Source organism: Sus scrofa, chromosome Y (assembly GCF_054392235.1).
Source record: "Sus scrofa isolate SSC_HxYL_T2T_F1_AM1 chromosome Y, Sscrofa_HxYL_maternal_Yorkshire_Landrace_v2.0, whole genome shotgun sequence".
Lineage (NCBI taxonomy): Eukaryota > Metazoa > Chordata > Mammalia > Artiodactyla > Suidae > Sus > Sus scrofa.
This window is the reverse complement of record NC_139402.1, coordinates 13,897,630-14,041,808: the sequence shown is the minus strand read 5'-3', so window position 1 is coordinate 14,041,808 and position 144,179 is coordinate 13,897,630. Positions and strand designations below refer to the sequence as shown.

At 41.0% G+C, this 144,179-nt stretch overlaps 2 protein-coding genes and 1 pseudogene across 2 annotated transcripts; 1 reads left to right on the top strand and 2 right to left on the bottom strand.

The window, feature by feature from the left end:
• The window catches only part of LOC110257967 (small ribosomal subunit protein uS5 pseudogene), a 51,026-nt pseudogene extending 6,069 nt beyond the window's left edge, over window positions 1–44,957 (bottom strand).
• A 5,704-nt stretch (window positions 44,958–50,661) lies between these two features.
• Window positions 50,662–114,470, bottom strand: LOC110257960 (heat shock transcription factor, Y-linked-like). The gene is made up of 4 exons (XM_021080974.2): window positions 114,412–114,470; window positions 52,922–53,189; window positions 52,038–52,498; window positions 50,662–50,716 (listed from the first exon to the last, which is right to left on the bottom strand). The coding sequence occupies exons 1-4, from the start codon at window positions 114,468–114,470 to the stop codon at window positions 50,662–50,664; spliced, it is 843 nt and encodes a 280-aa protein (XP_020936633.2).
• Window positions 114,471–120,219: 5,749 nt separating this feature from the next.
• Window positions 120,220–121,946, top strand: LOC110257890 (heat shock transcription factor, Y-linked-like). Its single transcript, XM_085009137.1, has 2 exons — window positions 120,220–120,732; window positions 121,155–121,946. Exons 1-2 carry the CDS (start codon window positions 120,220–120,222, stop codon window positions 121,944–121,946), a joined length of 1,305 nt encoding a protein of 434 aa, XP_084865263.1.
• The last annotated feature ends 22,233 nt before the right edge of the window (window positions 121,947–144,179 follow it).

Genomic DNA, 144,179 nt, shown 5'->3' with positions numbered 1-144,179 from the left:
CCTGAATGTAATTGTCTACTCTCTCTGCATACATTTAGCCTATTTGGTATGACATACTTTCTTTGTCTTTTCGTGGGGGGCACACACATGGCAAATGGAAAATCTAGAAGTAGGGGTCAGATGGAATCCATAGCCACAGGCCTATGCCACAGCAATGCCAGATCCTTAACCCACTGAATGAGGACAGGGATGGAACCCACATCCTCATGGACACTAGCAGGGTTCTAAAGTCACTGAAGCACAGGGAAACTCCATGTAGCATGTATTTTTAATTGTGTTACATTTAGTTCCATATTTACCTTTGATTCTTGCATATGGAGTTTTGATGATATTAAGGAAACATATGCTTCATAAGTTTCTCTTGAGCATCAAACCTGTTCATGATTGCTTATTTTAAGCACTTTTATGGTAATATTGGCATTTGTCCATCATCTTTTTTCTTTCACATTGAGGGCTTCATTATTGTGTCCTGAACTGCAGGTCAAAAACTGATCCTAAAAGAGAGACTGTATGGCATAAAAAACACACAAGGTAAGTTTATCTTTTAAAAGGGGGGGGGGGGACAAGGAGGCACTCTGTTCTGCTAACAAAGGTCCCTAGGCTTTATCCCACAAGACTTTTATTAGGGAAGGTGACTTGTTGAGGTAAGTGAGCAAAAGCAGGCATTGGGAGTATCAAAGCTATCACTTAGTGAGATTTAGGGAGACTAATAGCAATGAAAATCACAGGTGTATGCATCTAGGATATAGCATAGCTGCTTAAAGAACAATGTAGTTAACATATAAGCCCCTTATCTTATTTTGACAGGAGACCCTGCACTTTGGAACTCTGTGTTGGCAGACAGGCTTATCTGGCCTTTGCCATCACCAGCATTCTGTGCCTTCCTGTGCTTTTGCACATACCAATAAGTTTGCTTTCTTCAGAGGTCATCAGTACAGTGGTATCCAACATCTTCCTCTTTATTATTTACATGTTGCCTAAGAACCACCATAGTAAATTTTGGTTGCAGAGTGTTCATTTGGCTTCTAAGGATCAATCTGATTCTGCAGACTGCACAACAAAGGAAAAAATGTAAATACAGTGACAGAACAGCAATAAAGGAAATCTTTGGATTTTCAAGCCAGGTGTGAGGATCAAAATCCTGGAATTATGATAAAATACTTTGAATAACCTGACCCTTAGAAGTGTCCAATCACATGGAGCTAAATTCTTGAATGTCTTTGTGTAAGGTAAAACTATCTAGCATAGTATAATATTATGTTGGTAGCATTCAGACACCCAAAACTTAAGCCTTAATTTTTCCAAATTGCAGATGCTGTTAATAGAGTGATCTCAAGTAGTTATATTACAATGACAAGGAAGTTCCATTTGTGTGTGCATATACTCCCCAGTTCTGAACCCATTCAAAAATTACATCTTTTAAACTATCCAATTCATCTCAGAAGGCCAGGTCTAAGGATTGTTGCCCACAACACAATTGTGACAAGATTAGAACAAGATCATTTAAAAATGCATGGGTTTGAACTGTCTGAGACAGGGCTGTAGCAGCCATAGCTACTGAAGTTATGATTCTAATAATAGTAAATACAGCTCCAAGAATCAAACCAATCATTTTTTTCCTCTATAGAGGACCATTTGAAATATATTATGTAAATTATGTAAAATAGGGTTTTGTTCCCAAGGTTCCACAAGATTTACAGATATCCAGAGAGCAGTAGGTTGAGAAGTAATCATAATAGATGGATGCCTGTTGTATTTGTTAATGCATGATGGAAATAACAATTCCTGCATTGACTATGCTATATCTGATGACATGAATTCAAAGAGAGCTGTATCTCCTGTCCTACCATAAGCACATAAGGAGCAAAGACACAAGTCTGAACACAGCTAGAATGAAGTAGGGAGATGTCCAAAGGCATCTAGATGATTACATTTGGTTACCATAAGTATAATTTGCATCTCATAAGGAAACTCTTTGTAAGGCTTCACCTAATTTCCATTGAGTATTCTGCAGTGGCCTTTCCAAATTTTAGCTATGGGCCAGCCAATCCCAAAGCATGCTAATGTATTTGAAAGCTAGAATTTCTCTGAAGGTCCCTCTCCATTTTCTCAGCCTACGAAAATTATAATTAGCAGATCCAAATTCCCCATTAGGTCCCCAAATTATTGCCCTATTGTTTTGAATAGAAAAAACACAGGGTATATTGGTCATGCAATCATGCCATTCTGTATCTCCCTGTAACCAGGAAAGGGCTGGTCTACAAACCTTTTTGGGGGATTTAGTATATTCATTGTCAGGACACATCATTCTACAGTCTTTTCTTAGCCTCTTTGCTTGCATTGTCTATGCTGAAATATTTCAAAATATGACAAGACACCATCGAAATCCAGGAGGAGAACATAGGCAAAATATTCTCTGACCTTAACCATAACAAATATTTACACAGGTCTGTCTCCCAAAGCAACAGATAAAAAAGCAAAAATAAACCAATGGGACCTAATCAAACTGACAAGATTTGGCACAGCAAAGGAAATCAAAACAAAACCTAAAAGACAACTTACAGAATAGGAGAAAATAGATTCAGGTGATGCAACTGACAAGGGCTTAATCACTAATATATACAAACATCTTTTACAATTCAACTGCAAAAAACGAACCACCCAATGAAAAAAATGGGCAAAAGACCTGAACAGACATTTCTCCAAGGCAGATATACAGATGGCAACAAGCACTTGAAACTATGATAAACATCCCTGAATACTAGAGAAATGCAAATCCAAACTGCCATGAGATACCACCTCACACCAGTCAGAATGGCCATCATTTATAAAGTCCACAAGTAACCAGTGCTGGAGGGGTGTGGAGAAAGTGTACTCTCCTGCACTCTTGGTGGGAATGTACGCTGATACCACCATTATGGAGGGACCTTAGAAAACTATACACAGAACTACCATATGACACAGCAATCCCACTACCACATGACAAAGCAATCCCACTACCATATGACACAGCAATCTCACTACTACACGACACAACAATCCCACTCTTGGGCATATATGTGGACAAAACTTTCTGTAAAAAAAACACATGCACTGACATGTTCATTGCGGCACTATTCACATTAGCCGAGGCATGGAAACAACCCAAATATCCATGACAGATGATTGGATGAGGAAGAGGTGGTATAAAAGTGCAATGGAATACTATGCAGCCACAAAAAAGTACAAAATAATGCTATTTGCTGCACCATGGATGGAACTAGGGACTCTCATCCTGAGTGAAGTAGGTCAGAAAGAGAAAGACAAATACCACATTATGTCACATATATGGAACCTAAAGTAGAGCACAAAGGAACATTTCCACAGAAATGAAACTCACATTTTGGAGGACAGACTCATGGTGGCCAAGGAAGAGGGGGAGGGAGGGAAGAATGGGAGCTTGGGTTTAGTAGATGTGGTCTCTTGCCCTTGGAATGGACAGGCAATGAGCTCCTGTGTGTAGCACTGGGAACTATGTGTAGGGACTTATGATGGGGCATGATAATAGGAGAAAGTAGAGCATATACATGTATGAGTAACAGGGTCACCATGCTGTCCAGTAAAAAAAGAAAATGTATTTGGGGGAAAAAACACTCTCCATGAAATAACCTCAACTTAATAAATGTCATATATGGTATACCCTCAGCTATCAAAATGCCCAATGTTGAAAAACTGATAGCTACTCTTTTAAGAGAAAACAGTGTCCATTCTCACCATTTTAATTCAGCTTGGCACTGGAAGTTATAGCCAGATCACTAAGACAAGAAAATAAAAATTAAAGAAATCCAGGCATCCCCACTGTGGCACAGTGGAAACCAATCCAACTAGTATCCATGTGGATCCAGGTTCCATCCCAGGCCTCACTCAGTGGGTCTGGGATCTGGGGTTGTGTTGAGCTCTGATGTAGTTTTCAGACGTGGCTCAGATCTGGTGTTGCTGTGGCCGTGGTGAATGCTGGCAGCTGTAGCTGGGATTTGACCCCCAGCCTGGGCTCTTTCACATGCCACAGGTGAAGCCATAAAAAGCAAGACAAAGGGAAGAAAGAAAAAATCAAGAAAGAAATCCAAACAAAACTTGTCAGGTTTGCGGATGACATAATGCTGAACATACACTATCCTAATGATGTCTCCCAAACCTATGAATAAATCAGTGAATTCACTCAAGTTTTGCAACATCGATAGTAATCAAGAGAAATCAGTTGAACCACCATAAATTCATTGAAAATACGTGCTCATAAAGAGAAATAAGAAAATATTCCTTAAAAGGATGGGAATGCTACAAAATTGTATTGTGATGATTGCTGAAAAAATATAAATGGAAAAAAATTCATTGCCTAAATAAAAAATGAAGGCTTTGGACATTTGAGGTCTTTCCGTGTTTCCATACCATAACATTATTTTAATTATTTTTCTTTGATGGTGCTTTTGTTAGGAATTACATTGAATCCATACATGGATTTGGGAAGTATGGCCTTTATAACATTCATTCTTGTAAGCTGTGAGCATGGTGTCACTTTTCATTTATTTATGTCTTCAGTTGCTTTGACAGTACCTTATATTTTGTAAGGCATGTATCTTCATTTCCTTGGTTAAATTTATTGTTAAGTGATTGTGAGGAATGCTATTGCAAATAGGATTGAAAAAACTTTTTCAGGTATTTATTTTTTGGGTATACGACACAACAGATTTTTCTGTGTCTGTTTTGTATCCTGCCATGTTTGCCAAAATCATTTATTTATTGTTTGTTGCTGTATTGGTGCTGTTGTTGTGGTGGTATTATTTTCCACACATAAATTATAATGTCTACATACAGAGACAGGTCACTTCTTTTTTCCTGACTAGGATGGCTTTATTTCTCTTTCTTGCCTAATCATTCTGGAAGGACTTTTCAAACTGTGGTGGTGAGAGGAGACACTCTTATTCCTTGTCTTAGAGGAAAAGCTTTCACTTTTCATCACTAGGTATGTTCGGGGTCATGTTATGACTAAGGCCTTGGTCTTAACCCAGTTTATCCACAATTTTGGGGACCCTCCTCACACCTAGATCATATTTTTTTTTATCATAAAAGAATAGTAGAATTTTTAAATACTTTCCTGCAGATTGTGATCTTTATCCATTGTCTCTTTAATGCGTGCTCATTGATTTTTTTTTTTTGCATCATGTGTACGTTACTTACCATGCTATGTAGGCATCACATGAACATTTATATGTAATAATTTTTCATATATTACACTCCATTTAAAGCTATTATAAAATTTTGGCTCTATCTCTGTGCTATACAATATACCCTTGTAGCTCATACATGTCATATGTCATAGGCTCTGCAACTTAATCTACCATATCTGCTTTGCCCCTCCTCACTTTCCTCTCCCTATTGGTTTGTAACTTCTAATTGTGCCTTTGTATCAGTGTGCCTGTTTCTATCTGGTTATATTGTCCTCTTGTTCTGTTTTTGATTTCACCTGTAAATGGTAACATGCAGCCTCTGTCTTCCTCTGTGATGTATTTCCCTGAGCATAATAGCCTTCATATGGATCCTCTTGTTGCAAATGACAGAATTTCATTCCTTTTCATGACTAATATTCCTTTGTGTGTCTATATACATATATATATATACCAGATCTTCTTTATCCATCCATTTGCAGATGGACACTGAGGATAGGCCATATCTTGGTGATGGTAAAAAATGCTGCTGTGAACATTGGGTTACATATATTTATTCTTATAAGCTGGTTTGGGGGGAGGTGTGGTATATACCCAGAGTGATAGATGCCCAGGAGAGGGATTGCTGGATCAAAGGGTAATTCTACTTTCAGTTTGCTGAGGAATCTCCATATGGTTTTCCACAGAGATTGAACCAATTTACATTCCCACCAACCACCATTCCCTTTCATCCACACCTTCTCCAGAATTTATGGTTTGTAGACTTCATTCTGGCTGGTGTCAGGTGGTGCCTCCTAGTGGTTTTGATTTGCATTTCTCTACTAATGAGTGATGCTGAACATCGTTGCATGTGTTTTTGGACCTTCTGTATGTCTTGTTTTGGAGAAATGTTTGTTTAGATCACCTGCCCAATTTTTGCTGGGGTTGTTTCTCCTTTTTTTCTTTTTTCTATTGCGCTGTAGAAGTTGTTTATAAATTTTGGAGATTAATGCCTTTTCAGTCGCTTCACTGGCAGATAGTATCTGATATTCTGTGGGTTGCCTTTTCATATTCCTTAGGGCTTCCTTTGCCATGCAGAAACTTTTAAGCTTAATTAAGTCTCATTTTTTTTAATTTTTGGTTTTATTGTCATTACTCTAGGAGGTGGATCTGAGAAGATATTACTGTGGTTTATAACAAAGCATGTTAGGTTTATAGTTTCCTCTAAGTGTTCTATAGTGGATCTGGTCTTATAGTTAGTTCCTTAATCCATTTTGAGGGTTTTCATTTGTTTGTTTGTTTACAGTGTTAGGAAGTGTTCTAAATTCATGCCTTTATATGTGACTGTGCTGTTTCTTCAGCACCACTTAGTGAACGGTCTGTCTTTCCTCCACTGTATATTCTTGCCTCCTTTGTCATGGATTAGCTGATTGTAGGTGTGTGGGTTTAATTCTGGGTTTTATATGCTGTTTCACTGATCTAAATTTCTGTATTTGTGCCAGCCCCATAAGGCTTTGATGACCATAGCTGCATGGTATACTCTGAAGTCAGGGAGCCTCATTCCTCAAGCTCTATTTTTCTTTCTCAGGATGGCTTTGTCTACTCAGCGTCTTTTGAACTTCCAAACAAACGTTCAGATATTGTGTTCCATCTCTGTGAAAGTGCCCTTGGTACTTTGATGGGGATTGCATTGAATCTGTAGATTTCCTTGGGTAGTATAGCCATTTTGATAGTATTTATTCTTCCAATCCAAGAGCATGGTATATCTTTCCATCTGGTTTTGTCATTGTTGATTTCTTTTATCACTGCCTTAAGTCTTCATAGTTCAGGATTTTTGTCTCTTTAGGTATGATTCTTCCTAAGTACTGTTTGTTTGTTTGTTGTTTTTGCTTTGTGCCTTTCCTAGGGCCTCTCCAGTGGCATGTGGAGGTTCCCAGTCTGGGGGCTCTAATTGGAGCTGTAGCCACCACCTACACCAGAGCCACAGTAATGCCTGATCCAAGATGTGTCTGTGAACTATGCCAAGGCTCAAAGTAACAACAAAATCCCTAGGCCACTGAGCAAAGCCAGTGATCAAACTTACACCTCATGGTTCCTAGTCAGATTCATTAACCACTGAGCCACAACCGGAACTCCTCTTCCAAAGTATTTTATTCTTTTTGATGCAATGGTAAATGGGAATGTTTCCCTCATTTCTTTTTCTGATTTTTCATTGTTAGCATACAGAAATGCAGTTGATTTCTGTGTATTAACTTTGTATCCTGCAACTGTGCCAAAGTCCTTGATGAGCTTGAACCATTTTCTGATAGCATCTTTAGGATGGTCTAGGTATAGCATCATGTCATCTGCATACCGGGATAGTTTTACTTCTTCCTTTCCAGTTTGGATTCCCTTTGTTTCTTTTTTTCTCTGATTGCCCATGCCTTGGACTTCCAAGAGTGTTGAATCATAGTGGTGAGAGTGGACATCCTCATCTTATTCATGATCTCTGTTGAAATTCATTTGGCTTTTCACCATTAAGAATGGAGTTAGGGGAGTTCCCGTCGTGGCACAGTGTTTAACGAATCCGACTAGGAACCATAGGGTTTGGGTTTGATCCCTGCCCTTGCTAAGTGGGTTAATGATCCGGTGTTGCCGTGAGCTGTGGTGTAGGTTGCAGATGCGGCTCGGAACCCACGTTGCTGTGGCTCTGGCATAGGCCAGCGGCTACAGATCCGATTCAACCCCTAGCCTGGGAACCTCCATATGCCTCGGGAGCGGCCCAAAGAAATAGCAAAAGGACAAAAAAAAAAAAAGAAAAAAGAAAAAAGAATGGTGTTAGATCTGGGTTTGCCATCTATGGCCTTATAATGTTGAGGCAGGTTCCCTTTAAGTCCACTCTGTGAAGTGTTCCTCTCAGTAATAGGTGTTGGATTTTATCAAAGGCTTTTTCTGCTTCTATTGAGAGGATTGCATGGTTTTTCTTTTTCAGTTTGCTAATGCGGTGTATCACACTGCTTGTTTGGTTTGTATGGAAGACTCCTTGCATTCTTGGAATAAGACCCTCTTGGTCATGATGTACAATCCTTGTAATGTATTGTTGGACGCAGTTTGCTAGTATTTTGTGAGGATTTTTTCTTTGACGTTCGTCAGTGAAATTAGCCAGTGATGTTCTTATTTTTACGATATCTTCATCTGGTTTTGGTATCAGGGTGATGGTGGCCACATAGAATGACTTTGGGCATATCCCCTCCTCTGCAATTTTTTAGGAAGAATTTCAGAACATGGGTGTTAGCTCTTGTCTCACTGTTTGATAGAATTTGCCCGTGAAGCCATGTGTTCCTGGACTTTTGTTTGTTGGAAGTTTTTAAGTCATGGTTTGGAATTCAGTACTTGTGACCAGTCTGTTCATCTTCTCTCTTTTGTCTTCATTTAGTCTTGGAAGGTTGTACTTTTCTAAGAAATTGTCCACTTCTTCTAGGTTTTCCATTTTATTGGCACATATTACAGGTAGTAATCTCCTCTGATCCTTTGTACTTCTGTGAGGTCCATTTTATCTTCTCCTTTTTCATTTCTAATATTACTGATTTGAGTCCTTTCTCTCTTTTTTTTCATGATAAGTCTGGCTAAGGGATTTTCAAGTTTGTGGAATGTTTCAAAGAACCAGTTCTTAGTTTCATTGATCTTTTCTATGGTTTCCTTCGTTTCTATTGCCTCAATTTCTCTTCTGCTCTTTATGCTTTCTTTCCTTCTCCTACCTTTAGGTCTTCTCTGTTCTTCTTGCTCTAGTTGCTTCAGATGTAAAGTTAGCTGCTTTATTTGAGATTTTCCCTGTTTCCTGAGGTAGGCTTGTATTGTTATACACTTTCCCCTTAGCACGGCTTTTGCTGCATCTCATAGGTTTGGAGTGTCATATCTTTGTTGTCATTTGCTTCTGGGTACTATGCAATTTCCTCTTTGATGTCTTAAGTGACCCATTAGTTGTTTAGTAGCATGCTGTGTTGTCTCCACATGTTTGAGTTTTTGCATGCTTGTCTTGTTGATTTCCAGTGGTATCACACTGTGGTCAGAAAAGGTGCTCGTTGTGCTTTCAATTTCCTTAAAATTACCAGGCTTGAATTGTGGCACAGAGTGTGCCAATCCTGGAAAATGTTCCCTATGTGAACTTGAGAAGAATGTGTATTCTGTTGCTTTTGGATGGAATGTCCTATCACTATCTATTACGTCCTGGTGGTCTAAAGCTTCATTTAGGGCCTGTGTTTCCTTGTGGGTTTCTTACCTGGGTGACCTGTCCATTGCTGTAAGTGGAGTGTTGAAGTCCCCTGCTATTATTGGGTCCTTTTCAATTTCTCCTGTAGAGGTTGTTAGCAGCTGCCTTCTATATTGAGGTGATCCTATATTGGCTGCATATGTATTTACAATGGTTATATTTTCTTCTTGGCTTGATCTGTGATAATTACCCTTCTTTGTCTTTTACAATATATTTTATTTTAAGGTCTACTTCATCTGATATGGGTATTGCTACTCCAGCTTTTTTTTTTTTTCTGATTCCTGTTTGCATAGGATACTTCCTTCCAGCCTCTCACTTTCAATTTGTATGTGTTCCCAGATGTGAAGTGGGTCTCCTGCAGAGAGCATGTGTATGGATCTTGCTTTTGTATCCATTCAGCCAGGCTATGTCTTTTGGTTGGGACATTCATTCCACTTACATTTAAGGAGGTCATGGATATGTGTGGTCTCACTGCCATTTTATTAACTCTTTTGGATTTGGTTTTGTCACTCTTTTTCTCTTCCCTGTTTCTTTGGTTCTCTCCTCTTGTGCCCGGATGACTGTCTTTAGTGTTGTATCTGAGTTGTGCTTTTATTTGTGAGTGTATCAATGGTAGGTTTTTGGTTTCCCATTGCTCTGAAGCTTTGATATAGGTTTCCATATACTTTCATGATTGTTTAAGGTGTTGGTCTCTTAACTGCAAGTGCATCTTCATTGTACTGCATTTGTGCCCTCCTCTTCTCCTGATTTCTGCTTTTGGCAGCAAATTTGTGTGTGAATGATTTCCCACCTCTACTGAGTATATGCCTTTACTGGTGAGCCTTGCCATTTTTGGTATTTTGTTTCTAGATGTGACCTTTTCTTTTCTGCCTAGAGAAGTTCCTTTAGGATTTGTCATAAAGCTGTCTCAGTGTTGTTGAAGCCTCTTAGATTTGCTTGTCTAAACCGTTTTACTTCTGCTTCAAATCTGAATGAGAATATTGCTGGGCAAAATAATCAGTGTTGACGGTTTTCCTCCTTTCATCACTTTGAGTGTATCATGCCACTCCCTTCTGGCCTGCAGGGTTTTATGCTGCAAATTCTCCTGATTACCATATTGGGGTTCCTTTGTGTGATTATTTGTTTCTTTTCCCTCTGCTTTCAATACTACCTCTGTCTTCAATTTGGGTCAGTTTGCCTAATGGGTGTCTTGGGGTATTCCCCCTTGGGTTTAGTTTATATGGTACTCATGGTGCTTCCAGGATTTGAGTGAGTGGTGCAATTCCCATGTTAGGGAAGTTATGGGCTATTATCTCTTCAAACACATTTCCTGTCCCTTTCTCTCTCTCATCTCCTTCAGGCACCCATATACTATGGGTGTTGGTGTGTTTAATGATGTCCCTGAGACCATTCTTTATTTATTTCCGCTGGTCTGAACCATTCTTCATCATTCTTCTGTCGTGATGGTGCTGTTGGTTGCTGCTAATGAATTTAATCTTTCAGTTATTGCATTTTGCCTCTGTGCTTGCTTAAGTGTCAAGTGGTGTATTGCTTTGCTCCAAGTGTGCTGTAAATGACCAGTTTTTGCCTCCAGTTTATTTCCAATGTCTCCCATCATCTTCAGCATCACCAGTCTAAAGGCCTTTTTCCTGGAGGCTGAGAATCTCCAGATCAATTTGCTTTTTCTTCTGGGAGGGATTTCTTGCTCCCGTATCAGATTTCTAGTTCACTGCAATTTTATAGGTTTTTGGTGTGATGTCCTATTTGCTGGCAATAGAGTTGTAGCCTCTCTTGTTTCTGATGTCTTCTCCCCTTGTGGTTGAAGTTGGCATTGGGGCTTGATCTAGGCTTCCTGATGGAAGGCACAGGTGTCTGCCGACTGGTAGATGGGGCTGATTGCTATCCCTCAGGAGGGTGGGGGTGTGTCTCTGCATGAGATTGGAGGTGGCTGTTTGCTGGGGGGGGGCTTTTAAGGCAGCCTGTTTACTGATGGGTGGGGCTGCAATCCAAGCTGGATTTTCTTTCACCTGGGGCCAGATTTTTCTTTCACCTGGGGCCATCTCAGTGATGATGGGTGGGGCCAGATTTTCCCAAACCTGTCACCTCTAGAGGAACACATACTGAGGATGAATATTCCTGAGATATTTGCCTCCAATGTCATTCCCCACAATGAGCCACAACCACTTCTAGTTTTCCCAGAAGGTCCTCCAGGAACTGCTGTCAGGTCCAACTCACATTCCTATGGAGCAACTGCTTTGCCCTGGGACACAGTGTGCCCATGAGAGACTGTGTGGGCCACTCAAGAATGTGGTCTATATTTCCCCTAGACTTATAGAGGTCCAGTGCACTTGCCCCACTTATCTTCAATGTCAGATGCTCCAGGGGCTCTTTCTCCCATTGTCACATGCCTAGGCATGGGTACCTGATGCTGTACTCACATCTCTAACACTTGTGGGTGAGTCTCTATAATATAGTTACTTTCCAGTCTGTGGGTTAACCTCCAGTGTGTGTGGGGTGGTTTATATCATGTACTTGCTCCCCCTACCATCTTGATGCGGCCTCTTATATGTCATCAGGAGTAGGACATATTTTTGAATGTTTCCAGTCCATGGGTTTGAAGGTTGTACAGCATTTGTTTATCATGTTTTTCTTTTTTTTTTTTTGCACCCAAATCATTCTCTATGCCAAAGCTAGAACATGACACTTAAGGCTTTTAAACTATAATTCAAAGCTAATCAAAATGATATGGATCATGTAGAGAGGATTACTCATATACCAATCAAATAGAAAAAGCCATAAACATGGCTTAGAAATAAACATATGCTTACATGGTTAGAAAAATTTTTTATAAGGGAGCCAAAAATACTCTTGAGGAAATGGCTACTTCAAATGTTTTTGAACATATGAATGTTTCAAAGAATGAAAAACCTAGCAATTGTAGCAGATTATGTATGCTTATGAATATGAATTTTGTATAAGCTTTGTATGTTCCAACATAAGGGGAATCAATATCCAGAATGGTAGCTGAAATAACCTCAATGTTTTTGGACGTATAATCACAAGTTGTACATGTAACACCTGCCAGAGAAGTAATCTTAAAAAAGAGTAATGCATTTAAATGAATGAAAGTGAAAACAAGGACCTTTATTTTAAAAAATAAAAGGTCATAAGCAATGATGAGGAAGGATTTATTTCAAGGATACAACAATTCTTCCATATCCACAAATCATTGGTATGGTAATCCACAGCAACAAACAAAAAATAAAAATGATGTGACCACCTCCATAGGTGCAGTAAAATCTTTTGACAAAATTCAACATCAATTCCTGACCTAAAAAAATCAACTCTCCAGAGAGTGTGTATAGAGCAGAACTACCTCAATATAATAAATCTTGTTTTGGGAACCCCACAGCTAACATGATTCTCAATGGGGGAAAAGTAAAAGCACTTCCACTAAGGTCAAGAACAAGACAATGATGTCCATTTTCACCAACTCTATGCAACATAGCTCTGGGAGTCGTAGCTGTGGCATTCAGAGAGGAAAAGCAATAAAAGAAATCCCAGTTGGAAAATAAGTACAGTTATTGCTGTTTGCAGATGCCATGATTCTACACATGAAAAACCCTAAAGACATTACCAGGGAACAGTTAGAACTCAACAATGAACTTGGTACAGTTGCAGGATAGAAAATCAATACAGAGAAATCTACCACATGTCTATCTAAGGACAATGAAAGATTAGAAAGGGAAATCAGGGAAACCATAGCATTTACTATCACATCAAAAGATCAACCACCTGGGAATTAAGCTACCTAAAGACACAAAGACCTGTACTCTGAAAACTCTAACATAACGTTGAAGGAAACCAAAGATGACACCAATATATGGGAAGATATACTTATACCATGGTCTTAGATTGGAAGCATGGAAAAGGTCAAAATGAGAACACTACCTAAGGCAAGCTTCAATGCAATCACTAGCAAATTGCACATGACATTCTCTACAGAACTAGAATAAAATATCACAAAAGTTGCCTGGAAACACACAAGATCCTAACTAGCCAGAGCAGTATGGAAAAACAAACAAACAAACAAACAAACAAACAAAAACCCACCAGAACTGGCTGAATCAGGCTCCCTCACTTCAGAGTATACTGCAAAGCTACAGTAATCACAACAGTGTGGTACCAGCACACAAACAGAAACATAGATCAATGAGCTAGCCTAGAAAACCCAGAAAGAAACCCAAGCAGCTGTGGTCCACTAATCTATCCCAAAGGAGGCAAGAACACACAGTGGAGGGAGGACAGTCTCTTCAATAAATGGTGCAGGGAAGACTGGACAACCACATTTCAGAGAATGAAATTAGAACGTCTTCTAACACCACACACAAAACTAACCTCAGGATTGACTGAAGACCTACTTGTAAGGCCAGAGACTTTAAAACTCCTAGAGGACAGCATAGGCACAATGCCCTTTGACATCAATCACGGCAAGATCTTGTTCCATCCCCCACATCGGATCATTACAACAAAGACCAAAACAAACCAATGGGACTGAATTAAGCTCAAAAGCTTTTGGACTGCAAGGGAAATCATTTTTAAAAATGTGATGAGTACCATGTGACACAGCCCTCCCTCTCCTGGGCGTATCTCTGGACACAACTCCAATTCAAACAGGCAAATGCTCCCATATGTTCCCCACAGTATTATTCATGATAGCCAAGACATGGAAAAAAACTAAACGCCCATTGACCCAAGATTGGATGAAGATTTGTGGTAAATACACACAAAGGAATACCACTCAGCCATAAAAAGGACAGAATAATGCCATCTGCAGTGACATGGATGGAACTAGATACTCTCATACTAAGGGATATAAGTCAGAACAAGGAAGACCAACATTGTATATTGTCACTAAAATGTGGACTCTTAACTATGACAGAAATGATCTCTCTGCAAAGCAGAAACAGATCATGCGTTTGTGGGGCGAGTGTACTGACAGGAATTTGGAGTTGGTGGATGCAGAGTGCTTCATTTAGAATGGAGGGGTGATGGGGTCCTACTGATGGCAAAGGGAATTTCATCTGGTATCTTGGGAGAGAACCTGATGGAAAATGAAAAAAAAATGTGTGTTTGTGTGGCTGTGTCTCCTTGCTGTAGAGTAGGAATTGAAGAAAAGTTGTAAATCTCCTACAATTTTTTTTCCAATTTGCCAAATGCAGTGAAAGCAATGTTTAAAGAGACATTTGTAGCAGAGAAGGCAGGTGCAAGAAAAGAAAGATCTGGGAGTTCCTATTGTGGCTAGGTTCCCATTAAGGACCCTCATCATGTCTTTGAGGATACAGCTGTGATTCCTGGCCTTGCTTGGTTGGCTAAGGACCCAGCATTGCCTCAAGTTATGACACAGGTGGCAGATACATCTCAGAACCAGAACTGCCATGGCTGTGGTGTAAGCTTGAACCTGAAGTACTAATATGACCCCTAGGTCTTGAATTTCCACATGCCAGAGGTGCAGATGTAAAAAGGAAAAATGAGAAAGATATAAAATTAATCACTTGAATACCTAATAGGAAAGAAAAGTAGAGCAAAAAAAAAATACAGAGAGAAAAGGAAAGAACATTAATTCAGTAATCAATAAATTGAAATCAGGAGCTTTATAGAGAATAATCAGCAAAACAAATGATATTTCTTTCAAAGATAAATAAAGTCTTTAGGCCCATAGGTTGGACATGAAACAAACAAACAAATGCAAAAACCAATGAGAATCCAAATACTAATATCACCATTGTAATAGGAGACACATCTGCAGATTGCATGGGTATGAAAAAATAGTAAATGAATATATGAACAACTTTATGCTCACAAGTTAACAGCTGATATGGGACAGGTCAATTTCTTGACAGCCAAAATCTGTCACAGAAGAAGAAATAGACATGATGTATAAGTCTATTTCAATTAAAGAAATTAAATCAATAATTAAAAATAATCCAAAGTTGTCCCCAAGGCTGCATGAGATTACCAGAAAATTCCACCAAACATTTAAAGTAGAAGTGATACACATTTTGTACAATCTCAATCAGAATATAAAGCACAGAGTGTAACTGCTGTGTTTTTCTATCAGTCCAGCACTTTCCTGCCACCAAAAGCCAAAAATTAGATTCTTGGAAGGGAAAATGAGAGAAAAATAACTCTCATACACCCAGATGAAACATCCTCTGTGACAAATTAGCAATCATCCTAGGTACGCCTCTTCAAATTTCGGAGGTGAAGTAATATAAGCACTTCAACAGATTGAAAAGGAAACTTCATATGATCAGATCAGTGTAGAAAAGACATGTCACCAACCCAACACCTATTGATTATAAAACATTAGCTGAACTAGGAATAAAGGCAAGTTCCTTAAGGTCAACAATGTCTAGAACAAAACACCTCTAGCTAACATATTTAATAAGGAGAAGCTGAAAAGCTGCCCATGAAGCAAATCACCCCCCTCACCATTTCCACTGAACACTGCACCAGAAATCCCAGCTAAGGCAAGAGTACAAGAAAATTAAATTAAACTATGAGGCAGAACACACAAAACATTCTTTTTCTGCAGATGTCCTAACTGTCTTGGTAGGAAATGCCAAAGATTGATCAGTAAATACTTCTGGAAGTAATCTGTAATTATAATAAACTGGCAGGATTCAAGGTTCTTATAGGTTAATTAGTTTCCAGCCATGGAGAAGAGGAAGTTGAACGTGCAGCCAAAGTAAATTTACATGCTCAACCCTCTAAACACTGAACGTAAGTATAAGTGTAACAAAATAGCCTCAAATCTATATGAGGAAACGTTGAACATCTGATGAAAGAAATGAGTGGAAAGTAAAAGAAATTAAAGGAAATTAAAATAAGTGCATGAGTAGGCTTTATTAGAAAGACCAAAGCTGACCAAGAAGTCACTTCTTCCCAAAGCGACCTCCAGATTCCATACAATTCAAATCAAGGTGGCAGCAAGTTAGTTTATGAACATTAACATCCTTATTACTCAAAATGTTAGACAGTGTGGTGAAAGATTCAGAGTAGCTAACGCAGTGCTGAGAAAGGGCAAAGCTGGAGGACTGATGTATTGGACATCACACGACAGTGTGGCACCTATGAAAGAAGAGACACATTTGTTGATAAAGCACCACAGAGCCCAGAAGAAGCCCTCCTCAAACCCAGTCAACTGCTCTTTGTCACAGGAACAGAAATTACCCAGAGATGAAAAGGCAGTCTCTTCAGGATGTGGTGATGGAACAACAAAAACTTCTAGGCAATATTTTACATTTTCCACACACACACAAAAATAAAGTGGACCACAGACCTCAATTTTAAGAGGTAAAACCTTATAACTTCCATAAGAGAACAAATAAGAAATGCTAAATGACTGCGTTTGTACTGATAGTTTTTCACATCAAGCACCACAGGCATGATCCATGAAAGAAATTTGTGGGCAAGTTTGATTTCATTTATGAAAAAAAGAAACAAAACAAACAAATTTAACACTTCTCCTCTGTGACATACAGTGTCAAAAGTCCAAGAAGGCTTGCTTCCTATACCTGGAGAAAATATTTAAAAAAGATGTATCTAAAAAGAACCTTTTCAAAAACACAGAAAAAAAATCCCTTAAAAAACAACAATAAGAAGAAAAAGAAACTGATTAAAAGTGAAGACAAAGACCTTAACCCACACCAAGGAAATGAAAACACACAATAGTATAAAAGCATATGAAGAGAGGCCCCACATGATATGTTGTCAGAGAAATGCAAACTTTATCAACTAGGAGCTTCAGAGGGACCAAAATGTGGGACACTAACACCAAAGGGTGGTGAGGATGAGTAGCAAAGGAAACATTCCTGCATGGCAGGTGGGGATGCAAAACAGCCCAGCCACATTGTAAGGCAGTTTGCTACTGTGCTGCAAAGATAAACCCATTCTGACCATATGGTCCAACATCCATGCTCTTGGAGTTTACCCAAGAGTAGAAGATACATACACTTACACACACCCAAACATGGCACATGATATTTAGAGCAGCTTTGCTCCTAATGGACAAACCCTGAAAGCAAGCAAGAGTCTTTCAGCAGGTTAATCGGTAACGCAATTTTGTCACATCCAGACAATGGCGTATTGGTTGGTGCTAAAAAGAGATGGGTTACCAATGCAAGAAAGGATATGGAGGAAACGTAAATCATGTTACTAAGTGAACAAAGCCCCTCAGAGAAGACTGCATAAACTCTGTGATTCCTACTAAGCACATTCTGGTAAGAGGAAACCTAAGGAGACGGTGACAGGATGAGCTAAGCATGGGAGGGTAGAGGGAGGAAGACTAAGGAGAGAGGGCATGGAAATGAATGAAGCCCAGAGGTTTTCATGGTAGGGCATCTTTACAATACCAGACTTTACCATAGTGATTACACCTGTCACGATACATATGGCCAACCCCAAAAGAATGTACAATACCCAGAGCAAACTGAACTATAGGTGATAAGGATGTGTCAGTGTAGGTGAATCCACCATAATAAAGGTAGCTGTCTGGTGGGAGACGTTACAATCTGAGGGGCTAAGCAACAGGTCAAGGGAGACACAAAAGGGAAACATCTATGTGCTTCTTACTTTTACGGTGAACCTAAAACTATGATACAAAAATTATGTCATTAAGCAAAAAAAAAAAAAAAATGCAACAAGAAAAAAATACATTATCCCAAAGAAATCCATGGTTTTAGATTTAAAAAACAAATGTAATAAAATACAAAGTTTTTATCTTATAATAATGGGGATTGGGTGCTTGAAATGGATCTCACTATGCTAACATGAACATGTGGGTAGGAGTGAACACTTTTCAAGACTTCAGGAGAGAATAAATTCTCTCTTTGCAGTGGTTCAAAGCCATTCATATTCCTTGGGTCATAGCTGTTTCCTTCCTCTTTAAAATCATGCAGGTGCCTTCAAAAGCCTAAGTGAAGTTATCAACTAGAACTCTGCTTCTGTCATTATATTTCCTTATTGACTCTAACTCTCTTACCACCACCTTTTGTTGAAGGAAAGGGAACCTTCCTGCACTCTTGCTGGGAAGGTAAGCTGTTACAACTACTATGGAGAGCAATATGGAGGTACCTTCGAAATCCATACATAGAACTGCCATGTGACCCAGCAATCCCATGCTTGGCCATATATCCAGACAAAACCTTCCTTGAAAGAGACAGGTGCACCCACATGGTCATGGCAGCCTTATTCACAGCAGCTGAGACGTGGAGTCCACACTAATGTCCACTGATAGATGATTGGATTAGGAACATGTGGTATAGATACACAATGGCATATGACTTAGCCATTAAAAAAATGAAATGATGCAATTGGCAGCATCATTAGTGGAACTAGAGACTCTCATCCTGAGTGAAGTAAGTCAGAAAGAGAAAGACAAATACCATGTGATATTTCCTACATCTGGGATATAACATATGGCACAAAGGTACCTTTCGACAGAAGAGGAAATCATGGACTTGGAGAATAGGTTGTGGTTGTCAAGGGGGAAGGGGAGGGACTGGGAGCTTGGAGGTAAAAAGATGCCAAATGTTGCCTTCGGGACAGATTAGCAATGGGATCCTGCTATGTAGCACTGGGAATTCTGTCTAGTCACTTACAATGTAACCTGTAATGTGAGAAAAAAGAATGTATACATGTCTGTGTAACTGGGTCACCAAGAGGTACAGTAGAATAAATAAATAAATAAATAAATAAATAAATAAATAAATAAATAAACAATAGAAAAGGACTTCAAAATCCTAGAATGTGGGGAAGGAAAGTAAGGATATTGGACTCCATTTTCTTTAACGAGTTTGGCTATCAAACTACCACAAGCAGATATAGGAAGGGCTTAAAAATTACTTGAAAAACAGGGCACCCACAAATGACCACAAAACATTACATACACAAATGTTGGGGGAGGGGAAGGCACAGGCATATACTAAAAGCAAAACATCAAGCCAGAAAAAATAACTGAATGAAGGAGAGACATAAAGTGAACTGGAAAACAAGGTTGATAATGGCAATCAGTATATACATATCAATAATCCCCTTAAGTGTCCATACACTGGATGTGCCAATCAAAATAACTAGAGTGGCAACTTGGCTGAAAAAGCAAGCACCTAAGATATGCTGTCCAAAGGAAACTCACCTTAGGGCAATGGACACACATAAAGTGAAAGTGTGGAATATCTTTCCATTTCTTTACAACATTTTCTTTTAATTTCCTTGATTAATGCTATATACTTCCTGGCATTTAAGTCACTTTCCTCCTTGGTCAGGTATATGACAAAGGTATTAGATATTGGGGGGTACAATTATAAAACATATTGTATTTTGTATTCTTTTTCTAATAGTTCATTTTGAGGGTACAGATATGCAACTGATTTCTGAATGTGAATATTTGCTCCTACTCCATTGCTGAATTTGTTGATCAGTTCAAGTAGTTTTGGGGTTGAGTCTTTTGGAATGTCTATATACAGTGACATGTCATCTGCCTACACTGACAGTTTTACCTCTTCCTTTCCTATTTGGAAGATTTTATTTTTTGTCTGTCTGATTGCTGTGGCTAAGAGCCAGGTAGTCTGTTGAATAACAGGGATCAGTGTGGGCATCCCTGTCTTGCTCCAGATTTTAGGGGGAAGACGTTCAGCTTTTCTCCATGGAGGGTTATATGTGCCAAGGGTTTGTCATACATGGCTTTGAGTATGTTAAGGAATGTTCCCTCTATAGGTGCTTTGGGATGAGTATAGATCATGAATGGATGTGGGACTGTGTCAAATGCTTTCTCTGCATCTACTGACATGATCATGTGTTTTTTGACATTTCCGTTGTTATATGTGGCGTATGACATGGTTTTATTTACTTATGTGGAACCACCCCAGGGCTCCTGAGATGAATCCCACCTGATCACGTAGTATGAACTTTTTAAATATATTTTTCAATGCAGATGGCTGAAATTTGGGGTGACACAAATTAATATTGCAAAACTGGCCATACTACCCAAAGCAATCTGCAGAGTCAATGCACTCCCTATCAAACTAACCACGACATTTTTCACAACACTACAAAAAAAAATCAAAAACTTATGTGGAACCACAGACGACTAAGAATTGCCAAAGCAATTCTGAGGAACCAAAACCAAGGAATAACGTTCCCAGACATCAGGCAACTTTGCAAAGCCAACGTCATCAAAACAGTGTGGGTGTGGTACCAAAACAGAAACACAGAACAATGGAACACAGTAGAAAACCCAGAAATCAACCCAGACACCTAGGGTCAATTAATCTCTCACAAAGGAGGCAAAAACATAAAATGGGCAAAACACAGTCTTTTCCGCAAGTATTGCTGCCAAGCCTGGACAGCTGCATGGAAATCAATGATCCAAGAACACACCCTCACACCATGCTCCACAATCTAATCAAAATGCCTGAAATACTTAGCTCTAAGACAAGACACCAACAAACTCCTGCAAGAGAACACAGGCAAAACATTCTCCGACATCAACCTTATGAACATTTTCTCAGGTCAGTCTCCCAAAGACACAGAAATTAAAGCAAACATAAACCAATGGGACCTAAAACAATAACAGGTTTTGCACAGCAAAGAAAAGCAAAAGGAAACCAAGAAGACAACTTCACTGAAAGGGAGAAAATAGACTCAGATGATACAAATGACAAGGGCGTAATGTCTAGAATATTCAAACAACTTATAACACTCACCAGCAAGAAACACCAACAACCCAATGGGAAAATGGGCAAAAGATCTGGACAGATATTATTCCAAGGAAGATGTAGAGATGGCCAATGAGCACCTGAAACAATGGTTGACATCCCTGTTTAGTAGAGAACGGCTAATCAAAGCTACCATGAGTTACCACCTCACACCCGTCCAAATGGCCGTCACTCATAAGTCCACAAATGACCATTTCTGGAGGGAGTGTAGAGAAAAGGGGACTTTCCTGCACTCTTGGTGGGAATGTAAGCTGCTACAACCATATGGAAAACAGCCTGGACATAACTTAAAAATCTACACACAGAACTACCACATGACCCTGCAATCCCACTCGTGGGTGTATATCCAGACAAAAGTTTCCTTAAAAAGGACGCATGCACCCACATGTTCACTTCAGCCCTATTCACAATGCATAAGACATGGGAACAACCCAAATGTCCATCGAGAGGTGATTGGATTAGGAAGATGTGGTAAAGATACACAACGGAATTCTCCTCAGCCATAACAAAGACTGACATAAGGCCATTTGCAGCAACATGGATGGAACCAGACACTCTCATCCTGAGTGAAGTAAGTCAGAAAGAGAAAGACAAGTACCATGTGATTACCATTTAATGTGGAATCTAATATAAGTCACAAATGAAGCTTTCCACAGAAAAGAAAATCATGGACATATAGAATATACATATGGTTGCCAAGGGGGAGGGGGAGGAAGATGGGTGGTTGGGGAGTTTGGGATTAATAGATGCAAATTCCTACCTTTGGAATGGAAGAGCAATGAGATCCTTCTGTGTATCACTGGGACAGAGTCTAGTCCCTTATGATGAATTATGATAATGTGAGAAAATATAATATGTACGTATATGTGTTACTGGGTCAATATGCTGTGCAGTAGAAAAAAGTGTCTTGGGGAAATAGCAATTACTTAGACTTCAGGAATGGGAAAGACATTTCATGCCAATGGACAAGACATGAAAGCAAGAGTCGCAATACTCAAATCAGACCAAATCAGACTAGATATATAAATATATTTGGTCTTTTTGCTTTTTCTTGGGCTGCTCCCACTGCATTGGAGGTTCCCAGGCTAGAGGTCTATTTGGAGTGGTAGCTGCAGCCTCTGCCAGAGCCACATCATGTGGGATCTGAGCCATGTCTGTGAACTACACCAGAGCTCACTGCAACCCTGGATGCTTAACCCTGTAAGCAAGGCCACAGATCAAACCCACGACCTCATGGCATGCTTCCTCTTCAGATCCATTAGCCTCTGAGCCATGATGGGAACTCCCATAAGACCACATGCACTTTAAATGAAAGCCATAAAGAAAGGCAAAGAAGGACATTACTCAATGATAAAGGAATCCTTCCAAGAAGGGGCTATTTCAGTTGTCAACATATATGCCCCTAATGTGGGAGCACAGAGGTACACACAATACTACAACAGACATAAAAGGAGAAATCCATAGGACTGCAATGATAGTGGGAAACGTTCACACCCAACTCAAATCAAAGGACAGGTCCTGTAACAGAAAATCAGCAAGGCAATAGAGATCCTAAAGGATTCAATAGAAAACTTAGACTTCACTGATATTTTCAGCACATTGCATCCTGCCAAATATCAGAATAGACATTCTTTACATGTGCAAATATAACACTGGCAAAGATGGACCCTGTGCTGGGCATGAAACTAACCTCAGCTAAAAGGAAAGTATAGAAATTATTTCAGCTATCTTCTCTGACCACAGAAATCAACAAAGGAAAAATAATGGCAAAAAACAGACTACGTGAAAACTGAAAAACATGGCAATAGAAAAAAAAAAGCCAGTGGGTCAATGAGGAAATCACAAAGCAAATGGAACAATACCTGAAGACAAATGATAGTGAAGACACAACTTTTCAAATTTATGGGATGCTTCAACAGGAGTGCTTAGAGGGAAATTGCAGTGATAGAGGGTTTCCTCAAAAAGGAAGAAAAATCTCACCTAATCAAATTGGGCCCCACCTAAATGAATTAGAAAAAGAAGAACAAACAATAGGTAAAGTCAGCATGAGGAGGGAAATCACAAATATCGAGTGGAAATCAATAAAATAGAGATTCAAATATAATAAAAAGTCAATGAATGGGAAAGGTGGTTCTTTCCATAGATATTAAAAACTAAATGAATTGTTCAAGCTCCGTACAGGCTCTCCAAGAAGTGGAGAGGTAAATCCCAAATAACCAAAATAACAATATGAAGAAGAAGAAGAAATACCAATGGAAAAAAGCATAAACAACAAAAATAAGAGAATACCATGAACAATTACATGCCAATAAATCTGACAACCTAGAAGAAATGGACAACTCTCTAGAGATTAGAACCCTTCCAAATGGAATTGAGAAGTAGCACTATGCAGAAACGGAACCAATTTTGGAAATGTTAATCTCATATCCTGGTATTTTGCTGAATTCATTGATCAGTTCGAGGACTTTTGAGCTGCCTCCTTAGGGTTTTCTAGATATTGTACCATGTATTTGCATGAAGTGACAATTTTACCTTTTTCTTCCAAGTTCTTGCTATTTATTTCTTTTGTTTGTTGAATGGATGTAGCTAGTAATTCCAATAGTATGTTGAATAAAAACTATGAGAGTGGGCATCCTTGTCTTACTCCAGATTCTAGAAGGAAGGCTTTCATCTTTAATCCATTGAGTATTTCACTGGCTGGGAGTTTGTTATAAATGCCTTTTTTAATGTTGAGATATGTTCCCTCTATACCCTGGTCGATACGCAATTTTTGTTTGTTTTTTGGTTTTTTGTTTATTGTTGTCTCTTTACCTTTTCTAGGGCTGAACCTGTGGCATATGGAGGTTCCCAGGCCAGGGGTCTAATGGGAGCTGTTGCTGCCAGACTATTGCAGAGCCACAGCAACATGGGATCCCAGCCACATCTGTGTCCTACACCACAGCTCAGCACAATGCCTGATCCCCAACCCACTGAGCAAGGCCAGGGATCAAAGCCACAACCACGTGGATGCTAGTCAGATTTGTCAACCTTTGCACCATGGCAGGAACTTCAAGTGTGTTTTTTGTCAAGAATAGACGTTGCATTTTGTCAAAGGGTTTTTCTGAATCTCTTGAGGTAATCATGTGTTTTTTGATGTATCTTGGGTGCACTTTCTCCCCTCTGTTCTCTCCAGAGTTCCTATAGCTGGCATGACCTAGGCTGGGACATCATGTTGGCAGCAGCTGTGGAGGTAGCTGGGTAGAAAAAAGGAGCCAGTGGCTGAGAGGTGGCCTTAGTACCCACAAAGGCTATATTAGGACAAGGTGTGTGAAAGATGATGACCACAGAGCACTTGTTGCCAAGTGAAAACTGACCCAGGAAGGTAATAGAGGGAGCAATCCAGGCAGAGAAAATGGTACACCTATCGATTGATTTTCATTCAGGATTGCTGATTTATTGTTTAAACCCGTTAGCTTTTCTGCTTCCAACTCCTGAACATGAATGTGAGTTATCTTTACATTTATTGAGGTGTTCTCTAGTTTGTGCCAGCTATGTTTCATAGGTTTTCTGCTGTGGACTTGCATTTTGCTAATTAGGAAACAGGGTTCTACATTTAAATATTATTTTAAATATATTTGAAAATTTCATTTTGCAAATGTTTGACACTAGTGTGTAAACTACAATTTATTTTTGCAAGTGTAATTTATGTGTTGCAATGTTGATAAATCATTTATTAGTTCTACAGATTCTTTGTGATTTCTTGAAGATTTTATGCTAAGTTATACTGTTTGCTGCAAACAGATGTGTTCACTTCTGTTCTGGTGGCTCTAGTTTTTTGTTGTTGCCTGATTGCATTTTTACACTTGTAGTGCGTGTGAATGTGGGTGTGTGTGTTTAAATTTTTCAATCCTTCTACATATACTGCATTGTATCTGATGCTTTGGTTAGGAATTATTGCACCTACCTGAATAAGTGAAATATTTCTTTTATAGATATATTAACTGGAATTGAAATCAAGGTAATCACTTGACAAGACTGGAAAGCTATTGTTCTTTTCCACAATAAATTTTCTTGGAAGAATTAAATATTTCTTAAGTGTTTCCTAGAACTCATTTATGAGAACACTTGGTCCAGCTTATTTTATTTTTAAGTAGTTTTTATTTCATACTTAATCCATAAGGCAAATGAGACTGACGATATAGGCTTTTTTTTAATTTTTAAATTTTATTTGTATTGGAGTATAATTGATTCACTGTGTTGTGTTAATTTCTTCTCTGCAGCATAGTGACCCACTCATATATCTATATACATCCTTTTCCTCATACCCTCTTCCATCATGTTCCAGGCGAGAGATTGGATATAGTGTCCTGTGCTCCACAGTAGGACCTCATTGCTTGTCCATTCTAAATGTAAGAGTTTGCTTCTACTATGCCCCCAACGCCCCATCCATCCCACTCCCTCCCCATTGGCAACCACAAGTCTGTTCCCTATGGGCATAACCTGTTTCTATTTAGTAGATAAGTTCATTTGGGCCATATTTTATATTCCACATGTAAATGGTATCTAATGGCATTTGTCTGCCTCTTTCAGACTTATTGCACTTACTATGAGGGTCTCTATTTGCATCCATATAGTGCTGGAATGGCATTAGTTCATTCTTTTTCTGTTTTCCTTTTCTTTTTTTTTTTTTTGGCGGAGTAGTATTCCATTATATATAGGTGCCACATATTCTTAATCCATTTATCTGTTGATGGACATTTTGGTTATTCTGCAACTTGGTTATTGTACATAGTGTTGTTTTGAACACATCTGTGCATGCATCTTTTTGAATTACAGTTTTGTCCAGATGTATGACCAGGAGAGGGATTGCAGGATCCTATGGTAGTACTATGTTTAGGTTTCTGAGGAGTTTCTATATAGTTTTCCCTTGTGATTGAACCAATCTACATTCCCAGCAAAGGTATAGAAAGGTTCCCCTTTCTCCACACCCTCTCCAGCCTTTGTTATGTGTTGACTTGTCAATGATGGCCATTCTGCCCAGAGAATATACCTCATTCTGGACCTCATCGTAGTTTAGATTTCCACTTGTCTAACGATTAGTGATGTTGAAAGTCTTTTCATGTGCCTGCTGGCCATCGCTACATCTTCTTTGGAGTAATGTCTATTTAGGTCTTCTGCCTATTTTTGACTGGTTTGTTCATTTCGTCGTTATCATTGAGTTGTACAGGTTGTTCACATATTTTGGTTATTAGGCCCTTGTTAGTTACATCTTCTGCATAGATGTTTCTCCCAATTTGTAGCTTGTCTTTTCATTTTTTTTAAGTTTTCCTTTGCTGTGAAAAATTGTTGAATTAATTAGGTCTCATTGGTCTATTTTTGTTTTTATTTTTGTTACCGTAGGAGATGCCTCGAACAAAATGTTGCTGTGATTTATGTCAAAGAATGTTCTGCCAATGTTTCCCTCTCAACTAGATTTTTCTAGCATCTGGCTTTACATTAATGTCTTTAACTGATTTTAATTATTCTTGTGGATAGGGTTGGAGAATCTTCTGATTTCAGGTTTTCGTTTGTGTGTTTCTTAGGGTTGCACCTGTGACATATGGAAGTTCCCAGGCTAGGGGTCCGATCAGAACTGCAGCTGCCAGTGTATAGCCCGGACACAGCACCAGGGGATTCGAGCTGAGTCTGAAACCTTCACCACAGTTCATGGCTGTGCTAGATCCTTAAACTTCTGAGTGGGGCCAGTGATGAACTCACATCCTCAGGGATCCAAGTTGGTTCCTTAGCACTGAGGCCCAGCAGGAATGCCTATTTTCACTCTTTTGCATGTACCCAACTACCCAGTTTTGCCAGCACCATTTGTGAAGAGACCATCTTTCCTCCACTGTATGATTTTTTCCCACCATGTCATGGGTTAGTTGACCAGAGGTGCATGTGTTTATTTCTGGGATATCTATCCCATTGCACCGATCAATGTTACATTCTTTGTGCCATTACAATCCTGTTTTGATTAGTGTAGCTTTGTAGGAGGGTTTGGATTCAAGGAGCCTGATTCTACCATCCCTCCACCCCCTTTTGCCCCCCAAAATACCTTAGGCTCTTTGGGGTCTTTTGTGTTTCCATATGGATTTTAACATATGTGGTTCTAGTTCAGTGAAGGCTGCTGTTGGTAATTTGATAGGGAATTCACTGGATCTGTGGATTGCCATGGGTAGCATAGTCATTTTGACAATACGGAGTCATCCACATTGCTTCAGGAGAGTGGTGTATCTTTCTAATTGTTATTGCCATTACTCATTTCAGCCACTGACATCTTGTAGTTTGCAGATGTCAAGATTTTTTCTCTTTAGGAAGGTGTATACCCAGGTGATTTTTTCTTGCTATGAAGGTAAAGGAAATGTTTTCCCTATACTACATGTCTGATCTTTTCTTAGGATGTAAAAAAGCAACCAATTTCTTTCTATTAATTTTTAACCTGCAAGATTGCCAAGATGGTTGTTGAAATCTATGAGTTTCCTGAAACTGCCCTTGTGATTTTCTACGTATAGAATCATGTCAGTTTCACACAGTGGTAGGTTTACTTCTTCCTTCTCAATTTGGGTGGTTTTCCTCATTTTTCTTCCCTGATTTCCATGGCTAGGATCCAAAACTATGATTGAATGTAAGTGGCAGAGTGGACACCCTTGAGTTGTTCCTTATTTTACTGGAAGTGCTTTCAGCATTTCACCTTTGAGAATGATACTAGCTGTGGGTTTCTCATATACCTGTTTCACTAGGTTGAGGAATGTTGCCTCTATGACAACTTTCTGGACAGTTTCTGTCAGGAATTGGTATGAAATTCTGTCAAAAGCTTTTTCTGCATCTACTGAGGTCATCATATATGTTTTTTTATTTTTCTGTTTGTTGATATGGTGTATCATACTGATTGATCTGGAGATATTGAAGAATCCTTGCACCTGTGGGATAAATCCCACTTGATCATGGTGTCTGATCCTTTACATATACGGTTGGATTCGATTGTGAACACTTAGTAAAGGAATCTTATATCTATGTTCATCAGGGATTTGGGGCCTGTGATTATTTTGCTGTTGTTGTTGTTGTTGTGCATTTTCCTGGTTTGGTATGAGTGCTAGTGGCCTCATGGCATGAGTTTGGGTATATCTGTTTCTCTGCAGTTTTTCTGGAAGTGCACCAGAAGAATGGGTGTCTGAGTTTGACAGAATTTTCCTGTGAAGACCTTAGGCCCTGAACACTTTGGGGGAGTAAGGTTGTCAAACACAATTTAAATGTGAGTACTTATGTTTGATTTATTCACACATTCTCTTCCTTCCTGGTTCAGTGTTTGGAGTCTGTACCTTGGTAGATTATGATAAAAGCATCTGTATGTGTAAGAATAATTGTTGATTGCTGGCCTCCTTTTCAAATGCACTTTCAAGTGTCCAAGTTATCCTCTCCTTTCTCAGGATTTCTAGTTTTGATTTCACACTTGTCAATGGGTGCCTTCCTATGTTTATTGTTCTGTTGCCTTTCCTGGTTCACTTCTTTCCTGGTTCACTTCTTTTGCCTTTACTGGTTCACTTCTTTCCTGGTTAACTTATTTTCTTCTTCCTAATTGTGGCTTTTTATTTTTGGCCTAGAGAAATTCCCTTAGAATTTGCTGTAGATATGGTTTGGAGGGGCTGAATTCCCTTAGCTCTGGTCTAGAAATCTTTTGACCTTTCAAATCTGAGTGAGAGCCTTGCTAGGTGGAGTCTATTGGTTCAGCAATCCCTCTTTTCATCATTTTAAATATGTCATGCTGCTCCCTTCTGGCTTGTAGAGTTTCTGCTGGAAAATGAGCTGTTATCTTTACGGGGGGGGGGTTCCTTTGTATGTTAATTGTTGGTTTGTCCTTGTGGTTCTTTATAATTTTCTTCTTTTTATTTAATTATTGTCCTGCAGTGGTTCATGGTTCAGGAAAAGCTTTTGCTGCAGTGGATCCTGCAACACCTTCTGCTACCAGGTAGCTCTCAAGACCACTTCCTGCAGCTGGCAAGGTCAGCAGCTGCTCCTGCAGTCCCTGTCTTTGTTTCAGATGCTCTTGGGTCTGCCCTCCATAGCTCCATGGCAGGCACTCTTCCACTGTTACTCCTTTTGTTGAGCATCATATGGATCATTTGTTGCAGCCCCATGGGTGGGCCTTGCTCACAGATGTGGCTAGTCAGAAACTGCGCACAAATGGCTACTGGAGCCTGAAAGAGGACAGTCACAGGAAACCAGAATACAGGGATGTATGCCATTCCTTCCCTCCAGCACCCCAAACAACGGCACCTGGACTTCTAGCCCAGGTGGTTTTCCTCAGCTTACACCCTCAAATGTCATCTCCCTAGAGTTTATCTGCTTCAGACTGTTTCCAGGAAGCCCTGCCAGCTTTCCCCCACATAGCCAGCACCTGCTATTTCATTGAGTGTGGTCTCCAGAGCTGAGTTTTCAGGTCCCTACTTCTGCTTCCACCAGCACTGGGTTGCAACATGCCAGGAGGTAGAACTGACACTTTCTCGAGGAGTGTTCATCTTGATTACTGCACCCCAATTCCTGCCATGTTCTCCTCCTACAGTTTAGGTGTCCTCCTTGTCCTGGCTGTCCTTCTCTCTTGGACAGAGAACACTATGCTCCAGGAGATTTGCATCTTTCCAGCTCCATCCTTGCAGTGTGGGTCCCATCCTGAGTCCTTTCCCATGTTCTCTCATTTTCTGCTTCCTTTTATTCCATCCTCTTGTCAAATGTCTCATGCTCTCAGAGTGCTGGAACCTTAGGTAAGCATTCAGCCAATTTTCTGTGTTAATAACTCCACCTGTCAGTGGCTTCCCAGTGTATGTCTGGAAGTGGGTGTCCCTCCCCTAAGGCTACCCCTCAGTCTTCTCTCCAGTCTTGGTTCATTTTGTTCCTGCTTTATTTGTAATATTGATACTTCCTCTCATTCAAAGTGCATCCTGATTATATACTCTGAAAATATCTGTGGCTGGAAGTTGTGCAACTGAAGTGCAGCAGAATTTCTGCTGTACAAAGCAGCATGTGGACCAGGGAGATAGAGAGTGTTGGAAAGAAAAGGGTTGGAATTGACAGAGATGTGAGAGTCAGCATTGTCCACACGTACGCAAGAGTAATGTCTATCTGGTGTGGTGGAATTGAGGGTTCTAGGGGGACAAAGTGGATGGGGGTGCCATTGTTATCTCTTTCACTACCTCTTAGAAAGCACAACCATCATTACTCTTTGCCCCCAACCCAGTCCTTCTTCTGGCAGATGCAGATGTGGTTCTAAAAGGGCAATTGTGGGGAGAATCACAGCTGGTGCACAAGGGTCAGAATAGGGATTATCATTTGTTTCCTCCTGAGAATGGCTTCAAGGAGGGCAAGCAAGGTCATGATCATCTGTCTCAGGGGGTGTTGTTCCAGGCAGTCCTCCCTTCTCATGCTTTCATATTGTGCTAGCCTCACTGTATCGGGAATATCTGTCCTCACTGCTCTCTCTAAGGACTCCTCTTTTGACTTGGGTCCCACTGACTTACATATGTTGGGCCCTATACTTCTGGGGTCACTGGCCGTGATCGAGTTCCATTCCTTCTTATTCATTTTGGATCCATGTTTCACCATAAGCCCTGACTGTCTGATTATTGTGGGTGTTTGAAGAGCCTCTCATGTGGAATGTGCATCTAAGCCTTGCAGGGTAGCGGGGAAGCTGACTTGTACCTGTGGGAGACAACCCTGGGAATTCCCAGTGGAGACAGAGCTCCTAAACAAATGAGAAACTCTCTTTTAGGCCTACCCTGGGGGTAAGGCAGGATTCTCAGGATCAGGGATTTCTTCATCTAAATGGACTGAACATTCTTACTTTAGCAAAAGCTCTATTTGAGTGGGGACTCAGGCACCTGGTCCAAAAAGTAAATGGTGCTCCACTCCAGCAGGAATGGCCTTTCCAACCCTCACCCTGATGGGCAGAAAGTAATCTGCCTGGTACCCTCTGAATGGTCCCCTGCAAAGACGTCTGTGATTGACCACTAGCTTTACTAATGTGTGAGGAAATGAGGGCTGCCAGTGGAAAGGGTTCAGCTATTCCTGTGTGTCTCTAGGGGAGATGCTGTGCCCTTAGTGCACCCTGGCCAGGAAAGGGACTGAAGAACTGTGGAGGGATGCATGCCCAGGCCTGACCCTTTGTTCTGGAATGGGTAAGATGGGCAACCAAAATTTAGGCATTGCGCCGTTATTGAAGGAGAGTTGTGGTGATAGTGGTTTGTGCAGGCTTTGGGATCAGCAAGGGACCGTGTCTGAGACAGTCATTCTCTCACCATTTCCTACTGACTGGCTCTGGTAGGGATCTAAAGATTTATGCATGTCTACAGTTTGGTGTCAGAACTCAGGCTTTATTGAGAAAGAGTTACAAGTGTATATTTTTGAGAGTTTCATGGAACAATTGTGGAAATAGCAGTTGGGCTACTGAGGGGGAAGGGAGGAAAGAACTTATGTTCTTTTTATAAAGTGCACTCTGATATACAGATCCCATCAGTTTTCATAAAGTTTGAACTTTGTCAGTTGGCCTTTTCATTAATTGCATCATATGTATTTATTTAGTTAGTTAGTTATTCATTTTTGTCTTTTTAGGACTGCTCCCACAGCATATGTAGGCTCCCAGGCTAGGGTTAGAACTGTAGTTGTAGCTGCTGGCCTACACCCCAGTCACAGCAGTGTCGGATACAATCATCTCAGATCTACACAACTCAGGGCAAATGTAGATCCTTTAGCCTTTGATCGAGTCCAGGGACTGAACCTGTATCCTCAGGGTTTCCAGTCAGATTCACTAATGCTGAGCTACAATAGGAATTTGATGTGGCCTGTTTTTCTTGTTCCACAATGCCCCTCCACCTCTTCTACTTCCACCCATTCCACCAATACCACCACCAACCTCTCCCTACCCAGATCCTCAAAACACTTCCCCAGAGTTCTTCTTTGCAGATTTTCCAGCCCCCAACCCTCTAGACACTCCCATAGGGAAAAAAGGGGATTTCATTTCTCTCTTTATCCTCTCTATTTTTTTTGAGAGTTGTATCAGCTCTCTCACCAACCCAGCAATGGAACCCTTTCTTTACTGTGCTCAAGCACTTGCTACCCTATTTTTCCTTCCCATGATTCAATTCTCTCTCGTCCATTTTTCTGCTTTTTTCTCCTGTTTCCTTATCATAAGCCTTCTCATACTCTATATGTGGAAGTTCCCAAAGACAATTGCTACAGCCTCCTTAGCAGCATCCCTGATATGCATCCATCTTACTGTGGAGTCTCTACTTACCCCTCCTCATAAATCTCTTGACTTCCCATTTTGCAATGCAGACAACTCTCTTCTGTATATTTAAGATCCGTTCTAGGCTGGCATGCCTGTTGTGTTCAGACACCAGCAGAAAATGACTGCATATATTTCTTGAGTGTTTACCTCATAGCAGGTCTGGTTTAATCTGTTTTACAGCAGCGCTGCAAGGAAGTAATTCTTTCTGCCCCCATCCTACACGTAAGGAAACACACTCTACAGTTGTCAAGTGACTTTCCCCAGGTCCCACACTCACTGAAGAGCTGCATCTGGTCAGAGTCATAGTCAATATTTGCGCTGCTCTCACAATCTAGGCAGACCCTATGCCCACATACATATTGATTTCTGACATCCAGGGAATCAACATCATCACTCGCTGGCTGAACCAGTCTGGAGTCTTCACGGTTGTGTTCAATATTCAGTCAACTTCTTCCACCTGGTGAAGGTTCCTGTGTCTCCAAACAACTCAAGAAGAGGGCTCAGGATATCCTCTCTAGCCCCTGAGAAGGAACTGGAAATATTTCCCTTTGCTTTTTTTTTCCTGCTAAACTATTATGTGAAGAGTTAGACTGCTTTCTTGAGTTTCTGCATTGTCTGAGTTTTCTCATGAGATCACATTTGGGAAAACACAGAAGGCCTAGAAGGCTAGTGTTTTTTCTCCAAATTATACATGGTGTATGGAGTGGTTGGGTTGGCTCCCCAGGAAGGTCCTGTAACCTTCTTCTTGGTTTCAATACCTGGCTGTATGTTTCCCACCATAATATGACTTTCTCTGCACATAAAACACAACTCTCTGTTGTAGTCATAGGACAGCTGGAGATGGCCTAACTAGAAGTGGATCATCTTCACTGTAACTTATTTAGAGAAGACATTTAGGTCTGTCAGTGTGACAATTCTTCAAGGGAAACCACATTAAAATGGAGTCCAAAGGCCAGGTGTTCTCAAGCAGTGACAGTCTCCGGAATTACTGGAAGAACATCTATTACATACACCAACACAAAGACAATCGATGAGGAAGACTCTTCTACTGTACGTGGTAACAAGAAAAAACATGCCTTACACCCTATTCACTTCTTTATTGATATAACAAATGAAGTTTGACTTCCTGCTTGCTGCATAGGAGACAATTTGGCTTACTTTTTGTTGCAAATGTTGCCATATGTTCCCCATGTGTAGTGCTGCATGCTCTGTGCTATAGAGCTGCAGCGTGTCTCCCTGAGATGGTTAGGCTTTGTAGGATGGCTGCTGGAGAGAGGGTATCTAGACTGATGGTTCTGGGTACTTCAGATAGGTGGTTATGCTTCCTGGCTTGAATAGTGTGTGGGTGGCCATTAGGGATTCTGGGTTAGATGTCACAGAGGTTGCAGCAGGTATTGTAGAAGCCATGGTTTGATTATCTGACTGGCTGCAGCAGAGGTGTGGTTTAAGCATCCCTGGCCAGTTAATGCAGCAGTTGTGGTTTCTACGCCTGTTCCCATAATGGAGGTCATGATCAGACCTCTTTTCCAGAAATTTGCCTGTTGTGTACTTTGGCTTCTTGTCTGTGGCTGCTTAGTTATGGCGTTGGGGCCTGGCAAGTTACTGCAGAAGTTCTGCTTTTGTTTACTAGGCTGGTGTTTGCAGATATGGTGAGATAAACTGTCTTGTTAGTTGAAATGAGTACAGTTAATTTTTCCTTCCAAATTCTTCAGAGGTTGCTTGGTGAATATCTACGGGGCTGGGACAGAGTTTGTGGTTAGTTTACATGGCTGCTGGCTGTGGAAATTATGCTCAGAAGTCTTCTCTGGTTTCTGCAGAGACTGTGGCTTGGCTGGCTGAATGGTTATAGTAGAAGTTCTGGTTTGACTTCCTGATCAAGCTAGTGGAAGTTATGATCAGGCCGGCTGGCTGGTTACTATAGAGACTGAGGTCCAACCTTCCAGTCCAATTACTACGAAAATATGGTCAGCCTTCATCATGTGATGACTACAGAGGTTTTGGTTTTGGTGCTTACCATGGTGGCTGCACAGGTAGAGATTAGTCTTGCTGGACCAGTGTCTATAAAGAGATTGTGTTGGGATTTCCTGAAGGGATATGGCAGAAGTAATTGTTACACTGTAATCTTGTGAAGAATTTGCAGTTTGGCTTTCTGCATGGTTGCTGCATCAAGTGCGGTTGTGTCTCTGCCTACTTGCTGAAGAGGTGGTTGTTTCCAAGCCAGCTACCACAAAGGTCTGAGGATTACTGAACTGCTTTCATGAAGGTTTCACTTAGGGACACTCGACTGGGTCTTGAAAATGTGAAAAATAGGCTTCATAGCTCTCTGCTGCAGAAGTAGAGTTGGCCTTTCTGGGCTGAGTGTTGAACTTATTTACTTGATGATTCACAGCTCTTGGCTTGGCGTCAAGGGCTGATTTCTTCAAAGGCAGAAATTAGGCTTCCTAGGATGATGGGTGGGGGTGTTTGGATGTGCCTCCCAGGATAGTTGCAGAAATTCACAATTAGGTTTTGTGGTGGCTGCCTAGATTTTGATGTGTTGTTCTAGCATGGCTATCACTCATTTGGAGAGAGCATCCTGAGGCAAGTGCTCAGTGGTGTTGTCTCGCTTCCTGGCAGGTTCCTTCCAAGACTGCAGTATTCTTTACCTACTGGATGCTATGATGTTTGTGTTCAGGCTTCCTGAGGAGATAATCCAGATACTGTGGTGGTTCAGAATGCTTTTTTTTTTTTTTTTTTTTTTGGAAATAGAGGTTCTAGTTGGGCTCCCAAGACTGTTTCATAGAGCTGTTGAAGGCAGGTTTCCACCACATGGAAATACCGTAAATTCAGGATCTGTGGTATTTCTGCCTGATCTAATTATGGTAAAATTTTTGGTTTGCATTCATTGTTTCCAAAGAGTATAGATTGTTTTCTGGATTGGCTACACAGAAATGCAGATTATATTAGACCGAAGAAATTTTCACATATGGACATCTGGGGAAGTCATTCTGGCTTGTACGTGATTCAGTTTAACCATGATGGAGACTAGGAGAGCCAGTCGTATAGCCCACTAAACATGTACTTCACACCGACCAGGGTTCTTGGCTTCCTGGTAAATAGAAGCTGATGAGAAGTGAGGCAACAGAAGTTCAGGGAAGGCTTTATTGAGCCCTTCAGGAGAAGTAGGAAACTAATAATGTAACAAGTTCTTTTTGTTGCTCCTTGGTGTGGGGCAAGCTTATTTCTTCTCTGGTGGGATAAGGGTAAATTTGGTGTAAGGTTTGGGTCAGTGGGGTGGTTTAGATTTTCTCTGCACTTCCTCAGTGGTATTGTCCACTATGTATGCCACATACCCTGTTTTTGCACCTGACACCCCGATTTTGCTGGAGGGTTACTTTTTTATTTTATTTTATTTTAATTTAATTTTATTTTATTTTATTTTATTTTATTTTATTATGTTTTTTATTTTAATTTTTATTTCATTTTATTTTATTTGTCTTTATGAATCTTCTCATTCGTCTTTTTCCCAACTGCCCATGCATGCAGTTATCTGTAGTCCCTTACTGCTTCTTTTTATTTCTTTGTTCAAGGAGACATTGTTCAAGAGGCAAGCAGCACAACAAAGATCCCAGGTCCTAGCCTGCCTCTTCCCCCCCCCAGGTCATTGTATACCCCTTATTCTTATCTTTGTCCTTAAAGTTTGGACCTGTGGAGTAGGTGTGTCTTATGGTCTCTATACACTGATGGGATAAGTCCCCAATTTTGACTGCTGGAAACAGGCTTAGGCCACCAGTAGGGTAAAGTAGGGAGTGTATTTCAATAGGCCCTCATATCTTGTTAAATTTTCTCCAAAGGATCAGGTGATGTCCTTTGACTCTAGCAAAGCCTGTGGATGATGAGGGGTGACTGCATCTCTGTGTTGTGCAGGTGGAGCTTGCAAGCATCCCACAGGCAGAAGGACATGCCAGGTTCCCTGAGTCGAGTTATGGTGAAAGGTTAGCCCCTGGTCTCTAATCTGGTCCCAGCTTTGGCTCAGGACTCCTGGTGCCTTCCCTGACCTCTGTGATTGCAGGGAGTTAAGAATTTATCCACACTGGGAAGTCCCCATGCTGTCACTCTCTTCAGCTCGGCCTTTAGAGTCTGAACATCCCACTGGAGGTCCCTATTCCTTTGAAGGGGGTCACTTTGCCTTCCCTTTGGAGCGCTATGTATTGCTTGGCTCTCAGGGCATAATTTGGAACCATATATGGCAGGGCCAGCCACCCTAAGCAAGCCACAGTTTTGCCTCTCTCTGGTTAGAGACAGTAATGCACTAACTGCTGTATTCCATCTATGTCCAGGGCCCATGCGCTTTGGTTAACACAACGCCTCTAGATTGAACCCACTGCTGTGAGACCTGAGATTTTGTTTGCAGAGATTTTGCTTTATATTAATTTTTCATGATTGTTATTTTTCCTATTATCACTGGTTTCCAGCATTCTGCCAGTTTTCTCCTGTAGAGCAAAGGGACCAAGTCTGTCCCTCTTTATTTCTTCTTCTCTCTCTCTCTCTCTCTCTCTCACACACACACACACACCGACACACACACAATCACACCCCCCCAAACTATTATTCTCACATTACCTCCATCATGTTCCATCGCCCCTGACTAGATAGAGTTCCCTGTGCTAAACAGCAGAATCTCATTACTTATCCACTCCAAATGCAAAAGTTTGCACTTCTTAACCCCAGACTTCAAGTCTGTCCCACTCCTCGCCCCTCCCCCTTGACTGTCTTATTCTCCAAGTGCATGCATTTCTTTCCTCTAGAATGTTTCATTGGTGCCATTTATTCATTTCCAGATCTGTGCTGTCTTATGGCATTTGTCTCTTCCTTTCTGATGTACTTCACTTAGTATATGCATCTCTAGCTCCATCCATGTTGTTGCAAATGGCATTATTTTGTTCTCATGAACTCTAGTTTTCCACTGTGAATATGTACCATATCTTTTTAATGTACCCTTCTGTCAATGGAATTTAGGTTGTTTCTATGTCTTGCATATTGTGAATAGTGCTGAAATGAACTTTCCAGTCCATGTATATCTTTCAAGGAAAGAGTTATCTGGATATATGCCCAAGATGGTATCGTTGGGGCATAGGGTAGTTCTATATTTAGTTTTCTAATGCACAACCATACTGATCTGCATAGTGGTTGTAGTGGTTGTCCCAATTTACTTTCCAACTAACAGTGCAGCTGGGCTCACTTTTCTCCACACCCTCTCCAGAACTTTTAATTTATTGACTTGCTAATGATGGCCATTCTGACAGGTGTGAGGTGGTACTTCACAGTAATTTTGAGTTGCATTTCTCTAAAAATTAGTGAGGTTGAGCATTTATTCATGTGCCTGTCAGCCATCTGCAGGTATCCTTTGGATAAATATCTTTTAAGGTCTTTTGCCCATTCTTCAACTGGCTGCTAGGTTTTTTGCTGTTGAGTTTTATAAGTCATTTATTTTAGAGATTAAGCCCCTTCAGTGGCATCATTTGAAACTATATTTTCTCTCATTCCAATGGTTGTCTTTTTTCATTGTTCCCTTTGCTGTGCAAAATCCTGTCAATTTGATTGAGTCCTTTCTTTATTTTTGCTTTTATTTCTGTTGCCTTTGGAGACTGATGTTGAGAAAAAATCATTTTTATTGTTGATGTCAGAGTATGTTTTGCCTCTCTTCTCTTCTAGTCATTTGAGGTGTCCTAACTTATGTTTACATTTTTAAGTGATTTTGAGTTTACTTTTGTATATGGTGTGAGGGTGTATTTCAGTTTCATTGACTTACCAGCAGCTGTCCTGTTTTATCAGCATCCCTTTCTGAAAAGACTGTCTTATTCCCATTTTATATTCTTGCCTCCTTTGTCAAAGATTAATTGAATGCAGGGTTGTGAGTTTATTCCTGGGTTCTCTACGTTGTCCCATTGGACTGTATGTCTGTTTTGGTACCAGTAGCACAGTGTCTTGACTACTGTGGCTCAGAAAAATTGCCTGATGTCTGGGAGAGTTATTCTTCGTACTTTATTTTCCCCTTAGTGTTCCATTGCGTATCTGGGTCTTTTATGGTTCCATATAAATTTTTGTATTGTTTGTCCTCGTTCTGTTAAAATAACAGGGGTCTTCTGTTAGCGATGTCATTGAATCTCTAGATTTTATTCCATACTATTGCTTTTTTAATAATATTAGTTCTTCCAAACATGGATCATGGGATATCTGTCCCTTTATTTGAATCCTCTTTAATTTCTTTAAGTTTTATGGTTCATCTTATTAATCTTTCAGCTCCTTGGTCAAGCTTATTTCTAGGTCTTTAAATTTTGGGGGTGCAATTTTCAAAATATTCTATTTTTTATTTTTTTAATTTTCTTACTTATTTTGAGTGCAATCAAGTGCAACCAAAATCTGAGTGTCAATTTTGTATCCTGCTACTTTGCCAATTTTGTGGGTCAGTTTGAGTAGTTTTGGTGTGGCCTCCTTAGGATTTTCTATACATTGTGTCATGTCATCTGCATGTAGGGAATATTTTGCCTCTTCTCTTCCAATTTGGATGCCTTTGACTTTTTTGTTTGTCTAATTGCTGTGCCTAGTGTTTCCAATATTATGATGCATAAAAGTGGCCAGAATGGGCCTTCTTCTCTTGTATCAGTGTTTATTGGATAGGCTTTCAGCTCTTTTCCTTTGAGTATTAAGTTTGCTGTGGGTTTGTCCTAAATGGCTTTTGTTGTGTTAAGATATATTTCTCAGATCCCCACTTTGGTAAGAGGTTTGATCGTGAGTGGATGTTGGACTTTGTGGAATGCTGTTGCTGCATCTATTGAGAGGATCATGTGGGTTTTTAGTTTTCATATGTTCGTGTACTGTGTGATGTCCTCTGCTTTGTGTATTTTCAACCCTCCTTGCAAACCTGAGACAAAATCCACTTGGTCATTGTGTATGATTCTTTTCTGGTCAATGCTTATTTGTCCAAAGGCGTCTGGGTTTCTTTCTGTGTTCTCCATTGTGTTCCATTGTTCTGTCTCGCTGTTTTGTTACCATTACCACACTTTCTTGATGACTGCATCTTTGTAAGATGGCTTAAGGTGTTGGAACATTTCACCGTTTTGCCTCCTGCTTATTTGTTTTTTTTGTTTGTTTGTTTTTTTCTTTTTTCTCTCAGGATTGCTTTGGGAAAGCTGGGTCTATTTTGTTCCATGTACATTTTTGGATTGTTTGCTTTCTTTCTGTGAAAAATGTCGTGGGTAATTTGGTTTGGATTGCATTGAATCTGTAGATTGCTTTGGGTAGAATGGCCATTTTAACAGCATTAATTTTTCCCATTCAGGGGCGTGGAATATCTTTCCATTTCTCTACGTTTTCTTTAATTTCCTTCATTAATGTTTTATAGTTGTCAGTCTATAAGTCCTTTACCTCCTAGGTCAGGTTTATTCCCAGGTATTTGATTTTTACCATGCCATTTTTAAAGGTGTAGTATTTTTTTATGCCTTTCCTAAGTTTCTTCTTTAGTATACAGAAATGCAACTGATTTCTGAAGGTGAGTCTTATATCCTCCTACTTTTCTGACATTGTGGATCCATTCAAACAGTTTTGAGGTTGACTATTTGGAATTTTCAAAATGTAGTATCATGACATCTGCATAGCATGACCGTTTTACACTTCTTCTCTTCTTATTTGTAGGCCCTTAATTACTTTTGTTTGTCTGATTGCTGTGGCTAGGTCTTTCAATAATATGTTGAAGAGCTGTCTTGTTCCAGATTTTAGTGGGAAGGATTTCAGCTTTTTTCTTTTGAGTACAATATTTACTGAGAGTGTGTTATATATGGCTTTGAATGTGTTCAGGAATGGTCCCTCTATCCAGTTTGGTGAGAGTTTTCTATTGTGAATGGATTTGGGACTCTGTCACATGATTTTTCTGAATCTTTGAGACCATCATATGGTTTTTGATGTTTCTATTTTTAATGTGGTGTATGATGTTGATTGATGTACCCAGGTTGAGCCATCTTTGTGAACATGGAATGACTCCCACCTGGTGGTGGTGTATGAACTTTTTGATATGTAGTTGGTTTGGGATGGCTGAAATTTTGTTGAGAGTTTTTGCATCTATATTCATCAATGATATTGGCCTATAGTTTTCTCCTTTGGTGGTATGTTTGTCTGGATTTGGAATTAGGGGAATGCTAGCATCCTAGAATGTTTTTGGGATGGTTCCTTCTTATTCCACATTTTGATAAAAACTTAAGGAGGGTGGGCATCATTTCCCGTGTGTATGTTTGTTAGATTTCACCTGTGAAGCTGTCTGGTCCTTGACTTTTATTTGTAGGTAGTTTTTTGTTTTGTTTTGTTTTGTTTTTGACACAGTTAACTTCATTTCTAGGGATCCGTATATTCAGTTGATCTATTTCTTCTTGATTCTGATTTTTCAGGCTGAAAGACTCCAGAACATTGTCCATTTCTTCTACATTATCAAATTTGTTGGCACATAATTGTTGGTAGCTTTCTCATATGGTTTTTTCTTTTTCTGTAGTATCCATGATGATATCTCTTTATTCATTCCTTATTTTGTTTATTTGAGTCTTTTTCTCTCCTCTTCCTGGTGAGCCTAGCCAGAGGTGTGTCAATGTTTTTTACCTTTTAAAGAAGCATCTCTTGGTTTGGTTGATTTTGTGTATTGTTTCTTTGATTTATTGATTACTCTTTCATCTTTATGATTTCCTTCCTTCTGCTGACTTGATTTTTTGTTGATTCTTCTTTTTCTGATTCACTTAGGTGGTGGGTTAAGTTGTCGATTTGAGACTTTTCCTTTTTGCAAGAGGAAGACCTGTATAAGAATGAACTTTCTTCTGAGCACTGCTTTGGTGGCATCCAATAGAATTTGAGTGGTTGTGTCTTCATTTTCATTTGTCTCCAGGTAACTTTTACTTTTCTCCTTGATTTCCTCATTGACCCATTGGTTTTTTCATAGCATGTTGTTTTTTCTCCATGTGGTAGGTTTTTTTCTCATTTCCTTCGCTCTGGTTGATTTCTAGTTTCATGCACTGTGGTCAGTGAAGATACTTGCAATAACTTCTATACGCTTGTATTTGTTGGGCTTAGCTTCATGCCCCAATATGTGATCAATTCTTTAGATTATTACTTACACACATAGGAGAACGTGTATTCTGATTTTTTTGGGTGTAATGTCCTGAAAATGTCGATTAAGTCTATGTTTTCCATTGTGTCCTCTAGGATCTCTGTTGCCTTATGGATTTTCTATCTAGAAGCTTGGTCCATTGATGTGAGTGGGGTGTTAAAGTCTCCTACTGAGATTGTAGTCCCATCAGTTTTTCCTTTCATATCTGTTAATGTTTCTTTCAGGTATCTGGGTGCTTCTATATTTGGGGCATACATGTTGCTGTTTATAACATCCTCTTCTCGAACAGAGCCTTTAACTATTAAATAGTGTCCTCCTTTGTCTTTCTTTACGGCCTTTGTTTAAACGTCTCTTTTATCTAATGTGAGTATTGCAACTCCTGCTTTCCTCTCTTGTCCACTGGCATGAAATATCTTTTGCGCTCCCCTCACTCTATATGTGTCCTCTGTCCTAATGTGAGTTTCCTGTATGTGGCATATTGAGGGGTTTTGCTCTTTTATCCCATCAGCCACTCTGTGTCCTTTCATTGGAGTGCTCTGTCCATTGGCATTTTATCTGATGATCGATAGATGTTTATTTATTGCCACTTTAAAACTCTTAGTCCAGATGATTCTATTATTCTTCATTCTTTCTTTCTCTTTTTTTTTTTGGTTGGATGGTCTCCATTTATTTTATGCCTGAGTACTTCTCTTTTCATTTTTGTTCAATGTAATTTTCCATTTTTATTTGTGGTTGCCCTATTTTTTAAGTATGTTTACCCCATCCTATCACTGTGTGCTTTAGCCTGATAGTTTGATTGCCCTCTAATTGCAGTTTCATTCCTCATCATTTCCCCCCATTTTTTTTTTAATTTACACAAGTGTTTTTTGTATTGCAGTAATCTTTCAGCTTAAGTTCATTGGAAAAATACTTTATTTCCCCTTCTATTTTAAATGGTATTCTTGCTGGATAGAGTATTCCATGATGCATATATTTTTTTCCTTTCAGTTCTATAAATATCTCTTGCCATTCCCTCCTGGCCTGTAGAGTTTCTGTGAAGAAATCAGCTGATAGCCTTATGGGGGTTCGCTTTTAATTGACATTTTGCTTTTCTCTCGCTGCCTTTAGAATCCTCTCTTTATCTTTAATTTTTGCCATTGTTATTATATGTCTTGGCGTGGTTCTATTTGGGTTCAAGTTGTTGGGGCCTTCTGTGCTTCTTGTTCCTTGAAGTCAGAATCCTTTAGATTTGGAAAGCTTCCAGGGGTAATTTCTTGAACTATGCTTTCAACCCCCTCCTTTTTCTTCTCCTTCTGGAATTCCTACTACGCAAAGATTGGCCCACTTTCTATTATACCGTAAGTCTCATATGGCTTTCATCTTTTTCCATTTGGTTTTCCTTCTGCTCTCCTGTTTGGCTGATTGCCATTGTTCTATCTTCCACATCCCTAATTCATTCCTCTGTGTTAATCATTCTGGTCCTTACTGCCGTTACCTCCATTTGTATCACTGCAAATGAATTTTTTGGATTTGCTTGGCTCCTCCTTATGTTTTCTAGTAGCATTCTGCGGGCGTCTGCATTCCTGTTCATATCTTGTCTTCATTCCTTCAGTATTTTCACTGTCTCCCTTTTGAACTCCAAGTCTGTCAGACTGCTTCAGTCTTGAAGATTTTAGGTGAATTTACCCATTGCGTAAACTGGGCATGTTTTCTGAGCTTCTTCATCTTGCTTGTGTTTTCCATTTTCTGTGAATTTGGGGAAGCCAGAGTGTACTTTGGCACAATCCAGGCTGCACCGTGGTAGTGTAGCACTTCAGCAGGGCATGCATGGTTTGCTGGGTCACACTGCTGAGCCTAGGTTCTTCCCATGGCCAGGCATGGTTGGCCTTTGTGCTCCATTGTGGTCATTCACTTCTTGCAGCCAGGATGTGCTTGCTGGGGTGCTCTGCAGTGGTGGGGCCCTTCCTGAGGTCAGGTGGGGCTGAGTGGTATGGGATGTGGTTGAGGCACAGCCCTGCAGTTGGGCAGGGCTTTCCCTGGTGCTCAGTGGCAGCAGAGTGCCTCCTGTGGGCATGCGGTGCTTTTCAATGTGCTCAGCTCATCAGTTGCCAAGGGTGGGTGGGGCTGGCCTCCTTGCTCTGTGGCACAAAGTTGCTTCCTGAATGTGGGCAGAACTAGGCAGTTCACTTCATGGAAGAGGGACCTTCCTGAGGGTGGATGGGCCTGTCAGGTGTGCACCATGGTGGAGGTGAACTTCCCACATGTGCCTGGGGATTGCTGGGGCATGCCATTCAGCAGAGCACTTCCCAAAGGGGGGCAGTCCTGGCCTGGTTGCCCCATGGAAGGTGGGTTCTTCCCAAAGGCTGGTGGGCCTGGCCAGGGCTTGCCATATTGGAGTTGCCCTCCCTGCACATGTGCAGGGCTTGCCCTGGTGCTCCATGGCAGTGGGGGGCTTCCTGAGTGTGGGCAGTGCTGGCCAGCTCGCTCTGCAGTGGAGAGAGCTTCCCCAGTGTGGGTGGGGCTGGCAGGTGCCCATGGAGGTGGAGGTGCATTTCCCATGGCTAGCTGGGGCTTTCTGGGGCAACCTGTAGCAGTGGAGCACTTCCCAAGGGTGGACAGGGCTGGCCGAGTTGCCCCATGGTGGCAGGGCACTTCCCAAGGGTAGGCAGGGCTGGCCAGTTTCCACTGTGGTCGTGGTGCATTTCCCAATGTGGTGAGGAGTTTCCCAGGGCATGTCAGGGCAGTGGGGCACTTCGCATGGCTGGGCATAATTCCAGACATAAGTTCTTCCAATACGTTTTCAATAATCTTTTCTTTTACTTCTCCTTCTGGAATTCCTACTATGCACAGATTGGCCCACTTTATGTTATCCCATAAGCCTCTTATATTGCTTTCAGGGTTTTTTCATTTGGTTTTCTGTCTGCTGTCCTGTTTGGGTGATTTGCATTGTTCTATCTTTCACATCACTAATACGTTCCCCAGCATTATTCCTTCCAGCCCTTACTGCCCTTAGCTCACATTGTAGGTCTGCAAATGAATTTTCTAGATTTTCTTGGCTCCTCCTTATGTTTTCTATTTCTTTTCTGAGGGAGTCTGAGTTACAGTGCTTATCTTCTCTGAATCTCTTTCGTATGGTCACTCTGTGTCGTTTGAACTCAAAGTCTGTCAGACTGTTTGAGTGTTGAAGGTTTTAGGTGAATTCTCCTGTTGCATAAACTGGGAATGTTTGCTGAGCTTCCTCTTCTTGCTTGTGTTTTCCTTTTAGTGTGAATTTGGGGAAGCCAAAGTGTAGTTTGGCACAGTCCAGGGCACATGGTGGTGGTTGGGCTCTTCCTGAGGGCATGCATGGCTGGCTAGGTCTCACCGCCATGGCTAGGTGCTTCCTGTGGGCAGTCAGTGTGGCTAGGTTGTGCTGCTCTGGTGGGGAGCTTCCGTAGGCTTTCCAGAGTGTTCTGCCTTGGCAGTGCACTTCTTGAAGCCAGGTAGGGCTTGATGGGTTGTGCCACAAGATTGGAGGGCTTCCTGAGGGCATGCAGGGCTGGCCAGTGCCTGTCATGGTGGACGTGCACTACTCCCAACAATGGTGCAATGTCTCTCCTAGTGTGGTGTACGTCCCATTGTTGGTGCCCTTCCTGCAGCCAGGGGCAGCTGCCTGTGGTTCTCTCCAGCAGTGGAGGGCTTCCCAAGGGTGGGGAGGGCTGGCCGGTGCATGCCTTGGAGGACGCTCACTCCCGATGGCCGGGAGGGTTTTGCCCTAGTGGTCAACAGCAGTAGGTGGCTTGCCGAGGGTGGCGGTGCTGTCTCTCTCACGCTGTGTCAGCAGAGCCCTTCCCAAGGGTGGGCAGGGCTGGCCTGTTCCTGCTGCTGTGGTGGTGAACTTCCTGATTTGGGGAGGAGAATGCTGGGGTGCACCAGGGCAGTGGGGCACTTCCTGTGGGTGGAACACCAAGGAGGTGGTTGCCTTCCCATGGGTAGTGGGCCCAGTCCACTGCAGAAGGAATGTGGCTTCTCCCCGGGCATGCCCGTGGTGGAAGAGGGGGATGTGCTGGGAATGCCCTCTGTGCTCTACTAGCTGTTGTGCAAGTGAAAATGCTGTGGAGCAAGGAGTATTCTCTGGTGGCCCACACATCCTGCTCTCCCCTCCCCAACAATGGTGCAATGTCTCTCCTGCAGGCCCAGACCTTCTCCTGGGTTCCCTCTCTTGTGGCTTTCCAGTCCCCAGCCGTTAGCACTTTGCAACCCTTCACCCCTGGGGCACCACTTCCTCATCTCTTATGCTGTCTCCACACCACCAATCCCAGCCTGCTCCCAGGGACTCACCTCCAAAGCTTAGGGCTTGGCACCCAGTCCCCACCACAGCGTCTCAGTCTTTGGGACCTGTGCCAGCAGTTCTGATGATCTGTGTGGCTCTCACACTGCCTCTCAGTCCTCTGACCTGCTGATGCACTTTTCGTGGCATCTTGGAGATCCCTTGGACTCAGCTGATCTTTCCGCAGATTCGGTGAGTTTCCAGGGTGTGGGTTCCCTTTCTCCTTCACAGCTCCCTCTCAGGAGTGCTAGTCCAGTCCTGATGCCCCTTTTCTCTCTCTCTCCTCTTTTCTGTTGCTTTATGCAGTTGTGTCAAGAGATTCTTCCCATTTTTGGAGGTTTCAGTTCTTCGGCCAGCGTTCAGTTGCTGTTCTGTGTGAGTCATTTTACATGTAGATGTGTATTTTTTGTTGCATCTGTGGGAGAGGTGAACAAATCCCCCTACTCTCTCACCATCTGGGCTCTCTAAAATTGTGTCCTTCTTTATCTTTCTCTATGGCCTTTGTTTGTTTCAAAGTCTATTTTTTCTACTATGTGTATCACAACTCCTGCTTTCCTGTCTTGACCATTGAAATATCATGTCCCATTCTCTCACTTTCAGTCTATATGTGTTCTTTGCTCTAAAGGGAGTCTCTTGCAGACAGCAGGTTGTATATTTTTGCTTTTTGATCCAATCTGCTGCTCTGTGTCTATTGATCAGAGTACTCAGTCCCTTGACCCTTAAGGTAATTATTGAGAAACATGTATTTATTCCCATGTTAAACCTTGCTTTTCAGTTGATTTGGTGTATTACCTTGGTTCTTTTTTTTTCTTTTTCTTTTTTTTTTTTTTGATGATTTCCATTTATTATATGCTTGGATATATTTCTTTTTAGTTTTCATGAATGTAATATTTGCTTAGATTTGTGGTTTTCCTGTTTTTCAACTAAGTTAACCACTTCCTATATCTGCTTGCTTTAGCCTGGTAGTCATATAGGCTGCAACACGATATTTAAAAATAGGTGTCTATATTTTCATACTTCCTTACCTACATTCTATGCTTTTGAATTTCTTCTTGAAGATCTTCGAGTTTGTCCTTTTGTTGTTCCTTGTGTTTCTCATCACTTTTTGAGTAGATTTTTGTTTGTTTGTATGTGTTGGTGATGTATGCTGGCTTATTTAAGTGGCTGCTTTCCAATCTGTATATCTTCTGTCTTATTTCTTTTTCTCCTTCTTTTTCTCCTCCTCTTCCTCCTCTTTCTCCTTCTTCTTCTTCTTCTTCTAGCCATTTCAGTATTTTTTTAGAATGGGTTTAGTATGGATGTACTCTTTTAGCTTTTTTTGTCAGAGAAATTCTGTTTCCATTTCCAGTTCAAATGATACTCAATAAATGAATAAAACATAAATAAATGTATAAATAAATAAATGAATAAATAAATAAATGATAGTCTTGCTGGGAAGAGTATTCTAGGCTACAGAGTTTTTCCTTTTGGAACTTTGTATATAGCTTTCCAATTTCTTCAGGCCTGTAGTGTTTCTGTAGAGGAATTAGATGATTTGGGGGTTCTCTTATATTTAAGGCATTGTATTTCTCTTGCTGCCTTTAGAATCCTCTCTTTATCTTTGGCCATTTCCATTATAGTAGGTCTAGGTGTGGGCATATTTGTGTTCAGCCTGTTTTGTGCCTTCTGTGATTACTGTATTTTGATACCTGTTTCCTTTAGTTTGGGAAAATTTTGAGATATAATTTCTTCCAATATATTTCCAATCCACTTTTCTTTTTCTTCTGCTTCTTGAATTGCTGTAATGCATAGATGGACCCCTGTTATGCTACCCCATAGATCTCTTATGTTGCTTTCTTGTGTTTTCATGTAGTTTTCTGCCTGCTGTCCTGATTGGGTGATTTCCATTATGCTATCTTCCATGTCACTAATTCATTCCTCTGCACTCTTCACTCTGCCCTTCAGTGCCTTTAGCCCAGTTTGGCTATCTGCAAAAGACTTTTCTAATTTTTCCCTATTTTCCCCTAAATTTCCTCATTCCTCTCAAAAGTAATCGACATGACTGTTTGTAATGTGCTCGTAAATCCCTGATATTCAGCCTTCATTCCTTCAGTATATATTCACTCTACCCCTTTTGAACTCAGTGTCTTTTGGCCTACAGAGGTCTGTTGCATTGTTTCTGCTTCACATGAAATCTCCTGTACCTTACGTGGGAATTGTTCCTGGGCTTCTTCACCGTGTCTATGATTTTCTTTTTCTGTGAGTTTGGGGAAGCCAAACTCTAGTCTTGGAGGGTTACTTCTAGGCAAGAGCAACCCTTTGTATTTTGTGGGGTGTTACCATTTATTTGGGGCATGGAGGATTGCATTCTTGCTGGCTCAATCTTGGGAGTGAGCAGGCCATTATCCCGAGGGTGCAGAGTGTATTTCCAGGGAGAGGGAGGCAGTGGGTAGGGCTGGTAGTCAGTGCCTTCTTGCTGGGGTCTTAGCAGCAGCAAGTACATGCAGGGAGGTGGCACAGGCTACTCCTTGTTTCAAAGCCTTGGGAGTGATAATGAGCTTTTTGCAGAATCATGAGGTGCCCAGAGCATTTGGTAGTGGCAGTGGCAGTGACAGTGGCATGGTTTGTGCGTTCTCAGAGAACTTGGAGCAGAAACAGGTAATGTTTGGTCACAATGACCTCTTCTGAGGTGCCCTCTGAGGTGCTTAGGGCCACAAGGGTGCCTGTTCCTAGACCCCTAGTGGTAGCAGGCAATTCACACCTCTGGAGTGGGAGATAACCATGGTGGTTTGCCCCCCAACTGAGGACCCTTATAAGAAGCAGCGTGTCCCTCTTAGCCCACACAGGAGGTGGTGCACCACTGCTCCTAGTTACAGGGTCTTGGCAAAGGACAGTGTTCAACCTTCTGGGTGCTTCTTCCCTGCAACTGTCAGAGCATTTGGCACTGACAGTTGCAGGGCGGTTATATGCCCAGGGTGTTGATACCAATACTGGGTGGGGCTCAGTTGTAGTGCCCGCTCTGATTTCTGACCTCTGAGGTGACTGTGGTCAGAGATTGGACCTGATCTCACACCTCTACTGGTGGCAGGCCTTGAGTCCCTGTGGTTTCTGAGATGACTGCTTTGGTTTGTCCCTGCTGCCTATAGATCACTCAAGAGACACCACATCTCACTTACCCACCTGATGCCCATAGCCCCCACCAGAAGGATCTGGACACCTATAGCCAGCACAAGAAGTGCCCAGGCTGCTGTAGCACGAGCAAGTGGCTTCTTGCCACCTGTAGCCTGCGCCAGGGGCACCCTGCCCTCTGAAAGCCTGTGCACGTGTGAGCAGGGAGATTCCTTTGGCATCTGCCCCTCCTCCTTTTCCCCTCTGCAACAGTGGCACATTGCTTTATAAGACAAAGTGGGGTCCTTTCTACTCCAAGGATGGTTCTGAGGTGCCTCTTTGTATGATTGAAAATAATTCTTCTGAATGTACTCCAGAAAGACAGTAAAAGAGAAACATAAGAAGCTGCTAAGTCAAAGAGATTCTATATCTTTAAGGGACCTGTTCACCTGGCTGAGGTTTGGTGTTAAAGGCCAGCATTTGTATTTAAGGCTGTCTCTGTGTAAAACAAGAAAGCAACCTCTACGTGTGAATCGGGACATATAAAGGGGTGGAGATAAAGGCAAAAATAACCTAGAACAGTTTGAGGATTTTAGAGAGAAAATGACACCCCCATTTTTCTTCTTCTTCTTTTCTTTTTCTGTAAATGGTTCACTGATGAACTACCACCCTGTGGTGACCGTGATGCAATCTGATGATGTCATGTGGACATTGTTGTGGCAGTTATGGTGAAAATTATGGTCATGTTTCCTGGATAAGATAAAATATGTTATTGTTTGGAGTGTGAAATGTACTTTTTAAGTAATTGTTTACCTTTTTTTTTTTTTGTCTTTTTAGGGCCACCTCTGTGGCACATGGGTGATCCCAGTCAGCGTCAAAGCAGAGCTCTGTCTGCTGGCCTACATCCACCATAGCAATGCTGAGACTGAGCCACATCTTTAACTCACATCACAGCTCACGGCAACTCTGGGGCTTTAAACCACAGAGCGAGGGCAGAGGGTGAAGCTGCTTCCTCATGGACACTAGTTAGGTGTGTTAACCTCTTTGCCATCATGGGAACTCAATGGAATTTATTGATTTATTTTTTCTTTGCAATGAAGACAATCTTGTCAACTAATATCCAGGTTCCCTTTGAAGTAACAGATAGGCTATAATGTCGCTGAGAAACCACTAAGTAAATACTATGTATTTTCCCTTTCCAAATTGACTTATTTGCCCCTTTCTCCACACCATCATAATTGAGACCCCCATTCAATACAACCTGGAGTATTTCAGAAAACTCTTGACAGCTATTCTCTATTTCCTTAGTTCCATTTTCCTTTTTGAAACAGTTACAGCTAGGGGACATGTCAAATACTCCTCTCTAATTATCAAACATTTCAAATATTAAAAAACGGCAAAATAATCTGCCATTGAAAACAATTAAAATGACAAAAGGACAACCTGCAATGGGAGACAATTATTTCAGATGATGCAACTAATAAGGTCGCAATCTCTAAAATCTACAACAACCTATACACCTCAGCAACAAAACAGCCAATTACTCAGTGGAAACATGGGAAAGAGACCTGCATAGACATTTCTCCAAAGAGAATATACAGAGGGCCAACAAGCACATAAAGAAATTCTCAACATCACTGTTTATTAGAGAAATGCAAATCTACACTACTATGAGGTTTCACTTCACACCGGGCAGAATGGCCATCATTAACAAGTCCATACATGAGAAAAAGCTAGAGAGGGTATGGAGAAAAGAAAACTCTCTTACGCTGTTGGAGGAATGTAAATTGTTACAACCACTATGGAAACCACTATGGAAATACTTCAGAAAACTAAATATAGAACTACATGACACCCAGCAATCCCACTCTGGGCATACCTGGGGAAAGAAAAAAAAAACTTTCCATAAAATAGTTACATGTGCATGTGCGCCCATTGCAGCACTATTCCCAAGAGCCAAGACATGGAAATAACCTAAATGACCGTTGGAAAGAATGGATTAAGGGATGTTGTATATATACACAATGCAACACCACTCAGCCGTAAGAAAAGAACAGAATAATGCCATTTGCAGCAACACGGCTGGAACTAGAGACTTTCCTACTAGGTGAAGTAAGCCAGAAGGAGGAAGGCAAGCACAATATGACATCACTTATGTGTGGAATGTGATATATGGCACAACTGAAACATTCCACAGGAAAGACACCCATGGATTTGGACAACAGGGTTTTGGTTGCCAAGGGGGAGGGTGCAGGATTGTGATGGACTGGGATTCGGGGGTTGAAAATGCAAACTATTACATGTTGAGTGGGTATGCAATGAGTTCATGCTGTATATCAATGGGAACTATCTCTAGTCACTTTTGATGCAGCATAATGTGAAACAAAGGATATGTATGTGTGTGGGTGTGGGTCTTGGGTGGGTGGGTCTGTGACGGGGCCACTTTGCGGCACAGTATGAAAGTGATCGAACACAGTAAACCAGCTATGATGGAAAAATCATTTTAGAAAAATAAATGCAGCATCCTTTTACTCTTAACTGTGTCCAAAATAAAAAAATGTAATTGTAATATATCATGTAAGGATAACCTGACCCACTTGCTGTAGAGTGCGAAAATAAAAAAAAAAAAGAAAAAGAAAAAAAGAACTTGAAAAATTAAAAAAAGAGATCCAGGTGAATAAGAAAAAAAAGAAGATGAAGCTATGAGGATGAACATACAAGTTTATTGCTGAAATAACAGAATTGCAGGAATTTGGTGACATTTGCCAGCATAAATATTCATCTTCACTCTCCTGCATAACCTATAGTCCTTTGATAGGTCAGTGGAAATTAGGGTGATGTTCAGATACGGAAGAGGACTGAGGATTTGGCCTTGAAAGCAAGGCAGCAGATGTGTCAGTGGCCATTGGCATTGGGAACCATGGATGGGCTGCTGGTTGCGGGTTAGACACAGGGCACTCAGTTGGTGATATATTCTGGTATCTGGTTGGCAAAGGAGAAGGCTCCACCCTCGGTCCAAAATAACCACTTGGGAAGTTAGAAATACGACGGTACTGAGAAATGGAAGTGGTAGTTGTAATGAAATTCACGATGTGGCCACTTGCTGGAGAGTAGCTGCTTTGTGAGTGCATGTGAAACGTGGTCAACTGATTAAAAATAGCATGTTGAGCCATGGCAATTTGTCCTGGTGGCCTGACTGATGGTGATGATGGAGAAGAAAGACCGCTTCTAGTTGGGGTAGTTGTATTAGAAATTCTCTGGCTCATAGAAGGCCATCTTATTAAAGGCACATTTAGATTTGTAGAGGTTGAAATTGCATCTTCTCCACGAGTTTCTGCAGCCACATCAGAATTATGGTTATCCACATCACCCCCTGTTCTAGAGCGCTTCTTGCTGCAACCTTGAAGTAGAGAAGCCGATACTGGAGAAGCATTTTTCATCCTGACTCTTCTTTTCATCCTCACCAACAGATGGGGACAGCCTCGTTTAAAATTTGGATTATGGTAGAACTGCAGCTAAAACCAAAAGAGAAAGGTATTTAGTGACCTTTTAAACAAAGATACGAGGACAAAGAATCCATAAAAATCTGACTTGTTTCATCACACAGAGTTAATGTCAGGAAATAATACTCATCTATTACCAACATTTTCAAAAATTTATGTAGTGGGAACAGGCAATTATGGTCCTTAAATAAAAATGCCTGGTGCATTTACAGTAACAGTATGAGGTTCAGGGGCTTGTATTGGGTGAGGTTCATCGAGAAGGCTCCAGGTGGCTAGGAAATTTCTCTATCACCCCAAATATTTTATGACCAAGTGGCCTTCAACTTAAAAGCGTAGCAGTACTTCATCCCACTTTCAAGGTCTACTATGACCCTATATGTATGAACATATTTGCAGATGTCCCTCTGTAAATAGTAACTGGACATTTCATAATACCTTGTTCCAAGCAGAGACTTCATTATCTTCTGCCAGAATGTTGGCTAGTGAGGCAGGTCTTTGAAAATTCCTTTGCAATTTAGTAAATCCATAAAGGTTAAGCTGTCGAACTAAGCTTTTCATACTCTCAGTTTCAAATATTCTGAAGGGAGCCTTTCTCCCCAGAACTTCTTTCTTGAAGCATTCTTCATTAATCACGATCGAGGTTCCATTTTCATCCCACCAAATGGACTTAAATCGATCACTTTCAACAATTTCCCAAAGTTTTCTGGGAAAGGGCAGAGGAAGAAAATCACTATCTTCATCTGGTTCAGAGGCACACAATGTGTGGCATGGCTCTTTCATCAGGGAGCCCTCAGACAAAGCCTGGAAAGCTTTTTCTTCAATCTGAGACTTCAAGTCCAAGTCCCCAGTGATTGAGTTATCACACCATGGAGATGTAATGGAGGATTCTGAACCAGTTGGTGCATCTTTAGGAGACACACCTTGAATTTCTGAAGGAGCATGTGCCATCTCAGATAAATTTCTCTTCAGCTACTTTTCTCACCTGCATGGCTTTTGGACTCTGCAGTTTTAAATGCTGCTTTGGTAAGCCTCACAGATAAACTATCCAATCCATCACAATGGTTGCCAGCCTGAGTAGCTGTGACATCACAAGACACAAGTCTCCTAGCAATCTGAGCATCACCTTCAGTCAGGGTTTACTTCTCTATGAAATTAGCCCAGTTAATATAAAATACGAGCTCTGTACTTAAACAGTAACCCAAAGAGAAAAAAGAAAATGAGGTCAGCAAATGAGATCCCATTCCAATGGAATCTTTTTAATAAAAAAATCACATAAATAAATAAATCCATTTCATCCCTGAAGTAAACGCAATTTCTCTCTTGTGCACATATGCACTTGTGCCTGTTATATAAGGCCTTGTAAATGGAGGAAAAAAATAAAAAACGGCAAAGTGAAACAAAAGTAATCCAGTGTTCTATGGTGTCTAGCTTGTTACAAAAGTGTTCTGATCTCTGCTGTGTTATGGGTTCAATCCCTGGCCTGGGAACTTCTGCATGCCCCAGGTACAGTCCAAAAAATGAAAAGACAAAAAGAAAAGAAAAAAAAAGAAATAAATACACAAGCAAAAACAAAGCAAAACAAAACAAAACAAAACAAAAACCACGACCTTTATCACTAACCAAGGCATAGAATGGCCCTGGGCAACAAGCAAAATATCTACAGCCATAGAGGCAAAATAAGGTTGATGGTTGCATGTGTTAGGAGAGGAAATTTGGGGAAGTACCATCCAAAGGGTATGAGATTTCCTTGTCGATTGATGACAATGAGAACTGGGGAATTGATGGGTGTACCACATTCTGAAGATTATGTATGCCATTGAACTGAATACTCTAAACCTTCTACCATAATGTTTTCCCATTGTTAAAAACTGACAGTGATCTGGTATCACTGATTTTATTATATCGAGTTTTCTGTGTATTCTACGTAAGTAGTCTGTGTGTTAAACAATATTCCAAACATTTTCCATTAGGTTTGCTGAGGGAGGAATGCACAAGGCCAAATAGTGCACAAGAGGGATTTATTAGGGTCTCTGAGGGGGCTGGGTGGAGCTCACGATGGCATCAGCCTTGACTGCAAGGAGGTGTTAGGCTTATAAAGCATCTGTGGTGGGAGTCTGTGGTTGGAGTCCACGGTGGGACCTTGTGGCAGGGAAAATGGAGAAGAAAGGGAAGGTCAAGGGAGGTGTAGGGGCTCAAGACCCATGACAGAGCACAGTTAATCCTTGTAGGCAGTTAGTCTGTGCAGGCAGTTGCTTCCCACAGGTCCTCGTTTCTTGCTGCCCAACTTGCACATCCACATTCTGGGAGGGGTGTTCACAGCAAGTCTCTCAGATGAGCAGCAATAGTTGAGGTGTATGGCGGTCTGTCTCCATCCTCCTGGGATCCTCTCATTCAAGCCTTCCATTATATGGGATAGGGATGAATGTCTACTCTTCTCTATCTGCTTCCTGCTGGCCTGGGGTGGGGAGTACTTGTGGATGGACATGGTACATGCTACCATAGAGGATGGGAAGAATAGAAAAATAAGACTAAACATGGGTTGATACCAGTATTGTGGAAGGAGGAGTGTAGTTTCATCTGAGTAGGTTTTAACACGTGATGTGGTATTAACATGTAAATCACAGGAGCTATTGGTCATAATACATGTTGTCTCCTTTCTGTTGCTATAAGAGAAGACCATGAAAATATAAGGTTGCTGCTGCCAGCTGATGCTGCTTTGAGAACAGCTGGTGTCATCACGTCTGACAGGGCACATAAACCCTAAGTTCTTGGCAATACAAAGGCTTGCCTAAAATTACTTCCATAAGATTTCCTAGTCTTCCCAGACCCACAGCTACTCCATTCTGCCTTTTCTCCCTTTTGGCCCAGCAGATGCCATGGTCAATGATCTCTGTATTTCTAGATGAGAGAAGATGCAAGAATTGGGCCCATAGAGATCCTCACCTGAAATCAGTCTGAAGGCCTGTGCCTCACCCCGGGTCTCCTCGCTGAGCTCTGCTCAGCAGGTGCTGCAGGTCAACAGCTGCTGTGCCTCAAGTTTTCCTGCACAGAGAGCCTCTAGGCAAGTGCTAACTTGAGGTCACAGTTGGCCATACTCCCCCATGGCCGTACATTTGACCATAGTTTGGGGAGGCATTTCATGACCATTTCATCTCACAGTACCAGCAATGAACATTGCTAGGTCTGGCAATGATGTCACAGATAGGCCATTAAATGTGCTAGTCCTGGACAAAGCCATACTAGGAGTAGCCAAAAGTCTCTGGACCACCCATCTTCCTCGTCTATTATGGTCCAGGAAAATATTCCCTCTTGTTGCATGTTCCCATATCTAGAGACCACTGATCTCATATGGAACTATATATCATTTTCAGTGACTCAGTTACACTTCTGGAAATGCAAGAGACAGCAATTTTGTGGAGACAGTGAATAAAACATAAACCTAGAGACTCTCATGCTGAGAGAAGGAAGTCAGAAAGAGAAAGACAAACACCACATGATAACCCTTATATCTGGTGTCTATTTTAGAGCACAAGTGAAGCTTTCCACAGAAGAGAAAAACATGGAATTTGAGAATAGACTTTTGGTTTCAAGGGGGAGGGGGACTGGGACAGAGTGGTATTGAGTGGGAGCTTGGAGTTCATTGACGCAGTCTCTTGCCTTCGGAATGGATAAGCAGTGAGATGCTGTGTAGCCCTGGGAACTATGTCTCCTCACTTGTGATGGAGCAAGATAATATGAGAAAATAATGTAAACATGTCTGTGTACCTGGCTCACCATGCTGTGCAGTAGAAAATATAACAATATATTGGTGGCAGTAAAAACAAAATAACCTATTCTGATAAGGAGTGGAAAAATATATGAAAATATTTGTGGTCTCAAAAATTATGTGGAAAGCAGTATTCATAAAGTCATAAATGAAAATTGAAAAGCTTCACACAAAACAGCCCTGTTTTATCGCTGTTCAGCTGGATTAGTCCGTTCCTTTTCTTTAAAGGAAATTTCATTCTGGCTTGTCCACTCAGCTGTACTCCCCAGTGTTCTTAGGCTGGTTATCCCTTGACAGTTTTAACATTCCCAACACAAGGGAGCCTTTAAATTTCGATTAATGTAGCCCAGGAGAGTTATGTCACTTGGCTAAAGTCTTACCTGCTGATTGAGCTTGAGTAACAGTTGAAGGAAACATAATTGTGCCCTTGTGAGAGCAGGTATTAGTTGGCCAGGTGAGGGGATCCCACCTAGGAACATCACTGATAAGAGCCTTGGAGGGGAGAAACCCACCAAGGTAGATGAGAAGGTCAACAAATGACCATGTGGTCAGTGTGGGGGGGAATCTTGGGATAGTGCTCTCCTTCTGATGGTGTCTTCTTTTTTTCTGGGCATTGGTGTTTTTGTTATTAGGGCTTTGTTTTAGGGTGAGTTTGATGTCAGTAGTTCTCTCTGTAGACCAGTGCAATGTGGATGTCCTTCCTAAGAGGGAAATAGAGATTTTAAGAGTTATTTTATTCACTTTGCTTGTGCATATGGTACTTAAGTATTCCTGACAAGAAACATTCCATCTAGGCTGGAGACAACCCTTTAAATGATACTTTCCCAGAATGTATAACCCCCTGGTTATCATGGGGCATCAGATATTCTCCCAGAGACAGATTGCAGCACTCAGCTTCCCATGCTGAGACTATGTTCTTAGTACCCCCCTTAAACATTGAAATATTGTAACACAGCCTCCAAGAACTATTTGGGAAGTGAGTTTTAGAAAGTGAACCCTAACCTCAAAACACAGAACTAGAGTATGAGTCACAAGATTTTCTCTAAAATGACCCTCATTTTCACCAAATATTGTCAACCTAGAACTATAGAAGGAATACCCCAAAGGGGAAACATATTTTCAAAGCATTTCTTTTCATTAATGGGTTTTCTGGGGAGCCAGGAAGAACCAAGCTGCCTCTTGGATTTCCCACAGTCATGGCTCTTGAATTCACAGCTGTTGCTTACCTATCTTCCCTCCTGTGATTTAGGGGCACACTTTTCCCATGCTACAAGGTCATCAGGTTGGCAAATGTCTGAGAATGAGGGAGTAAGTTGTGAGCTGTATCTTTATAGATTGGGTTCATACCTTTCATCTGACAATTTCGCCCCTGTAACACTGTAATTTACACTTAGGAAATTTGCAAATACACACACACACACGCAGAGAGAGAGAGAGAATGCAAATTTTAAACACCTGGCCAAACAGAATCTCACTTTATTGTAAAACATTACCTAGTCACTCAACCAACGTAACAAAGGATTTCAAAAGCAAATACAAATTAAAGGCCAATCGATTCATGTAACCTGTTATCAAGAGTATGAACAAGGTAAGGTTAAGAAGGTTCAGAAACCTTTCTTTTAGCAGAGAGGCAGAAACCTAATTCAAGTTTTACACGAGCTTACCTTTAAAGTTACTTTATTTTTTAACTTTAAACTCCCAGTCAGTCCCGACCAAGCTTGAAAATCCTGTCTAGTGTCCACTTCGCAGAAATCTTCCATCACTTTCTGTATCCATATTATTCTGTCTGCTACCTTTCCATTCAAAGTAACAAGCTACACGACAGACTTACTTTCTGTTCCCTTAATAGAATGCAATTCCATTCCTCCTTCCTTCTTTACTGAAAACACAATGTCTACTTTTCTGGATGGACTTTTTATCATTTCTAAAAGTATGTGTTTCCTGGTACAGAACATCACAGCATAGCACCAAAACACCGATAATAGTCTTAAGTGATGTTGCTGTCCCTTCTTAGTAACTGAAGCCTCAGCATCCGATTTGACATTTATCAAACCTAGGTGCAATAAGAAAGGCTTCTGCCAATGACTCTGAAGACATGCCCATTTAAGTTAGATCATTCAGTTTGAATGGGAGCAAGCTGCTGAGCTATGGAATGGGTGGAGGTATCCCACACCCAGGGCAAAAGAACGGAGGCAGGGAGAGGTAGCTTATCATGTTCTAGATGAGCAAGGGGGAGGAGAGAGGGCCCGGAAAGAGAGACAGGAGTGAGAAGTCTGAGGGAGGGTCTGAAATTAGATAAAATAACTCTGCCAAGAATTGGGGCTGGGCACTTGGTTAATTTCAGGAAAGAACAGCTAAAGGGTGTCCCTGATGGGGTGCAGGTTAGAAGGGGCTATGGTAAGGGTTTGGAGATGAGACCACCAACATGCACAATAGAGACTTGAGAGGGGTGTTTGTGACCTGTTAATTCACGTTGTGCTGAGTAAGTGGCCCCTGTGTTGATAAGAAAGGATACCAGCTTGCCTACAACTAGCAGAGTTACCTGGTGCTTCACCCGAGTAGTAGTTGTGGGTCAAGGATCCAGGGGTTTCCAGGGCACCCTCAGTCTTCTGTGATCCTGCCAAGGTGGCTTGGCCTGTTGAGGCCCAAGGATTCTGGTCTCCCTGCAGGGAGGGGTGTGGCCCTCCCCTGAGAGGTTTCCAGTGGCCTCTCTTATCACACCTGCAGCAGGGGCCTGGAGTGCCTTAGAGCCATTGTCCAGGGAAGGGGCTGATATTTGGGGGAGCCCTGAATGGCAGTTGCCTGCATTTTGTATTTAGCCCGATCTCTTTTTAAGTGTTGGCTTTCAGCCTCTTTATGCTGATTATTAAAGACCTTGAAGGTGAGGGTGAAGACATCCTGCTGAGGGGTTTGAGGCCCATCCTCCCACTTTTGTAATCTGTGCCTTATGTCAGGGACAGACTGAGAGATGAAGGGAGTGTGGAAGGAAAGATTCCGTCCAAGTGGGAAAGGTCTAACTATGTATCTTTTTGAAGTGCCTGTGTTAATCAGGAAGGAGAGCAGGTTTTTCATGTGGGCTTTGACGAATTTCTTCTTCTTTTTTTAGTTAAGACCTTCTTCACATAGTCCTCCTATGAGACAAGTTACCATGTGACTCTGGTGTCTGAAGGCCTGGGAATCGACTGGAGAGTCCCAGTTTGGATCCTGTCTTGGGACTGCTACCACCCGCACTCTTTGGTTCTTGTTTTGCCAGCAGAGGTCCTCTGTGTGGGCATGAGTGGCTAACCAGACCCTTTCCTTTTCCTCAAGGTCGAGGATGAAGGATAAGGTGACATCAACACCATGGCAGGTAAGGTCACAGGACTGAGTGATTTGTTCAAATTCCTTAAATGTAGATGGAGGGATCAGAAGAGAAGGAGTCTCATCTTTTTTGTTTTTCAATTTAAGTGGGAGGGGTTGGACATGGAAATGGGGACATGGACCTGGGCAATCCCTCCAGTGCTGGCAACTCCCCTTCAAGGGACCAAAGGAGCTGGTTGGGAGGAGTTTGGAGAAGGAGGAAGCTGGGTACAGAATTGTGAATGAGGAGGAGAGAGAGAGAGAGAGAGAGAGGGGTCAGTATCTGGGTTAGGATGGGGAGAAGCTGAGGACGGCTTGGGTCAGAGAGTGGAGGATTTTGAGTTGGGGGAAAGCTGGAGGCATGGAGAGATTTGTATTGTGGAGAATAATGATCTGCAGGATCAAAGCAGGAGCTATCAGAATGAGCGGGACTATGACAAGAATGGTGGAGAAGAATTTGAAATGTGAAGCAAGGAGAACAGAGGGAGGGGTATGGGCTGAGGGTAAAGACATAGGGCCTTTCATGCCACTCGTCATTACAGTGACAAATGTTATTGAGGTCACTCAAGCTATTTACATTGAATGTGGACTTGTGGTTGCCAAGGGGGAGAGGGAGAGGGAGGGAGTGGGATGGATGGGGTGCTTGGGGTTAATAGATGCCTTCTAGTGCCTTTGGATTGGATTAGCAATGGGATCTTGCTGCGTAGCCCTAGGAACTCTGTCTGGTCCCTCAGGGCGGAGCATGATAAAGGGAGAAAATAGAATGCATACATGTATGTGGAAGGGGCTCACCACGCTGTACAGTGATGAAGCAGAACGTGAACAGAACACGGTGGACCAGCTATAATGGAAAAACAAATACAACATCACTATAGAAAAAAATTGAAAGTGGCATTTTGGGAGCATTGAGAGCCATTAGCTAATGTTTATCCTGTGCACACGGAGTTACAGAAGAAGTAAAGATGCTTGGACCTAACATTTCCTCTTAGGAATACCTAAATTCCATAGAGGCCACCAAGAGGTGTCCCCTGTGGAGGAGTGGAGGGATTCTTCGCCATGATGAGGACCAAGAGGGGATGTGGGCTAAGGAAGGGGCCACCTTAGGGAGTGCCACTTCTTAGGCTGAGTGTCTCTAAAGTCTGGATAGTGGACGCTGAGGGACAGAGAGGGAGGTTTTTCGCTGATCCAGGCACCTCTGCACCAGTCCTCTCCTGCTCAGCCAGGCAGGAACTCCTAACGGGGAATTCCACCTTTCCATGACTGCCTCTGCATCCAGCACTTGCCTTCTTATATTTCGGTGAGAAAAAGTCACTTTTCTGGGACTCCTGTCAGCATGGCTCTTGGGCCCCAGTTCCTCTGGCACATCAGAGTACAACCTTCTGCAACAAAGCATCACACTAGGTCTGTAGAATGCATAGACACTTGGCCCCATCCCTCTCATCAGGGACCCAAACCTGGGTGGGTTCCAGAGGTTAAGCCAGGAAGAGCTGCCCCTGCCTGCTGCTCTCTGGCTTTCAAACCCAGGAGTTTGGGGCACCACTGATCTGATTCCCATTCTCGTATCATGCCCGCTTGGGGTTTAGCACCATATGTGAAGTTTGCTGAGGGAGGAGTGGGCAAGGGCATTTGATAAACAGGAGAGATTTATTAATGGCTCAGGAGGGCACCAGCCTTGACTGTGAGGAGGGGCTAGGCTTATAAAGGATCTGTGGCAGGAATCAGTGGTGGGAGTTCATGGCAGGAACCTTGATGGGAACAATGAAGAAAGTGGAGGGGAAGGTCAAGGGAGGAGTAGGGGGACAAGTCCCATGACAGAGAGCAGTTCATCACTATAGAAGTTAACATATGCCTCCAGGTGTTTTCCTCAGTCCGTTGGTTCTTGCTGCTCAAACTGAGCATCCAATTCTGGGAGAGGTTGTCCATAGCAGGTCTCCAAGTTGAACAGCCATATATGGGGGCAAAGGGGGTCTGTCTCCACGCTGCTGGGAACCTGACATTTTCATAGTCATATTAGCACAGCAAATATGATTCTTGTTGGTACGTCTATCAATATATGCTAAGCATTCATGAAGTAGCGATTTTGCGTTTATGTAAGGCCCATACCATTAAGGAAATCCAACAAGTAGGAGATAAGTCATAACAAGAGAGTTTATAAGAAAAACGACTTATATGAGTGTAAGAGGAAACTTGCCATTTTTGAAAGAGCCAAAGGATATAATCCAAGATTACATGGAATCGTAGTCTTTTTTTTTTTCTTTTGTTAGAACAGGAAATAGGCGGAGGGGTTTTGGTGAGGAAATAAGTAGGGCATAGAGTCAGGAGCATTGAGGTTTCCCATAGGTTTTGTGACCAGGAAATGGCCAGGGGATGTGTGAGAAGGCTAGGCCTTCCTGGCATTATGGGGTTGCAGGTTTCCTAGGGGCTTGTGGCTGAAGTAACCAGTGTCAGGCTTAGCCTCAGGCTGTAAAAGGTGCATATGAGGAAAGGGTGAGACTGTTCCAAGATAGGGTCATGGAGGGGTAGGTGGAGAGGGTGAGAATTTGCCAAGGTATGGTGTGCGGTGGAACTTACAAAGCTAAAAGGTAGTCAGGGCCATCATTGTTCCAGAGAGTTGGTTCTTATTTGGAAAATATAAGGGTCTCAGCAGTTTGGGTGCATTGATCTGGTTTTCTGAACATTATTGTGTAGGAGTCCAGAAACAAAGGAGTAGCAACATAAAATAGGACCTAGATTTTATGAAGTGGTCTTAATATGGGATAACAAGCTGTTCCTTTGCACAAAGAGACCTCATGTTTGGTAAGAATTTCTGTGGCTTCATGGCTGAAAGAAGTGTTACAAAAATGTTGTGAGTGGTTTCCCATTCCAGCTTTGGTAAATATTTAATATGTGTCAAAAATACATGATGCTTTCCATATTTATCACATTTAAGGACGGAATATTTTCACAACTAGAAAGAGTGTCTAGTTTGGCACTATGTCTTAGTGTAATGCAGTTCTTAAGTCAGAATGCTTTGTATTAACAAATGGTCGTGAATTTTCCTTTCAGTAAACATTTCATGAAGATAGACACTCCACGAAATGTAGTTTCATGAAATTTGACAGTGATTTCTCCTGATTTTTTTTTTTTTTTTTTTTTTTGGAGAATGTTAGTGTCTATTTTCTTCACAGGACATGCCCTTAGATTTACACATGCAGATTTTGTGGGGGATTGGCTGATAAAATATTATGTATATGTGAAAAAAATAGGAGTTCATGTTAAGAATTTAAAATGTCTCATTAAACCGTGGCTGAGAATTTTGGGGTGCTAGAATGGCTGGATCATATATGAAAGAAGTCACCTTTGGGGCTATCAGGGGAAGAGAGCCTAATTCAGGTGTCTCTGAGCTCCAAATTGCAAACTCTACCTTGAATCACAACCATAGGAGAGAGTGAAAAGTTTTATCTTGAAAAGATGCCTATAATATGTTGTATGAACTTACCTGTATAACGAATGAGATTTAGTTTGGGCTTTGCATCTCTTTACTATTTAGCATTGATGCACAGTGCTTTCCTTCCTCTTAGTCATGAGATGCTCGACTAAATTGGATGGTAATATTGTCTTTAATCTTATATATGTGTGTACACATACACACACACATATATTTCTCAAAGGAATTTATCACATCTGTAGTTGTATAATGATCATAACAATCTGAATCCACAGGATTTCCATCCCAAAGCCCAAGCACATCCCACCACCCACCAAACTGTCTCCTCCAGAGACCACAATTTTTTTCAATGTCTGTGAGTCAACATCTCTTCTGCAGAGAAGTTCAGTCTATCCTTTTTTCAGATTCCACAGATCAGTGAAAGCATTTGTTGTTGGTGTCTCATTGTATGGCTGACTTCACTTAGCATGATCGTTTCTAGGTCCATCCATGTTGCAAAAAAAATGCCAGTGTTTTGCTCCTTTTAAAGGCTGAGTAATATTCCATTGTGTATATGTACCACATCTTCTTGATCCACTTCTCTGTTGATGGACATTTAGGTTGTTTCCATGTCTTGGCTATTGAAAATAGTGCTGCAATGAACATTGGAGTGCATATGTCTTTGCGAGTCACGGCTTTTTTGGGTAGATGCCCAGGAGTGGGATTGCTGGATCCAATGGGAGTTCTGTGTTTAGTTTTCTGAGGACTCTCCATACTGCTTCCCACAATGGTTGCACCAATTGACAATCCCACCAACAGTGTACTAGGGTTCCTTTTTCACCGCACCCTCTCCAACACTGATTGTTTGTAGATTTTGGATGATGGGCATTCTGGCTGGTGTAAGGTGGTACCTCAGAGAGGTTTCGATTTGCATCTCTCTAATAATGAGTGATGTTGAACATCCTTTCATGTGTTTCTTGGCCATCTGTATGTCTTCTTTGGAGAACTGTCGGTTTAGATCTTCTTCCCGTTTTTCGATGGGGTTGTTTGTTTTGTGGGTGTGGAGCTGCAGAAGGTGTTTATAAATTTTGGGCATGAATGCCTTGTCAGTCCCTTCACTTCCAAAGATTTTCTCCCATTCTGTGGGTTGTTTTTTTGTTTTGTTTAGGGTTTCCTTTGCTGTGCAGAAGCGTTGAAGTTTGATTAGGTCCCATTTGTACCTTTTTGTTTGTGTTGTCAATACTGTGAGAGGTGGATCCGAGAAGATGTTGCTACCGTTTATATCAGAGTGTTTGGCCTATGTTTTCCTCCAGGAGTCTGATAGTGTCTGGTCTTATATCTGCGTCTTTCATCCATGTGGAGTTCATTTTTGTGTATGGTGTTAGGGAGTGTTCTCTTTTCATCCTTTTCCATGTGGCTGTCCTGTTTTCCCAGCACCACTTACGGAACCAGCTGTCCTTTCTCCATTGTATATTCTTGCCTCCTTTGTCATAGATGAGTTGGCTGTAGGTGTGTGGGTTTACCTCTGGGCTTTCTCCCCTGTTCCAGTGATCTCTATTTCTGTCTTTGTGACAGTACTATGCGGTTTTGATGATTGTTGCTTTGTAGTAGAGTCTGAAGTCCGGGAGCCTGATTCCTCCAGCTCCATTTTTCTTTTTCAGGATGTCTTTGGCTAGTGTGGGTCTTTTGTGCTTCCAAAGAAACTTTAAAACATTTTGGTCGAGTTCTGTGAAAACACTCCTTGGTGATTTGATAGGGGTTGCATTGAATCTGTAGATTGCCTTGGGTAGTATAGTCATTTTGATAATATTAACTCTTCCAATCCACGAGCATGGTATATCTTTCCATCTATTGGTGTCATCTTTGATTTCTTTCATCAGTGGCTTATAGTTTTCAGAGTACAGGTCTTTTGTCCCTTTAGGTAGGTTTACTCCTAGGTTTTTTTTTTTTTTTTTTTTTTTTTTTGGATACAATGGTAAACGGGATTGCTTCCCTAATTTCTCTTTCTGCTCTTTCATTGTTAGTGTATAGAAATGCCATTGATTTCTGTGTATTGATTTTGTATCCTGCGACTTTGCCAATTTGGTGGATGAGCTCTAACAGTTTTCTGGTAGAGTCTTGAGGATTCTCTAGGTATAGTATCATGTCATCTGCAAATAGGGAAAGTTTCACTTCTTCCTTTCCAATTTGGATTCCTTTTATTTCTTTTACTTCTCTGATGGCTGTGGCTAGGCCTTCCCGAACAATGTTGAAGAGTAGTGGCGAGAGCGGACATCCTTGTCTTGTTCCTGATCTCCACGGGAATTCTTGCAGCTTTTCGCCATTGAGAATGATGTTTGCTGTGGGTTTGTCATATATGGCCTTTATCATGTTGAGGTAGGTTCCTGTTATGCCCACTTTCTGAAGGGTTTTTTTATCAGAAATGGGTTTTGGATTTTGTCAAAGGCTTTATTTCGACATCTATTGGGAGGATCATATGGTTTTTCTTCTTCCGTTTGTGAATGTGGTGTATCACCTGATGGATTTGAGGATATTGAGGAGCCCTTGCATCCCTGGGATAAATCCCACTTGATCATGATGTCCAATCCTTTGAATGTATTGTTGGATGCGGTTTGCTAGTATGTTGTGGAGGATTTTTGCATTGATGTTCATCAGTGAAATTGGCGTGTAGTTGTCTTTTTTTGTGGTGTCTTTGTCTGGTTGTGGTATCAGGGTGATAGTGGCCTGATAGAATGAGTTTGGGAGTATCCCTTCTTCTGGAATTTTTGGAAATAGATTCAGAAGGAGAGGTGTTAGCTCTTCTCTAAATGTTTGATAGAATTTGTCTGTGAAGCCATCTGGCCCTGGACTTTGGTTGGTTGGAAGTTTTTAAATCACCGTTTCAATTTCAGTTCTTGCGATTGGTCCAATTGTCTTTTCTACTTCATCTTGGTTTAGTCTAGGAAGATCGTACTTATGTAAGAATTTGCCCATTTCTTCTAGTTTTTCCATTTTATTGGCATATAGTTGCAGATAGTAGTCTCTTAGGATCCTTTGTATTTCTGTGATGTCCGTGTTACTTCTCCGTTTTCATTTCTAATTTGATTGATTTGAGTCCTCTCTTTTTTTTGCTTGATAAGTCTGGCTAGGGGTTTATCAATTTTGTTGATCTTTTCAAAGAGCCAGCTTTTCGTTTCATTCATCTTTTCGATGGGTTTCTTTGTTTCTATGTCATTGATTTCTGCTCTGCTCTTTATGATTTCCTTCCCTCTACTGACTTTAGGTCTTGTCTGTTCTTCTTGCTCTAGCTGCTTCAGATGTAGAGCTATCTTGTTTATTTGAGCTTTTTCTTGTTTCCTGAGGTGGGCTTGTTTGGATATAAACTTTCCTCTTGAACGGCTTTTGCTGCATCCCAAGGGTTTTGGAGTGTTGTATCTTGTTGTCATTTGCTGCCAGGTAATTTTTAATTTCCTCTTCGATTGCTTCAGTGATCCATTGCTTGTTGAGTAGCATGTTGTTTCGCCTCCATGTGTTTTCGTTTTTTGCAGTTTTTTGCTTGTTGTTGATTTCCGGCCGTATAGCGTTGTTGTCGGAAAGGATGCTTGATGTGATTTCGATTTTCTTGAAGTTACCGAGGTTGGATTTGTAGCCCAGGATGTGATCCATCTTAGGGACTGTTCCATGTGCACTTGAGAAGAATGTGTATTCCGTTGCTTTTGGATAAAATGTCCTATAAATATCTCTTAAGTCCATCTGGTTTAATGCATCATTCAGGACTTGTGTTTCCTTATTGATTTTCTGTCTGGTTGATCTGTGCATTGCTGTAAGTGGGGTGTTCAAGTCCCCCACGATGATTGTGTTATTGTCAATTTGTCCTTTTATGGTTGTTAGCGGTTGCGTTATATAGAGTGGTGAACCTGCGTTGGATGCATAGATATTTAAAATTGTTATATCATCTTCATGGATTGATCCTTTGGTCATTATGTAATTGGCCTTCTTTGTCCCTGAAAGTATTCTTCATTTTAAAGTCTGATATGAGTCTTGCTCCTCCAGCTTTCTGTTGATCCCTGTTTGCATGAAATAGTTTCTTCCATCCTCTCCCTTTCAATTTGTATGTGTCCCTATGGGTCTCTTGAAGACAGCATATGTACGGGTCTTGTTTTTGTATCCATTCAGCCCATCTACGTCTTTTGGCTGGGGGATTTAGTCCATTCACATTACAGGTGATTATTGATATGTATGTTCTTATTGCCTTTTTATTTATCACTATGGATTTGTTTTTGCTGCTCTTTTTTCTTCCCATCTTCTCTTGTTCTTTTCCGCCTATAGAATTTCCTCTAGTGTTTGTTGTAAGGCTGGTTTCATGTCGCTGAATTCTCTCAGCTTTGGCTTATCTGTGAAGGTTTTGCTATCTTCTTCAAATCTGAGCGAGAGCCTTGATGGGTAGAGGAATCTTGGTTGGAGGATTTTTCCTTTCATCATGTTAAGTCTATCATGCCACTCCCTTCTGGGCCTGCAGAGTTTCTGTTGAAAACTCTGCCGACACCCTTGTTGGGTTTCCCTGTATGTTATTTGTTTCTTTTCCCTAGCTGCTGTCAAGATTTTCTCTTTGTCTTTAATTTGGGTCAGTTTGATTGATATGTGTCTTGGGGTGTGCCTCCTTGTGTTTATTTTATATAGTACTCGTTGTGCTTCCTGGATTTGAGTGAGCGATTCCTTCCCCATGTTAGCAGAGGTTTTGGCTATTATCTCTTGGAATATTTTTTTCTGTCGCCTTCTCTCTCTCTTCTCCTTCTGGCACCCCTCTAATAGGGATGTTGATGCCTCTAATGTTGCCCCAGAGTTCTCTGCGACTCTCTTCGTTTGTTTTCAATCTTTTTTCTCTTTTCTGTTCTACATCCGTAATTTCCAATTATCTGTCCTCCACCTCTCTTATTCATTCTTCGGCCTCCAGGATTCTGCTGTTAGCTGCTTCAAGTGAATTTTTTTATTTCAGGCATTGTATTTTGCATCTCTTCTTGTTTAAGATTTATATCTTACATCTCTTTGGACAGTGGTTCCTGTAAGTTATCCATCTTGACCTCCAGTTTATTTCCAATGTCTTGCATCATCTCCAGCATCAACTGTCTAAAGTCTTTTTCCTGGAGGCTGAGATTCTCCTCATGGCCTAGCTGATTTTCTGGGGTTTTCCCTTTCTCCCTCATCTGAGTTATAGTTCTCTGTCTTTTCATGTTTATAGGTTTTTGGTGTGGTGACCTTCTTACAGATAACAGAGTTGTAGCCTCTCTTACTTCTATGTCTGCCCCCCTGTGGCTGGAGTCAGTTTGGGTGCTTGCTGTAGGCTTTCTGATGGGAGGGGCTGATGCCTGCCCCCTGGTAGGTGGAGCCGATTCTAATCCCTCCGGTGGGTGGGGCTTAGTCTCTGGATGGGATTAGAGGCAGCTGTGTGCCTGAGGGGTCTTTAGGTAGGCTGTTTACTGAGGGGCAGGGCTGTGATCCCACCTGGGTTGTTGTTTGTCCTGGGGCCTCTCAGCAGCTGACTGACTGGTGGGGCCTGGCATTTTCCCCAAATGGCCACCTCCAGAGAAACGTGTGGCTGCTGAATATTCCCAAGAGCTTTGCTTTCAATGTCCTTCCCTCACAATAAGCCACGTTCACCCCTGATTTCCCAGGATGTCCTCCAAGGACTGTGGTCAATGTTGACCCAGACTCCCATGGAGACTCTGCTTTGCCCTGGGACCCAGTGCATGTGGAAGTTTGTGTGTGCCTTTGAAGAATGGGGTCTCTGTTTCCCGCAGTTCTGTGGAGCTCCTGCACACAAGCCCCACTGGCCTTCAATGCCAGATACTCCAGGGGCTCTTTCTCCCCGTGCCAGATCCCCACATGGGAGAGTTTGATGTGGGGCTCAGAACTCTCCCTCCTGTAGGTGAGTCTCTGTGGGCCGGTTAGTTTCCAGTCTGTGGAGCTTCCACCCCCCCCTGGGAGGTATGGGGTTGTTTATATCATGAAATTGCCCCTCCTACCTCTTGATGTGGCCTCCTCTTTTTCTTCTGGAGTAGGAGTTCTTTTTTAAGGTTTCCAGCCCATTTGGGTGAAGAATGCTCAGTCTTTAGTTGTGAACTTTGTTGTTTTTAGGAGATAACTTTGTTGTTTTTAGGAGATAAGTTGAACACCAGTCCTTCTATTCCGCCATCTTCCATATAGGTTCTGTCTTTAGTTATATTTATCCAGATGTGTACAGTTTAACTTGCAGAGAGATTGTGGATGGGAAGGGGATTCTACAAATGAAGAGGTAACTTAGCAAGGTGAAAAGAGGAGGCCAGGAGAGTGATGACACAGTGACAGGTGTAAAGATCCTCATTTCAGTACCAGGCTCGGGAAGTTTCAGGGTGAGGGTAAAATCACTTTTCCTGTACTCTATACCCATGGAGCAGCCGATAAAGAAGTAAACAAAGAGTTTGGTTAGGTCCCTTTGGGTTAATTCTGCTCTTATTTCTGTTGCCTTGGGAGAAAGAGCTGAGAAAATATTCATGAGGTTGATGTCAGAGAGTGTTTTGCCTATATTCCCTTCTAGGAGTTTGATGGTGTCCTGTCTTCTATTTCAGTCTGTCAGCCACTTGGAGTTTATTTTGGTGCATGGTGTGAGGGTGTGTTCTCGTTTCACTGATTTGCATGCAGCTGTCTCGGTTTCCCAGCAATGCTTGCTGAATAGACTTTCTTTTTCCCATTTGATGTTCTTGTCACCCTTGTCAAAGATGAATTGCCCATAGGTGTCAGGGTTCATTTCCAGGTTCTCTATTCTGTTCCATGGGTCTGTCTGTCTGTTTTGATACTAATACCACACTATTTTGATGACTGTGGCTTTGCAATATTGCTTGAAGTCTGGAAGAGTTATGCCTCCTGCTAGGGTATTGTTTCTCAGGATTGTTTTGGCAATTCTGGGTCTTTTGTGGATCCATATAAACGTTTTGATGGTTTGTTCTAGTTCTGCGAAAAATGTCATGGGTAATCTGCTAGGGATTGCATTGAATCTGTAGATTGGTTTGTGTAACATGGCCATTTTTACCATATTGTTTTTTCCATTCTATGAACATGGATTACCTTCCGTTTCCATACATCTTCTTTGATTTTTTTGATTAAAGTTTTATAGTTCTCAGCATATAATCCTTTACCTCCTTGGTTAGGTGTATTTCGAGGTATTTGTTTTTGTGAGGTGCAATTTGAAAAGGTACTGCATTTTGGTATTCTTTTTCTAATATTTCATTGCTGGTATAGAAAAATGCGGCTGACTTCTGAATGTTCATCTTATAGCCTGCTACTTTGCTGAATTTATTAATCAGTTCAAGTAATTTTTGTTTTGAGTCCTTAGGGTTTTCTATGCATAGGCTCATATCATCTGCATACAGTGACAGTTTTATCTCTTCTCTTCCCATGTGGATGCTTTTTTGTCTTCTGTTTGTCTAATTGCTGTGGCTAGGACTTCCTGCACTATGTTGAATAGCAGTGGTGAGAGAGGGGATCTCTGTCTTGTTCCAGATTTGAATGAGAAGGCTTTCAGTTTTTCCCCCCTTGTGTATGATATTTGCTGTGGGTTTGTCCTAAATGGTTTTGATCATGTTCAGAAATGTTCCCTCTCTACAGACTTTGGTGAGGGCCTTGATCATGAAGGGATGTTGGACTTTTTCAAATGCTTTTTCTGTATCCATTGAGATGATCATATGATTTTTGATTTTGTTAGTGTGGTGTATGACGTTAAGTTCATTTGTTTATGTGGAATCATCCTTGTGAACCTGGGATGAAGCCTACCTGGCATGGCGTATGATTTTTTTGATATGTTGTTGGATTCGGTTGCCTCAGCTTTTGTTGAGAATTTTTGCATCAATATTCTTCCAAGATATTGGCCGATAGTTTTGTTTTTCAGTGGTATCTTTGTCTGGTTCTGGAGTTAGGGTGATGGTGGCATCATAGAATGTCTTTGGGAGTATTCCTTCTTCTTCAACCTTTTGAAAGAGTTTAAAGAGTATGGGCACCAGATCCCCTTTATGTATTTGGCTGAATTCACCTGTGAACCCATCTAGTCCTGGGCAATTTTTAGGGAGTGTTTTTATGACATCTTCAATTTCATTTCTAGTGAGTGGTCTGTTCAGTTGGTCTGTTTTCCTTGATTCAATTATGGCAGGCTGTAAGATTCTAGACAGTTCTCAATCTCTTCCAGATTGTCAAATTTGTTGGCATGTAGTTGTTCAGAGTATTCTCTTCTGGTTTTCGTATTTCTGCTGTATCTGTTGTGATTTCTCCTTTTTCATTTCTATTTTGATTATATGGATTCTTTTTTTTTTTTTAATTTTTAGTTGAATTTTTTTTTTTTTATTTTCCCACTGTACAACAAGGGGGTCAGGTTATCCTTACATGTATACGTTACAATTACAGTTTTCCCCCCACCATTTCTTCTGTTGCAACATGAGGATCTAGACATAGTTCTCGATGCTATTCAGCGGGATCTCCTTGTAAATCTATTCTAGGTTGTGTCTGAGAAGCCCAAGCTCCCGATCCCTCCCACTCCCTCCCCCTCCCATCAGGCAACCACAAGTCTCTTCTCCAAGTCCATGATTTTCTCTTTTGAGGAGATGTTCATTTGTGCTGGATATTAGATTCCAGTTATAAGTGATATCATATGGTATTTGTCTTTGTCTTTCTGGCTCATTTCACTCAGGATGAGATTCTCTAGTTCCATCCATGTTGCTGCAAATGGCATTATGTCATCCTTTTTTATGGCTGAGTAGTATTCCATTGTGTATATAGACCACCTCTTCCGAATCCAATCCTCTGTCGATGGACATTTGTGTTGTTTCCATGTCCTGGCTATTGTGAATAGTGCTGCAATGAACATGCGGGTGCATGTGTCTCTTTTAAGTAGAGCTTTGTCCGGATAGATGCCCAAGAGTGGGATTGCAGGGTCATATGGAAGTTCTATGTGTAGATTTCTAAGGTATCTCCAAACTGTTCTCCCGAGTGGCTGTACCAGTTTACATTCCCACCAACAGTGCAGGAGGGTTCCCTTTTCTGCACAGCCCCTCCAGCACTTGTTATTTGTGGATTTATTAATGATGGCCATTCTCACTGGTGTGAGGTGGTATCTCATGGTAGTTTTGATTTGCATTTCTCTTATAATCAGCGATGTTGAGCATTTTTTCATGTGTTTGCTGGCCATCTGTGTATCTTCTTTGGAGAAATGTCTATTCATGTCTTTTGCCCATTTTTCCATTGATTGATTGGTTTTTTTGCTGTTGAGTTGTATAAGTTGCTTATATATTCTAGAGATTAAGCCCTTGTCAGTTGCATCATGTGAAACTATTTTCTCCCATTCTGTAAGTTGTCTTTTTGTTTTCTTTTTGGTTTCCTTTGCTGTGCAAAAGCTTTTCAGTTTGATGAGGTCCCATGGGTTTATTTTTGCTCTAATTTCTATTGCTTTGGGAGACTGACCTGAGAAAATATTCATGAGGTTGATGTCAGAGAGTGTTTTGCCTATGTTTTCTTCTAGGAGTTTGATGGTGTCCTGTCGTATATTTAAGTCTTTCAGCCCTTTTGAGTTTATTTTTGTGCCTGGTGTGAGGGTGTGTTCTAGTTTCATTGCTTTGCATGCAGCTGTCCAGGTTTCCCAGCAATGCTTGCTGAATAGACTTTCTTTTTCCCATTTTATGTTCTTGCCTCCCTTGTCAAAGATTAGTTGACCATAGGTGTCAGGGTTTATTTCCGGATTCTCTATTCTGTTCCATTGGTCTGTCTGTCTGTTTTGATCCCAGTACCACACTGTTTTGATGACTGTGGCTTTGTAGTATTTCTTGAAGTCTGGGAGAGTTATGCCTCCTGCTTGGTTTTTGTTTCTCAGGATTGCTTTGGCGATTCTGGGTCTTTTGTTGTTCCATATAAATGTTTGGATTGTTTGTTCTAGTTCTCTGAAAAATGTCCTGGGGAATTTGATAGGGATTGCATTGAATGTGTAGATTGCTTTGGGTAGGATGGCCATTTTCACAATATTGATTTTTCCAATCCAGGATCATGGAATATCTTTCCATTTCTTTACATCTTCTTTGATTTCTTTGATTAAGGTTTTATAGTTCTCAGCATATAGGTCCTTTACCTCTTTGGTCAGGTGTATTCCGAGGTATTTGATTTTGTGAGGTACAATTTTAAAAGGTATCGTATTTTTGTATTCCTTTTCTAATGTTTCATTGCTGGTATACTGAAATGCAACTGACTTCTGAATGTTAATCTTATATCCTGCCACTTTGCTGAATTGATTAATCAGTTCAAGTATTTTTGGGGTTGTGTCCTTAGGGTTTTCTAGGTATAGTATCATGTCATGTGCATACAGTGACAGTTTGATCTCTTCTCTTCCTATATGGATGCCTTTGATTTCTTTTGTTTGTCTAATTGCTGTGGCTAGGACTTCCAAAACGATGTTGAAGAGCAGTGGTGAGAGGGGGCATCCCTGTCTTGTTCCAGATTTGAGTGAGAAGGCTTTCAGTTTTTCCCCATTGAGGATTATATTTGCTGTGGGTTTATCATAAATGGCTTTGATTATATTCAGGAATGTTCCCTCTATACCCACTTTGGCGAGGGTCTTGATCATGAATGGATGTTGGACTTCGTCAAATGCTTTTTCTGCGTCTATTGAGATGATCATATGATTTTTGACTTTTTTTTGTTAATGTGGTGTATGATGCTGATTGATTTGCGTATGTTGAACCATCCTTGTGAACCTGGGATGAACCCAACCTGGTCATGGTGTATAATTTTTTTGGTATGTTGTTGGATTCGGTTGGCTAAGATTTTGTTGAGAATTTTTGCATCTATATTCATCAATGATATTGGGCGATAGTTTTCTTTTTTGGTGGTATCACTGCCTGGTTTTGGAATGAGGGTGATGGTGGCCTCATAGAATGTCTTTGGGAGTATTCCTTCTTCTTCAACCTTTTGAAAGAGTTTCAGGAGGATGGGCACCAATTCCTCTTTATATGTTTGATAAAATTCACCTGTGAAGCCATCTGGTCCTGGGCTTTTATTTGTAGGGAGTGATTTTATGACCTCTTCAATTTCATTTCTAGTGATTGGTCTGTTCAGTTGGTCTGTTTCTGCTTGATTCAGTTTTGGCAGGCTGTAAGATTCTAGAAAATTGTCCATTTCTTCCAGATTGTCAAACTTGTTGCCATACAGTTGTTCATAGTATTCTCTTATGGTTTTCTGTATTTCTGCTGTATCCGTTGTGATTTCTCCCTTTTCATTTATAATTTTGGTGATTTGGGTTCTTTCTCTCCTCTTTTTAGTGAGTCTGGCCAGGGGTTTATCAATTTTGTTCACCTTTTCAAAGAACCAGCTCTTGGTTTTATTACTTTTCTCTATTGTTTTTTGAGTCTCTATTTTATTGATTTCTTCTTTGATCTTTAAAATTTCCTTCCTTCTGCTAACTTGAGGACTTTTTTGTTCTTCTTTTTCTAATTCGTTTAGGTGGAGGATTAAGTTGTCAATTTGGGATCTTTCTTCTTTTTTGAGAAAGGCCTGTATTGCTATAAATTTCCTTCTGAGCACTGTTTTCGCAGCATCCCATAGATTTTGAGAGGTTGTGTCTTCATTATCCTTTGTTTCAAGGTAGTTTTTAATTTCCTTCTTGATTTCCTCATTGACCCATTGGTTTTTTAGTAGCATGTTGTTTAGTCTCCATGGAGTAGGTTTTTTCTCTTTGCTTTTCCCATGGTTGATTTCTAATTTCATGGCATTGTGGTCAGAGAAGATACTTGAGATAATTTCTACACTCCTAAATTTATTGAGATTCGCTTTGTGTCCCAATATGTGGTCGATTCTTGAGAATGTTCCATGAGCATTTGAGAAGAATGTGTATTCTGCTTTTTTTGGATGTAGTGTCCTGAAGATATCAATGAAGTCTACGTTTTCTATTGTTTCCTTTAGGATGTCTGTTGCTTTATTGGTTTTCTGTCTAGAGGATCTGTCCATTGATGTGAGGGGGGTATTTAGGTCTCCTACTATGATTATATTCCCATCAATATCTCCCTTTATGTCTGTTAGTATTTGTTGTATGTATCTGGGTGCTCCTATATTTGGGGCATATATGTTGATGATAGTAACATCCTCTCCTTGGGTGGATCCCTTAATCATTACGTAGTGTCCTTCTTTGTCTTTCTTTATGTCTTTTGTTTTAAAGTCTATTTGGTCTGATATGAGTGTTGCAACTCCTGCTTTTCTGTCATGTGTATTGGCGTGAGATATTTTCCCCCACCATTTCACTTCCAATCTGTATGTATCCTTTGTCCTAAGGTGAGTTTCTTGTAGGCAACCTATTGAATGTTTTTGCCTTTTTATCCACTCAGCCACTCTGTGACTTTTGATTGGGGCATTCAGTCCATTGACATTTAAGGTGATAATTGATAGATGGTAATTTATTGCCTTTTTAAACCTCATGTTCAGTTGATTATACGGTTCTCCATTCTTCCTTTCTTTTTTGGTTGGATGGTCTGCAGTTATTATCTGCTTGAGTGTTTTTTTTTTTTTTTTTTTTTCATTTTTTTGCGAATGCACTGTTTGGTTTTGGCTTGTGGTTGCCCTTTTTTTTTTCAAGTATGCCAACCCCTTCCTATAATTGTGTGCTTTAGCCTGATGGTCCTGTTAGTTCAAACACTTCATTACCATAAAAAATTAAGAAGAGAAACAAAGGGTCTCTTTATTTCCTCACATCCCTTGCCCACATTTTCTGATTTTGATGACTCTTTTTATTTTTTCTTTTTAATTTTATTTTGTTTGAAGCATGTTCATGATTTAATCTGTATGGTGGCTTATTTGAGTGACTTCTCTCTGGTTGTGGTTTCCTCCATCCTAGTTCTTCCTCCTCTTTTTTTTCTTTTTTCTCCCTTTCTTTCCTTCCTTTCTTTTTGGTTTAGAGAAGCCCTTTCAGTATTTCTTGTAGCCTGGGTTTTGTACTGCTATATTCTTTTAGCTTTTGTTTGTTGGAAGAAAAATTTATTTCCCCTTCTATTTTAAATGATATTCTTGCTGGATAGTTAATTTCTTCAAATATATTTTCCACTCTCTTATCTTTTTCTACTCGTTGTGCAATTCCTATTATGTGTAGATTGGCCTGCTCTATATAATCTCATAGGCATCTTATATTGCTTTCCTGTTTTTTCATTTGGTTTTCTGTCTGCTGTCCTGATTGGGTGATGTCCATTATTCTATCTTACACATCACTGATTCGTTCTTCTGCATTATTCCTTCTGGTTTTTACTGCCCTTAGTTCAGTTTGCATCTCTCAAACGAATGTTCTAGGTATTCTTGGTTCCTCCTTATATTTTCTAGTTTCTTTCTGAGGGTGTCTGCATTACTGTTCCTATCTTCTCTTATTTCCTTCAGTATTTTCACTATTTCTCTTTCGAACTCCAGGTCTGTCATGCTGCAGAGGCTTGTTTCCTTGTTGACTGCTTTAGGTGAGTTCTCCTGTGGGTTTCCCTAGGGTTGATTTCTCAGCTTCTCATCTTGCTTGTTGTTTTCTTTTTCCTGGTGGAGTTGTACTCTCCGTGGCCAGTCAGTGTTTGCCTTGTCACTGCCATGGAATGTTTCCTGAGGGCTGGCATTGTTGGCCAGTCTTCTTTGAGGCAATGTGGCTTTTCTGCAGTGTTGGTGGGGCTAACAGGGTCTCTCTGAAGCAAATGAGGACTTCCTGAGTGCAGACAGGACTGGGAGGTCCACACCACGGTGGGAGCAGATTTCACTCGGCCAGGCAGAGCTTTCTCTGGTGTTTTTGGGCTGTGGGGCTCTTGCAGGGTGCTGGTGGTGCTGGGCAGCTGTTCTGCAGGAGTGCAACACCCCCCAAGGGCTGCATCAGCTCTCTGGGTCACTGAGAACTGAAGAAGCTCTTCCCCAGGGCAGCCTGACTCGGAAGCACTGTCTGAGAAAGTAGGCAGATCTTTTCATGGTCCAGCCAATCTTGTTCTAGCTTTTCTGAGCTGTGGGGAATCTTGCAGCTGGGCAGATGTTCTTTTGGAGAGGAGCACCCTCCAAGGGCTGGAGCAGCTAGCTGGACCACTGTGAACCCACGAGGCTCTTCCCCAGGGCAGCCCAAGTTGGAAGGACTGTCCAAGAATTAGGCAGAGCTTTTCACAGCCTGGCCAACTTGTTCTAGCATTTTCTGAGCTGCAGGGGCACCTTCAGGTGGCTGGTAGTGCTGGGAAGCTATTCCATGGGAGTGCGGCACCCCCCAAGGGCTGGAGTGGCTACTTGGCTGCTGTGAACCCAAGAGTCTCTTCCCCAGGGTAGCCCAACTTGGGAGGTCTTTCTGAGAATTCAGCAGATCTTTTCATGGCCTTGCCAAGCTTGTTCTAGTTTTTCTGGGCTCAGGCCTTTTCCCAGGTGCTGGCAGTGTTTGTTCCTGCTCCATGGGGGTAGACCCACCAAAGGGCAAGCAGGCCATGGCAGGGACAGCCCCTGTGGCATTAGGCTTTCAGCAATTGTTGAGGCCAATCCTCCTGGATGGCAGGCAGCCCCAGGTCCTGTGTGTGCATAAGGAGTTGTGAGTGGGGGGGATGAAATTGGAAACCCAGCTTTCTGATAGTTAGAGGACCAGTAAGCTTGCTGTGGCATGGGGAGTATTCTATGGGGGCCCAACCCTTCTTCTCTCCCCTGCTCAACACTGATGCAGACTTAGCTCTTCTCCCAGGTTCCATTTGATGTGGTTTTCCACCTCCCCACCTTTAGCGTATTGCTCTCTCCCCCTGTGATGCTCTGTTTTCTACTCTCCGAGGCAGTCTCTGACCGTCAAATTTGACAGACTGGTTTCTAGATCTCCAAAGCAGTCTACACTCCACCCTGCCCCCACAGCCCTTTCACAGCGACTAACCTTCAGAGCCAAGGTCTTAGTGCCCAGCCCTCCCCCCCAGGCATCTCAAATTTTGGTGACTGTGCCTGTAGTTCAGATGATCTGTTCCGTTCTCACTCTGCTTTTCAGAACTCTGAGTTAGTGCTACACTCTTTTCTGCATCTGGAGACTCCTCTGGTTTGGTTGATCTTTCAGTCGAGTAGGTGACTTTCCAGGGTGTGGGAACACTTTCTCCTTCACAGTCCCCTTTCAGGAGTGCTGGTCCAGCTTGGAATCACCTTCTCTCACTCTCCTCTTACCTCTTGCTTCATCAATTAATGTCACGAGATTCTTGCCATTATTAGAGTTCAGGTTCTTCTGCCAGCGATTGGTTGCTGTTCTGTGTGAGTCATTTACCCTGTAGATTTTTGTGTGTGTGTGTTTGTGGGAGAGGGTGAGAATGTCCCCCTACACTTCTGCCATTTTGCCTCCCTCCCTATGTCCATTTTAGTTTTGATTTGCATTCTTTGATAATTAGTGAAGCTGAGCCTATTATTTTTCATGGGCCTATTATTATCTTTGGAGAAATGTCTCTCCAGTTCTTCTGCCAATTGTTCAATTGGTTGTTGTATTTTTGAAATTATTTCCTCATATTTCATAATTCTCTTTTTGCTTTTTTCATTGTTTCCTTAGCTGTAAAAAAAAAAAAAAAAAAAAAAAAAAAAAAAAAAAGCTTGTAATTTTGACTTGGTCCTATTGTGTTTATTTATTTACTGCATTTATTTCATCATCTTGTGAGACTGATCTAGGAATGCAGTAATACAGTGGATGTCTGATGCAGGTTTAAGTCTTTAAGCCAGTTTGAGTTTAATCCTGTGCATGGTGTGAGTCTGTGTTCTAGGTTCATTTATTTACATGCAACTAAACAGTTTTCAAAGGACCAGTTGCTGAAAAGATCCTCATTTTCCCAATTTGTATTCTTGCCTCCTTTGTCAAAAATCAATTGACCAGAGGTGTTTTGATTTATTTCTGCATCATCTGTTCTCTTCCTTTCATCTGTACGTATGTTTTTGAACCAGCATCAAACTATCTTGATTCCTGTAGCTTAGTAATATTACTTGAAGTCTGGGAGAGGTATTCCTCCTGGGTTTTTTTTTTTTTTTTTTTTTTTTTTAACCTGAGCATTGCTTTGGCAGTTCTGTGTACTTTATGTTCCATGTAAATGTTGGGATTGTGATTTGCGTTCTGTGAAAAATGGCACAGGTCATTTGATAGGGTTTACATTGAATTTGTCGACTGCTTTTGGCGGTGTGGCCATTTTAATGATACTGATTCTTGCGCTGTAGAAGCATGGAATATCTTTTCATTTCTTTGATTCCACTTTAATTTACTTAAGTTATGCTTTATAGTTCTCAGCCTATAAGTCTTTCACCTCCTTGGTCAGGTTAATTCGCAGGGATTTATTTTGGGGCATGAGATTCAAAAAGCTATTGTATTTTACATTCCTTCTGTAAAATTTCATGGTCTGCCTGTGGAAATGCAACCCGTTTCTGATTGTTAATGTTGTATCCTGCTTCTTTGCTGAATTCATTGAACACTTTGAACACCCAGTAGTTTTTGCATGGCATCTTTAAGTTTTCTATACATTGTATTTTATCATGACATCTGCATGGGCAGTAATTTTTTCTCTTTTCTTCCTCTTTTCTTTTCTTTTTTTTTTTAATCAGATGGTGATGGCTAGGATTTCCAATGCTTTTTCTTTTTTGGCATTTTCTAGGGGCACACCCATGGTTACCAGGCTTGGAGTTAAATCACATCTGCAGATGCTGACCTATACCACAGCCATAGCATTGCAGGATCTGAACCATGTCTGCAACCTACACCACAGCTCATGCCAATGCTGGATCCTTAGCACACTGAGTGAGGCCAGGGATCAAACCTGCATCCTCATGGATGCTAGTCTGATTCATTCAATTCTAAGCCAGGATGGGAACTCCCTTCCAATACTATGTTGAGTAAAAGTGGTGAGAGTGGGCACCCGTGTCGTATTCCAGAGTTTTGTGCGAAGGCTTTCAGCTTTTCTCTATTGAGTATCATATTGGTGGTGGCTCTGTCATAAATCCTTTTATTATGCAATGTTCCCTCTCTACCCAATTTGGTAAGAGTATTTATCATGAGTGGATGTTGGACTTTGTCCACTGATTTTTGTGCATCTACCGAGGTGATCATGTGGGTTTTGACGTATCTTTTGTTAATGTGGTGTATGACATTAATTGATTTGCATAGGTTGAACCCTGCTTGTGAACTTGGGATGCATCCCCCTTGGTCATGGTGTATGTGTTTTTTTAAATATATTGCTGGATTTGGTTGGCCAAAATTTTGTAGGAACTTTGGGTACCTATATTCATCAAAGGTATTGGCCTATACTTTCCTTTATTGGTAGTATCTTTTTCTGGGTTTGCTATTAGGGTGATTGTGGCTTCATAGAATGTCTTTGGGAGTGTTCCTTCTTCCTCCGTTTTTTGGAAAAATTTAAGAATGGTGGGTATACATTCTCCTTTGGATGTTTGGTAGAATTTGCGTGTGAAGCCATGTGGTCCTGGACTTTTGTTTCTGGGGAGTGTTTTTGTGACACATTCAACTTCACTTCTTGTGTTCAGTTTGTTCTGTTGATCCAGTTCTTCTTGATTTAGTTTTGGCAGGCTGTATAGCTCTAGAAAATTGTCCATTTCTTCTAGGTTGTCAAATATGTGGGTAAATAATTGTTCGTAGTCAGGTTTTTGTTGTTTTTGTTGTAGTTTTCTTTAGGATCTGTCATGACTTCATGTTTTTCATTTCTTATGTTGAGGGCTTGAGTTCTTGCTCCCCTCTACTTAGAGATTCTGGCCAGAAGCTTGTCAATTTTGTGTACCCTTCCAAAGACCCAGCTCCTGGTTTTTTATTGATTTATTCTATTTTTTTGAATCTTTATTTTACTGATTCCCTATTTTGTTCTCTCGACCAATCCCTTTATTCCATTGACTGCCTCTAAGGTTTTTATGACTTCCTTCCCTCTGCCGACTTTAGTTTTTTATTTTCACATCTTTTTCTAATTTTTTAGGTGTTGAGTTTAACCTGTTTACTTGAGATATTTTTTTTCCTTTTGACGGATGCCTGTATCACCATGAACTTCCTTCTACAGTAGCCCATGGATTTTAAAATGCTGTGTTTTCATTATAATTTATCTTGAGGGATATTTAACCTTCCCTTTGGATTTTCCCATTAGCCCATCCATTAGTTTTTTAGTAGCATATTTTTTCACCTCTATATAGTCAGATTTTTCTCATTTCTTTTCCTCTGGTATATTTCTAGTTTCACACCATTTTTTAGAGAAGATACTTAAACTAATTTCTACATTCTTAATTTTGTGCCCCAATATGTGGTCAATCCTTGAGGATGTTTCACGTGCACTTAACAAGAATGCATAAACTTATTTATTAATGCATTGTCTTTAAAATGTCAATGAAGGCTAATTTTTCTATTGTGTTCTTTAGGATCTCTGTTGGCTTATTGAGTTTGGGTCTGGAGGTTCTCTTCATTGACATGAGTCGGGTGTTAAAGTCTACTTCATGTTTGTCCTTTTGCTGCCTCTTGACTGTATCATTACATTTACAAAAGATTTTTTTAATCTCTCTATAGTCTTATTTAAGTGACTCTTTTCCAATTGTGTTTTCCTTAATTCTATTTCGTTTTACTTTCTGTTTTTATTGAGAAGAGTGCTTTCAGTATTGCTCTTAGAATGGGTTTTGTAATGGGTATTGTAATGCTATCCTCTTTTGTTTTATTTTCTGGAGACATTCTGTATTTCTCCTTCTACTTTTTCAGTGGAAGCAGCAGGATGTGTCTATCCTCAGGAACCTGAGGGTGGTCAATGGCAGTGCCCTCCCACGTGCCATGCTCTGAGGAAGCGGAGGCCTCAGTTCATGGACCCCAAATGGTGGCATGCCCTGGTCACTTCTGGGTCTGAGGTGACTGCTCCGCTTTCCACCTGCTGCCTGTGGACCATGCAAAAGACACCACATTGCACTTAGGACCCCATTGCTGTTAGCCTACACAAGTGTGGCTTGGCCACCTTAGACTGGACAAGAAATGTCCCATCACCCTTAGCCCTTGTGAGGGGTACCTGGGCACCCATAGGCTGTTCCAGGTGTGCCATGTCCTCTGAGAATCTGGGTGTGCACAGGGAAAGATATTCCTCTGGTGGTCCTCCACTCACCTAATCAACAATGTGCTTACTTCTCCTGTGGGCTCAGACCTCCTCCCAGTTTCCCTAAGATGTGGCACTCCACTCACCTGCCCATAGCACACCACTCTCTAGCCCCTCAGGCTGCCTCCAAAATACCAACCTTCATCTTCTTCATAGACCTAACTGGAGACTCCCTGGCAAGTCCCCACCTGAGCATCTCAGGCAGCAGTGTCTAAGGGTGGTGAAACTGAGGATTGTGTGGCCCTCCTTGGTCCAGATATTGTACTTTTCTATGAGTCCTTGAGAAGCTTGGCTGATCTCCCTGTTGGTTAGGTGGCTTCGCAGGGTGTGGGTTCCTTTGCTCTTTCACAACTCCTTCTCAGGGCAGTGCCAGTCCCATCCTGATTCTTCTCTTTCTCTCTCTCTTTTTTTCTTTTTGCTCTACCTAGTTATGTTGGAGGGTTTCCTGAGGTTTTGAAAGCTTAAGGCCTTCTACCAGAATTCAGTAGATGTCCTGTGCAAATCATTCCATGAGTCAATTTTTTGTTTTGTTTTTGATATGGTTGTGTGTGAAGGTGAGCACCAAGTCTTCCTCTTCTGCCCTGTTGCTCCCTCCCCCAGGCACATGCTCTTGGTGATCACTTATCTCTTCTCCATCTATAGAAAACCTTCTCTTAGAATTAGTTTTTTTTTTCTTTGAAGTCTTCACCCGTGGCCTGTGGAAGTTCCCAGGCTCTGGGTTGAATTGGAGCTGCAGCTATTGGCCGAAACCACAGCCATTGCAATGCCGGATCCAAGCTGCTTCTGTGACTTACAACAGAGACATGCTTAACATCACTGTGTCCTTACCCTACTGAGGCAGGCTGGGATTGAATGCACATCCTCACAGAGACAATGTTGTGCCTTAATCTGCTGAGCCACAATAGGAACTCTGACTTTGAAATTACTTTTAAATGGAATCAAAATATATGACGTTTAGTCTTAGCTTCTCCTTTTTTTTTTTTTTTTTTGGTAGCTAATCATGCTTTTTTTATTTGCTAGATAAAAAATGGGGCGTCTGTATCCGAAATGGGAGTCAATATTCCCAGAGACATTTTAAGTTCTATGAAATCCAAATATCAAACATAAAACATGGAAAAATATGTCTACATTCAATAAAATAACTATGTAAATTCCCAAAGTGGTCAGCAAGATTAAATCGAGTGCTCAGTTTTTTTGGCCAGAGTCATGGTCTGAGAAGTGTGCAGAGAGAACTACGACTTTCCACTTCAGCTGGGCTCTGGGCAGAACTTCAGGACCATCATCTCAATGTTCCCAGGTGGCTTATGCATTACCGAAGTGTGATTGTGTGGTTGTTCATAAAAAAGTTTCCTGAAGAATACTCTGTGAAATTAATTCAAAACCCCCTTTAACTAGATACAGAATTCTATTCTACTTATTCATCCACATTTACCTTTTGGATTTTCTATGAATATTGAATTGTAGAGTATCTTGCTTATAGCTGTTTGGATTCGATGCTAAAATGTACTGTATTAATTTAGAGGAAGAATTTGGACTGCCATGACAGCATTCGAAGGGCCTGTTGAAGAAAGAGCTGATTGAGTATCATCTCTGGAAGAAGGAGTGGTTCTTGGCTCCAAACCTCATAAAAATGTTCCATTTAGCTTTCTGTTCTCAACACTAGTGAGGCCGCTTCTGCCCTGTATTTTTTTGCTATTTATTGAAAAAATGATGGCAGATTTTCTGTGTCATTTACCATTGGCTTCATTACTGTTGCAGTACTATTGGATCAAGTTACCCTTATGTTTTTCCACAAAGACTAGAACAGAAATATGACTGCATTACTTTTTGGGCACATTCCACTTTGGGGCCCTATAGTGAGGTAATCACTCATAGATATTTGCCATCAATTCACTCTCATACACACAGTAATTGAATAAATATAATAGGCTGAGAAATTTAAGGGGGCAATCATTAATGTTTCCTTAGTGAAATGCTTCCCTTTTTAGGTTTAATTTTCATAATTTGAATTTTTATGGTCTTTTTAGCACCACACCCATGGCATATGGTGTTAGTCAAGTTCAGGATCGAATCAGAGCTATACCTGCTGATCTACATCACAGCTGCTACAATGTGAGAGTTGAGTTACATCTGCAACCTACAACACAGGTCATGGCAAAGCCAGATCCTTAACCCACTGATTGAATCTAGGGCTCATACCTGGGACCTATGGAATAGAGTCTGTTTCTTTTCTGCCGAGCCACAATGGGAGCTCCTAATTTCCATAATTGGAAGATATTACTATAAGTTATCAATTATAAGACAAAGATAGTTTTGAAAAATACAAATGAAGAAGTCAAGTTCTCTTTGTTTTATTGAATTGCAGTATTCACTTTGTTTTCTAATTCAACCCATTACAAACATCATTTAAAATAGTAATTAGAAATAAATCTATGCTACTGAGTGAGGACGCAATGAGATTGAGAGAAGAGAAACACTTCGGAAAACAATCTCATAACTTTTCCCATAATTTGCAGTTATATATATTATTTCTTCCAGTTTTACTGAGATATAGTTGGCAAATAACTTTGTATAAGTTTAAGGTACACAACATAATGACGTGGCCTATGGGTTTTAGTTAACCTCAATCATCACATATCCATATAGATTGTTAAAAATAGAGATAGAAATAAAATATGTTCCCTGTGATGAGAACTCTCAGAACACACTCTGATAACTTTCATCCACATATATAAGTATTGCAATGTTATATATAGTATTATGTACTTATCATCTAACTAAACGATTATACTTTCCGAAGGCCTTCAGCTAAGTGCCCATCCCCACCTCTCTTAACCACAAATCTATCCTCTTCTTTCTATGGTATATTTGTCTGTTTTTTGAAATATAATTGACCTACAGCACTGTTTCAGTTCCTCATATTCAACTTTATGTATTTCTATATATTACAATATGATAACTATGGGAACTCTTGTTACTGTCACTACACAAAAGGTTTGCAGTAATTGACTATATTCCCCACAGTGAACATTTCACACCTATGACTCATGTATTTCACAGCTGGAGGGCTGCATCTCTTAAAATCTCCCTCACCTATTTCTTTGCTCACTTTAACTGTGTCCCGTCTCACAACCCCCTTTTTGTTCTCTGTATTCATAACACCATTTCTGCTTTGTTATGTTTGCTCATTTGTTTTGTTTTTTAGATTCCACATAGAAGTGATTTCTTAATCAATATTTTTCTTTCTCTGTATGATTTATTTCACCAGGCATGATACCTTCTAATCTGTCCTTGTGGCAAATGATAAGATTACATTTATTTTGACGCCTGAGTAATGTTCAATTTCATGTACGAGTCACAGTTTCTTGATCCATATCTCCATGGATGAACTCATAGTTTGGTCTGTGTCTTCTCTGTTGTAAATAGTGTTATTGGGGTCCATATATATATCGTCTAATTAATGTTCTTGTGATCTTTGCATAAATAACTCAAATTGAGTTGATGCTGAGCAATTAGTGCTGCTGTTATTTAGTTTTCTAAGGAACCACCAAACTTTTTTCCAGAGTAGCTGTATATTCCTACCAATGGGGTAGCAGGTTCCTTTGTCTCCATATCTCACCAACCTTTATTCTCTTTTGAGGACAGCAATTCTGAAAGATGTTAGGTTTTATCTCATTTTGATATGCATTTCTTATATGATTGGCAGCATTGAACATTGTTTCCGGTACTCTTGGTCTTCTGTGTGACATATTTGAAAATGGTTCAGGATTTCTACCCACTTTTTAATCAGAACACAAGTTGTATGTGTTCCTTGTATGTTATGGATAGTACAACTTTCATCAGATGTATTTTTTTCAAGTATGTCCTTCATTCACTAGGTAATCTTTCCATTTGGTTGATAGACTCCTTCACTCTGCAAAAGCCTTCAGTTTTGTTTTGTATGTTGCATGCTGTGAGGGTTTTCATTTTTGGCCTTCAAAGTCCATTTAACTGACACTTCTATTCCTTATTATTTACAGGTATTATTTTGATTTGTACTTATTTATTCAATTCTATTTTTGTCTTTTTAGGGCCAACCTGGAGCATATGGTGGTTCCCAGACTATGAGGCACCCTGGAGATGTAATCACTGTCCTATACCACAGCCAAAACAATGCCAGATCCAAGAGGTGTCTGAGACCTACACCACAGCTCTCAGCAATGGCAGATCCTTCACCCACTGTGGGAGGCCAGGGACCGAACCTGTGTCCTCATGGATACTAGTCAGGTTCATTTCCAGTGAGCCACAATGAAAACTCCTTATATTTGCATTTAAACAACCAGTAGTTGATGCACTTGCCTGCTCTGAATATGGCTAAAGCCTCATGTGTTTACTCTTTTCCTGAAAGATCTTTTTCTAGTCTCGTTTTTGGTCACTTTCTACTGTTTTGGGGTTTCTTGTATTGGTTTGGGGAGACATTTGACTGTTTAATACAGATATTTTCTTCAATCTGTTATTTGATCTTTGACCTTATCTATGGTTTTATTTTTGGGAGAGTAGTATTTATTTTCTCCAAAGCCTCGTTAAAAATTTGTGTTAAATAATTTATTGAATTGTGAGATATGAAACAGCTAAACTTTCAATTATTGATCCCTGTTGTTTTAAAATTCTATGAAGGTACTTTATTTTGTTCACAAGACCTTTCTACTCAGAGTTCCAATATCTTAAATTACTGATACTAATACACGTAAAAACTGTTTATTTTGCCTCTTCACTCTGGATTTTATCGGTAATCTGATGGTTTCACCCACCCACAGTTAAATGGGAAAAGGAGCTGTTGCTTTATTTTATCAAGTTAAATCTATACACAAAGTTGAGGAAAAAATAACATGCTTTTAAAGAGTAAATTTTTATATCTATTAATCAAATGTAAGCTCGCACTTACTGGAATTAATGTATTTCAAATTTGTATATGCAATTCATTTAAGTTTTTACAGTATTTGGGGGGTTTTATTTATATTTATATTTTTTAAATATTTGGTAAATATTATATCCAAAACATTTTAACTTTTTTTCATATGCAGGGAAACTAATTGTTGAAAATTTTTGCAGGTCTTATGTCTATCTTTTGGTTATTGATACTTAACATGTTAAAGTTAAATGTAGATTAACTGTATCATACACAGAGATTAGATATTAAAATTTACATAGACTCGTGCATTTTGACCTCATCGGAAGGAGGTTTTTTGTTTCATGTGAGATAATTTGAAAAAGTATTCTCAAACCTGTTAGCTTTTATTCACTAATTAAGATTTTTAAACAGATTTTTAATTTTATGTATAAATATTGAGAAAGCTAGATGTCAAAGTAAAATTATTGAATTAAGTATATAGCTTGAAGTGCATACATTTCAACCAATTTTTTCAAAATTTCTATGTTTTCATGTTTGAGGTATCATTTTTACTGCCCTGTATTGAATATTCACTGTGATTATTACATTTTAGGACTCATTTCTATTGTTGTTACTTTTGGATATCTCTGTTTTTATCCTTCCTTCTCTTTTGTCTTAAATGAGTTGCATGTATCAAATGTGTTTATTATTTTTGAAAGTAAAAAAATCAAAACTTTACTGGTTAAGATGTAAACTGCTATCTTTATAGGTATGGCTGCTCTTAGAATTTTATACCATGTCTAATTATGCATAATATCTTATTCCTCTTCCCAAATCATAAAAAAACTCTTACAATCTTTCCTTATCATCTGCCTTTACCTAATGACCTTTACCTAATGACCTTTAGCAAATGGAGACAATACTCTGCTGTTTTCTGTGGCCAGAAAGGTTTCATTGTGAAATAAGGTTGTGTTTTGTTAAAAGCTGTTTCTCTGTCTATTGAGAGGATCATGCGGCTTTTATCCTGAACTCTATTACTACAGGAGATTACATTCATTCTTCTATATTGGACTTACTTTGGGGTTTTTTGTATTTTTTATATTGTATTTTTATTTGTTTTCTAGGGTTTGCAGTATTTTTTGATGGCATGCTTAAGGAATACTGATCTGTATTTCCTTATAGTTTGTTTCTGCGTCAATCATACCATAGCATCATAAATGGATTTAATTCATGGCTTCCACTATTTGGCTATAAAATGTATACAAATTGAAAATAAATTTATGAATGCTTGGCTTTTTTTTTTTTAAACTCGTGTGTTAGAATTAAGAGTGCTGAATTGTGTTTCAGAAAACTCAGATCCCAGTTGAGGACACCACCATCTTTAATATTGATTTAAAGTCTCCAATTAATATATTCTTACAGCTTAATCTTCTCTCCAAAAACTCTGCAAGGTTTTAGAAATGTACATAAAATTGTAGAGGTATATAAAATTATATATACATAAATTATATATATATATTTCTAAAATATCATATATATACACACACATATATATACATATGTTTGTAATCTATGTATGTGTTTTATATATATGTATATATGTGTGTGTGTGTGTATATATGCACATATATGCATGTGAAGCCTATGGAATTTTCCAGGATAAGTATCAAATCAGAGCTACAACTGCCAGCCTCCACCACATCTACAGCAATTCCATTCCAACTTGTGTCTGCAGCCTGCACAATAGCTCACAGCAAGATCAGATCCTTAACCAAATGAGCATGGCCTGGTTCAAATTTGCATCCCCATGGACACTAGTCAGGTTTCTTACTGCTGAGTCACAACAGGAATGCCTAGAAATTGATATTTTCAAAGTCACATTTTAAAGTAGTATGACTATTTCATTTCTGGGAAAATGTCTTCTTGAGAGTTTTTTTCTTAATGTAAAAGAAAGAGGAAATTCCTCAGAAATAGTTTATAATGACATGTTATAAAAATTATAAATGGTTTGAAATATGGTGTTAACAGAAATTATCCATTAGGATCAATGTTAAACATCCTGGCTCTTCAAAGTTCTCAGATATCTTTTTCTTGCACCTTATCTTCATTTTCCCCCCTTGGAAATTAAGAAAAAACAATCTAATGTATGTGTTTATCTTTATACCCTCTAGACACAAATGCAGACTCAGAGCCTTCTTCATTTTTCCAAAGATGTAGATGTCTCTAAAATTTTCTTCAATAAAAGGTTTTTGATTATATAATGGAAAATATAGAGCAGGTGAAAGAGATCATTTTATGGTGGAGGCAAAAATGACATGGAGATAACATAGCATAATATGTATTTAAGGACAAAATTGTTCTAATTATACAGCTATATGTCCTCTCATTTAATTTAGCATATATTTAATTCCACATAAAACATAGGTGACAGGACAGACTCAATGCACGTAGAAATGTTGGGTTATCTGGTAAGAGAGTGTTAGACGAATGTAGAAAGATACCAGAAGGCTCAATGATATGGAAATATTTTCCTTTTACAGATAGATGGTGTTTACACTTACTATTATTTTTACTTTATACTCATGACATATATTCTTTTATTAGTAACTGAAATTGTATTTATGTCAGGAAATGAGCTCAACTGATTTGAATTGGAAATCAGTTGAGATGTTTTTGTCTTCCAATTTATATTAGTTTGTCATTTTTCTGTTACTCAGTGTATAGAAAATTAGAAGTCATGTTTTCTGATATAATATTTTTAAAATTTTCACAAGTGTTTATAGCATTTCTTTATATAATGATTTTTGTTTTTTTCCATTATAGCTGGCTTGCGGCAATCTGTCAGTTTTCTACTGTACAGCATGGTGACCCAGTTACACATCTAGGTATACATTCCTTTTTCTCACATTATCCTGCTCTGACATAAGAGACTAGACCTAGTTCCCTGTGCTACACAGCAGCTGCCAAGGGGAAGCAGGGAAGTGGGGTGGGTTTTCTAGCCATTTTTAATTCGTTTTGTTTTTACTATGAATTTTTTAGGTCTTATTTTTTTCTATGCCTTGCTCTTTCTTTGTATTTCTAGTAAGTGGTGTGTGACTGATAAAACTGGTGATTTTAGCCTGTTACCAGTAACTTAATTACCCAAAAGTGTGCACTTCATCTTTTCTTTGTTTTGATGTTTACGCACACACACACGCACACACATGCATGCCTGACATACAGTCTTTAGTCTGAGAATTCATGGTTTAAATACTTTAAAATTGTTTCGTCATTTAAAAAACACTGTATTTTCGAGAAATGACTGGACGTTTCATCTCCTAAATCTCTAGAATTGTAGACTTCCTCATTTTTCATTCTTGAGGGTTCTAAAATCTCTAATGTTTAGCCATGCACTAGTTTCGCCAACTTTATGGGACATACTTCCAGTTTTCTGATTATTTTCAATGTATTCAAAATCATTAATTATGTATTTTTTCTAGCGTTTCTCTTTTTTCGTTTAAGGATTTGTTCATTAGTACTGAGGAAATTACCTTTTCATTTTGTAAACCCTTTTATCTTTTAGAAGCACTAACTTTATTTTGTGTTTTGCCTCAAATAAAATGTTTGGAGAAAATTTCTTTCACTAGTGGTATCTTCTTTTTGTAAGTAATAGGGTATGTCCATAGAAATTTGGAACTTCTCTGAGGTCACCTTGAAGGTAAATTCCTCCAGAGAGTGTTTGTATTTGCTTTTATCACTTACTGGATTTCTTTATGTCTTATTGAGTTTTGAAGAACCACATTTAAGCATAGATATTACAATGAAGTAAAGTTCATCAGTAGAAGAACAATAAATCAAAATCATTTTTAATCTTTGAAATACTAAACTCATATCGGTTCACCTCATGGGAAAATATTTACAAACCTTTATAAGAAAACAATTAATCATTGAAATCGCATAAAAACACAAATTATTTTTAGAAAAGTAATTGAAATATATATTTAAAGAATAACAGAGACAAGGAAAAAGCTGGATGGTTATAAGCAAACTAAAAATAGTAAGTACTGCAAGGACAATGAACTAGTCACAATAGCCAAGACATGGAAACAACACAAATGTCCATCAATGGATGACTGGATTAGGAAGCAGTGGTATAGATACACGATGGAATACTACCCATCCATAAAAAGGGGACAAAATAATGCCATTTGCAGCACCACAGATGGAACTAGAGTCTACCATACAGAGTGAAATGTCAGAAAGAGAAAGACAAATACCGTATGATACCACTGATATCTACAATCTAATATACAGCACAAGTGAAACTTTCTACTGACAGGAAAATCACAGACTTGGAGAATAGCCTTGTGGTTGCCATGGGTGGTGAGTGGGATGGATTGGGAGCTTGGGGTTAATAGATGCAAACTATTGTTTTTGGAATGGATCAGCAATGAGATCCTGCTATGAGGCACTGAGAACTCAGTCTAGTCACTTATGATGGAGCATGATAACAGGAGAAAAAAAGAATGTATACATGTATGTGTAACTTGGTCACCATGCTGTACAGTAGGGAAAAATTGTACTGGGGAAATAAGCAACATTAGAACAAAAAAGAAAAGAAAAGAATAAAATGATAAAAATCGTAAATAAATTTGAGGAGGCTGTTAGTTTGTTCAAGGGTGATCATTATTTTTTGTACCTTTCAAATGAGTTTATGTATTATTTTTTAGAATTAAAGAAGCAGGACAAAATAAATGAAAATATGATTAAATCCAAAATTACATGATAGGCAAATAATTTGGTGTTTATTGACTAAATTAAAATATAATTTTCAAAGTAGAGATGCATGAAATAAAGATCTTTCAAATGTTTTTACATCTCTGTTATCAAGAAATATTAACCCTGGATATTACTTCATTCCAACAGGTGTGTACAGACCATTAAAACTTACTATAAATTGTTCACAAAACTTAAACAGGAGAAGAAAGAGCGTTGAAGTTAGCATCAGAAGAGGAAAGATGATGCTGAAAAGGGAGATTGCAATGTCAAGCCATGGTGTTTTATGCATTGCCAGGCTTTCAGTTGCATCAGCAATCCATGGCCTTACTGGTTCTAGTCCACAATTAATTTCTTAGTTGTATATAACACTTACTGTAAGAGAGTATCCTTTGGGGAGAGGTAAATTTGGTTATTTTAAACTAGTGCTGGAAGTGATAGACTGGGTATAAAAATACGATAGTAGAATTCAGAAATTGAAATATTTATTCCTACCGTGAGTGCACTAAAATTTTATGTGGTTGATTTTTGTGATTTTTTGGGGGGGGGAGTTCAGATAAAAAATAGATGAAGCTGGAATTTAGAGAAAATTAACACTAAACATTGGAAATAATTTATTTGATCAATTCTTAAAGGAGAAATAAAATTTGATATACTATTTTAACTATCCAGCAGAAAAAAAGTAATATTCCATCTCAAATATTTTTAGTATGGTATGATTTTTTGATTAAGAGTTCTTCAGGTAATAAAGTAGAAAGTATGAAAGATTGAAACATTCAAAATAGCCTAAGACTAAAATTTTATTGTGTACCATTTTTTCTCTATTGAATATAATGGCCGTTACATGTATCTACATGTGGATGGACTGGAATAGAACTATACACATATAAATTGACCAGTGTCAAATTCTGGTTAGTTAAAGTGTGCTATATTTACATCAGATTACATGAGAGCGCTCAATTAGGGGACATGTGTAAAGTACACACAGGCCACCTTTTCAATGCCTTTCCAATTTCCTAGAATTCTGCCATTTCAAAATAGAAAGACTAAGAAAAAATTAACAGATATGTGCACAGGTTCTTTTAAGTTTTACTACTTAAAAAGAAAAAAAATTAAACAAGTGAAGGGTAGAATAATGATAGACAGTAATTAGCTCTACAGATAAAACACAGACTTTCATTTAGCATTAAGAAAGAAGTGCTCAATATAGAGTTTTTAAGGAAGGGTCATTGCTTATTTTCAAAGTTAATTGAAACATATTGAGTAACACTTCATTCAATGGTATAAAGAGAGAAGTTGTAGTAAATGGTCACAATCCTGTTTGACATCATGTGGTATCTGAAATGATTTGTAAATAAAAGGAAAAACAGTTACAATATCATTCTTTATAATTCCTTTCTTTTTTTTTTTGAACACAGAAATGTTAGTTAGGAAAAGTCACAGATGTGAAATGTATATTTAAGATAAACTATTACCATTTTAGGGCCAAAGAGGGACTTTCTCAAAGAAATAGATCATAAGAGGCCATAAATTAAATTAAAACCAATTAGGTACCCGTTTTCACATATCCTCTATCATTTAAGTTTATTAAACATTTAGTGATAAACTTAGGGTTCTAAGCAAACCCAACACTAGGGAACCATGAGAAAAGGGTGAGATAAGTAGTTATGTTTTGGAGTAGACTAATCTCATATGGGTACTCCTGTGAGAAAGCATTTTCAGGAAACTATAGCATATGTAAAGTAAGGATATCAAGGTAAATTTGTATTTGGGAATTTAATAGGTAGAGCTTAATCTGCAACTTTCCCTTTTAATTATACTTAGTCATTGTGCTTAGGAGTGTAGAAGCTTTATAGCAATAGAAGGAGAGCAATTGTACTAAAGGATCTCATTGCTCATCCATTACAAATGCAAGAATTTTCATTTATTAACCCCAAGCTCCACATCCATCCACTCCCATCACAACCCCTGACAACCAAAATCTATTCTCCAAGTCCATGATTTTCTTATCTGTGGAAAGTTTCATTTGTTCCATATATTAGATGCCATATTTAAGTGATATTATATGGTATTTGTCTTTCTCTTTCTGACTTACTTCACTCAGAATGAGAGTCTCTATTTCCATCCATGTTGCCACAAATAGCATTATCACATTCTTTTTATGGCTGAGTAGTATTCCATAGTGTGTATGTACCACCTCTTCCTAATCCAATCATCTGTTGATGGATATTTGTATCATTTCTGGGAATAGATCTGCAATGAACATGTGGGTGCATGTGTTTTTTTAAGGAAAGTTCTGTCCAGATATCTGCACAAGAGTAAGATTGCTGGCTCATGTGCTGCTTCTACATATAGTTGTCTAAAGTACCTCCATACTGTTCTCCATAGTGGTTGTACCAGTATACATTCCCATGAAGAGTGCAGGAGGGTTCACTTTTCCCCACAACACCTCCAGCACTTGTTCTTTGTGGACTTATAAGTGATGGCCATTCTGTCTGGTGTGAGGTGGTATCTCACGGTTCTTTTCATTTGCATTTCTCAAATAATCAGGGATGCTGACCATTTTTTAATGAGCTTGTTGTCCACATGTATGTCTTCCCTGGAGAAATGTGTCTTCAGGACTTTGCCCATTTTGGTGTTGGGTTGTTAGCTTTTTTGCTGTTGAGCTGTATAAGTTGCTTATATATTCTAGAGACTAAGCCCTTATCCATTGCATCATTTGCAACTGTTTTCTTCCATTCTATAAGCTGTCTTTTTGGTCTCTATTAGGTTTCCTTTGCTGTGCAAAAGCTTGTCAGTATGATTTGGTACCACTGGTTTATCTTTGCTTTTATTTCTGTGGATTTGGGAGACTGACCTGAGAAAATATTCATAAGGTTGATGTCAGAGAATGTTTTGCCGATGTTCTCGTCTAGGAGTTGGATGGTGTGCTGACTTATATTTAAGTCTTTCAGCATTTTGAGTTTATTTTGGTGCATTGTGTGAGGGTGTGTTCTAGTTTCATCGACTTGCATGTAGCTCTCCATGTTTCCCAGCTATGCTTGCTGAATAGACTTTCTTTTTCCCATTTTATGGTCTTGCCTCCTTTGTAAATGATTAATTTACACATGCGTGTCTGAGTTTATTTCGGTGTTCTCTATTCTGGTCCTTTGGTCTGCCTGTCTGTTTTGGTACCAGTACCACACTGTCTGGATGTTTGTGGCTTTGTAATAGTGCCTGAGGCCTGGGAGACAGATGTCTCCTGCTTGGTTTTTGTTCCTCAGCATTGCTTTGGCAATTCTGGGTCTTTGGTGGTTCCATATGAATTTTTGGATTGCTTGTTCTAGTTCTGTGAAAGATGTCATGAGTAATTTGATAGAAATTTCATTGAATCTTTAGATTGCTTTGGGTAGTATGCCCATCTTTACAATATCAATATTTCCAACACAGGTGCATGGAGTATATTTCTATTTCTTTGCATCTTCTTTAATTTCCGTGATTAATATTTCTAATATTTTTAATATTTCTTAGCATATAAGTCTTTTACCTCCTTGGTCCCATGTATTCCCAGGTATTTGATTTTTTGTCCTGCCATTTTAGAAGGTATTGCTTTTTGTGTATTCCTTTTCTAAAATTCCATTTTCAGTAGAGAGAAACATGACTTATATCTGAATGGTCACCTGATATCCTGGTACTTTGCTGAATTTGTTGATCAGTTCATGCAGTTTATGTGTTGAGTCCTTAGGATTTACTATATATAGTATCATGGCATCTGCATAAGTGGCAGTTTTACCGCTTCTCTTCCTATTTGGATGCCTTTTATTTCTTTTGTTTATCTGGTTGCTGTGGCTAGGACTTCCAGCAGTATGTTGAATAACAGTGGTGAGAATGGGCATCCCTGTCTTCTTCCAGATTTTAGTGGAAAGTCTTTTAGCTTTCCTCTACTGAGTATTACCTCACTGTGTGTTTAATTATGTTAAGGTATGTTCCCTCTATACACACTTTGGTAAGGTATGTTCCCTCTATACCCATTTTGATCACAAATGGACGTTGGACTTTGTCAAATGCTTTCTCTCCATCTATTGAGATGATCGTGTGGACATTCTCTGATTCCACCATCACCCTAAATACCAAAACCAGAAAAAGATTCCACTGAAAAAGAAAACTATAGGCCAATATCTTTGATGAACATAGAGGCATAAATTGTCCATAAAATTATGGCCATCCTAATCCAACAACATATACACAGAGAAAGTAAAATACATGATGTTCATTTTGCCTGAGATGTTTCTTCTCTAAACAATTAGAGCTTTGATCAAAATGTGTTGGAGACCACTGAACAGCTGAACTGTGCAGAAGGCAGATATCTGTGGGATGCAGAGGTTTAAAGTAGAGGGTCTCCTTCAACGACAGGATATTCATGTTATTCTGTAAACAACTGCACTATGTCCAAAGACTACCCCCTTGGATATCACTAAGAAGAAAATCGTATCTTTGCCTATGGCCACTCCTGACCAATAATCTTGTAATCTACCTTTATCCCGCTAAAACTAATCTCTTTGCCTTCCTTAATAAAAGTCCTATGGGCTAAATCCTAGGCCCCACTGGTTCTGTGGAACAGAGTGTCACCTCATCTCCCACTTTCTAAATGTAAAGTAGTATTGTGTGTTTTGAAGAGGCAACCCTCTTCCAGGTTTCCCCATTGCCATGCAGTGCTGGCCACAGCAGAACATTTTAAGAATCCTGTGAAAATTTTCTGGGTTATATTTATCTAGGTTATTGAAATTTTAGGTTCACAATATTCCACTGTTTTGTCGATCCCAGGGAGTTATTCTAGTTTATCATGGTGATTCTTTAATGTCCTATTGAATTTCCTTGGCTATAATTGTTGACAATTTTTGAATCTATGTTTACTAGCATATTGGCCTGTAGGTTTTAGTTCTTCTTCTATTCTTTTTCGGTTTTGGTATGAAAGCAATGCTGCTTTTACAACATGAGACGGAGAGTGTTTCCTCATTTTTAGTTATGTGGAAGTGTTGGAGTAGGACTGCTAGTGATTCTCCATTAAATACTTTGTTGGATTCATCAAAGTGCTTCTCTTTCTTCAGAGAGTGTTGGATACGGATTCCATGTCCTAAATAATTTTTGGTTATGTTCAAATATGGTTATTTCTTCCTAATTCTGTTCTGGTACATTGTGTGTTGAGGGAGGAGGATGAAGATGGTACAAGAGTCAGATGTTGCACTCACATTCTCCCACAACCACTAAATATAAACACATCTACATGTAGAACCATTCACACAGATCATCTAGTGAAACCTGACAGAAGACATTAAACCTCCACAAAGGCAAGAACCCCTTGAAAATTGGGGTAGAACAAATTTAGAAAAAAAAATAGAGAAAGGGAATGAGGACAGAAAAAGGATTCCTGAGAGGGAGTTGAGAATCAGAAAAGGAACCCACACCTGCAAGTCACCTAACCAACTGGGAAATCAACCAAAATATAGGGACCTCATGGTGCCAGAGCAAAGCACCACAGCTGTACTGAGGAGGGCAAACATAGTGAGATCCACACAGATCATCTGCACCACCACCCCAAACACCACAGCTTGAGATGGTCAGGTGGGGTGTGTGTGTTCTGAGACTCAGCTTCTGAAGGTCAGTTCCAGAGAGAGGACAAGGTTGGTTGTGTGGAGACACCTGGAGGTGTCAGAGAGCAGTGCACCATGGGCAGGTGAGTCAAACACCACAGCTGATGGAGCCTGGGAGGAAGTCTGGACCCTAAGAAGAATCAAGGCCCCTCTGTTTGGGATGGCAAAAGGAGGAGGGGTGAATCACCATAGAAAATGCTTTCCTAGCACACATATGGAATCCCAGAGGGTTGGGTAACTCTGGGGCAGGCTATGGTTGGCAAGAGAACACTTACACGGGTTAGGGGACACAAGATGTTTCTTGAGTTGGCGAAAGGGTGGTGTGGGAGCTAAGCACAATGTGGTGGCTCTTACATGAGCTATAGGTGGTGGTGACAAACAACAGTCATCATTTCAGAAGCCATAGAGGCATGGCTGGTAGCTTCTTAGCATCACTGAGCAGGCTCCACCTGTGGCTACAGTCACCTCAGAGGTTGGCAAAAAGGGTGAACTGCAACCGGGCACCACACTTCGTTGCTCTCACTCCCCTGGGAACAAGCATGCCCTGCTGCTGCCACTGCTAAATGCTCCAGTCAGTGCTCACACATGCTCAATCAGTGTCACTGCCCAGGTTCTTGCAACTAGGAGCAGCCTGTGTGGCACCTCTTACCTGGGCTAAGCCATATGGGTTGCTGCTTGCATGAACTAAAGCTGCCATGGTCAACCACCACGATTACCTCTGATCACATGTAGGTGTGACCTGACTCCACTTGGGCCTCATGAACAGCCACCACGTGCAGCCACAATCACCACAGAGGGTGCCTCATAGAGGGTACTGTGATTACAAAACAACCGTTTTTGCCATCACTCTAATGGGAACTCACACACCCTGACACTGTAAATGCCAAATGCTCTGGGCACCGCCTAAATCTGCCTGAGACTCAAAACCACTTCCCAGGGCCCTGCAACTGGAAGTTGTTGATGCCATCCTGCTGCAGGTACTTGCTATTGTCAAGAGCCTAGCAACCAGGCGCTGACCACTATCCCTCCTCATTGCCTCCTTCTCCCTGGAAACATCCTCTGCACACTGGGGATAACAGCCTGCTCACACTGAAGAGTCACCAAATGTCTAAACACTCTTGTGCAAAATAGATAGCAACACCTAATAAATTATCAAGGGAAGCTCTTGCATAGGCAGAGCCTTCCTAGACAAGAGTTTGATTTCCCTAAACTCACAGAAAAAGGAAAATGTAAGCAAAGTGAAGACGCTCAGGAACAGTTCCCAGTTAAAAGAACAGGATAATTCACTTGGAGAATAAAACAGAAGTCTGCAGTCTAAGAGTCACTGAGTTCAAAAGGGAGGTAGTGAAAATATTGAGGGAATTAATGTTGAATATGAAGGAACTGAGAGTGGATCTATAGGGTAACACAGATTATTTTAGAAACCAACTAGAAAATATATGGAGAATAAAAGAATCATTAGAAAATTCAACTTCAGAGTTGCAAAGTCAGTGAAAAACAAAAAGAGCCAAATGAATAATGCAGAGAAACAAAATAGGGTCTTGGACAATAGAACAATAGAAGTCACTAAGTCAGGAGACCAAGCATAAAGCCTTAAAGCATAAAATAAAAGCAATAGATCTGTGGCATAATACCAAGCAGACCAATCTATGTCTACCACAGATTCCAGAAGAGGAAGACCAAGAGAAGCGGACCTGAAATATATTTGAAGAAATAATGGCTAAAATCTTTCCAAATTAAAAGCAAACACATACCAAGATGCAGGAAGCACAGAGGATCCCAAACATGTTGAAACCAGACAAGTCCGCACTAAGACAAACTATGTTAAAAATGGGAAAAATATAAAAATAGAGAAAGGATATAAAGGCAGCAAGAGAAAATGACAATAAGGAAGATTTCATTATAGGAAACCACAAAGGCTCTCATCTGATCTCTCCTTAGAAACACCACAGGTCAGAAGAGAGTGGCAATTTACACTCAAAGTTCTAAAAAGGAAAATTCTGCAGCCTAGAATAATCTACCCAGCAAGAATATGCTTTAAAAGGGAAGGAGAAATGAAGAATTCCTTCCACAAACAAAAGAGAAAATAGTACAGCAGTAGTAAACCATTCTAAAGGAAATACTGAAAGTTCTTCTCTAAATAAAAAAGAAGGGAGAAGAAACAGGCTGGAGGAAGTCACAATTGGATAGCAATCGCTTAAATGAGCGGATATACAGTTTTAAAAGGAAAAAAGTCGTATTTAAACTGACAAAACACCCAAGAACAGCAAAATGACAAACATGATGATTAATAAAAAAATAAAATCATGGAATGTGAGGAAGGAAAGTAAGAAACTCTAGATGCTATTTTTTAAAAATATTATATGACTATCTGACTAAAGTCAGCATATAGAAATGCTTATCATACTTGAAAAACAAATCAAACCCGAGTATTATATTCACAAATCTAAAAAGAAAGTACAGAAGCATAAAAGAAATGAAAGTCATATAGCCCCCCAAAAAGGAGGAACTATGGAGAAAAATAGAATAAACTGGAAAACAAGGTTTTTAAATGGCGATGAACCAGGATTAGGACGTAATTCCCTGTGGACTCGAATGTGTTAACAAAGCTGTTTTACATCCTTCTCTGGTGTCCTCTGAGGTGATTTCTGGGAATTCTACAATGGTGCAGGTGATCAGATAGATTAGCATGCAAAAGCGAATAAACCAACCAAAAAAAGGGCGGGGGATATACTACAAAATGATCTGATCTGCAAGAACTATGAATGGAAGACAGCTTCACAATTAGTGGGTCATAGAGATAACATCTAAATGAATCAAATATAATGTCAGAAAGTAGAAACAATGAATATCTCAAAAGGAAGAGATAAAAACATATATGGAAGGTATCCTGTAGAGAACAAAAGAGATAAAAATAAAGCATATATAACCTAAATATACTGTAAATAAGTAGATACAGTAAAAATTTTCAGATGATGTAATTAAACCCCCAAAGTTGTGATTAAAAATTGTCCTTTCCTCACCTAATCCATAGAAAGATCAACCAAATCAGAGGGATCTCCAAATGCAGAGACGAGTGCAGCAATAAGTCTGAGATCTGAAGATCAGTGTGAAAACTGAACAGATCATCCAAACTACTGGCAGAGTCACCAAACATGGGGATGCTGGGGTGGGGGCTGGGCAATAAGACCTCGGCTCCAGAGGTTATTCCCTGGGAACAGGCTGGGATGGGTGGTGCAGCCATATTGCTTTGGGGACTGGGAACCATTCTTAGGGTGGGTAGGGCAGAGACCACCCCGGGGGACTAGGAAGCAGTCTGTTGGTTTGGAAGCAGAAACTGTTTGAGGAATTAGGAACCAATTGGTCAGGTTGGCAGGGAAGAGACCAACCTGGGAGTCCAGGAAGTGGTCTGTCATATCGGCGGGTCAGAGACTGCCTGGGAGTCTAGAAAGTGGAGCATTGCGGGTGGAGGGAGCAATATGTTAAGGGCTGGAGAGTGGAAAGCCACATCAAAGGGAACCTGGGAGAAGAGCTGGATCTGCAGGAGAGACAAGGCACCAGTTTTGGGAAGGGTAGAGGAGGAGGTGTGGGCTGACATAGAATACACCCCACACCACAGCGAGGTCACTTGCCTGCCAGCTATCAGAAATCCGTGCTTCCCACTGCATCTCCTCTCCCCCTATGCCATGCTAGAGTGCCAGACCTGAGACTGCCTGCCATCCTGGAGGGATGTCCTCAGCATTTGTGGGAAGCTGACCCTGCCCTGGCCTGCCTGACCTCTGGAGGTACTACACTCCTGAGGAGCAGCTCCCTGGACTGCCAGCCCTCTGGAAAAGGACCTCAGCCCAGAAAAGCTAGAACAAGCTGGCCCAGCCATGCAAAATATGCCTCCGTTCTAAGGTGGTCCTGCCAATCCCAGCTGCCCTGGGGAAGAGCCCATTGGGTTCTCAGCATCCCAGCTAGCAGCTCCCACACTTTGGCATTTCTGCACTCCTGTTGTACTGCTTCCCAGTACTGTCAGCCCCCTGCAAGAGCCCCCATCACCCAGAGAGCTAGAAAAACCTTGGCCTAGCTGTGCAAAATCTGCCTCCATTCTGAGATGGTCCTCCCAATTCAGCTGCCCTGGGGAAGTGCCCCTTAGTTTCTCAGTGGCCCAGCAAGCCACGCCCACATTCAGGGGGTGCTGCACTCCTGAGGAAGAACTGGCCCACACTGGCAGCCCCCTGCAAGAACACCCACAGCTCAGAAAATCTAGAAAAACTCAGCCCAGCCATGCAAATTCTACCTCCATTCCGAGGTGGTCCTGCCAATTCAGCTGACCTGGGGAAGAGCCCCTTGGTTTCTCAGCAGCCCAGCTAGATGATCTCATCCTTGGGGGTTCTGCACTCCTGTGGAACTGCTACCCAGCACTGCCAGCCACCTGCAAGAGCCCCTATAGCCCAGAAAATCTAGACCAAGCTCGTCTTGGATGTGAAAAATCTGCCTCTATTCTGAGGTGGTCCTTCCAATTCAGCAGACCTGGGAAAGAGCTCCTTGGGTTCTTAGTGGCCCAGAATACTGCTCCCACTCTCATGGATGCAGCACCATTGTGGAAGAGCCGCTCAGCACCACCAGCTGCCTGGAAGAACCCACAGCCCAAAAACATCAGAGGGACCTACCCAGCCATGTGAAACCTTCTTGCATTGTGGTGAAGAGCTCCAAGTTAGGTCTGCCATCAGGAAGTCCTCCTTTGCTTCAGAGAGACACTTTCAGCCCTGCCCACCCTGAGGAAAAGCCATGCTGCCTCAAAGACCAACCAACAATGCCAGCCCTTGGGAAGCATTCCAAAGCAGTGCCAAAGCAAACCCTGTCCAGCCACGGGGAGTCAAGCTGTACCAAGAAAAAGAAAACAAGAAGCAAGATGAAGAAGCTGAGAAACCACCTGCAGTTAAACCAACAGGAGAACTCACCTAAAGCAATCAACAAGGAAATAAACCTCTGCAGTCTGACAGACTTGCAGTTCAAAAGAGAAATAGTGAAATTACTGAAGGAATGAAGACAAGATATGAAACAGTAATGCAGATGTCCTCAGAATGGAACTAGAAAATATAAGGAGGAGTCAAGAAAACTACAAACTTCGTTGGCAGAGATACAGACTGAACTAAGGGCAGTGAAAACCAGGATGAACAATGCAGAAGAACAAATTAGTGATGTGGGAGATAGAATAATGGAAATCCCACAATCAGGTCAGTGGACAGAAAAAAAATCAAAAAAGAGGAAAGCCAATACAAGAGACTTATGGGAAAAAATAAAGTGGGCCAATCTACACATCATAGGAATTCCACAAGGAGTAGAAAAAGATAAGGGGATGGAATATATATTTGAAGAAATTATCGCTGGAAAATTCCCAAACCTAAAGGATACTAAATTCAACATACAGGAAGCGGACAGGGCTGCAAAATAGTTGAACCCAAATAGGCCCACACCAAGACACAATTTAGGAAAAATGGCAAAAGTTCGTAATAAAGAGAGGATCCTAAAGGCAGTAAGGGAAAAGCAGAATGTTACCTACGGGGGGGGGGCAATATTTTCACAGACATCAAGCAATATTGCAAAGCCACAGTCATCAAAATAGTGTGGTATTAATATCAAAACAGACAGACAGACCCATGGAACAGAATAGAGAACCCGGAAATAAACCCTGACACCTATAGGCAATTCATCTTTGACAAGGGAGACAAGAACATCAAATGGGAAAAAGAAAGTCTATTCAGCAAGCATTGCTGGCAAAGCTGGACAGCTGCATGCAAATCAGTGAAATGAGAACACACCCTCACACCATGCACCAAAATAAACTCCAAGTGGCTGACAGACTGAAATAGAAGACAGGACACCATCAAACTCCTAGAAGGGAATATAGGCAAAACACTCTCTGACATCAACCTCATGAATATTTTCTCAGCTCATTCTCCCAAGGCAACAGAAATAAGAGCAGAATTAACCCAAAGGGACCTAACCAAACTCTTTGTTTACTTCTTTATCGGCTGCTCCATGGGTTTAGAGTACAGGAAAAGTGATTTTACTCTCACCCTGAAACTTCCTGAGCCTGGTACTGAAATGAGGATCTTTACACCTGTCACTGTGTCATCACTCTCCTGGCCTCCTCTTTTCACCTTGCTAAGTTACCTCTTCGTTTGTATAATCCCCTTCCCATGCACATTCTCTCTGCAAGTTAAACTGTACACATCTGGATAAATATAACTAAAGACAGAACCTATATGGAAGATGGCGGAATAGAAGGACTGGTGTTCAACTTATCTCCTAAAAACAACAAAGTTCACAACTAAAGACTGAGCATTCTTCACCCAAATGGGCTGGAAACCTTAAAAAAGACGTCCTACTCCAGAAGAAAAAGAGGAGGCCACATCAAGAGGTAGGAGGGGCAATTTCATGATATAAACAACCCCATACCTCCCGGGGGGGGGTGGAAGCTCCACAGACTGGAAACTAACCGGCCCACAGAGACTCACCTACAGGAGGGAGAGTTCTGAGCCCCACATCAAACTCTCCCATGTGGGGATCTGGCACGGGGAGAAAGAGCCCCTGGAGTATCTGGCATTGAAGGCCAGTGGGGCTTGTGTGCAGGAGCTCCACAGAACTGCGGGAAACAGAGACCCCATTCTTCAAAGGCACACACAAACTTCCACATGCACTGGGTTCCAGGGCAAAGCAGAGTCTCCATGGGAGTCTGGGTCAACATTGACCACAGTCCTTGGAGGACATCCTGGGAAATCAGGGGTGAACGTGGCTTATTGTGAGGGAAGGACATTGAAAGCAAAGCTCTTGGGAATATTCAGCAGCCACACGTTTCTCTGGAGGTGGCCATTTGGGGAAAATGCCAGGCCCCACCAGTCAGTCAGCTGCTGAGAGGCCCCAGGACAAACAACAACCCAGGTGGGATCACAGCCCTGCCCCTCAGTAAACAGCCTACCTAAAGACCCCTCAGGCACACAGCTGCCTCTAATCCCATCCAGAGACTAAGCCCCACCCACCGGAGGGATTAGAATCGGCTCCACCTACCAGGGGGCAGGCATCAGCCCCTCCCATCAGAAAGCCTACAGCAAGCACCCAAACTGACTCCAGCCACAGGGGGGCAGACATAGAAGTAAGAGAGGCTACAACTCTGTTATCTGTAAGAAGGTCACCACACCAAAAACCTATAAACATGAAAAGACAGAGAACTATAACTCAGATGAGGGAGAAAGGGAAAACCCCAGAAAATCAGCTAGGCCATGAGGAGAATCTCAGCCTCCAGGAAAAAGACTTTAGACAGTTGATGCTGGAGATGATGCAAGACATTGGAAATAAACTGGAGGTCAAGATGGATAACTTACAGGAACCACTGCCCAAAGAGATGCAAGATATAAATCTTAAACAAGAAGAGATGCAAAATACAACGCCTGAAATAAAAAATTCACTCGAAGCAGCTAACAGCAGAATCCTGGAGGCCGAAGAATGAATAAGAGAGGTGGAGGACAGATAATTGGAAATTACGGATGTAGAACAGAAAAGAGAAAAAAGATTGAAAACAAACGAAGAGAGTCTCAGAGTACTCTGGGACAACATTAGAGGCACCAACATCCCTATTAGAGGGGTGCCAGAAGGAGAAGAGAGAGAGAAGGCGACAGAAAAAATATTCCAAGAGATAATAGCCAAAACCTCCGCTAACATGGGGAAGGAATCGCTCACTCAAATCCAGGAAGCACAACGAGTACTATATAAAATAAACACAAGGAGGCACACCCCAAGACACATATCAATCAAACTGACCCAAATTAAAGACAAAGAGAAAATCTTGACAGCAGCTAGGGAAAAGAAACAAATAACATACAGGGAAACCCAACAAGGGTGTCGGCAGAGTTTTCAACAGAAACTCTGCAGGCCCAGAAGGGAGTGGCACGATAGACTTAACATGATGAAAGGAAAAATCCTCCAACCAAGATTCCTCTACCCATCAAGGCTCTCGCTCAGATTTGAAGAAGATAGCAAAACCTTCACAGATAAGCCAAAGCTGAGAGAATTCAGCGACATGAAACCAGCCTTACAACAAACACTAGAGGAAATTCTATAGGCGGAAAAGAACAAGAGAAGATGGGAAGAAAAAAGAGCAGCAAAAACAAATCCATAGTGATAAATAAAAAGGCAATAAGAACATACATATCAATAATCACCTGTAATGTGAATGGACTAAATCCCCCAGCCAAAAGACGTAGATGGGCTGAATGGATACAAAAACAAGACCCGTACATATGCTGTCTTCAAGAGACCCATAGGGACACATACAAATTGAAAGGGAGAGGATGGAAGAAACTATTTCATGCAAACAGGGATCAACAGAAAGCTGGAGGAGCAAGACTCATATCAGACTTTAAAATGAAGAATACTTTCAGGGACAAAGAAGGCCAATTACATAATGACCAAAGGATCAATCCATGAAGATGATATAACAATTTTAAATATCTATGCATCCAACGCAGGTTCACCACTATATATAACGCAACCGCTAACAACCATAAAAGGACAAATTGACAATAACACAATCATCGTGGGGGACTTGAACACCCCACTTACAGCAATGCACAGATCAACCAGACAGAAAATCAATAAGGAAACACAAGTCCTGAATGATGCATTAAACCAGATGGACTTAAGAGATATTTATAGGACATTTTATCCAAAAGCAACGGAATACACATTCTTCTCAAGTGCACATGGAACAGTCCCTAAGATGGATCACATCCTGGGCTACAAATCCAACCTCGGTAACTTCAAGAAAATCGAAATCACATCAAGCATCCTTTCCGACAACAACGCTATACGGCCGGAAATCAACAACAAGCAAAAAACTGCAAAAAACGAAAACACATGGAGGCGAAACAACATGCTACTCAACAAGCAATGGATCACTGAAGCAATCGAAGAGGAAATTAAAAATTACCTGGCAGCAAATGACAACAAGATACAACACTCCAAAACCCTTGGGATGCAGCAAAAGCCGTTCTAAGAGGAAAGTTTATATCCAAACAAGCCCACCTCAGGAAACAAGAAAAAGCTCAAATAAACAAGATAGCTCTACATCTGAAGCAGCTAGAGCAAGAAGAACAGACAAGACCTAAAGTCAGTAGAGGGAAGGAAATCATAGAGCAGAGCAGAAATCAATGACATAGAAACAAAGAAACCCATCGAAAAGATGAATGAAACGAAAAGCTGGCTCTTTGAAAAGATCAACAAAATTGATAAACCCCTAGCCAGACTTATCAAGCAAAAAAAAGAGAGGACTCAAATCAATCAAATTAGAAATGAAAACGGAGAAGTAACACGGACATCACAGAAATACAAAGGATCCTAAGAGACTACTATCTGCAACTATATGCCAATAAAATGGAAAAACTAGAAGAAATGGGCAAATTCTTACATAAGTACGATCTTCCTAGACTAAACCAAGATGAAGTAGAAAAGACAATTGGACCAATCGCAAGAACTGAAATTGAAACGGTGATTTAAAAACTTCCAACCAACCAAAGTCCAGGGCCAGATGGCTTCACAGACAAATTCTATCAAACATTTAGAGAAGAGCTAACACCTCTCCTTCTGAATCTATTTCCAAAAATTCCAGAAGAAGGGATACTCCCAAACTCATTCTATCAGGCCACTATCACCCTGATACCACAACCAGACAAAGACACCACAAAAAAAGACAACTACACGCCAATTTCACTGATGAACATCAATGCAAAAATCCTCCACAACATACTAGCAAACCGCATCCAACAATACATTCAAAGGATTGGACATCATGATCAAGTGGGATTTATCCCAGGGATGCAAGGGCTCCTCAATATCCTCAAATCCATCAGGTGATACACCACATTCACAAACGGAAGAAGAAAAACCATATGATCCTCCCAATAGATGTCGAAATAAAGCCTTTGACAAAATCCAAAACCCATTTCTGATAAAAAAACCCTTCAGAAAGTGGGCATAACAGGAACCTACCTCAACATGATAAAGGCCATATATGACAAACCCACAGCAAACATCATTCTCAATGGCGAAAAGCTGCAAGAATTCCCGTGGAGATCAGGAACAAGACAAGGATGTCCGCTCTCGCCACTACTCTTCAACATTGTTCGGGAAGGCCTAGCCACAGCCATCAGAGAAGTAAAAGAAATAAAAGGAATCCAAATTGGAAAGGAAGAAGTGAAACTTTCCCTATTTGCAGATGACATGATACTATACCTAGAGAATCCTCAAGACTCTACCAGAAAACTGTTAGAGCTCATCCACCAAATTGGCAAAGTCGCAGGATACAAAATCAATACACAGAAATCAATGGCATTTCTATACACTAACAATGAAAGAGCAGAAAGAGAAATTAGGGAAGCAATCCCGTTTACCATTGTATCCAAAAAAAAAAAAAAAAAAAAAAAAAAACCTAGGAGTAAACCTACCTAAAGGGACAAAAGACCTGTACTCTGAAAACTATAAGCCACTGATGAAAGAAATCAAAGATGACACCAATAGATGGAAAGATATACCATGCTCATGGATTGGAAGAGTTAATATTATCAAAATGACTATACTACCCAAGGCAATCTACAGATTCAATGCAACCCCTATCAAATCACCAAGGAGTGTTTTCACAGAACTCGACCAAAATGTTTTAAAGTTTCTTTGGAAGCACAAAAGACCCACACTAGCCAAAGACATCCTGAAAAAGAAAAATGGAGCTGGAGGAATCAGGCTCCCGGACTTCAGACTCTACTACAAAGCAACAATCATCAAAACCGCATAGTACTGTCACAAAGACAGAAATAGAGATCACTGGAACAGGGGAGAAAGCCCAGAGGTAAACCCACACACCTACAGCCAACTCATCTATGACAAAGGAGGCAAGAATATACAATGGAGAAAGGACAGCTGGTTCCGTAAGTGGTGCTGGGAAAACAGGACAGCCACATGGAAAAGGATGAAATGAGAACACTCCCTAACACCATACACAAAAATGAACTCCACATGGATGAAAGACGCAGATATAAGACCAGACACTATCAGACTCCTGGAGGAAAACATAGGCCAAACACTCTGATATAAACGGTAGCAACATCTTCTCGGATCCACCTCTCACAGTATTGACAACACAAACAAAAAGGTACAAATGGGACCTAATCAAACTTCAACGCTTCTGCACAGCAAAGGAAACCCTAAACAAAACAAAAAAGACAACCCACAGAATGGGAGAAAATCTTTGGAAGTGAAGGGACTGACAAGGCATTCATGCCCAAAATTTATAAACACCTTCTGCAGCTCCACACCCACAAAACAAACAACCCCATCGAAAAACGGGAAGAAGATCTAAACCGACAGTTCTCCAAAGAAGACATACAGATGGCCAAGAAACACATGAAAGGATGTTCGACATCACTCATTATTAGAGAGATGCAAATCGAAACCTCTCTGAGGTACCACCTTACACCAGCCAGAATGCCCATCATCCAAAATCTACAAACAATCAGTGTTGGAGAGGGTGTGGTGAAAAAGGAACCCTAGTACACTGTTGGTGGGATTGTCAATTGGTGCAACCATTGTGGGAAGCAGTATGGAGAGTCCTCAGAAAACTAAACACAGAACTCCCATTGGATCCAGCAATCCCACTCCTGGGCATCTACCCAAAAAACCGTGACTCGCAAAGACATATGCACTCCAATGTTCATTGCAGCACTATTTTCAATAGCCAAGACATGGAAACAACCTAAATGTCCATCAACAGAGAAGTGGATCAAGAAGATGTGGTACATATACACAATGGAATATTACTCAGCCTTTAAAAGGAGCAAAACACTGGCATTTTTTTTGCAACATGGATGGACCTAGAAACGATCATGCTAAGTGAAGTCAGCCATACAATGAGACACCAACAACAAATGCTTTCACTGATCTGTGGAATCTGAAAAAAGGATAGACTGAACTTCTCTGCAGAAGAGATGTTGACTCACAGACATTGAAAAAAATTGTGGTCTCTGGAGGAGACAGTTTGGTGGGTGGTGGGATGTGCTTGGGCTTTGGGATGGAAATCTGTGAAATCAGATTGTTATGATCATTATACAACTACAGATGTGATAAATTCCTTTGAGAAATATATGTGTGTGTGTATGTGTACACACATATATAAGATTAAAGACAATATTACCATCCAATTTAGTCGAGCATCTCATGACTAAGAGAAAGGAAACCACTGTGCATCAATGCTAAATAGTAAAGAGATGCAAAGCCCAAACTAAATCTCATTCGTTATACAGGTAAGTTCATACAACGTATTATAGGCATCTTTTCAAGATAAAACTTTGCACTCTCTCCTATGGTTGTGATTCAAGGTACAGTTTGCAATTTGGAGCTCAGAGACACCTGAATTAGGCTGTCTTCCCCTGATAGCCCCAAAGGTGACTTCTTTCATATATGATCCAGCCATTCTAGCACCCCAAAATTCTCAGCCACAGTTTAATGAGACTGTTTTAATTCTTAACATGAACTCCTATTTTTTTCACATATACATAATATTTTATCAGCCAATCCCCCACAAAATCTGCATGTGTAAATCTAAGGGCATGTCCTGTGAAGAAAATAGACACTAACATTCTCCAAAAAAAAAAAAAAAAAAAAAAATCAGGAGAAATCACTGTCAAATTTCATGAAACTACATTTCGTGGAGTGTCTATCTTCATGAAATGTTTACTGAAAGGAAAATTCACGACCATTTGTTAATACAAAGCATTCTGACTTAAGAACTGCATTACACTAAGACATAGTGCCAAACTAGACACTCTTTCTAGTTGGGAAAATATTCCGTCCTTAAATGTGATAAATATGGAAAGCATCATGTATTTTTGACACATATTAAATATTTACCAAAGCTGGAATGGGAAACCACACACAACATTTTTGTAACACTTCTTTCAGCCATGAAGCCTCAGAAATTCTTACCAAACATGAGGTCTCTTTGTGCAAAGGAGCAGCTTGTTATCCCATATTAAGACCACTTCATAAAATCTAGGTCCTATTTTATGTTGCTACTCCTTTGTTTCTGGACTCCTACACAATAATGTTCAGAAAACCAGATCAATGCACCCAAACTGCTGAGACCCTTATATTTTCCAAATAAGAACCAACTCTCTGGAACAATGATGGCCCTGACTACCTTTTAGCTTTGTAAGTTCCACCGCACACCATACCTTGGCAAATTCTCACCCTCTCCACCTACCCCTCCATGACCCTATCTTGGAACAGTCTCACCCTTTCATCATATGCACCTTTTACAGCCTGAGGCTAAGCCTGACACTGGTTACTTCAGCCACAAGCCCCTAGGAAACCTGCAACCCCATAATGCCAGGAAGGCCTAGCCTTCTCACACATCCCCTGGCCATTTCCTGGTCACAAAACCTATGGGAAACCTCAATGCTCCTGACTCTATGCCCTACTTATTTCCTCACCAAAACCCCTCCGCCTATTTCCTGTTCTAACAAAAGAAAAAAAAAAGACTACGATTCCATATAATCTTGGATTATATCCTTTGGCTCTTTCAAGAATGGCAAGTTTCCTCTTACACTCATATAAGTCGTTTTTCTTATAAACTCTCTTGTTATGACTTATCTCCTACTTGTTGGATTTCCTTAATGGTATGGGCCTTACATAAACACAAAATCGCTACTTCATGAATGCTTAGCATATATTGATAGACATACCAACAAGAATCATATTTGCTGTGCTAATATGACTATGAAAATGTCAGGTTCCCAGCAGCGTGGAGACAGACCCCCATTGATCCCATATATATGGCTGTTCAAATTGGACACCTGCTATGGACAACCTATCCCAGAATTGGTTGCTCAGTTTGTGCAGCAAGAACCAACGGACTGAGGAAAACACCTGGAGGCATATGTTAACTTCTATAGTGATGAACTGCTCTCTGTCATGGGACTTGACCCCCTACTCCTCCCTTGACCTTCCCCTCCTCTTTCTTCATTGTTCCCATCAAAGATCCTGCTGTGAACTCCCACCCCAGATTCCTGCCACAGATCCTTTATAAGCCTAGTCCCTCCTCACAGTCAAGGCTGGTGCCCTCCTGAGCCATTAATAAATCTCTCCTGTTTATCAAATGCCCTTGCCCACTCCTCCCTCAGCAAACTTCACATATGGTGCTAAACCCCAAGCGGGCATGATACGAGAATGGGAATCAGATCAGTGGTGCCCCAAACTCCTGGGTTTGAAAGCCAGAGAGCAGCAGGCAGGGGCAGCTCTTCCTGGCTTAACCTCTGGAACCCACCCAGGTTTGGGTCCCTGATCCAGGCTCCTCTGCACCAGTCCTCTCCTGCTCAGTCAGGCAGAAACCACTAACGGGGAATTCCACCTTTCCATGACTGACTCTGCATCCAGCACTTGCCTTCTTATACTTGGGTGAGAAAATGTCACTTTTCTGGGTCTCCTGTCAGCATGGCTCTTGGGCCCCAGTTCCTCTGGCACATCAGAGTACAACCTTCTGCAACAAAGCATCACCCTAGGTTTGTAGAATGCATAGACACTTGGCCCCATCCCTCTCATCTGTGGACACCCACATCAGTGCAAACCTCTCTCTCTGTCCCTCAGCATCCACTATCCAGACTTTAGAGACACTCAGCCTAAGAAGTGGCACTCCCTAAGGTGGCCCCTTCCTTAGCCCACGTCCCCTCTTAGTCCTCATCATGGTGAAGAAGCCCTCCACTCCTCCACAGAACACACCTCTTGGCTGCCTCTTATGGAATTTAGGTATTCCTAAGAGGAAATGTTAGGTCCAAGCATCTTTACTTCTTCTGTAACTCCGTGTGCACAGAATAAACATTAGCTAATGGCTCTCAATGCTCCCAAAATGCCACTTTCAATTTTTTTCTATAGTGATGTTGTATTTGTTTTTCCATTATAGCTGGTCCACAGTGTTCTGTTCACGTTCTGCTTCATCACTGTACAGCGTGGTGAGCCCCTTCCACATACATGTATGTATTCTTTTTTCTCCCTTTATCATGCTCCACCCTGAGGGACCAGACAGAGATCCTAGGGCTACACAACAAGATCCCATTGCTAATCCAATCCAAAGGCACTAGAAGGCATCTATTAACCCCAAGCACCCCATCCATCCCACTCCCTCCCTCTCCCTCTCCCCCTTGGCAACCACAAGTCCACATTCAATGTAAATAGCTTGAGTGACCTCAATAACATTTGTCAATGTAATGACGAGTGGCATGAAAGTCGCTGTGTCTTTACTCTCAGCCCACAGGCCTCCCTCTGTTCCCCCTGTTTCACATTTCAAATTCTTCTCCATCATTCATGTCATATTCCCTCTCATTCTGACAGCTCCTGCTTTGATCCTGCAGACCATTATTCTCCACAATACAAATCTCTCCATGCCTCCAGCTCTCCCCCAACACAAAATCCTCCACTCCCCTACCCAAGTTGTCCTCAGCTTCTCCCCATCCTAACCCAGATACCCCTCTTTCTCTCCTCCTCATACACATTTCTGTACCCAGCTTCCTCCTTCTCCAAACACCTCCCAACCAGCTCCTTTGGTCCCTTGAGGGGAAGTTGCCAGCACTGGAGGGATTGCCCAGGTCCATGTCCCTATTTCCATGTCCAACCCCTCCCACTTAAATTGAAAAACAAAAAAGATGAGACTCCTTCTCTTCTGATCCCTCCATCTACATTTAAGGAATTTGAACAAATCACTCAGTACTGTGACCTTACCTGCCATGGTGTTGATGTCACCTTATCCTTCCTCCTCGACCTTGCGGAAAAGGAAAGGGTCTGGTTAGCCACTCAGGCCCACACAGATGACCTCTGCTGGCAAAACTAGAACCAAAGAGTGCGGGCGGTAGCAGTCCCAAGACAGGATCCAAACTGGGACTCTCCAGTCGATTCCCAGGCCTTCAGACACCAGAGTCACATGGTAACTTGTCTCATAGGAGGACTATGTGATGCAGGTCTTAACTAAAAAAAGAAGAAGAAATTAGACAAACCCACATGAAAAACCTGCTCTCCTTCCTGATTAACACAGTCACTTCAAAAAGATACATAGTTAGACCTTTCCCATTTGGAGGGAATCTTTCCTTCCACACTCCCTTCATCTCTCAGTCTGTCCCTGACATAAGGCACAGATTACAAAAGTGGGAGGATGGCCCTCAAACCCCTCAGCAGGATGTCTTCACGCTCACCTTCAAGGTCTTTAATAATCAGCATAAAGAGGCTGAAAGCCAACACTTAAAAAGAGATCAGGCTAAATACAAAATGCAGGCAACTGCCATTCAGCGCTCCCACAAATATCAGCTCCCTCCCCTGGACAATGGCTCTAAAGCACTCCAGGCCCCTGCTGCAGGTGTGATAAGAGAGGCCACTGGAAACCTCTCAGGGGAGGGCCACATCTCTCCCTGCAGAGAGATCAGAATCCTTGGACCTCAACAGGCCAAGCCACCTTGGCAGGATCACAGAAGACTAAGGGTGCCCTGGAAACCCCTGGATCCCGGACCCACAACTACTCCTCGGGTGAAGCACCAGGTAACTCTGCTAGTTGTAGGTAAGCTGGTATCCTTTCTTATCAACACAGGGGCCACTTACTCAGCACAACCTGAATTAACAGGTCACAAACACCCCTCTCAAGTCTCTATTGTGCATGTTGGTGGTCTCATCTCCAAACCCTTACCAAAACCCCTTCCAAACTGCACCCCATCAGGGACACCCTTTAGCTGTTCTTTCCTGATATTAACCAAGTGCCCAGCCCCAACTCTTCGCAGAGATATTTTATCTAATTTCAGAGCCTCCCTCAGACTTCTCACTCCTGTCTCTCTTTCCGAGTCCTCTCTCCTCCCCCTTGCTCATCTAGAACATGATAAGCTACCTCTCCCAGCCTCCGTTCTTTTGCCCTGGTTATGGGACACCTCCACCCATTCCATAGCTCAGCAGCTTGCTCCCGTTCAAACTGAGTTAAAAGACCAGTCCGCAAACCTCTGCCAACCTCAATACAGGCCCCTGACCGAAGTCACTAATGGAATCGTAGGCATAACCAGGGTCCATGTCCCCTTCCCATGTCTGACCTGTACACTAAACTAATCCAGACCCGGGGACCAGTGAAGGGCATGCCATTCTTTCAGTCCCTTTTATCAGCCAGCCTTCCCCTGACAGACACATCTACACATATTAGGACAGGGCCCACAAACTCCATGCCTGGACTAATTGACAGGGCCTTTAAGACTCAGGGAAGAGGCTCCTCAGTTCTGAGGGAAAAGTTTTCTGCCCTCAAGGAAACAAAGTCATCCCAAGAGAAATTTGCCTGTGTCCTTGAGATGCAGGTGTTCTGCCTGGACATCTGGAAGCCTTAGCTCCACCATCTTTCTGAAATAGAAATTTCAGGAATAGGGGTACATTTTGCAAGTTGAATTCTCAGGGTCAAGGAGAAATCGTTTGTCTTTTGTTCTAAACATTATTAAAAGATGTTTAGCCACCTAGACAAGTGACCTTGATTTGTTCCATCTGTCAGGAACCCAGTTTGAAGCCAGTGTCTCTTGCAGCTGATGGGTTTCACACAGGTGTACCTTATTCATGGCTGAGACTTTGGAATGGGAAATCTGAGCTTCCTGTTTTGTATGTATCATTGTTTGTGTTGTGCATGTATGGCCTTGCCAAAATTACTTCATCAAAAAGCTCTACTTAATTGGCTTGAAGGAAATTAAGCTCTTATATGAACTCTCAAAATACATAAGGTAAGGTAATTTTAGATTCACATGAACTGGAAAATATTCCGTGTTAAATTAACATCTGATATTAAAGTTAAAGTAGGTTGATCTAACTTAAATGGGCATGTCTTCAGAGTCATTGGCAGAAGCTTTTCTTATTGCACCTAGGTTTGATAAAAGTCAAATCGGATGCTGAGGCTTCAGTTACTAAGAAGGGACAGCAACATCACTTAAGACTATTATCGGTGTTTTGGTGCTATGCTGTGATGTTCTGTACCAGGAAACACATACTTTTAGAAGTGATAAAAAGTCCACCCAGACAAGTAGACATTGTGTTTTCAGTAAAGAAGGAAGGAGGAATGGAATTGCATTCTATTAAGGGAACAGAAAGTAAGTCTGTCGTGTAGCTTGTTATTTTGAATGGAAAGCTAGCAGACAGAATAATACGGATACAGAAAGTGATGGAAGATTTCTGCGAAGTGGACACTAGACAGGATTTCCAAGCTTGGTCGGGACTGACTGGGAGTTTAAAGTTAAAAAACAAACAAACTTTAAATGTAAGCTCGTGTAAAACTTGAATTAGGTTTCTGTCTCTCTGCTAAAAGAAAGGTTTCTGAACCTTCTTAACCTTACCTTGTTCATACTCTTGATAACAGGTTACATGAATCGATTGGCCTTTAATTTGTATTTGCTTTTGAAATCCTTTGTTACGTTGGTTGAGTGACTAGGTAATGTTTTACAATAAAGTGAGATTCTACTTGGCCAGGTGTTTAAAATTTGCATTCTCTCTCTCTGTGTGTGTGTGTGTGTGTGTGTATTTGCAAATTTCCTAAGTGTAAATTACCGTGTTACAGGGGAGAAATTGTCGGATGGAAGGTATGAACCCAATCTATAAAGATATAGCTCACAACTTACTCCCTCCTTCTCAGACATTTGCCATCCTGATGACCTTGTAGCATGGGAAAAGTGTGCCCCTAAATCAGAGGAGGGAAGATAGGTAAGGAACAGCTGTGAATTCAAGAGCCATGACTGTGGGAAATCCAAGAGGCAGCCTGGATCTTCCTGGCTCCCCAGAATACACATTAATGAAAAGAAATGCTTTGAAAATATGTTCTCCATTTGGGGTATTCCTTCTACAGTTTTGGGTTGACAATGTCTGGTGAAAATGAGGATCATTTTAGAGACAATCTTGTGACTCATACTCTAGTTCTGTGTTTTGAGGTTAGGGTTCACTTTCTAAAACTCACTTCCCAAATAGTTCTTTGAGGCTGTGTTACAATATTTCAATGTTTAAGGGGGGTACTAAGAACAAAATCTCAGCATGTGAAGCTGAGTGCTGCAATCTGTCTCTGCGAGAATATCTGATGCCCCACGATAACCAGGGGGTTATACATTCTGGGAAAGTATCATTTAAAGGGTTGTCTCCAGCCTAGATGGAAGGTCTCTTTTCAGGAATACTTAAGTACCATATGCACAAGCAAAGTGAATAAAATAACTCTGAAAATCTCTAGTTCCCTCTTAAGAAGGACATCCACATTGCACTGGTCTACAGAGAGAACTACTGACATCAAACTCACCCTAAAACAAGGCCCTAATAACAAAAACACCAATGCCTGGACAAAAAGAAGTCACCATCAGAAGGAGACCACTATCCCAAGATTGCCCCCCCCCCGAACACATGGTCATTTGTTGACCTTCTCATCTACCTTGGCGGGTTTCTCCCCTCCAAGGCTCTTATCAGTGATGTTCCTAGGTGGGATCCCCTCACCTGGCCAACTAATACCTGCTCTCACAAGGGCACAATTATGTTTCCTTCAACTGTTACTCAAGCTCAATCACCAAGTAAGACTTTAGCCAAGTGACATAACTCTCCTGGGCTACATTAATCGAAATTTAAAGGCTCCCTTGTGTTGGGAATGTTTAAACTATCTAGGGATAACCAGCCTAAGAACACTGGGGAGTACAGCTGAGTGGACAAGTCAGAATGAAATTTCCTTTAAAGAGAAGGAACAGACTAATCCAGCTGAACAGCGATAAAACAGGGCTGTTTTGTGTGAAGCTTTTCAATTTTCATTTATGACTTTATGAATACTGCTTTCCACTTAATTTTTAAGAGACCACAAATATTTTCATATATTTTTCCACTCCTTATCAGAATAGGTTAATTTGTTTTTATTGCCACCAATATATTGTTATATTTTCTACTGCACAGCATGGTGAGCCAGGTACATAGACATGTTTATATTATTTTCTCATATTATCTTGCTCCATCACAAGTGAGGAGACATAGTTCCCAGGGCTACACAGCAGGATCTCACTGCTTATCCATTCCGAAGGCAAGAGACTGCGTCAATGAACTCCAAGCTCCCACTCAATCCCACTCTGTCCCAGTCCCCCTCCCCCTGGAAACCACAAGTCTATTCTCAAAATCCATGTTTTTCTCTTCTGTGGAAAGCTTCACTTGTGCTCTAAAATAGACACCAGATATAAGTGTTATCATGTGGTCTTTGTTTTTCTCTTTCTGACTTCCTTCTCTCAGCATGAGAGTCTCTAGGTTTATGTTTTATTCACTGTGTCCACAAAATTGCTGTCTCTTGCATTTCCAGAAGTGTAACTGAGTCACTGAAAATGATATATAGTTCCATATGAGATCAGTGGTCTCTAGATATGGGAACATGCAACAAGAGGGAATATTTTCCTGGACCATAATAGACGAGGAAGATGGGTGGTCCAGAGACTTTTGGCTACTCCTAGTATGGCTTTGTCCAGGACTAGCACATTGAGTGGCCTATCTGTGACATCATTGCCAGACCTAGCAATGTTCATTGCTGGCACTGTGAGATGAAATGGTCATGAAATGCCTCCCCAAACTATGATCAAATGTACGACCATGGGGGAGTATGGCCAATTGTGACCACAAGTTAGCACTTGCCTAGAGACTCTCCGTGCAGGAAAACTTGAGGCACAGCAGCTGTTTACCTGCAGCATCAGCTGAGCAGAGCTCAGGGAGGTGAGCAGCGGTGAGGCACAGGCCTTCAGACCGATTTCAGGTGAGGATTTGTATGGGCCCAAATTCTTGCATCTTCTCTCATCTAGAAATACAGAGATCATTGACCATGGCAACTGCATGGGCCAATAGGGAGAAAAGGCAGAATGGAGTAGCTGTGGGTCAGACATCCAAGGAAGACTGGGAAATCTTATGGAAGTAATTTCAGGCAAGCCTTTGTATTGCCAAGAACTTAGGGTTTATGTGCCCTGTCAGACGTGATGACACCAGCTGTTCTCAAAGCAGCATCAGCTGGCAGCAGCAACCTTATATTTTCAAGGTCTTCTCTTATAGCAACAGAAAGGAGACAACATGTTTTATGACCAATAGTTCCTGCGATTTACGTGTTAATACCACATCACGTGTTAAAACCTACTCAGATGAAACTACACTCCTCCTTCAACATTACTGGTGTCAACCCATGTTTAATCTTATTTTTCCTTTCTTCCCATCCTCTATGGTAGCATATACCAAGTCCATCCACAAGTACTCCTCACCCCAGGCCAGCAGGAAGCAGATAGAGAAGAGTAGACATTCATCCCTATCCCATATAATGGAAGGCTTGAATGAGAGGAGCCCAGGAGGATGGAGACAGACCGCCATACACCCCTACTATTGCTGCTCACCTGAGAGACTTGCTGTGGACACCCCTCCCAGAATGTGGATGTGCAAGTTGGGCAGCAAGAAACGAGGACCTGTGGGAAGCAACTGCCTGCACAGACTAACTGCCTACATGGATTAACTGTGCTCTGTCATGGGACTTGAGTCCCTACACCTCCCTTGACCTTCCCTTTCTTCTCCATTTTCCCTGCCGCAAGGTCCCACCGTGGACTCCAACCACAGACTCCCACCACAGATGCTTTATAAGTCTAACACCTCCTTGCAGTCAAGGCTGATGCCATCGTGGGCTCTGCCCAGCCCCCTCAGAGACCCTAATAAATTCCTCTTGTGCACTATTTGGCCTTGTGCATTCCTCCCTCAGCAACCTAACGGAAAATGTTTGGAATATTGTTTAACACACAGACTACTTGCGTAGGATACACAGAAAACTCGATATAATAAAATCAGTGATACCAGATCACTGTCAGTTTTTAACAATGTGACGACATTATGGTATAAGTTTTAGAGTATTCAGTTCAAGGGCATATATAATCTTCAGAATGTGGTGCACCCATCAATTCCTCAGTCCACATTGTATCAATCCACAAGGAAATCTCATACCCTTTGGATGGTACTTCCCCACATTTCCTCTCCTAACACAAGCAACCATCAATCTTTTTTTGTCTCTATGGCTATAGATATTTTGCCTGGTGCCCAGGGCCCTTCCATGTCTTGGTTAGTGATAAAGGTCTTGGTTTGTTTTGTTTTGTTTTGTTTTTGATTGTGTATTTGTTTTTTTTTCTTTTCTTTTTGTCTTTTCATTTTTTGGACTGTACCTGGGGCATGCAGAAGTTCCCAGGCCAGGGATTGAACCCATAGCACGGCAGAGATCAGAACACTTTTGTAACAAGCTAGCCACCATAGAACACTGGCTATGTTTTTCTGAATATAAATACTGCACAGATTCTAGTTATCCACTCTCAAGAGCTGCATAACTTTTGTTTCACTTTGCCACTTTTTTTCTTCCATTTACAAGGCCTTACCTAAGAGGCACAAGTGCATATGTGCACAAGAGAGAACTTGCGTTTACTTCAGGGATGAAATGGATTTATATATTTATGTGATTTTTTATTAAAAAGATTCCATTGGAATAGGATCTCATTTGCTGATCTCATTTTTTTTTCTCTCTTTGGGTTACTGTTCAAGTACAGAGATCATATTTTATATTAACTGGGCTAATTTCATAGAGAAGTAAACCCTGACTGAAGGTGATGCTCAGATTGCTAGGAGACTAGAGTCTTGTGATGTCACAGCTACTCAGGCTGGCAACCATTTTGATGGATTGGATAGTTTATCTGTGTAGGCTTACCAAAGCAGCATTTAAAACTGCAGAGTTCAAAAGCCATGCAGGTGAGGAAAGTAGCTGAAGAGAAAAAAATCTGAGATGGCAAATGCTCCTTCAGAAATTCAAGGTGTGTCTCCTAAAGATGCACCAACTGGTTCAGAATCCTCCATTACATCTCCATGGTGTGATAACTCAATCACTGGGGACTTGGACTTGAAGTCTCAGATTGAAGAAAAAGCTTTCCAGGCTTTGTCTGAGGGCTCCCTGATGAAGGAGCCATGCCACACATTGTGTGCCTCTGAACCAGATGAAGATAGTGATTTTCTTCCTCTGCTCTTTCCCAGAAAACTTTGGGAAATTGTTGAAAGTGATCGATTTAAGTCCATTTGGTGGGATGAAAATGGAACCTCGATCGTGATTAATGAAGAACGCTTCAAGAAAGAAGTTCTGGAGAGAAAGGCTCCCTTCAGAATTTTTGAAACTGAGAGTATGAAAAGCTTAGTTCGACAGCTTAACCTTTATGGATTTACTAAATTGCAAAGGAATTTTCAAAGACCTGCCTCACTAGCCAACATTCTGGCAGAAGATAATGAAGTCTCTGCTTGGAACAAGGTATTATGAAATGTCCAGTTACTATTTACAGAGGGACATCTGCAAATATGTTCATACATATAGTGTCATAGTAGACCTTGAAAGTGGGATGAAGTACTGCTACGCTTTTAAGTTGAAGGCCACTTGGTCATAAAATATTTGGGGTGATAGAGAAATTTCCTAGCCACCTGGAGCCTTCTCGATGAACCTCACCCAATACAAGCCCCTGAACCTCATACTGTTACTGTAAATACACCAGGCATTTTTATTTAAGGACCATAATTGCCTGTTCCCACTACATAAATTTTTGAAAATGTTAGTAATAGATGAGTATTATTTCCTGACATTAACTCTGTGTGATGAAACAAGTCAGATTTTTATGGATTCTTTGTCCTCGTATCTTTGTTTAAAAAGTCACTAAATACCTTCTCTTTTGGTTTTAGCTGCAGTTCTACCATAATCCAAATTTTAAACGGGGCTGTCCCCATCTGTTGGTGAGGATGAAAAGAAGAGTCAGGGTGAAAAATGCTTCTCCAGTATCGGCTTCTCTACTTCAAGGTTGCAGCAAGAAGCGCTCTAGAACAGGGGGTAATGTGGATAACCATAATTCTGATGTGGTTGCAGAAACTCATGGAGAAGATGCATTTTCAGCCTCTACAAACCTAAATGTGCCTTTAATAAGATGGCCTTCTATGAGCCAGAGAATTTCTAATACAACTACCCCAACTAGAAGTGGTCTTTCTTCTCCATCATCACCATCAGTCAGGCCACCAGGACAAATTGTCATGGCTCAACATGCTATTTTTAGTCAGTTGACCACATTTCACATGCACTCACAAAGCAGCTACTCTCCAGCAAGTGGCCACATCGTGAATTTCATTACAACTACCACTTCCATTTCTCAGTACCACCTTATTTCTAACTTCCCAAGTGGTTATTTTGGACTGAGGGTGGAGCCTTCTCCTTTGCCAACCAGATACCAGAATATATCACCAACTGAGTGCCCTGTGTCTAACCCCCAAGCAGCAGCCCATCCATGGTTCCCAATGCCAATGACCACTGACACATCTGCTGCCTCACTTTCAAGGCCAAATCCTCAGTTCTCTTCGAATCTGAACATCACCCTAATTACCACTGACCTATCAAAGGACTATAGGTTATGCAGGAGAGTGAAGATGAAAATTTATGCTGGCAAATGTCACCAAATTCCTGCAATTCTGTTATTTCAGCAATAAACTTGTATGTTCATCTTCATAGCTTCAATATCTTTACTTTTGACACAGTTAAGAGTAAAAGGATGCTGCATTTATTTTTCTAAAATGATTTTTCCATCATAGCTGGTTTACTGTGTTCTATCACTTTCATACTGTGCCGCAAAGTGGCCCAGTCACACACCCACCCACCCAAGACACACACCCACACAATACATATCCTTTGTTTCACATTATGCTGCATCAAAAGTGACTAGAGATAGTTCCCATTGCTATACAGCATGACCTCATTTTATACCCGCTCCACATGCAATAGTTTGCATTTTCAACCCCCGAATCCCAGTCCATCACAATCCTGCACCCTCCCCCTTGGCAACCAAAACCCTGTTCTCCAAATCCATGGGTGTCTTTCCTGTGGAAAGTTTCATTTGTGCCATATATCACATTCCACACATAAGTGATGTCATATTGTGCTTGCCTTCCTCCTTCTGGCTTACTTCACTTAGTAGGAGTGTCTCCAGTTCCAGCCGTGTTGCTGCAAATGGCATTATTCTGTTCTTTTCTTATGGCTGAGTAGTGTTGCATTGTGTATATATACAACATCCCTTAATCCATTCTTTCCAATGGTCATTTAGGTTATTTCCATGTCTTTCCTCTTGTGAATCCGGCTGCAATGGACATACATGTGCTTGTAACCTTTTCATGGAAAGTTTTTTTTTTTTTTCCCCAGGTGTATCCCCAAGAGTAGGATTGCTGGGTCATATGCTAGTTCTATATTTAGTTTTCTGAAGTGTTTCCATAGCGGTTGTAACAATTTACACTCCTCCCACAGTGTAAGAGAGTTTTCTTTTCTCCATACCCTCTCTAGCGTTTTCTCATGTGTGGACTTGTTAATGTCGGCCATTCTGTCCAGTGTGAAGTGATTCCTCATAGTAGTGTAGATTTGCATTTCTCTAATAAACAGTGATGTTGAGAATTTCTTTATGTGCTTGTTGGCCCTCTGTATATTCTCTTTGGAGAAATGTCTATGCAGGTCTCTTTCCCATGTTTCCACTGAGTAATTGGCTGTTTTGTTGTTGAGGTGTATAGGTTGGTTGTAGATTTTAGAGATTGAGCCCTTATTAGTTGCATCATCTGAAATAATTGTCTCCCATTGCAGGTTGTCCTTTTGTCGTTTTAATTGTTTCCAATGGCAGATTATTTTGCCGTTTTTTAATATTTGAAATGCTTGATAATTAGAGAGGAGCATTTGACATGTCCCCTAGCTGTAACTGTTTCAAAAAGGAAAATGGAACTAAGGAAATAGAGAATAGCTGTCAAGAGATTTCTGAAATAGTCCAAGTTGTATTGAATGGGGGTCTCAATTATGAGGGTGTGGAAAAAGGGGCAAATAAAAGTCAATTTGGAAAGGGAAAATACATAGTATTTACGTAGTGTTTTCTCAGCTGCATTATAGTCTATCTGTTACTTCAAATGGAACTTGGATATTAGTTGACACGATTGTCTTCATTGCAAAGAAAAAATAAATCAATAAATTCCATTGAGTTCCCATGATGGCAAAGAGGTTAACACACCTAACTAGTGTCCATGAGGAAGCAGCTTCACCCCCTGCCCTCGCTCTGTGGTTTAAAGCCCCAGAGTTGCCATGAGCTGTGATGTGAGTTAAAGATGTGGCTCAGTCCCAGCATTGCTACGGCAATGTAAGGCAGCAGACAGAGCTCTGCTTTGACCCTGACTGGGATTGCCCATATGCCTCAGGGGTGGCCCTCAAAAGACAAAAAAAAAAGGTATACAATTACTTAAAAAGTACATTTCACACTCCAAACGATAATGTATTTTATCTTATCCAGGAACCATGACCATAATTTACACCATAAGTGCAACAACAATGTCCACATGACATCATCAGAGATTGCATCACTGTCACCACAGGGTGGTAGTTCATCAGTGAAACATCTACAAAAAAAAAAAGTGGTAGAAAAAAAATGTGGGTGTCATTTTCTCTAAAATCCTCAAACTGATCTAGGTTATTTTTGCCTTTATCTCCACCCCTTTATATGTCCCGATTCACACATAGAGGTTGCTTTCTTGTTTTACACAAAGACAGGCTTAAATACAAATGCTGGCCTTTAACACCAAACCTCAGCCAGGTGAACAGATCCCTTGAAGATATAGAATCTGCTTGACTTAGCAGCTTCTTATGTTTCTCTTTTACTGTCTTTCTGGAGTACATTCAGAAGAATTATTTTCAATCAAACCAAGAGTCACCTCAGAGCTATCCTTGGAGTTGAAGGGACCCCACTTTGTCTTAAAAAGCAAGGTGCCATTGTTGCAGAGGGGAAAAGGAGGAGGGGCAGATGCCAAAGGAATCTCCCTGCTCACACATGCACAGGCTTTCAGAGGGCAGGGTGCACCTGGTGCAGGCCACAGGTGGCAAGAAGCCACTTGCTTGTGCTACAGCAGCCTGGACACTTCTAGTGCTGGCTATGGGTGTCCAGATCCCTCTGGTGGGGGCTACGGGCATAAGGTGGGTAAGTGAGATCTGGTGCCTCCTGAGTGATCTACAGGCAGTGGGGACAACCCAAAGCAGTCATCTCAGAAACCACAGGGAGTCAAGGCCTGCCACCGGTAGGGGTGTGTGATCAGGTCCAATCTCTGACCACAGTCACCTCAGAGGTCAGAAATCAGAGCGGGCACTACAACTGAGCACCACCCAGTATTGCTGTCAACACCCTGGCCATATAACCGCCCTGCAACTGTCAGTGCCAAATGCTCTGACAGTTGCACGGAAGAAGCACCCAGAAGGTTGAACACTGTCCTTTGCCAAGACCCTGTAACTAGGAGCAGTGTTGCACCACCTCCTGTGTGGGCTAAGAGGGACAGGCTGCTTCTTATAAGGGTCCTCAGTTGGGGAGGCAAAACACCAGAGGTGTGCATGGCCTGCTACCACTAGGGGTCCAGGAACAGGCACCCCTTGTGGCCCTAATCACCACAGAGGGCACCTCAGAAGAGGTCATTGTGACCAAACACTACCTGTTTCTGCTCCAAGTTCTCTGGGAATTCACAAACCATGCAACTCCCACTGCCACTGCCACTACCAAATGCTCTGGGCACCTCATGATTCTGCAAAAAGCTCATTATCATGCCCAAGGCCTTGAAACAAGGAGTAGCCTGTGCCACTTCCCTGCATGTAATTGCTGCTGCTAAGACCCCAGCAAGAAGGCACTACCAGCCCTACCCACTGCCTCCCTCTCCCTGGAAATACACTCTGCACCCTCGGGATAATGGCGTGCTCACTCCCAAGATTGAGCCAGCAAGAATGCAATCCTCCATGCCCCAAATAAATGGTAACACCCCACAAAATACAAAGGGTTGCTCTTGCCTAGAAGTAACCCTCCAAGACTAGAGTTTGGCTTTCCCAAACTCACAGAAAAAGAAAATCATAGACACGATGAAGAAGCCCAGGAACAATTCCCACGTAAGGTACAGGAGATTTCATGTGAAGCAGAAACAATGCAACAGACCTCTGTAGGCCAAAAGACCCTGAGTTCAAAAGGGGTAGAGTGAATATATACTGAAGGAATGAAGGCTGAATATCAGGGACTTACGGGCACATTACAAACAGTCATGTCGATTACTTTCGAGAGGAATGAGGAAATTTAGGGGAAAATAGGGAAAAATTAGAAAAGTCTTTTGCAGATAGCCAAACTGGGCTAAAGGCACTGAAGGGCAGAGTGAAGAGTGCAGAGGAATGAATTAGTGACATGGAAGATAGCATAATGGAAATCACCCAATCAGGACAGCAGGCAGAAAACCACATGAAAACACATGAAAGCAACATTAGAGATGTATGGGGTAGCATAACAGGGGTCCATCTATGCATTACAGCAATTCAAGAGGCAGAAGAAAAAGACAAGTGGATTGGAAATATATTGGAAGAAATTATGTCTCAAAATTTTCCCAAACTAAAGGAAACAGGTATCAAAATACAGTAATCACAGAAGGCACAAAACAGGCTGAACACAAATATGCCCACACCTAGACCTACTATAATGGAAATGGCCAAAGATAAAGAGAGGATTCTAAAGGCAGCAAGAGAAATACAACACATTAACTATAAGAGAACCCGCAAATCACCTAATTCCTCTACAGAAACACTACAGGCCTGAAGAAATTGGCAAGCTATACACAAATTCCAAAAGGAAAAACTCTGAAGACTAGAGTACTCTTCCCAGCAAGACTATCATTTATTTATTTATTCATTTACATATGTTTTATTTATTTATTGAGTATCATTTGAACTGGAAAGGGAAACAGAGAATTTCTCCAACAAACAAAAGCTAAATGAGTACACCAATACTAAACCCATTCTAAAAAAATACAGAAATGGCTAAAAGAAGAAGAAGGAGAAGAAGAAGAAGAAGAAGAAGGAGAAAAAAGAAGACAGAACATATACAGATTGGAAAGCAGTCACTTAAATCAGCCAGCATACATCACCAAAACAAACAAACAAACAAAAATCTACTCGAAAAGTGATGAGAAACACAAGGAACACCAAAAGGACAAACTCGAAGATCTCAAAGAAGAAATTCAAAAGCATAGAGTGTAGGTAAGGAAGTATGAAAATATAGACACCTAATTTTAAATATCGTGTTGCAGCCTATATGACTACCAGGCTAATGCAAGCAGATGTAGGAAGTGGTTAACCTATTTGAAAAACAAGGAAACCACAAATCAAACCAAACATTACATTCATGAAAACTAAAAAGAAATGTATCCAAGCATAAAATAAATGGAAATCATCAAAAAAAAAAAGAAAGAGAAAAAAAAAAAAAACCAAGGTTATACAACGAATCAACTGAAAAGCAAGGTTTAACATGGGAATAAATACATGTTTCTCAATAATTACCTTAAGGGTCAATGGACTGAGTACTCTGATCAATAGACACAGAGCAGCAGATTGGATCAAAAAGCAAAAACATACAACCTGCTGTCTGCAAGAGACTCCCTTTAGAGCAAAGAACACGTATAGACTGAATGTGAGAGAATGGGACATCATATTTCAATGGTCAAGACAGGAAAGCAGGAGTTGTGATACGCATAGTAGAAAAAATAGACATTGAAACAAACAAAGGCCATAGAGAAAGATAAAGAAGGACACAATTTCAGAGAGCCCAGATGGTGAGAGAGTAGGGGGATTTGTTCACCTCTCCCACAGATGCAACAAAAAATACACATCTACATGTAAAATGACTCACACAGAACAGCAACTGAACGCTGGCCGAAGAACTGAAACCTCCAAAAATGGGAAGAATCTCTTGACACAACTGCATAAAGCAACAGAAAAGAGGAGAGAGAGAGAAGGGGCATCAGGACTGGACTCCTGAGAGGGAATGGTGAAGGAGAAAGGGAACCCAATCCCTGGAAACTCACCGAACCTGCGAAAAGATCAGCTGAGTCCAAGGGATCTCCAAGATGCCACGAAAAGTGCATCAGCAGGTCAGAGGACTGAGAGGCAGTATGAGAGCCACACAGATCATCAGAACCGCTGGCACAGGTCCCAAAGACTGAGATGCTTTGGTGGGGACGGGGTGCCAAGCCCTAGGTTTGGAGGTGAGTCCCTGGGAGCAGGCTGGGATTGGTGGTGTGGAGACAGCATAAGAGATGAGGAAGTGGTGCCCCAGGGGTGAAGGGTTGCAAAGAGCTAAGGGCTGGGGACTGGAAAGCCACAAGAGAGGGAACCCAGGAGAAGGTCTGGGCCTGCAGGAGAGACATTGCACCGTTGTTGGGGAGGGGAGAGCAGGATGTGTGGGCCACCAGAGAATACTCCTTGCTCCACAGCATTTTCACTTGCACAACAGCTAGTAGAGCACAGAGGGCATTCCCAGCACATCCCCCGCTTCCACCACGGGCATGCCCGGGGAGAAGCCACATTCCTTCTGCAGTGGACTGGGCCCACTACCCATGGGAAGGCAACCACCTCCTTGGTGTTCCACCCACAGGAAGTGCCCACTGCCCTGGTGCACCCCAGCAACCTCCTCCCCAAATCAGGAAGTTCACCACCACAGCAGCAGGAACAGGCCAGCCCTGCCCACCCTTGGGAAGGGCTCTGCTGACACAGCGTGAGAGAGCCAGCACCGCCACCCTCGGGAAGCCCCTACTGCTGTTGACCACTAGGGCAAGACGCTCCCGGCCATGGGGAGTGAACGTCCTCCACGGCATGCACCGGCCAGGCCTCCACACCCTTGGGAAGCCCTCCACTGCTGGAGAGAACCACAGGCAGCTGTCCCTGGCTGCCGGAAGGGCACCAACAATGGGACGTACACCACACTAGGAGAGACATTGCACCATTGTTGGGAGTAGTGCACTTCCACCATGACAGGCACTGGCCAGCCCTGCATGCCCTCAGGAAGCCCTCCAATCTTGTGGCACAACCCATCAAGCCCTACCTGGCTTCAAGAAGTGCACTGCCAAGGCAGAACACTCTGGCCAGACCCACCCAGCCTACGGAAGCTCCCCACCAGAGCAGCACAACCCAGCCACACTGACTGCCCACAGGAAGCACCTAACCACGGTCGTGTGACCCCGCCAGCCATGCATGCCCTCAGGAAGATCCCAACCACCACCATGTGCCCTGACTGTGCCAAACTACACTTTGGCTCCCCCAAATTCACACAAAAAAGAAAACACAAGCAAGATGAAGAAGCTCAGCGAACATTCCCAGTTTATGCAACAGGAGAATTCACCTAAAACCTCCAACACTGAAAGAGTCTGACAGACTTTGAGTTCAAAATGCAGAGTGAAAGTACTAAAGAAATTCAGAGAAGATAAGCACTGTAACACAGACTCCCTCAGAAAAGAAATAGAAAACATAAGGAGGAGCCAAGAATATCTAGAGAATTCATTTGCAGACCTACAATGTGAGGTAAGGGCAGTAAGGCCTGGAAGGAATAATGCAGGGGAACGTATCAGTGATGTGGAAGATAGAAGAAAGCAAATCACTCAAACAGGACAGCAGACAGAAAAGCAAATGAAAAAAACCCTGAAAGCAATATAAGAGACCTATGGGATAACATAAAGTGGGCCAATCTGTGCATAGTAGGAATTCCAGAAGGAGAGGTAAAAGAAAAGATTATTGAAAACGTATTGGAAGAACTTATGTCTGGAATTATGCCCAGCCATGCGAAGTGCCCCACTGCCCTGACATGCCCTGGGAAATTCCTCACCACATTGGGAAATGCACCACGACCACAGTGGAAACTGGCCAGCCCTGCCTACCCTTGGGAAGTGCCCTGCTGCCATGGGGCAACTCGGCCAGCCCTGTCCACCCTTGGGAAGTGCTCCACTGCTACAGGTTGCCCCAGAAAGCCCCAGCTAGCCATGGGAAATGCACCTCCACCTCCATGGGCACCTGCCAGCCCCACCCACACTTGGGAAGCTCTCTCCACTGCAGAGCGAGCTGGCCAGCACTGCCCACACTCAAGAAGCATCCCACTGCCATGGAGCACCAGGGCAAGCCCCGCCCATGTGCAGGGAGGGCAACTCCAATGTGGCACGCCCTGGCCAAGCCCACCAACCTTTGGGAAGAACCCACCTTCCATGGGGCAACCAGGCCAGGGCTGCCCCCCTTTGGGAAGTGCTCTGCTGAATGGCATGCCCCAGCAATCCCCAGGCACATGTGGGAAGTTCACCTCCACCATGGTGCACACCTGCCAGGCCCATCCACCCTCAGGAAGAGCCCTCTGCCATGGATGAACTGCCTAGTTCTGCCCACCCCCAGGAAGCAACTTTCTGCCACAGAGCAAGAAGGCCAGCCCCACCCACCCTTGGCAACTGATGAGCTGAGCACACTGAAAAGCACCGCATGCCCGCAGGAGGCACTCTGCTGCCACTGAGCACCTGGGAAAGCCCGGCAAAACTGCAGGGCTGTGCCTCAACCACATCCCATACCATTCAGCCCCACCTGACCTCAGGAAGGGCCCCACTACTGCAGAGCACCCCAGCAAGCACATCCTGGCTGCAAGAAGTGAATGACCACAATGGTGCACAAAGGCCAACCATGCCTGGCCATGGGAAGAACCTAGGCTCAGCAGTGTGACCCAGCAAACCATGCATGCCCTGCTGAAGTGCTCCTCCACCACGGTGCAGCCTCAACTGTGCCAAATTAGAGTCTGGCTTCCCCAAATTCACAGAAAATGGAAAACACAAGCAAGATGAAGAAGCTCAGAAAACATTCCCAGTTTATGCAATGGGAGAATTCACCTAAAATCTTCAACACTGAAGCAGTCTGACAGACTTGGAGTTCAAAAGGGAGACAGTGAAAATACCGAAGGAATGAAGACAAGATATGAACAGGAATGCAGACGTCCTCAGAAACGAACAAGAAAACATAAGGAGGAGCCAAGCAAATCCAAAAAATTCATTTGCAGTGATACAAATGGAGGTAACGGCTGTAAGGACCAGAATGACTAACACAGAGGAATGAATTAGGGATGTGGAAGATAGAACAATGGCAATCAGCCAAACAGGAGAGCAGAAGGAAAACCAAATGAAAAAAGATGAAAGCCATATGAGACTTACGGTATAATAGAAAGTGGGCCAATCTTTGCGTAGTAGGAATTCCAGAAGGAGAAGAATAACAAGAGGGGGTTGAAAATATAGTTCAAAAAATTACCCCTGGAAGCTTTCTAAATCTAAAGGATTCTGACTTCAAGGTACAAGAAGCACAGAAGGCCCCAACAACTTGAACCCAAATATAACCACACCAAGACATATAATAACAATGGCAAAAATTAAAGATAAAGAGAGGATTCTAAAGGCAGAGAGAGAAAAGCAAAATGTCAATTGAAAGGGAAGCCCCATAAGGCTATCAGCTGATTTCTTCACAGAAATTCTACAGGCCAGGAGGGAATGGCAAGAGATATTTAAAGGACTGAAAGGAAAAAAAAATGCAACATGGAATACTCTATCCAGCAAGAATACCATTTAAAATAGAAGGGGAAGGAGGGAGGACAGATGGCGGAGGAGTAGGGGGACACGCTCGCCCTCTCCCACAAACACAACAAAAGAAGCACATCTACAGAATAAATGACTCGCACAGAACAGCAACCAATCGCTGGCAGAGGAACCTATAATCCAATAAAGGCAAGAAGTTCGTGATATTACTGGGCAGAATGGGAGAAAATCGGAGAGTGAGAGAAGGTGAATCCGAGCGGGACGGGCGCTCCCGAAAGGGAACTACAGAGGAGAAAGGTTTCCTGCACCCTGGAAAGTCACCTACCGGGGGAAAGATCAAACAAACCGGAGAAATCTCCAGATGCAGAGAAGAGTGTAGCAGTAAGTTGGAGTACGGAAAAGCCAATCAAGAACCCAACGGACCATCTAAGCTATGGGAACAGTTACCAAAGATTGAGACGCCTGGGTCGGGGCTGGGCACCGAGTCCTCAACCCCGGAGTTTATTCCCCTTGCTGGGGGGGGCAGGGCGGAGCGGAAACTGCTTGGGAGGTCTAGAAACCACTTGATGGGGCAGAGACTGCCTGGGAGACTAGAAAACAAAGCTGTTGCAGAGAAAGGGAACAATACTCTAGGGACGGGGAAGTGGAAAGCCACATCAGAGGGAACCTGGGAGAAGAGCCTGGCCTGCACCCCTGCTAGGGAGGGGAGAGAAGAAGGGGTGGGCCCCCATAGAATACCCCCCATGCCACAGCAAGCTTACAGGCCCGCTAGCTAGCAGAAAGCTGTGCTTCCCAGTACATCCCCTCCCCCGACCCCCAACACCCCCTATGCTCTCGCCTAACCTGGGGCTGCCTGCCATCCAGGAGGGCTGGCCTCAAAAATTGCCTGAAGCCTACAACCGTAGGGGCTGTCCCTGCACAGGCCTGCTTGCCCTTTGGAGGGGCTACACTTCCACAGAGAAGCACCAAACACCACCAGCCCCCAAGAAAAAGCCTGCAGCCCAGAAAAGAACAAGCCTAGCCAGGCCGTGAATAGATCTGCCTAATTCTCAGATGGTTTTTCTGAGTCGGGCTGCCCCAGGGAGGAGCCTCTTGGGTCTCTAATGGCCCTGCTACCCACCCAAGCCCCCAGGGGGTGCTGAGACCTAGTGGAACAGCTGCATAGGACTTCCAGCTCCAGGCAGGAACCCCTGCAGCCCAGAAAATCTGCAACAAGCCTGGGTGTGTTGGGAAAAGGTCTCAGACAGTCTTTCTGAGTCGGGCTCCCCCGGGGAGGAGCCTCTTGGGTCTCCAACGGCTCTGCTACCCGCCCAAGCCCCCAGGGGGTGCTGAGACCTAGTGGACCAGCTGCATAGGACTGACAGCTCCTGGCAGGAACCCCTGCAGCCCAGAAAATCTGCAACAAGCCTGGCTGAGTTGGGAAAAGATCTCAGACGATTTTTCTGAGTTGGGCTGACCTGGGGAGGAGCCTCTTGGGTTTCCAGTGGCCCTGCTACCCGATAAAGCCCCGAGGGGGTGCCCCACTCCTACGGAATAGCTGCTCAGCACCACCAACCCCCTCGAAGAGCCTCTGCAGCCCAGAAAAGCTGCAACAAGCTCAGCCAGATTGTGAAAAGATCCACCTGCATTCTCAGGCTGTCCTTCTGAGTTGGGCTGCCCTAGGCAAGAGCCTCTTAGGTTCTCGGTGACCCAGATAGCTGTTCCAGCCCCTAGGAGGTGCTGCACTCCTGAGGAACAGCTGCCCAACACTGCCAACCCCCTGCAAGAACCCCACAGCCTCAAAACACCAGAGCAAGCTCTACATGACCAAGTGAAATCTGCTACCATCGTGGGGTGGACCTCCCAGTCCTGTCTGCCCTCAGGAAGCCCTCCTTTGCTTCAAAGGAACACTGTTAGCCCCATCAACACTCCAAAAAAGCCACACTGCCTCAGAAAAGATTGACCAACAATGCCAGCCCTCAGAAAATATTCCACGGCAGTGACAAGGCAAACACTGCCCAATAATGGAGAGTACAACTCCCTCAGGAGAAAGAAAACAACAAGCAAGATGAAGAAGCTGAGAAACCACCCCCAGTCAAACCAACAGGTGAACTCACCTAAAACAGTCAGCAATGAAACAGATCTCTGCAGTCTGACAGACATGGAGTTCAAAAGAGAAATACTGAAAATACTGAAGGAATTAAGAGAAGATAGGAACAGTAATGCAGATACCCTCAGAAAGGAACTAGAAAAGATAAGGAGGAGCCAAGAAAAACTAGAACATTCATTGGCAGAGATGCAAACTGAACTAGGGGCAGTAAAAACCAGAATGAATAATGCAGAAGAATGAATCAGTGATATGGAAGATAGAATAATGGAAATCACTCAATCTGGTCAACAGAAAGAAAACCGAATCAAAAAACTGGAAAGCAATATAAGAGACCTATGGGATAATATAAAGCGGGCCAATCTATGCATAATAGGAATTCCAGAAGGAGTAGAAAAAGATAAGGGGATGGAAAATATATTTGAAGAAATTATCGATGGAAACTTCCCAAATCTAAAGGATACTGGATTCAAGATACAAGAAGCACAGAGGCCCCAAACAATCTGAACACGAACAGACAAACACCAAGACACATCACAATAAGAATGGCAAAAGTTAGTGATAAAAAGAGGATCCTAAAGGCAGCAGAATGTTACCTACAAGGGAACCCCCATAAGCATATCAGCTGATTTCTCTACAGAAACACTACAGGCCAGGAGGGAATGGCAAGAGATATTTAAAGTGCTCAAAGGAAAAAATATGCAACCTAGAATACTCTATCCAGCAAGAATATCATTTAAAATAGAAGGGGAAATAAATTTTTTTTCCAGCAAACAAAAAAGTAAAGAATACAGCAACACAAAACCCAGGTGAAAGGAAATATTGAAAGGTCTTCTCTAAACCAAAAAGAAAGGAAGGAAAGGGAAGAAAAAAGAAAAGAAAAAAGAAAAGAAAAAAAAAAAGAAGAAGAAGAGGAAGAACTAGGACTGAGGAAACTGCAATCAGAGAGCAGTCACTCAAATAAGCCAGCATACAGATTTAATCATGAACATGCTTCAAACAAAATAAAATTAAAAAGAAAAAAATAAAAAAGAGTCGTCAAAACCATAAAATGTGGGCAAGGGATGTTAGGAAATAAATAACCCTTATTGTTTGTTTGTATGTTTCTCTTCTTAATTTTAATATAGTAATGAAGTGTTTGAACTAACAGGACCATCAGGCTAAAACACACAATTATGGGAAGGGGTTAGCATACTTAAAAAACAGGGCAACCACAAGCCAAGAGCAAATATTGCATTTGCAAAACACGAAAAAAAAGTACACTCAAGCAGATAACAACAAGAGACCATCCAACCAAAAAAAAAAAAAAAAGAAAAAAAAGGAAGGAAGAATGGAGAACCATAGAACCAACTGGAACACGAGGTTCAAATGGCCATAAATAATCATCTATCAATTATCACCTTAAATGTCAATGGACTGAATGCCCCAATCAAAAGAGACAGAGTGGCTGAGTGGATAAAAAGGCAAAAACATTCAATAGGCTGCCTACAAGAAACTCACCTTAGGACAAAAGATACATATAGATTGAAAGTAAAAGGGTGGGGAAAAATATTTCACGCCAAAAACAAGACAGAAAAGCAGGAGTTGCAACACTCATATCAGACCAAATAGACTTTAAAACAAAAGACATAAAGAAAGACAAAGAAGGACACTAGTTAATGATTAAGGGATCCATCAAAGGAGAGGATGTTACTATCATCAACATATATGTCCCAAATATAGGAGCACCCAGATACATACAGCAAATACTAACAGACATAAAGGGAGATATTGATGAGAATACAATCATAGTAGGAGACCTTAATACCCCCCTCACATCAATGGACAGATCCTCTAGACAGAAAACCAATAAAGCAACAGACATCCTAAAGGAAACAATAGAAAAGGTAGACTTCATTGATATCTTCAGGACACTACATCCAAAAAAAGCAGAATACACATTCTTCTCAAATGCTCATGGAACATTCTCAAGAATCGACCACATATTGGGACACAAAGCGAATCTCAATAAATTTAGGAGTGTAGAAATTATCTCAAGTATCTTCTCTGACCACAATGCCATGAAATTAGAAATCAACCATGGGAAAAGCAAAGAGAAAAAACCTACTCCATGGAGACTAAACAACATGCTACTAAAAAAACCAATGGGTCAATGAGGAAATCAAGAAGGAAATTAAAAACTACCTTGAAACAAATGATAATGAAGACACAACCTCTCCAAATCGATGGGATGCTGCGAAAACAGTGCTCAGAGGGAAATGTATAACAATACAGGCCTTTCTCAAAAAAGAAGAAAGATCCCAAATTGACAACTTAACACTCCACTTAAATGAATTAGAAAAAGAAGAACAAAAAAGTCCTCAAGTCAGCAGAAGGAAGGAAATTTTAAAGATCAAAGAAGAAATCAATAAAATAGAGACTCAAAAAACAATAGAGAAAAGTAATAAAACCAAGAGCTGGTTCTTTGAAAAGGTGAACACAATGGACAAACCCCTGGCCAGACTCACTAAAAAGAGGAGAGAAAGAGCCCAAATAACCAAAATCATAAAAGAAAAAGGAGAAATCACAACGGATACAGCAGAAATACAAAAAACCATAAGAGAATACTATGAACAACTGTATGGCAACAAGTTTGACAATCTGGAAGAAATGGACAATTTTCTAGAATCTTACAGCCTGCCAAAACTGAATCAAGCAGAAACAGACCAACTGAACAGACCGATCACTAGAAATGAAATTGAAGAGGTCATGAAATCACTCCCTACAAATTAAAGCCCAGGACCAGATGGCTTCACAGGTGAATTTTATCAAACATATAAAGAGGAATTGGTGCCCATCCTCCTTAAACTCTTTCAAAAGTTTGAAGAAGAAGGAATACTCCCATAGACATTCTATGAGGCCACCATCACCCTCATTCCAAAACCAGGCAGTGATACCACCAAAAAAGAAAACTATCGCCCAATATCATTCATGAATATAGATGCAAAAATTCTCAACAAATCTTAGCCAACCGAATCCAACAACATACCAAAAAAATTATACACCATGACCAGGTTGGGTTCATCCCAGGTTCACAAGGATGGTTCAACATACGCACATCAATCAGCATCATACACCACACTAACAAAAAAAAAAAAAGTCAAAAATCATATGAATCAAAGTTCATATGATAACATTTGATAAAGTTCAACATCCATTCATGATCAAGACCCTCGCCAAAGTGGGTATAGCGGGAACATTCCTTAATATAATCAAAGCCATTTATGACAAACCCACAGCAAATATAATCCTCAATGGGGAAAAACTGAAAGCCTTCTCACTCCAATCTGGAAGCAGACAGGGATGCCCACTCTCACCACTGCTCTTCAGCATCGTTTTGGAAGTCCTAGCCACAGCAATTAGACAAACAAAAGAAATCAAAGGCATCCATATAGGAAGAGAAGAGATCAAACTGTCACTGTATGCACATGACATGATACTATACCTAGAAAACCCTAAGGACACAACCCCAAAAATCCTTGAACTGATTAATCAATTCAGCAAAAGAGCAGGATATAAGATGAACATTCAGAAGTCAGTTGCATTTCAGTATACCAGCAATGAAACATTAGAAAAGGAGTACAAAAATACGATACCTTTTAAAATTGCATCTCACAAAATCAAATACCTCGGAATACACCTGAACAAAGAGGTAAAGGACCTATATGCCGAGAACTATAAAACTTTAATCAAAGAAATCAAAGAAGATGTAAAGAAATGGAAAGATATTCCATGCTCCTGGATTGGGAAAATCCATATTGTAAAAATGGCCATCCTACCCAAAGCAATCTACACATTCAATGCAATCCCTATCAAATTCCCCAGGACATTTTTCACAGAACTAGAACTAACAATCCAAACGTTTATATGGAACCACAAAAGACCCACAATCGCCAAAGCAATCCTGAGAAACAAAAACCAAGCAGGAGGCATAACGTTCCCAGACTTCAAGAAATACTACAAAGCCACAGTCATCAAATCAGTGTGGTACTGGTATCAAAACAGACAGACAGACCAATGGAACAGAAGAGAGAACCTGGAAATAAACCCTGACACCTATGGTCAACTAATCTTTGACAAGGGAGGCAAGAACATAAAATGGGAAAAAGAAAGTCTATTCAGCAAGCATTGCTGGGAAACCTGGACAGCTGCATGCAAAGCAATGAAACTAGAACACACCCTCACACCATGCACAAAAATAAACTCCAAATGGCTGAAAGGCTTAAATATACGACAGGACTCCATCAAACTCCTAGAAGAAAACATAGGCAAAACACTCTCTGACATCAACATCATGAATATTTTCTCAGGTCAGTCTCACAAAGCAATCGAAATGAGAGCAAAAATAAACCTATGGGACCTCATCAAACTGAAAAGCTTTTGCACAGCAAAGGAAACCCAAAAGAAAAGAAAAAGACAACTTACAGAATGGGAGAAAATAGTTTCAAATGATGCAACTGACAAGGGCTTAATCACTAGAACTTATACAACTCAACAGTAAAAAAACAAATCAATCAATGGAAAAATGGGCCAAAGAGCTGAATAGATATTTCTCCAAAGATGATATACAGATGGCCAACAAATACATGAGAAAATGCTCAACATCGCTGATTATAAGAGAAATGCAAATCAAAACTACCATGAGATACCACCTCACACCAGTCAGAATGGCCATCATTCATAAATCCACAAATAACAAGTGCTGGAGGGGCTGTGGAGAAAAGGGAACCCTCCCGCACTGTTGGTGGGAATATAAACTGGTACAGCCACTATGGAGAACAGTTTGGACATACCTTATTAATCTATACATAGAACTTCCATATGACCCCGCAATCCCACTCTTGGGCATCTATCCAGACAAAACTCTACTCAAAAGAGACACCTGCACCTGCATGTTCATTGCAGCACTATTCACAATAGCCAGGACATGGAAACAACATAAATGTCCATCGACAGATGATTGGATTCGGAAGATGTGGTGTATATATACACAATGGAATACTACTCAGCCATAAAAAAGGATGACATAATGCCAGTTGAAGCAACATGGATGGAGCTAGAGAATCTCATCCTGAGTGAAATGAGCCAGAAAGACAAAGACAAATACCATATGATATCACTTATAACTGGAATCTAATATCCAGCACAAATGAACATCTCCTCAGAAAAGAAAATCATGGACTTGGAGAAGAGACTTGTGGCTGCCTGATGGGAGGGGGAGGGAGAGGGAGGGATCGGGAGCTTGGGCTTATCAGACACAACTTAGAATAGATTTACAAGGAGATTCTGCTGAATAGCATTGAGAACTATGTCTAGATACTCATGTTGCAACAGAAGAAAGGGTGGGGGAAAATGTAATTGTAATGTATACATGTAAGGATAACCTGACCCCCTTGCTGTACAGTGGGAAAATAAAATAAAAGGAAATATAAATAAAATGAAAAAGATGAAAGAACCAGCAAAACCTAAATTTGACTGAAGAAAGGAAATAATAAAAGCCAAAGAGGAAATCAATTAAATAGAGTTTCAAAAATGATAGACACAATCAATCAAATAAAATGCTGGTTCTTTGAAAAGGTCTACATATAGGCAAACCTCTGGCTAGTCTCACCAAAAAGATGAGAGTAATAACCCAAATAAACGAAATCAGAAATGGAAAAGGTAAGTCCAATGTATATTAAAGAAATACAAAAAAATGAGAGAATATTATGAGCAATTTTCTGTCGACAAATTTGACAACCTGGAAGAAATGGACAACTTTCTAGAGTCTTACATCCTGCCAAAAGTGAACTGAAAAGAAATAGATCAACTGAACAGAGCAATCACTAGAGACAAAATTGAATATGTTATAAAAACACTACCTACAAAAGAAATCCAGGACCAGATGGCTTCCCAGGAAAATTATACCAAACACACAAAGAGGAAATTATACACATCCTCCTTAAAATTTTTCAAAAATTGAAGAAGAAGGAACACTTCCAAAGACATTCTATGATGCCAACAGCAGCTTAATTACCAAGACAGACAAAAATACCACCAAAAAAGAAAACTACAGGCCTATAAATTTGATGAATGTAGATGCAAAAAATTCTCAACAAAAGTTTAACCATCCAAATGCACAAAACATATCAGAAAGGTCACACACCATGACCAGGTGCGATTCACCCCAGGTGCACAGGGATGGTTCAACATATCAATCAGTGTCAAATCAATCAGCCATACACCACATTAACAAAAGAAAAGTCAAAAACAACATGATCATCTCAATAGATGCAGAAAAAGCATTTGACAAAGTCCAACAGCCCTTCATGATAAAAACTCTTACCTAAGTAGGTATAGAAGGAACACTCCTTAACATGATTAAAGCCATTTATGACAAACCCATGGCCAATATATAATACTCAATGCAGAAAAGCTGAAAACTTTTCCACCAAAATCTAGAACAAGACAAGGATGTCCACTATCACCACTGTTATTCAACATTTTACTGGAAGGGCTAGCCACATCAATCAGATAAACCAAAGAAATGAAAGGCATCCAAGTAGGAAGAGAAGCGATAAAACTGTCACTGGATGCAGATGTCATGATACTATGTGTAGAAAACCCAAAAGACAACACAAAAACTACTTTGAACTGATCAACAAAGTCAGCAAAGTAGCAGGATATATGATTCATATTCAGAAATCAGTCACATTTCTGTATACTAATAATGAAACTTTAGAAGAGGAATACAAAAACACAATACCTTTTATAATTGCACTCCAAGAAACCAAATACCTGGGAATACACCTGAACAAGGATGTAAAGCACTTATATGCTGAGAACTATAAAACATTAAACAAGGAAACTAAAAGAGATGTAAAGAAATGGAAAGGCATTCCGTGATCCTGGGTTGGAGAAATTAATTTTGTACAAATGGATACACTACCACCCAAAGCAATCTTCAGATTCAATACAATCCCTATCAAATGACCTATGACATTTTCACAGAACCAGAACAAACAATCCAAAACTTTGTATGGAACCACAGAAAGCCCAGAATTGCCAAAGCAGTTCTGAAGAACAAAAACCAAGCGGGAGGCATAACTTTCCCAGAATTCATGCAATATTACAAAGCCTCAGTCATCAAGACAGTGTGGTCCTGGTACCAAAACAGAAATATAGACCAATGCAACAGACTAGAGAACCAAGAAATTAACCCAGACACCTATGGTCCAACTAATATTTGACGAAGGATGCGAGAACATAAAATGGGAAAAATACAGTCTTTTCAGCAAGCATTGCTGGGAAGCCTGAACAGCTGCATGTAAATCAATGAAACTAGAACATGCCCTCACACTACATAAGAAAATAAGCTGAAAAAAGGCGTAAAGACTTAAATATAAGAAAATAAACCATCAAAATCCTGGAAGAGAACATAGGCAAATGCTCTCTGACATCAACCTCATGAATATGTTCTCAGGTCAGTGTCCCAAAGCAATGGAATTAAGAGCAGAAATAAGTCAATAGGACCTAATCAAACTTACAAGTTTGGCACAGAAAAGGAATCCAAAAAGAAAACGAAAAGACAACTTGCGGAATGGGAGAAAATAGACACAAATGATGCCACCGATGAGTCTTAATGTCTAGAATATACAAGCAACGTACACCACTAAACAGCAAAAACAACAACTCAATGGAAAAATTGGCAAAAGACCTGAATAGACATTTTCCCAACGTAGATGTATAAATGGCCAACAAGCACATGAAAAAATGCTCAACATCACTGATTATTAGAGACATGAAAATGAGAACTCCCATGAGACACCACCTCTCACCGGTCTGAATGGCTGTCACTAATACATCCACAAATAACAAATGCTGGATGGGGCATGGGGAAAAGGGAACCCTCCTGCACTGTTGGTGGGAATGTGAACTGGTAAAACCACTATGGAGAACAGTATGGAGGTATCTTAGAAGTCTTACATAGAACTACCATATGACCCAGCAATCCCATGTTTGCACATACATCCAGACAAAACTCTACTTAAAAAACACAGGCACTCAAATGTACATTGCATCTCTATTCACAATAGCCAAGGCATGGAAACAACCCAAATGTCCATTGACAGATGACTTGCTTAGGAAGATATGGTAGATATACAAAATGGAACACTACTCAGTCATAAAAAAGAACAAAATAATGCCATTTGTGGCAACATGGATGGAACTAGAGACTCTCATGCAGAGTGAAGTAAGTCAGAAAGAGAAAGACAGATACCGTGTGATATCATTTATATCTGGAACCTAATATAAGGCACAAATGTACTTCACGAACTTGCAGAATAGTTTTGTTATTGCCATGGGGGAGGGATTGGGTAGGTTGGGAGCTTGGGGTTAATAAATATAAACTTTGCCTCTGGAATTGATGAGTAAAGAGATCCTGCTCTGCAGCACTGGCACCTATGTCTAGTCATTTGTGATGGAGCATGACAATATGTGAAAATAGAATTTGTACATGTATGCATAACTGGGTCAAAATTGTGTACCATAGAAAAATTTATTTTGGGGGAAGAACTATTAAAATTATCATTACCATCATCAATTAAAGACTATGTAAGGGGTTTAAACATCTACACAAGTGATCTTGTTTTGTTCCATCTGTCAGAATCCCAATTTTAATCCACTGTCTCTCATTGCAATTTGAATCCACAGTTGTGGGTTCTTCATGGCTGAAGCTTTGGAATGGGAAATCTGAGGTTCCTGTTTTGTGTATTTTGTGTGTGTTGTGCATGTACCACGTTGCCAAAATTACTTCATCAAAAATCTGTAATTCTCAAAATACATAAGGTAAGTTAATTTTGGATTTGCATGAACAGGAAAATATTCAGTATTAAATTAACATTTGATGTTAAAGTTAAAATTTTTTGATTTAACTTATTGCACAGGTCTTCAGAGTCATCAACATAAGTATAATAACATATTGTACCTAGGTTTGATAAAAGTCAAATCAGATACTGAGACTTCAGTTACGAAGAAGAGACTACAACATCACTTAAGACTATGATTGGTATTTTGGTGCTGTGCTGAGATATTCCTTCTGTACCAGGAAACATGTGCTTTTAGAAATGATAAAAAGTCCATCCAGAAAAGTTTGATGGGTTTTTCAGTAAAGAAGGGAGGAGGAATGGAATTGCATTTTACCAGGGGAACAGAAAGTAAGTGTCTTATAGCTTAGTATTTTGAATGGAACGGTAGCAGACAGAATAATATGGATGCAGAAAGTGATGGTAGTTTTATGGGAAGTGGACAGTGAGAAAGGACTTTTGTGCTTGGTCAGAACTGACTGCATTGGGAATTCACGTTAATGAAGTAAACTAATTTTAAAGGTAAGCTAGTGCAAAACTTGAATTTAGTTTCTGTCTCTCTGTTAAAAGAAGGTTTTACTAACTTTCTTAACCTTAACTTTTGATAACAGGTTACATGAATTTGCTGGTCTTTAATTTGCATTTGCTTTTGAAATCCTTTGTTACTTTTGTTGAATGAATAAGTAATGTTAAACAATAAAGTATGACTCTATTTGATCAGGTGTTTTAAATTTTTCTTCTGTGTGTGTTTGTGTTTATATATATAAATATATATGTTATTTTTTTGCAAACTTATGAAGTGTAACTTACAGGGGACAATTTGTGCAATGAAATGTATGAACAAAATCAATAGGATTATGGCTCAAAAATTAACCCCTCATGGTCAGACCTGCCATCCTGATGCCCTTGTGTGCATGCTAACAGTCTGCCCTTAAAGCAGGGAAGTTAATATAGGTAAACAATAGGAGTTCCCACTGTGGAGCAGTGGTTAATGAATCTGACTAGGAACCATGAGGTTGCACATTCAGTCCCTGGCCTTGCTCAGTGGGTTGAGAATCCGGCATTGCTTTGAGCTATGGTGTAGGTTGCAGATGCGGCTCGGACCCCATATTGCTGTGGCTCTGGCATAGGCTGGTGGCTGTAGCTCCAATTAGACCCCTAGCCTGAGAACCACCATATGCCATGGGAACAGCTCTAGAAAAGGCAAAAAGATTAAAAAAAGGTAAACAATACCTATGAATTAAAGAGCCAGGACTATGGGAAATACAAGAGGTGACTTGGTTCTTCCTGGCTCCTAGGCAAACCCAATAATGAAGAAGAAATACTTAGGAAATGTGTTTCCCATTTTGGGGTATAACTTCTACAATTCTAAAGCGACCATATTTGCTGAAAAATGAAGATCCGTTTAGAGCAAAACCTTGTGATTCATATTCTAGCTCTGTGTTTCGAGATTAGGGTTCACTTTCTAAAATTAACTTCCCAAAGTGTTCTTTGATGCTATGTGACAATATTTCAAAGTTTAGCTGGATTAATCAGAAAATATTCTAAGCTTGGGAAACTGATTGCTGTAATCTGCCTCTGGGAGAATATCAGATGCCCCATGATAACCAGGGGGCTAGACACTCTGGAAAAGTATCATTTAAAGGGTTGTCTCCAGGCTAGATGAAAGTTCCCTTATCAGGAATTCTTAAGCCACATATGCTCTAATAATGTGAATAAAATAACTCTGAAATTGATATTTCTCACGTAGGAAGGGCCTCTACATTGCATTGGTCTACAGAGAGAACTACTGACTTCAAAGTCACCTTATAACAAGGCCCTAATAACAAAACACCAAGGGCTGGACAAAATGAAAACACCATCAGAAGTATACCACTATCTCAAGATTGCCACGCCTGACCCATGTTGTTGTTTGTTTTCCTACTGATTTAAATTGATGGGTTTCTCCCCTCCAAGGCTCTTATTATTTATGATCCTTGGTGGGATCACCTCACCTGGCAATATAATACCTGCCCTCACAAGGGCAGAAATATGATTTCATCTATGCTAATAAAGCTCAATAAATAAGAATTGAAACTTTAGCCAATTGACATAACTTCTAATTTAATTTATTAATTATATTATTAAATCTATACTAATCTAAATATTAAGATTCCTTGTATTGGGAACACTTAAGCCATCTAGGGAAAAACAGGGTAAGAACACTTGGAAAACCAGTATAAAACTTCCTTTAAAGGTAAGAGACAGACCAATCCACCTCAACAGGGTAATACTGGTCTGTTCTGGGTGAAGCTTTTCAATTTTTACTTATGACATTACCAATTCTTCTTT

Coding starts and splice junctions, on each gene's coding strand:
- LOC110257960 (XM_021080974.2), bottom strand. CDS start 114,470: ATGGACCCTGGTTATGCCTACGATTCCATTAGTGACTTCGGTCAGGGG. Junction 53,190..114,411: donor GGTCAGGGGCCTGTATTGAG/GTTGGCAGAGGT, acceptor GCCCTTTCCCAG/AAAACTTTGGGAAATTGTTG. Junction 50,717..52,037: donor ACTACCACTTCCATTTCTCA/GTACCGTCGTAT, acceptor TACCCTCTCTAG/CTTTTTCTCATGTATGGACT.
- LOC110257890 (XM_085009137.1), top strand. CDS start 120,220: ATGGCAAATGCTCCTTCAGAAATTCAAGGTGTGTCTCCTAAAGATGCA. Junction 120,733..121,154: donor AAGTCTCTGCTTGGAACAAG/GTATTATGAAAT, acceptor TTTTGGTTTTAG/CTGCAGTTCTACCATAATCC.